This window comes from Cynocephalus volans, chromosome 1 (assembly GCF_027409185.1).
Source record: "Cynocephalus volans isolate mCynVol1 chromosome 1, mCynVol1.pri, whole genome shotgun sequence".
In the NCBI taxonomy this organism is placed as follows: Eukaryota; Metazoa; Chordata; class Mammalia; order Dermoptera; family Cynocephalidae; genus Cynocephalus; species Cynocephalus volans.
This window is the reverse complement of record NC_084460.1, coordinates 162,117,188-162,261,366: the sequence shown is the minus strand read 5'-3', so window position 1 is coordinate 162,261,366 and position 144,179 is coordinate 162,117,188. Positions and strand designations below refer to the sequence as shown.

The window sequence follows — 144,179 nt, the reverse complement described above, 5'->3', positions numbered from 1 at the left end:
ATTTACAGAAGAGAAAAAAGAAATGGAGAATAAACATATGAAAAAATATTTGATCTCATTAACAATCAGGAAATTGCAAATAAATATCACAAAGATATATCATTCTACTTTCATCAAACTAGAAAACACTGACCAGTATGATAAATGTTAACTGTTGGCAAGCATGTGGCTCCATTAAAAGTCTATATGGCATTAGTAGGAGTATGAATTTGGTAAAACCACTCTGGAAAACAATTTGACATTATTTTGAAAAGCTGAACAGCAATTCTCCTATTTCCAAGCCATGGAGAAATGCTTATACAATTACATCAGGAGAAACATATAAGAATATCTACAGTAGTATTCTTCACACAGCAAAAACTGGAAACAATTGAAATGTCCATAAACAAGAGAATGGATAGACAAACTTTGTATTTCTCACATAATGGACTATGAAAATTAAGGTTACACAAAACAACTTACAAAGTAAGTACTGAGAGAAAAATGTCACAAGTCTGTAAACAATGGGTACTTTTCCACTATGTCAATTCAACTAATTTGAAATTACATGTCCCAGAATTGCTGTCTTTGTGGGATTTTGAGTTGAGATTGCTACAAGAGAAATTTGTCTAAGATTTGGAAGGTGAAATTTTTTAACTCTCAAAATGTCGGTATCACTCATGTGTAGTGGCAGCTCACACACGTTGGCACAGATCTTGGCAGAGGACAGCAGCCGGGGCTGCTGCTTCCCCAAATCCCTCCAGATCTCCTCCTTCAGCTTCTCTGATTCTGGCCAGGTTCAGCTCCCTAGTGAAGAGAATTATCTTATCCTTCAGGTCACCTAAATCATCAAGATTGCAGGTTGTGAGAGACAGACATGTTGCCAGTTTGTCCTTGGTGTCTGTCACTTACTTCAGGTCCAACTTCACTTCCAGACTTAGGGCCAGTATGCTTCCGGCTAAGAGAGCAAAGAATGCACCTACACAAACTGCCTAATGAGTTCCATAACTGCATAAATTCTATTTCCTGTGGTAAAATCCCTCATTCCATATCACTCATATGGGTCCCGCTTCCCTGAGCAAACCCTAACTGATACAGTAGGCATGCTCTTTTTGTGCCAGTGTGCGGCCTTTTAGATAGCTCAAAACTAAACCAAGTAATATATTGTTTAGGTATGTACCATATATGATAAAAAAACTTTTTTTTAAAATACAGAAAATGGTAAACCTCTGGGAGGGAGGCAGGAGTAGGAAAGGATAGGAAGACATACATTGAGAGATTCCATGGTATTCGGAACAGAGGTGGTAAAGTTCTTAAGGTGAAAGAGGGGATTCACTGGAGTTCATTTTAAAAATTATTTTGCTTCACAACTTAAACATAGATTATATATATATATATAATTTTGTGTATATAAAATTAATATTTAATATATAAGAATAATAAAAATAAAGCACTGAGATAAGAAGGGCATGAAAACAAAATTAGCAAATCAGCAATTCAACAGGTTTTCTGAACCAGCCCTAGAAAAAAAACATCCTCAAAAATAGAAGAATTTGGAAAAATGAGCTGGCCCAGAAGCAAGCCACGGAGAAATCAGAATAATTTAGTAGTGGAGCATGCTGTTTTTGTACCCTAGGTTTAAAGCAGATCAACTTACCTGTTGTAAGTGCTAAGGCAGTAACCAGTGAAGATTCTATTTTGGATAAAGTTGCAGCAGTTCCTAACATGGTTCTCATAGCCAGAGAAGCAATGAGGTAGTGTTCCCACATCACTCTACTCCACCACAGTACAAATGAAAATAAAAATGCTTCCACACATTTGCCATTGCATTTCCTCTGTTATTTTCTCATTTCAAAACAGAAACCAATCATCATTATTTGGAGATAATAGTTATTTAGAATCAGAGGCAGATCAAGTGAGAATCAATTAAACAGATTAAATGTACAAAAAATCAATAGTTTAAGAGCTTTTAATTGACAATGTAATTCTAAGAAAGACTGCATCACAATATTAACAAAAGCTATCAAATACTTTGGAATAAACCTAGCACAGAGTACGTAACACCTACTTGAGGAAAATTATAAAACTGTACCACAAGATGTAGAAGTCCTCATTAGATGTGGAAATATATCTTGTTCCTAAATGGAAGATTTCATTGTTGTAAAGATGTACATTCTCCTAAAATCAGTACGTAAAGTTAAAGTTGTAATTAAAATCCTAATGAGAGATTTTACTGGAGGAAAGGGAACTAAACTTGATTCTTAAATTCACGTGGAAAAATAAATTAACAAAATAGAAAAGAAATCGTCAAAATGAAGAATAAGTATACATTTGTCCAACTAGATATAAATATTTATGATAAAGCTTCAGTGATTAAAACAGTATGTTGCTTATCCTGATAATCAGATTAGCAAAACACAGAGTCAAGCAAAAGACCCATATGCATATAGAAATTTTGTATACGGTATTTATAGTATTTCAAACCAATGAGGAAAGAGCAGCTTATTCAATAAATGCTATTTTAACAATTGCTTGTATATTTAAGAATAAAGCTGGAAATCAGTCTCACAGCTTACATCATAATACATTTCTATTAAATTTAAGACTTGAAAATAAAAAAAAAAAACAATAAATATGTAAGAATAAAATGTGGGAGCATTGTTTAAATCTTAATTTGGAAATTTCTTTTAATGGAAAACCCCAACCTTAGAAGCCATAAAGGAAAAGGTGTGACTATATAAAAATTTAAAACTTCAACTTAAAATATAGTGTAAACAAATAAAAAAACAAATGACATATTGGGAAAAACTACTACAACACATAACTGAGAGTGTTTTGATGTGAATATTGATTAAAAAATCTATAAAATAATAAATAAAAACAATCAACTAATGGGTGAAAGATATGAACAAACAGCTCACTCAAAAAAAGTATAAATGAACTATAAAAATCAGCAAAGATTTTTTATCATCATATTTGTTATCACTAATAAATATATAAATGTAAAAACAAAGCAACTACAGTATAATGTATTCCACCCCCTCCCCCACCCAGATGCGATTAGCTAATGTTGATCATACACAGCACTAGCAAGAAGGCAGTGAGGGGCAGGGCACATATACATTTATAAACAAATCTATAAATTGGTACAGCTTTTTGTCAGGCAAATTAGCAATATCTGTTAAAATTCTGTGTATAGTTTTTAACTTCTAAGAAGTGATGCACAGAAATAACTGTAGAAAAAGGAAAGACAGACAGAAGGATTTCACTACAGATGCATAATCATAAAAAGCTAGAAACAACTCAAGTATTCAGCAAGAGAGATTGTTTAAATAAACTGCAGTACAATGGTGTAGTGGAAAATTATGTGGGTATTAGATGGAAACAGAATTATGTACAACAACATGGAAAGACATTTAAGAAGGGGTACTTCAAAAAGTTCGTGGAAAAATAGAAATAAAAGACAATATGAATCTTCCCATTAACTTTTCTGAAGTTCCTTCAAATTTTTAAGTGACATAAGCAAATTACAGAACAATGTGTATATGATATGAGTGCATTTCTGTTAATAAAAATGCATAACATGTATATCTATGCAGAAAAAAAAATTTAAACTAATCACAAAGAACGTGAAATCATTTGAAAAGGAGAGTATTCTTTCTAACTTTACATACTACTGTGCTGTTCAAATTTTTTACAATAAGCTACATAAAGAAAATGTTTTCACCTGGCCTAAAATTTACCAAAAAAAAAAAAAAAAAAAAAAAATCACATTTAAAAAAAGGAGAAATCTAGGACATGAATATGCTTCAGCCAGTCCTCTGAGCTCATCTTCATGAATAAAATAACTCATTGCTAACATTTGAAATTCTTAAAGTAGATGGCACTGAAATAAGTTTAAGCCTATCTCCAGAATATTACAAAAGAAAATTTTTAGGAAAAGGAACAACTAATGTTACTAAATATATATTTAAAAGACTAACATCATCTGTGGACTGCCTTACAAGTATTATTTTCTTTATCAAAATTTTGGCCCATTACTAATTAAATCTCCCTCTTCATTACAGTAAAAAATGATGGAAACACTTCCTTTAATACATGGAAGTAAATGTATATAAATTAAACATAAATTAATATCAAAAAGCCCCCTTCCACCAATGTAAATTTTTCTCTGAAGCAGTCATCACATTTAAAATTATATCACTATTTCAGCAACTAGTAGTTAAGTGTCGGGGCTCCTCCAATTAGGCTATAAAGCTCCCTGAGCTCAAGAATCCTTCCATTCTGGTTCCTCACTATATTTGCAGTGCCTAGGAAATGAGAGGTATAAAATAAATATTTGTGGAAGGAAGGAAAGAAGGAAGGTGACATATTCCCAAAACCAGTCCCATGGCAGACACTGTTAATTAATTATGGCTCTCATTCCCCAAGAGTCTGAATGTGATCTTAAAATCCTTTTCATCACAGTACTCACACCATGACCAATCAATTAGAGTGAACAAACAGGGTAAAATATCTGTCTATTTCAACCTCTGAGCAGAATGCAGATGTAAGGGACAAGTTATAACCCCCTTTTCAACAAATAGGGAAAAATGCACACATCCAAAAGTTAAGTTTGTGAAAATATCCAAGTAATGAGGAAGCAAAGAGGACTGAATGAATTATTTCCAGATATAAAATATCTCTTCTTAGGAAACATTAGACCAGCAGTTTCATTCATTTGCAAAATCTAAAATACTAAAAATCCAGCTTAACTTAAGCAGAAAACTCTACTAGGACAAAGAGAGAAACCAGCAGGGATTTGGGTGGTCACTGGCAATGGAATCTAAAAGAGCTCCAAACATGAGAGCTGAGATGGTGAAACGCAAAGCAGAAACTCCCACTTTCTGGCAATGTTTAGAAGACAAAGCCCCTCTAGAGGGAGGGGTTTGCAAGAAACACAGGACATGCCCCTACTTTAAAAAAGGACTGAGTTTAACTTAAGCTAGAATCCAACACCTACTTAGCTAAATTCCTAACTGAACTGAGGTGATTTGCCCTCAGTCTATTTGCATAACAGAGGAAAAGACAAATCCCATTTGAGGGAAAATAACATCAACCTCTCTGTGGTTCTGGCACATGTGAGAGATCTGAAGAATCAGGAAAATGTAGCTGAAAAGAAAAAGAAAAAAAAAAAATCAGATGATATAAGCCCTCTCCCCCCACCCCCATGGATGCCATTGGAATTAAAAGATAAAAGTTTTTTTTAAAAAGGACAATTTTAAATAAAGAAGAATAAATGTTGGACAAAATGAAAGAAAAAATAGAACATTTTAATACGTAATTAGAATCAATATAAAAACCAAAGGAAACATTCTAGAACTAAAAAAAAAAATAAAATATATTAATTGAAAAACTAGTGGAATATGTTTAAGTGGCAGATAACACAGCAAAGAAATTATTAGTAAAAGTAAAGGCAGAAAAATAGTCAAACTGAAAAAGAAATTGACACAACAGAACGGAGCATTAATGAATATAGGGCAAAAAAATAATATAGGACACGGGCTAATATATGTGTAATTGGAATCTCAGAAAAAAGAGAAAAGAGACAGAGACAATGTTTGAAGAGATATGGATGAGAATTTTTCCAAATCTGATGAAGGCATCAATCAGAGATTTAAGAATCTCGGCCAACCCCAAGAAGGATAAATACAAAGAAACCATACTTGGCAAAACATAGTTAAACTGCTCAAAAACAAAAAGAAAGAAAAATTTTTTAATCAGGCAGAGAAAAATATACCTCCCTTTCAGAAAATAAGAATGAAACTTATGGATGACTTTACAGGGCAAAAAATAAAAGACAAAGACATGGAAGGACATCTTTAAAACGCTAAAAGAAAAAAAGAAAAAATTAAAACTGCAAACCAAAAATCCTACATCTAATAAAAAATTTTTTTAAACATGAAAGTGAAATAAATGTTTTCAGTCCTTTCTCAAAAAATCTGAGAGAATTTGCTGCCAACAAACCAACACAACAAAAAATATTAAAGGAACTTTTCAGGCTTAAGAAAACTAGTCAAAGATGCAAATATAAAAGAAATGAATAGCACTAGAAAAGTTAATTATGTGGGCAAACTAAAAGTATATTTTATTTGTTTGTTTGTTTGTTTGTTTGGGGTTTTTTTGGTGGCTTGCAGGTACAAGGATTGAACACTGGACCTTGGTGTTGTCAGAACCATGCTCTAACCAACTGAGCTAACTAGCCAGACAATTAAAAGAATATTGATGGCTTAAAACAATAGTAATAATTATTATTTGTGGGGTTTATAATATATTATATATACAATATATGACACCAGTTCAAAATGGCACTCTGCCAATGCCAAGGGGCATGCCAAAAATATCACCTCCACGTGGGTGGCCCACCACAGCCACCACAATAACCACAGCTGCCACAAAAGCAGCTAAACACTACAACCAGAATGCAGATGGTCCGCCAGCCACCAGAGTGCATTGATACAAGGAGTGTCACCAAAATATATAAAGCAAGAAGATAGCACACACATACACATGTGCACACACAAATGTGCACACGATCAGTAAAATCCACAGTCATAAATGGACTTTTTAACATACCACTCCCAGTCACCAGCAGAGACCAAAGAAAAGAAGAGAATGTCTCTTTCCACAATGCCCATTCCAGAGAGACAGAGGAAGCATCTGCTCTACGATAATATTTGTATTATTCCGTTTTGTGTTGCTATAACAGAATACCTGCAACTGGGTGATTTATAAGGAAAACAGGTTTATTTGGGCTTTTTGTTTGTTTGTTTGTTTGTTTTTAAAGATGACCGGTAAGGGGATTTCAACCCTTGGCTTGCTGTTGTCAACACCACGCTCAGCCAGTGGGCCGACCGGCCATCCTTGTATAGGATCTGAACCCGTGACCTTGGTGTTATCAGCACCGCACTCTCCCGAGTGAGCCACTGGCCGGCCCTGAAAACAGGTTCATTTGGCTTACAATTCTGGGACAGCTGCATATGGCACGGGCCTCAGCTGCATATGTCACGGGACTCATGGCAGAAAGTGGCAGGCAGCCAATGGGTACAAGCAGATCACATGGTGAGCGGAAGCAAGAGAGAGGATGCAAGAGAGAGAGATAGACGAGGTGACAGGGTCTTCCAAACAACAAGCTCTCATGGGAACTAGCAGAGAGAGAGCCCACTCATTAATCCCCCCTCCCCCAGGGAGAGCATCAATCCATTCATGAGGGATCTTCCCCCAAGACTCAACCAGCTTCCAACACTGCCACACAGGGGATCAAATTTCCACATGAATTTTGGAGGGGACAACACATCCAAACTCCTTCAGGGACCTGAACACACCTCTCAGCATTGGACAGATCATGTAGGCAACAAAACAACAGATTCTTTTAAGTCAATAGCTCTAAGCGTTTTCCAGGACAGGTGGATGTGATTACTAACTTATCCCAGATATCCCAAGGCACTGTAATTTAGCCGTCCTGGTCAGAGCAGATTCTTTTGGTTATCAGAGCTTCCATATGTTAATTTTGTTGTTACTGTTGGTGTACTGCATGTTCTATCTGTTACTGGGCCTGCCTAGGGTACTGAGGCTTGGAGCTGAGAGACACCAGCAACTAAGTAAGGAACAAGACCATTTTACTTAGAGGCAGCCACATGGTGCTAGAAAGCCATAAAATAACCTAGAATACTTCTTTTTTAAAAAAATTTTATTTAAATCATAATTGATGATACATATTTTCAGGGTTCAATGTTGACATATGTTGATCAAATCAATATTACTTGCATATATATTGTTACAAATCATACCTATTCTTTATGCTCCTTGTGCAGTCTCTCCCCAGTCCCCTCTCCCTTCCCCCTCCCACCTCTGATAACCTTAGATTTCTTCCCTCCTAGACAACATCTAAATGATATTTCCAAAATACTGTAGAACACACATTTTTCACACCAACATGAAATATTTACCAAAACAGAATTCATTCTAGACAATAAAGCAAGTCTGAATACATTTGTAAGGATTAAAAATCATACAGAATATGTTGTTCAATCACAGCAGAATTATACTAGAAATTATAACAAAAAGGAAACTAGATATTTGGAAATCAAGCAGCATACTTCTAAAATAAATAATGGTTCAAAGAAGAAAAAACAATAGAAATAAGAAAATACATACAGTAAAACTATTAATAAGTAGTTAAAATTAATGTTAAATAGACATACTATGGGCCTCAAATCTACTATTTAGTCTATCTACCCAAAGTGATATTAAGATCTAATTAATCAATATCTGTTCTAAACCTTGATTAATTTCATTTAACAATATGGCTCAGAAATATTTTCTACTACAATACAAAGGAATTTCATTTTTGGTTGTAGCTGCATAGTACTCCACTATTTGACAGAACCATAAATGGTTGATGAGGTCATTTCCAGTTATTTTTTGGTATATATGTATATCCTTGTAACTCCCACCACAGTTAAGATATAGAACATCTGCAGAACCACAAAAAGTTCCTTGAGCCCCTTCCCAGTCAATTACCTCCCTGCATCCCAGAAATCAATGCTCTGCTTTCTGTCATTACAGATTAGATTTTTCTTTTCTAGTTTCCCGTAAATGGAATCATAGAATATGAACTCTTTTGTACCTGGCTTCTTCCCCTCAGCTCAGCATAATGTTCTATATATCAGTAAATTTCTTTCTGTTACTGAGTAGTTTTCCTTTATTATGGATATACCCCAATTTGCATATACATTCACCTTCTGATGGGCATCTGGACTGTTTCTATTTGTAGGCTATTACTCCCATGAATAGAGTTGCCCAAATCATTCACATACAAGTCTTTGTATGGACATGTTTTAATATCCCTTGTTTACAATTATACAATATAAGAATCTATTCACTGAACTGTTGATGGGCATGTGATTGTTTTTAGTTTGGGGCTATTGTAAGAAAAACTGCCATATACATTCCTCAACAATTTTTTTGTGAATATGTTTTTATTTCTCCTGATTAAATACCTAGTGGCACTGCTGGGTCACATGGCCAGTCAGTACATGTATAACCTCATCAGAAACTGTCAAACTGCTTTTGCAAACTGACTATATCATTTTATGTTATTGTCAGTAACATGGGAGTTCGAGTTGGTCCACATCTATGCCAACACTTAGTGAGATGACTCTTAAATTTTAGCCATTGTTGTAGATGTTTAGTGGTTTAAATTTGTATGTCCCCGAAATAAGTATCTTTTCATGTGCTTATTGACTATTAGTATACATTCTTTTATGAAGATTCCATTAATATCTTATGACCAATTTTTAAGTAGGTATTTTCAGTCACATTATTATTTAGTTTGTAAGAGTAACTCATATACTGTAGATGCAAGTTGTTTGCCAGACATACATATTATGAATATATTTTCTCAGTTTATGGGTTGCTTTTTATTTCTTGGTGGTGTCTTTCTAAAAGAAGTGTTTAAGTTGATGACATTCTATTTATCATTGATTTTTTTCGTTTGTTTGTTTGGTCCATGCTTTCTACATCTTACCTAGGAAATTTTTGCCTACAAGATCACATATATTTTCTCCCATGATTCCTTCCATAATTTTATAGTATTACTCTAGAAGAAAACATGAAGGGAAACACTTCAGGATGCAGGACTGGGCAAAGACTTTGAATAAGATCCCAAAAGCACAGGGAACAAAAGAAAAAAATAAACCATTTGGCACTACAGCTAATGTCTGGAATCCTGTCGACGTAGCCAATTGTACTGCTCTTAATCATGTTCGTGACACCAATGTCTAGCTCCAGAACCACGCTAGTTGTCGGGCTCTTTTACCTGCTGGTAATCCTGCCAACTGGGCTGATTGTTGAGCTAGGGCTGGGTCTGGAGCTCTCATTCACAGACTGGGTCACAAACCCTTCATTTGCCAGGCTGGGTCACCAGACTCCACACACACCAGGCTGGGTCACCAGACCCCCTCATGCAGGTCTATGAGCTAGGTAACTGGCCAAAAGGTCCTTGGAGCCATAGGTTGGAAAGCATGGCTGCACTGGGCAGACGTCTGAGGCAGACGCCCGCCTACCTGCTTCACTCAAACTCCTCCCTCCCTCCCTCCCTCCCTCCCTCCCTCTCTCTCTCTCTCTCTATCTCTGAAGAACACAAGAGTAGCAACAAAAGTAAAAAGATACATTAGTGCACACATGCACACTAACTCCACACACACGCACAACTTGCATACAAAGGATGTGCTAAAACCACACCCAACTGGACCTGAGGTGAGGGCCCTGACCAAACTTTTCTATTTTCCCAATGTAATCAAATGGGATTATATGAACTAAAAAACTTCTGAACAGCAAAGGAAGCAATCAACAGAGTGAAAAGACAACCTACAGAATGGGAGAAAATATTCGCAAACTATACATTGAACAAGAGATTAATATTCAGAATATAGAAGTAACTAAAAAAAAATATGATTAAAATGGGCAAAGGAGATAGATAGACATTTCTCAAAGGAAGACATATAAATGGCCAACAGGTACATGAAAAACTGCTCAACATTGCTATCCATCAGGGAAAATTAAATCAAAACCACAATGAGATATCATCTCACCCCAGTTAGACTGGTTATTATCAAAAAGGCAGAATAACAAATGCTGGCAAGGGTGCAGAGAAAAGGGAGCCCTTCTACATTGTTGGTGGGACTGTAAATTAGTACAGCTGTTATGGAAAACAGTATGGAGGTTTCTCAAACAATTGCAGATGGAACTACCATACAATCCAGCAATCCCACTACTGGGTATATACCCAAAGGAATGGAAATCATCATGTTAAAGGGATACCTGCACTCCCATGTTTACTGCAGCTCTATTTACAATAGCCAAGATGTGGAACCAACCTAAATGCCCATCAGTGGACAACTGGATAAGGAAAACGCGGTATATACACAAAATAGAGTACTTCTCTGTCATTAAAAAAAAAAAAAATGAAATTCCCCATTTGCAGCAACATGGATGAGCTTGGAGAAAATTATGTTAGTGAAATAAGACAGGCATGGAAAGAGAAATACCTCATGTCCTCATTCATAAGTGAGAGGAAGGAAAGAAGGAAGGGATGGAGGGTGGGACGGAGGAAGGAAGGAAGGAACAACAACCACAATAAAATTTTGAACCTTCAGAAGAAGAGAACAGAACTATGGTTACTAGAGGTGAGAAAGAGGGAGGGGGAGGGGGTTAAAGAGAAACTAAGTAATGGACACAAAGACTATTTATGTTTTATGTTGATGAATATGCTAATAATCTTAATTTGATCATCACATATTATACACAAATAACGCCAGTCAACTCCGTATCCCACAAATATGTATAACCAATTATGTTTCAATAAAAAAAAATGATAGTTTTAGTTTTATATTTAGGTAAATGATTGATTTCAAGTTAATTTTAGTGTATAACATGAGGTAAAAGTAATCAGATATTCCAGAGTTTCTGGTGTTCTGCATAGCTCTCACCTCTGCAGAGTCCATTCCTGGAACTTCAGCTTCCACAGACTCCTTGAACTCTTATGATTTGCCTCCTAACAGCAAGGCCTTTGTACTCTACTTGGGATTTCCTTCTCTACACTGAGGTCTTGAATGTGTCTCTGAATAGAAATCCACATTTACTATAGAGCTCACCTCATTTCTTTCTCTTCTCTCAGTGATCACAGTCCTTCTCTGCCTATTTTCCAAGTTCTGAAACTATCATTTCACCTATTTTTGTCCTGTTTTCCATCCCTTTGTGAACAAAGGGTAATTCCATGCACTCTAATCATGGCTGTAAACAGAAGTCTACACACTCTACATTTTAACCAATATTACCTTTTCAGAAGGTATTCCACAAACAGACCTAGAGTGAGCAATTGCAAACACATTCATCAGCACTGATCATCATTATTTAAATATCTTTGCAGTTGGATAGTGTATAGTTTCCTTGAGCTGCCATAACAAGGTGCTATGAACTGGATGGCTTTAAAACAACAGAAATTTTTTCTAGTTATGGAGACTAGAAGTTCAAAACAAGATGTCAGCTGGGCCATGGTCTCTCTGACACCTAAAGAGTCCTTCCTTGTCTCTTCCTAGCTTCTGCTAGTTTGTTGGCAATGTTTGACACTGTCTGGCTTGCCAATGCATAACTCCAGTCTCTGCCTTTATCATCATGTGGCATTCTCCTTGTGTTTCTGTGTTTCTATAGGGCTGTTTTCTTATAAGGACACCAGGAATATTGGATTAAGAGACCACTCTATTTCAGTGTGACCTCATATAATCTAATTACATGTGCAACAACTCTATTTCCAAATAAGGTCACATTCCGAGGTACCAGAGGTTAGGACAACAACATTTCTTTTTTGGGGGGTGGGGGCACAATTCAACCCGTAACAGATAGGTAAATATGACTCTCTCTATTTAGATTTATTTAAATGTGATTAAGGTGGAATTTCTTTTCATGTTTATTTGCGATTTTTAATTTCTGTTAATTGCCTATTCACATCCTTTCTGACTTTTTAGTTGGGTTGTAAATATTCACACTTTCAAATAGATCTCTGTAAAGTAAGGAAGTTAATCCCTTGTACATCATGTATATTTAATATTTCTTTTGTTGTTTTGTCTTTCGACTTCATATATATTAACTTAGATAATTAATTCTGCCCTCTAGATAATTTTAAATTCTATATACTCAAACTTATGTGTTTTAGTTTAGTTTTGCTTTATTTGTTTCTCAGTTTTAAGTCTTAATTTTAACTGCCTCTCCCAACCCCAAGCTAATTAATAAAACTACCTGTACTTTTGAAAAAAGGACATCTTTTTTTTGAAAAAAGTAAATCTTTCATACACCTGGATTTATTTTGGTGTTAAGGAGTGACAACCCTTTTTACATTTACCTTTATAAAAAACCAATTGTCTGATTAGATTTATTGAATAATCCATCTTTCTCTTTCTAAGCTAGAAACAGCCCTCAAGTTCACAGCCAGCAAGAAAATAAGGACTTCAAACCCACAATTACAAAAAAAAAAAAAAAAAAAATTAATTCTGCCAACAACTGAAATTAGCAGGAAATGGATTCACCCCTAGAACCTCCAGAAAGGAATGAAGCTCTGCTGATAACTTGATTTTAGTCCAATGAGACCTGTACCAGATTTTTGATATGCTGAACTGTAAATTAATAAATTTGTATTGGTTTAAGACACTAAATTGTTGATAATTTGTTAAAGTAGAAATAGAAAACGAATACAATCTGTTTAGCTCAATCTTAATTCTTCCCCTAGGGTAGAGGCCTTTCACTCTGAGATCACCTAATCTCTACCTACTTCTTGAACAAATGAGAATCCTATTAGCAAGGCGGGGGTGGGGTGGGGGGCGGTAGCAGGGAGAATGACAATGACCAGTGCCTGCCACAAATGATTAATCCTCCTGCTCTGTTTTAAATCCTATTTCTCAGACTTCTACATCACGGCTTTATGATCCAGCAGTTTCCAATCTATGGGATGATCTTCTGCTTCTGTGCTCTTGGTAATTCAGTTCCCTCTGCCTGGAACACCTCCAGCCCCACTGCCCATTACACCTAATACTACTCATGAATTGAGTGCTTGAATTATGCATCCTTAATAAAAATTTTACTGAGTAGTATTCACTACAGACACACACTTTTTGTACTTCACATTGCAAAAGACTTCCAAAATACACAAAAGTAAAGAATATTATGGTAAATCCTCATTAGCCATAATTCAGATTCGATAATCATCAACATTTACATTTATAGTTTTTAAATCAGCCAGTAGCGATATACTTAAACAGCAGGCTGACCTGTTGTCAACAGCGAACGTCTGATTAATATCTAAGGTGAAGAAATAGATTCAGTTCTCCAGGACCCTAGTTCTCATGAACTTTAACAGCAATAGAGACAAAACCACTCTCAAAAGGAGCTATTAAGTACTACCAGTCACTAAGAAATGAGGAAAACGCGGTCTATTACAGACTAGAACCTGAAAATACATTTTACAAGTGTCCTAAACGGCTATTACACGTTATTGGACCTCTCCATAAAGGTAATTTTAGCCACTTACAGCTCAATTCAAGAGAAAGCTAGGGGTTTTTTGTTGTTGTTTTTAATTTGGTTTTTGTTTCTAATGGCCCACTTCAATGTTAGCCATAGAGAAAATGTGTCCTTGCTCTCTTGTATAAATAGCAATGGCTGAAGATTCCTTGAGTTCACTGATCCCAAAAACCAGAGGGCTGAGAGTCATACTGGGGTTTCAAGGCTGTTTCCAGTGCGATAAGTAGGGCCGCCTGACCAGGCCTCCCCTTGCACCCGCCTGCTGCAGGGGCTCTTCTATTGAGGCTGGCGGGGGGCGGGTGGTTTTAGAAGAACTTCATCTAGAATTTACACCCCAGGAAAACGCTTTAAATGGAAAAAGAACGAAGGAACAAAGAACCGAATCCTGGGTATGATTAGCGGCGCGACTAAAGGTTTTTCTCCCTCTCCGATACTCCCTCCTGCAAATAGGCCGGAACTCCACTACTACACTTCCCAGGATGCAAAGCGGTGGGGCGGGGCTAAAGAGCCATTATTATTATTATTATTATTATTATTGTTGTTGTTGTTGTTGTTGTTATTATTTATTTTATTTTATTATTTTATTTTTTAACCTCAAGCTGGATTTTACTTCAAGCGCTTCAGGTGTGATCAGAAACTCCAAACCTACTCCGTGGCTCTCCTCCACCTCAGCCCTATTGGCTCAGCGGCCCGTGCGTGGGAGGACGGCTCAGTCGTCATTGGCAGGAGTTGAATGGAGGCTCTGCGCTCCGCGGCCTCAAGGTAGATGAAGTCCCTGCTCTCGTTGGAACGGTAGCCTTTCCGGCTGCGTCAAAGCGAGAGGACTACATTTCCCAGGGGGCTGCGGAACTGCCGGGCGGCTCGGGGGCGGCACCTCACGTCTGGTACAGTCATCCCTAGTCTCTTCGGCGGGACTGTGATGGCCGGAGAGATGACGATCTTAGGTCAGTGCTTGGGGTTCCCTGTTGCTGTTACGGGGCTTCGAGGCTGTCTTGGGGGGCCGGGGTGGGCGGGTATGGTTGTCTCTCCTCCTGGATTCAGACGGCGCAACAGGAGAGGAGCCGGAAAGGTGACTAAGAGGTTTTTTTGGCTGCTTGTAGCTGGTGGGGGTGGGGCGCCTCCAAGAGGGCCAGGCCCGTGTAGGCCCAGGGAGGGCCGGAGGCAGCTAGCTGCTTACATCCCTGGGACATCGGGCTTAGGAGAGTAGTCTTTCCAGCAGAACCTCGGTTTTGAATTGTTAGTTGAATTGGTGCCTTTGGGAGGCTGCAAGAACGTGCAACTTCAGGACCCCGTTGTGGAGGATGGAGGAGGTGGAGCAGCAGCATCTCGAGCTGTAGGCTCATGGGATGCTGAATTTGCAGGGATTCAGGCCCCTTTGATGGCCCTTTCCATCAAATCGGGCCGGACATTATCCTTCTCCGAGAAGGTGATGAAAGTCCTGAAATTTGCCATTAGTTGGAAGAGGAAAGTGGGGTTGGCACTTGGTTTCCTTCCTTTGATTTATGTGTTGATGAGAATGAGCTAACCATTAGCAACACGGGGTCCTACAGATTGACGTTTTGGATGATATAAAACATGAATGGATCCGCAGGTGAATGACACAGCCTCCTGAAACTAAGAGATTGATTCTAAATTTAAAATGGCATCTTTCTTCATTTAATATTTACAAACTGCATGGCATTTGTTCATATTCGGTTTTTTGGGGGGGGGGTTCTTTAGTATTTGTTGAACATCTTTTGTTCTGGAATGGAGGATACAACCTTGAATAAAATCTGCCTTCAAGGAGCTTGCATATGCCATCAGAGTGGCCCACTTATATGCTTCTCCTTTCTTATTACCTCTACAAGAAGTATGTCCTCAATTCGTATTTAAATAGGTAAAAATTTAACTGCGTTCTCTTGTGGAATGACAGTTTAATACCTGAGCAACTTTCAAAATTACTTTATCCAATTTATCCATTTCATCCTTCTGAAAGAGAAAAGGAGTAGATATGAGGATAAAGAGTTGTAGCCTTACAATAAGAAAGTTTTTGCTGTGAGAATTTTAATAATGTAGTTTCTTTTTAATAATTAAAGCTATTCGTAAAGCTATAAAATCTAAATATATAATTAAGAAAATTTAATTCTACCTAGCTTTTGTTCCAGATGAATGGTGTTTCCTGTTAGCATCGGCAAATATTTTTACGTTTTATTTCTTTATTCACCCGTTAGTGAACCACACAAACATAGTTAAAGAGGTTTGTGGTTTTTTGTTTTGTTTTGGTCATTATTTTTAATTGTATTATAGCCAGTTTACATTATGAAAAACTTGATGTCTGAGAGAAATGTTATTAGTCCTGTAAAAAAATATTTTGAGATTTGTATTTTTAGTAATTTAGCCTATTGTACTAGTTCGATAAGATATATCTTTTAATTTGCCTACATTTCAGGTTCAGCTGTTTTGACTCTCCTGTTGGCTGGCTATTTGGCACAACAGTATTTACCTTTGCCTACTCCTAAAGTGCTTGGAATTGACCTTGGCACCACTTATTGTTCCGTTGGGGTGTTTTTTCCTGGCACAGGAAAAGTAAAGGTGATTCCGGATGAAAACGGGCATATCAGCATACCCAGTATGGTGTCGTTTACAGATGATGATGTGTATGTGGGATATGAAAGCTTAGAGCTGGCAGATTCAAATCCTCAAAACACAATATATGATGCCAAAAGGTTCATAGGCAAGGTTTTTACTCCAGAAGAGCTGGAGGCTGAAATTGGCAGATACCCATTTAAGGTAAGTGAGTAATATAAAATCTAATAATTTTAGTTTAGCATACTGTTTCAATTAATGCTTTGGCTTCACATTGCAAAACATTCTATCTCACTTGACTTAATCTAGATGGAATTTACATTATCTCAGATAAGAAGAAATTCCACAGCAGCTTCAGAGAGAGTTAATTCAGTGACTACACAGTGGTGTCAAGGACTTAGGACCTTACCATATTCTTGTGCTGCCATCCTCAGAATGTCTGCTTCGCTCTTTCAGGGTAGCAGGAATGTTGATGAAACCCCATGTACTATAGATATTCTGTGTGTCATGCAAAAAGATAAAAATATCAAACCAGACATGCAGTTTTATGACTTACTTGAAACTCACTCAACAGTATGTCATGGACAGTCACTCTGTAGGTTCACATCATTATTATTAATGGTTGTGTGGAACTACTATTCCATCATTTAACTGACCAGTCTCTATCAGTGTACATTTTCTCTTTTTCCTGGTTTTCCAGTAATGTTGGAGGTTCAATGATAGTATCCCTGGGCACATATCTTTGTACATGTCCCTGAAAATTTCTTAGTTTGAATTCTAAAAGTAGAATTGATAGGTCAAATGTGCATGTTTTTAAGTCTTTTGATTTATGTTTCCAAATTGCACACCAGGCAGGTTATATTCTCTTAACCATTATGTTTGATAGAGCCTGTATCTTCACTAATTGTTATTCTTTAATCTTTGCCAGTAAGGTGAGTGAAAAATGGTATCATGTATTAATTTTTATTCTTTTTATTTCTAGTGAAATCAGATTTTTTAGAAATGTGTTTATTGGTATTTTTTAATTTTCTTTAGGGATCCATTTCTTGTTCTAGTCCTATTTTCTTTTGGTGTGTTTCTCTTTTCCTTAACAACTATAAAATACCATTGTTGTATGTTTTTGTTATTTTTTTCTTTACCTTTTTTTTTTTAACTGATGATATATAATTTTGTTTTTGAGCTGTCAAAGTTTTAAATTTTTATGTGGTAAAATCTTCTCAGTGATTTTTTTAAAATGGTTTTAGACTCTTATTATTTAACTGACCATCTTAGTCCACTTGTCCACTTTTTTTTTTTTTTCCCTAATGCTTTTTTGGGAGTATTTTGTTGGTTTGGATTTTGCTGTTTTGTTTTGTTTTGTTGCCTTTTAAATATTTGAATCTTTTTTACATTTAGGGTTTTTCTTGAAAGTTATGAAATGGGATTCTAAATGAATTAATCTTAAAATAGACAGTTGTATCAATGCTATTTATTGAGTAATACCTTCCATAATAATTCTCAAGTTTTTTATTATTTTCAAAAAAATTTGCTCCTTGCATTTCTTAGGTTTATTACTTTGTTCTTTGTTACCTTTTTTTCTTGGGATTCTTTATTGATTTATAATCTTTCTTATGTAAAGTTAAAAACATCTAAATTACAGCTTGGGTACATTGTTTATTGATCCAACAGTAATTTTAAGTTGTATTTAAGTTTCTAAGTGATATGATTTTTTGTTGTTTCTGTTTCATATGGTACCGGTGTATTTGTACCTTGTTTTGATAGTGTCTGGATAACTTGTTTTTGTTTTCACCAGACTAACTAGTGAGATATTTTTTGGTAGGTTAGGTTTTCTTTATTGAAACTTAATTATCGGGTCTAGAATGACTAGGAAAACTTCTTATAATTTCTTAGAACAGATTCATTCTCTATTATTGATATTAATACAATCTCTTGGTGAAAGTAGGATAGTATGTTTTAGAGTTAATCTAATTTTTCAAAGGTACACCCACATTAACAGGGATAATGAGCTAACACGTAGCACGTGTTTTTTATGGAAATGAATATAAGTGATATTTGAGTCTTAGGTAAGATCATAATGAAGTACTAAAGTTATTCTTGTTAATATGAACTAGAAAAGTCTTTCAGACATTTGTTACTTATGGAAACAAGTTAATTGGAAAAACAGATAGATCCTGAGTTTCATACATGATTGGGCTGTTGTTATTTCTTATATTTTATCATTCTTTCATTCATTCAATATATATATATATATCAGTAATCTACATTCTAGTTAAATGATTGGTGAGAAATTTTATTCTGCTGTTATTGAAAAATGTAGTTTGGATTCATTTTGTAGATTTTAAAGCATACCATTTAATAAACTCTAATCTTGGTAAATGTACTGGATAGATTACAAATGAATTTTATGATTTTGTAAAGTTAAAGGTAGGTATTTAATACATTCAGAATGTATGTATGTGTGTCTATATGTATATACATACATACTTTTACACTTCTCCCCCACCCCCCACAAATTGCATTCACAGGTTTTAAACAAAAATGGAATGGCTGAATTTTCTGTGTCAAGTAATGAGACCCTCACCGTTTCCCCAGAATATGTTGGCTCTCGACTGTTGTTGAAGTTAAAGGAAATGGCAGAGGAATATCTTGGAATGCCAGTTATCAATGCTGTCATTTCCGTACCAGCAGAATTTGATCTAAAACAGAGAAATGCAACAATTGAAGCTGCTAACCTTGCAGGTAACATTGCCCTTGCCTGAGTCGCATTTTTATCAAAAGTTTCTGTAATAAGGTGTATCACTTTGGAAACCACTAACAATAGGCACATAAACAAACTATATGGAGGTAAATTAGATGGATTTTTATAAAGGTTTGTAAATGATAATTTTTAAAGCTCTGTAGTATGATATAAAATGTATATATTATAGCAAGAACCAATCAAACATGTGACAAAGCCTGAGAGAACATGGACACATATTAGTGAGGAATCTTTTCTTCTAAACTTTCTTTAATGTTAAGGTGACTATAATGTTTTTTTAAAAAATCTGAGATAATAGAGAATCCATTTAACACCAACAAATATTGAGTGCCACAGTAAATAAAGCAGATAAATCCTTGTTCTCAAGAAGCTTATATTCTACTAGAGAGAAACACAAAATAAACATAAAAGATAAGTTTAATGTGGCGTTTCTTGGCCTCAGTGTTATTAACATTTTTGGCTAGATAATTCGGTGTTAATAAATATATATAAATAAATTTACAAAAATCTGTATATAAATAAGTAATAATAAAGTTGTGCATTATAGAATACTTAGCAGCAACCCTAGCCTCTACTCACTAGACACTAGCAGCACCCTCCCCCACCAAATGGGAACAATCAAAAATGTCTCCTAGTGGTAAAATCCCTGGTTGAGAACCGATGATAAGATGTTTAAAGAGAAGTAAATGCTGTTACCAAAAAGAGCAGGATAAGGGGACGGATTGTTGGTGGCGATCAGGGAATGTGGGGTCTGTAAGTTTTAAAAGGGTGGTCAGGTAGGCCTCATTGAGAAAGTGACATTTCAGCAGATTGAAGGAAGGGAAGTAGTTAGCCATGAAGACATATGGAGGGAGTGGGTTGCAGGGGGAGGAAATGATTAGAGCAGCAGCCAGAAAATGGGAATTTGCTGCTGGCACATAAGAAGATAGGAATTTGGCTAGTGTGCCAGAGCAGAGTGAGTGATGAAATCGGAGAGCTAAAGGGAAGGGTATTATGATCTTTGGATAAATTCTTCAGAGTCTGAATGTTCTTATGGCTCCTGATACATAATGCCATATTACTTTTCAGACCACTTGTTAAATGTTGCAGTTAGTTTAAACCAGGAATTTTGTTCAATGAAACCTGATGTTTAGCCTGCACAACATAGATGAGATTATTTCATTTTCATAGCAATTAGTTATAGTATATAATGATTAAAGTTTTATTGCTCATACATTTCCAAGTAGAATATGTATATTAGAAAAGGCTGAGAGATTTTTTGAAAATTAAGTATGAATAGAGTGACTTATTCCATTGAACCTGGGCTTATATTGTAATCTTCTTTAAGAATAATTTTAATGATGCCATTTATAAGAGCCTATATTTATCATTCCCATTTTGTTATTTCTGTTGGGTTTGTGACTGCTGTATTATTACTCAGCAGAATTCATGTCACAGAAGACACAAACATGCTATGAGGTTGAGTGGGAAAGAAATTTCTTAGTAGTGTGCTCTCATGACTTGTTCTTCCTTCCAACCAATCTTACAGGATTGAAGATCTTGAGAGTCATAAATGAACCCACAGCAGCAGCTATGGCCTATGGTCTCCACAAGGCTGATGTCTTCCATGTCTTAGTGATAGACTTGGGTGGAGGAACTCTAGATGTGTCGTTACTGAATAAACAAGGAGGAATGTTTGTAACCCAAGCAATGTCTGGTAAGAAAAATACAGGGAGAGGTTCAGGCAATGCTTTCCTTAACATATCTAATGTGTAATGTGTTCTTTTTTAATTTTTTTTTTCAGAATTCTTTGACTTTATTTTGGTATATGTAATTTCATACCATATACCCATATACCACCATTTATGTATATTTACAGCAAAAAGTTAAGTCTCAAAAAATGACTGGAAACCCTGTAAGTTAAATAAATACCTACAGTGCCAGTTGTAGTTCATTGGGCCAATAGGATTTTTCATGGAAATGGTGAAAAGAACAGAAGGGAAGAAAAATTCTTTTAAAATGAAGGGTGATCAGTTTATTTAATATAATAAGTTTTATAAAATAGATATCTTTTTAAAATCTAATTTCAGTGTTCCTTAGGAGATGATTGGATTTTTCATTTTAAATCATTTTTAAAGTTTTTTGTTTTGTTTAATATAGGATTAGGAATTAAGCCTGTTTGAAAAGTTGAACAGTAAGTTATATGAGGGTACTTTAAAAACATGGAAAGATTTGTATTATCTTTCAATTCTGTTTGTGAACTTTTAGAGGTACCCTCAGGGGTATCCTAACCTCTGTATTTTTCTTTCTTAAGCAGACTCTTTCAAACCAAGTTAAATGCTGAGGATTGTATTACATTAACCTTTTCCTTTGAAATCATTTTTTCTACTTTTTAGCTCTTAATCATGCAAGTAAAAGAATGAAAAAAAAGAAAAAAGATAAAATACCTACTGGTATTCTTTCATTATAAGAAGCATTTTCTTTTGTTGACAGTAATAATATTTAATGTTTTAAAAATATCTACTTAAAAGCCAGTCTGTGTTGTCAACCTCTGTTTTCTGAAAAATTATTTTATATCATTAAGAGATGCTTCCTTTTACATCATTCAAAAATTTTAATTCCAATGTACACTATTTTTTTTTAATAATGCATATTTGGGTTAAAATCACTTTAACACAGTTATTTTTAAATCGCCTTTGTATGAATAAAATTTTAATAATACTTTCAACAAGGGATTTGTTATTCCCAGGATATAATGTTATACATATAATACACAGACACACGTGTACACATGTACACACACACATATGGATACATAAACAATAACACAAACTTTTTATTTTTTCATTTAGGAAACAATAAACTTGGAGGACAGGACTTCAATCAGAGATTGCTTCAGTACTTATATAAACAGATCTATCAAACATATGGCTTTCTCCCCTCTAGGAAAGAGGAAATCCACAGATTAAGACAAGCTGTGGAAATGGTCAAATTAAATCTGACTCTTCATCACTCTGCTCAGCTGTCAGTATTACTAACGATAGAGGAAAAGGACAGGAAGCAACCTCAGAGTGGTGACAGTGAACTGCCAAAGGACAGACTTTCCCCAGCAGATGGCCACCATGTGAATGGTGTGTTTGGACCTGGCCTTTCTGAAAAGAAAACTGGAGAACAGCAAGTTTTATTTGAGACAGAAATATCACGAAAACTCTTTGACACCCTTAATGAAGATCTCTTCCAGAAAATACTTGTACCCATTCAGCAAGTATTAACAGAAGGCCACCTAGAAAAGACTGAGATTGATGAGGTGGTTTTAGTTGGGGGCTCTACTCGTATTCCTCGAATCCGCCAAGTCATTCAGGAGTTCTTTGGAAAGGATCCCAACACATCTGTGGACCCTGACCTAGCAGTGGTGACAGGAGTGGCTATCCAAGCAGGGATTGATGGAGGCTCTTGGCCTCTCCAAGTTAGTGCTTTAGAAATTCCCAGTAAACATTTACAAAAAACCAACTTCAACTGAATTTTGGAGGAGTGATTATTATTTGTGATCTTGTCTGATGGTCTTCTGCCCTTTATCAGACCATCTCGTCCAAAAAGAAAGTCTCTATCTAAAATATCCCACAGATTTATCTAGAAGGCAACATTTAGATACAGGAAAATTTTACATAGCATTTTGTTTTAGGATTGGATGTGACCAGATTGATCCTATTTAATTTTGGAGAAATTCAATTCCAACAAATTCTAAAATGATAAAATTGAGGTAAAATTCTCTTAGGAGAATTCTGGAAGTAGATGATCATATGCACTTGATATTATATTCTGTGATCGTTAAATAGTGCCGATTATAAGATTCCCAGTTCTTACTATACTGTATTAGGAGAAGCTGATAATTTCTTTACTTGGTTTTTACATGTAACTTAATTTGGACTATACTTGAAGGACAGTGTTGGTGTCAGGTATTTACATTGGCTGGGAGATAGCAGTATTATTAATATAAGCTGCACTACATAATATTCAGTAACTGCCATAATAGATTTTCTTTCACAGTTTCAATATCCTGTTATGTGTCATTCTCATAATCTGCATTCTTCAGATATTTTTTTATGTATTTAGTAGATCAACTTATTTTCTTTCTAGAATCACTACAGGTTTATTCAAATGTTTCAATGCCAGACAGAAATACCCAATTTATATTCAGTTCTTTATTTCCTATGCATCATTTTCTGCTTGGATTTCCATGATTCTGCCTACTTAGAAAACAATAGGGAATTAATTAATTAATTATTAATTAATTGCATTTTTTAAGTGTGTTAATGTCAAAATAAAGTCATCATTACCATCTCATTTTTGTTAACCCAGACCTGTACAGACATTGGTAAAGAGCATTAATTTTCTACTTTATATGTTTTACTTCTTTGTTACTTTGTTTATATTTTCAGTAAGTCCTGGGGAACATAGCTTGCATTTGAGCTGTCAGATGGTATCTGATTCAGTTTTACTGAGATGTTTCTCCATATTTAGTTTCAAATAAGGAAAATGTACTCAATTGTGAAAGCCCAGTTGTTGTTTCCTATTATGATTTTTAAACACACTTAGACTGTTTTCAGTCATAAGTTTAGTATGTGTTGAGAGCAAAAATTGGTGAATACTGGAATTTGTAAATCTAGTGTGGAAAGCATTGTGAAAAAATTTCCACAAATCAGCATTTGTAGCAGTTGTGTGTTTTGTTTTGTTGTTTCCTTTAAGAAAAGTCATAGAGACCAAGAAAGAACAGTTTGATTTCTGTGATGCCCATATTATTTGAATATGTAAATATATGTGGGGTTTCTTCTCCCCTAATAGAGGCATGCTTCATTTCAATATTGAAAAATTAAGCCCTAGTCAACGTTTTTGTTAGTGTAAATATGAGTATGTCTGCTTTATTCATTGTTGAATTTGAAAGTATGTTGAATTTCTACTCACTGAAAAAGAGGACTAAGCAAATTTATTCTAATACATCAAAACATTTCAGCTTCTCATAGTAAAAAGCTGTATGTTGTTAATATTTTTTGCAGATCCAAAAGAAAAGTTTTTTAGCAATGAATTGCTGTTAAAAGAAATTTTAATCAAATCCTTTTGTGTATAGAAAATGTCTGTTGTAGGCAGATAGAAAAATATAAAATGTTTATTGATATGTTTTATTTTAGAACTAGTGGAGAAATGCCAAAGATGAGTCCTTCACTGCATTATGAAAATATTCAAGTGTTCTCTTGGCCTTTATATAAATTGTTAGTAAAGTTTAGAATTGAATAATGTCTTTTTGTGAAGGTCTTTAAGAGAAAAGTTCAATTTATCTCAGAATCTCCACATATAGTACATCAGCTTTAACCTAAAGCATTTTAACATTTTTAAAAAGCTTGGATTTCTCAAATGTTTGATATGGTTCAAGACAATCTGTTAATGCTTTTTAAAGGGAACAATTTGCAAAACTGTAGCTAATCTAATACTAAAATTGGAATTTAAATAATTTGTGTCTAAAAAAATAGAATGACAGTGTTGGAATTAGGGGGCAATAGTTTAGCATATTCTCTAGTATAGTCACACCTTTAAAAGAAATGAAGGAAGAATGTCTGTCTTTAATCCTATTTTAGGGGGCTAAATATCAATGTAGTTTATTTATTTGAAAGATAAGAAAGCCTCCTGAAAGGGATCATTTATGAATAACAATCTGAAGTCATTTTTCATAAACTTAATACACTTTAGTTGTACATCTAGCTAGTGTTTTTTGAAGTACATGCCTTTTAAAATATTTAGTGTTGTATATGATTAGAATATGTGAATGAGTAACTTATTTTGTGTTAGGAATGTTTTGGTACTGTGTTTTCACTCAAACCACTGACAAATACTACTGTGTGTAAAGTACTGAATATTACAGTTACTGTGCATAACAGATTATGCCTCTTATATTTGTGTGTATACAGGTAATTCATGTTTTAATGTAAATAAATACCATTTTGCAGTTTGTTTTTTAAATTGTGTACTTTATTTTCCATTCAGGACTCAGCTGGAGTACATTTTTGAGGTATATGAAGTGAGGAGAGAGCTAATCTGATGTTTATGGCAGTCGACCTTAGTAGCTATTGCCTAGTTCCAGAAACGTACATTTCCCTGCATCCTGTTTCTGGGATTGCTTATACACTTTCTGTTTATTTCCCCAATTTAGAAGAAACAGTTCTTGCATTATATGAACAGTACTTTCAGAACTCAGAATATCAGTTAATGGCTTCTGACTGTAATGGAGCCAAGAGCTAAGCTAAGTTAAACCAGTCTAGATAGTTGATAAGTAATCGTGCATAAAAGTAATGTAATCCATTGGTTGGTGGTTAATACTTTATAATTTTCTAATAGTTTGTATTATACTTTGGACAACAAATATAATTGTTTTGGTTTTTTAAGAAATTCATTGATTAGTGTAGTCTTTTAAGATGAGCCCTTAAATAAAAATGGTAGACTTGACCCCTTGCAGGGACTCAAATATATGAGGAAATATTGTTGCAGTTCCACATTTATTTTATTTAAATTTACCGTGCCTCATTGAGGTAGGCAGTCTCTAATGTGTCTCCTAATGATCCAACCTCTTGGTTATTCACCTTGTGTAATTCTCTTCCCTTGAATTTGGGCACAATTTAATTCTGTTCACTGCTAATGAATGGAATATAGCAGAAGTGCTATGATGTCACTTTAAAAATTGGGCTAAAAAAAAGATTGTGGCTTCTGTCTTGGTGCACCCTCTTGCTTGCTGGCTTCCTGACTCTTGGAGCCCAGCTGCCATGTAAAGAAGACCAGAATACCTGATGGTGAATACAAGTAAAGAAGAGAGCTCCTAGAAGATGTGAGGCCACATGGAGGTGAGTAGGCACCCTCTTCACAGCCAGCATCAATTTCTGGCTATGTGAGAGAGCCTTCTTGAAATGAATCATCCTGCCCTAGTCAAGGCTGTAGGTGGTGCAGCCATGGTGGACAACCTGAATGTTACCATCCACCACCTAAGTGACTTTCAGATTTCTACCCAAGGAAACATCTTTCACTTTTGTTGTTTTAAAGTACTGAATCTTGCATTAATTTGTTACACAGCATTACATAATAGAGTTCTTACTATGTACCAAGCACTGCTCTTAAGTGTTTTACTAGTACTAACCAATTTAGTTTAGTTCTCCTAGCAAACATGAGTTGGTAGTATAGTCCCAATTTTCAGATAGAGAAATTAAGGCAAAGAAGTGTTAGGTGATTTTCCCAGTATTGCACAGCTAATAAGTGGCAGAGTCAAGATTCAAATCCAGTCTATGCTCTTAACCTCAGTTGCTATGCTGTCTTATCCATCACGTAATACAATCCCATAAACTGCTGGATGGTAGCAATGTAAGACCTCTTCTTTACCAGATAATGTTAAAATTAAAGATTTAATGCTATTTAATCATTTCTATTTTTGAACAGCAGTTATAGAATTTAGAGAGTTCTTATATACAAAATGGAAATCATTGTACCTATTTCATTGGGGTTTTGTAAGTGTCTGGCACATAGAAAGTGATAAATATAAATGGATATGGTAGAGAGATAGGAAAATGAACAAAGAAGTTCAGTGACTTGCCAATTTCATGTAGGATTATAAAAAACTGCCACAACAAAATATGTTATATTCTCTAATATCCTCAAGAGCCAAATCCTGTGAGTCAAAAGTTTCTGCAAGTTACTGAGAGTTCTGATGAATTATGAAAAGAATTAATTTACCTTGATAAAGCATTTACTTAGTTTTGGAAAGAATTAATAAATAGTTTGTCTCACATTAAGTTATTTGAATGTTAAAGCAGGAAAAAACAGTTAATTTTACACCTTATTGAATTAGCTATTATTTGTCTTACATAAGAGACCTAAAATATTTTAAATGCTATAACCACTTATAACTTTATAACATATATATATATACATATATATATATATATATATATATATAAAGTTTATATGATACACACATTTCATCTGTTCAGAGTTCATTCATTCACCTTAAATTATCTAACATGGTGTATAGGAAACTGGAACTTTGTTCTCAATTATTTGTCTTAATCACTACCCTTCCTGTTGTCTCCCAAGTTGCTAAAATAAGATAATTTTGACATAGTTGAAAAATACTTTGAGAGGTGTCATCAAGATGGCAAAATAGATGGTCCCCAGCATCACTCTCTCCTACAACTGATAGACTTGCAAATATTAAAAAGCAAAGACTGCTGACCTGGGACTACTGGAGCTTGGATGAAGAGTAAGAGAGACCTGCAAAGTTCATGAAGGTGAGAGAAGCCATGGGGAGAGAAAGAAGGGACCACTTTGACTGTTTTGAGACCCAGCCAATTCAGGGCTGGCCCCAGTGAGGAGCAGAAAGTAGCACATGCAGCAGGAGCTGAAAATAACCACACCTATGCCCTTTGCATGAAGTCACTTGGAGTCTGCATGGGAGAAGAGGTCCTCGAAGTGTACCATACCAGCTCCCAGTCCAGCAAGACCACTGACAGGGTCCCTGTGGGCCCACATAGCAAGGGCTACAGCTGACCAAAGAAAGCAGCCACCCAGACGTTGGTGAGTCATCATGAGGGACTGGTGCATAGCCTACCCCACTGAAAGCATTTGGAGTGTTGGGGGAGGGTGGTCTACTGGGGGAGCATTGAGGCACATCATGGGTAGCTGATCTGCCTTATGATCAGCACAGACTCACTCTGTGGAGACTGGTCAGGGAGATAGAACTTCAGGGGGCACAGTTAGCCAGACAGACTCAGTCCTGGGTCATAATTACCACACAACCCAGGTGTATCTTACCTCACAAGACCTAGAATTGATTAAAAGGCCAACAAGTACAATCTAAGCTACACAAAAGGCCTTCCCCAGAGAATTAGCAGCAAAGCAGCAATTTAGCTCAACCATAAGGCTCAAGTCCTGGTCCCACAGGAAGTTCCCCCAATTTTGGAATTAACCAAAGGACAACAAATAAGTTCCAGTGCAGAGTTTAAGTGGTTGTAGTGGCTGATAATCTAACACAGAACTGAAAAAAAAAAATAAATAAATAAATAAATACCCCACAGATCAGAGACACTGCTCTGATATTAACCAGTAAAGGTATAACACCACCAAAGAATACCTATAAAACCTAGAAGAGGGAGCAGTCTCCTCAAATGCTCAGGCATCAATGTAAAGACACAAAGATTGAGATAGAACAAAAAAATATGATGCCATTAAAGGAAACAAACCAAGCACTAGCAATTAACCCAGAGGTACAGTGGATTTATGAAATGTCTGAGAGAATTCGGAATAACTCTTAAGGCTGTTCAGGGAGTCACAAGAAAACACAAGTAGAAAATTAATATCTGGAAAACAATTCAGGAGCAGAATGAGGAACTTGACAAAGGAATTAAATCAATTAAAGAAAACCAAATAGAAATTATAGAAATAAAGAATACATTATCTGAACTGAAAACTTGATAGAAAGCTCCAACAGCAGACTTACACTGATGAAAGAATCAGTGAGCTCAAAAATAAAACATGAAATTATCAAATCAGAGGAGCAAAAAGAAAAAAGAATATGAAAAAAAATCAAACAGAAATACAGCAAGTATGGGACTCCTTCAGCAAAATAATCTCTGCATAATTGCTATATCCAAAGGAAAAGAAAAAGGAAGAGATTAGAAAACATATTCAAGGAAATTATGGCTGAAACTTTCTGAAGTATGGAGAAAGATGACAGCATCCAAGTACAGGAAGCTCAGCGGTTACCAATCAAATTCAATCCAAGGAGGAACACCTCAAGGCACATCACAAGCAAATTATCAAAAACTAAAGACAAAGAATACTGAAAGCAGCAAGAGAAAAGAAACATAAGACACTCAACAGAACCCTAATACATCTCTCAGCAGATTTCTCAGTAAAAACTCTACAGGCCAGAAGAGAATGGGATGATTCAGAGTACTGAAGGGAAAAGATTGTCAACCAAGAATTCTCTATCCAGCAAAACTAGCTATCAAATATGATGGAGAAATAAAGTCTTTGCCAGACAAACAAAAGCTAATGGAATTCACAAACACTAGACCTGCCTTACAAGAAATGCTAAAGGAAATTCCTCAGTCTGAGGAAGACGACACTAAGGAGCAGCAAGAAAACATTTGAAGGTAAACAACTCATTAGAAAAGTAAGTTCATAGACAATCTCCAAATATTCCAGTGTCATAAGGGGGAATAATAAACCACTTACCTCCTAGTATGAAAACTAAAGAACAAACCCAACAAACCAATAACAAATACAACAACCATGTAAGAGACAGGCAATATTAAAAGATGTAACTTGAAACAACAAAATGTCAAAAAGTGGAGGGAGAATTACATCAAAGCATAGAGTTAGCTTTGGTTCTTTTTACTTTTTTTCTTAGATATCAAATTTTAGTTATTATTAGTCTAAAAGAATCTGTTACTTTTTTGTAAGCTTCATGGTAACCATTACACAGAAACTTATGAGACATACTAAAAATAGATAGCAAGAAATCAAATACACTTTTAGAGAAAACCACTCAATCAGAAAGGAAGACAGTAAGATCAGAAAAAAGAAAAAAAGATCAATAAAAAACCATAAAAAAGGAACAAAATGGCAGTAACAAATCCCTGTATATCAATATTTACTCTAAATGTAAATGGATTAAATACTCCAATTAAAAGGCACAGAGTGAGGGCCAACCCTGCGGCTCACTTGGGAGAGTGCAGCACTGGGAGCACAGTGGCGCTGCCGCCGTGGGTTCGGATCATATATAGGGGTGGCCGGTGCGCTCACTGGCTGAGCGTGGTGCGGACGACACCAAGCCAAGGGTTGCAATCCCCTTACCGGTCACAAAACAAAACAAAACAAACAAACAAACAAAAAGACACCGAGTGACTCAATGGATTTTAAAACAACAACCAGCAATATGCTGCCTACAAGAAACTTACTTTGCCTATAAAGACACATACCGCCTGAAAGTAAAGGGATGGAAAAGATATTTCATGCAAATGGAAATCAAAAAAGAGCAGTAGTAGCTATACTTTTATCAGCTAAAATAGATTTCAAGGCAAGGAAAGTAAAGATAAGAGAGATCATTATACAATGATAAAGGAATCAATTCAACAAGAGGATACAACAATTCTAAATATATACTACACACCTAACTCTGGAGCACCAGTTATATAAAGTAATTACTATTAGACCAAATGAGAGAAATAAACTCCAACACAATAATTGTTGGGGACTTTAACACACCACTCTCACCAAAGGACGGATCATCCAAATATAAAATTAACCAGGAAACATCAGAATTAATCTCTACTCTAGGCTGATTGGACCTAATGAATATATGTAGAATATTTCATCCAACAGCTCTAGAATACACAGTCTTCTCAACAGCACATGAAACATTCTCTAGGAGACCATAAGTTAGGTCATAAAACAAGCCTCAACAAATTTTTATTTTTATTTTCTTTAAATTTTATTTTGTCGATATACATTGTGGTTGATTATTGTTGCCCATCACCAAAACCTCCCTCCCTCCTCCCTCTCCTCCCTCCACCCCAACAATGTCCTTTCTGTTTGCTTGTCGTATCAACTTCAAGTAATTGTGGTTGTTATATCTTCTTACCCCCCCGTTCTTTTGTGTGTGTGTGTGTGTGTGTGTGTGTGTGTGAATTTATATATTAATTTTTACCTCCCACCAATAAGTGAGAACATGTGGTATTTCACTTTCTGTGCCTGACTCGTTTCACTTAATATAATTCTCTCAAGGTCCATCCATGTTGTTGCAAATGGCAGTATTTCATTCGTTTTTATAGCTGAGTAGTATTCCATTGTGTAGATGTACCACATTTTCCGTATCCACTCATCTGATGATGGACATTTGGGCTGGTTCCAACTCTTGGCTATTGTAAAGAGTGCTGCAATGAACATTGGGGCACAGGTATACCTTCGACTTGATGATTTCCATTCCTCTGGGTATATTCCCAGCAGTGGGATAGCTGGGACATATGGTAGATCCATCTGCAGTTGTTTGAGGAACCTCCATACCATTTTCCATAGAGGCTGCACCATTTTGCAGTCCCACCAACAATGTATGAGAGTTCCTTTTTCTCCGCAACCTCGCCAGCATTTATCATTCAGGGTCTTTTGGATTTTAGCCATCCTAACTGGGGTTAGATGGTATCTCAGTGTGGTTTTGATTTGCATTTCCTGGATGCTGAGTGATGTTGAGCATTTTTTCATATGTCTGCAAGCCTCAACAAATTTTTAAAAAATTACATCAACTACCTTATCTGGCCACAAAAGGATAAAACTATAAATCACTAACAGAAAGGACACTAGAAACTGTACAAATACATGGAAATTAAACAACATGGTCCTAAACAACAACTAGTTTGAAGAAGAAAACAAAAAGGAAATTAAAAAATCCTTGGAGATAAATGAAAATGAACACAACATACCAGAACCTGTGAGATATAGCAAAAGCAGTTCTGAGAAGGAAGTTTACACAAATAATTGCCTACATCAAAAAAGAAAAAAAGACTTCAAATAAACAACCTAACATTACACCTCAAGGAACTACTTGAAAAACAAAAACAAACCAAACCCTAAATTGATAGAAGATCAGAGCAGAAAAAATGAATTAGAAATTAACAACAAAAAAAACATACAAAAGATTGATGAAAAAAAGAGTTGTTTTTTCAAAAGGATAAACAAAATTAATAAACCTTTAGCTAGACTAACAAAGAACAAAACAAGACTCAAACAAAATCAGAAGTGAAAAAGGAGACATTATAACTGATACTACAGAAAGACAAGGATCATAAGAGACTACTATGAACAACTATGTGCAAACAAATTGTAAATCCTAGAAGAAATGGATAAATCCCAGGACTCTTACAACTTATCAAGTTTGAATCATGAAGAACTGGAAAACCTAAACAGACCAAGAACAAGTGATGAGACTGAAGCAGTAATAAAAAGTCTCCCATCAAAGAAAACCCCAGGACCAGAAGGCTTTACTGCCGAATTCTACCAAACATTTATAGAAGAATGAATACCAATTCTTCTCAAATTCTTCCAAAAAATTGCAGAGGAGGGTATAATTCCAAACTCATTCTACGAGGCTAGCATTACCCTCATACCCAAACTGGAAACCCTCCCCCCCCAAAAAAAAGAAAACTACAGACCAATACCCGTAATCAACACAGATGTGAAGATCCTCAACAAAATATTAGGAAATAGAATCTGACAACATATTAAAAAGGTCATACAGCATGATCAAGTGTATTCATCCCAGCTATGCAAGGATTGTTCAACAGATGCAAATCAATAAATGTGATACATCACATGAACAGAATGAAGGGGAAAAATGATATGATCGTTTCAATAGATGCAGAAAAAGCATTTGATCATATCCAACATCGCTTCATGATAAAAAAACTCAACAAACTAGCTATTGAAGGAATGTACCTCAACACAATAAAGTCCATACATAACAAACCCACGGCTAATATCACACCAAATGGACAATAATTGGAGGCCTTTACTAAGATCTGGAACCAGACAAGGATGCCCACTATCCCCACTCTTATTCAACATAGTACTAGAAGTTCTAGCCTGTGTAAAAAGGCAAGAGAGAGCAATAAACCAGAAAGAAGGAAGTGAAATTATCCTCATTTGCAGATGAGATGATCCTGTACATAGAAAACCCTAGACTCCTCCAAAAAATTACTAGAACTAATAAATGAATTTGTACAGTGGCAGGGTACAAAATCAATACACAAAAATCAATAGCCTTCCTATACACCAATAATGAAATAGCTGAGGAAGAAATCAAGAAAATAATCCAATTCACAACAGCTACTATAAAAAAAAAATGAATACTTAGGAGTAAATTTAACCAAGAAAGTGAAGGACCTCTACAGTAAAAACTATAAGACATTGATGAAAGAAACTGAAGAGGATACAAATAAATGGAAAGATATTTTGTGTTCATAAATTGGAAGAATTAGTATTGTTAAAATGTTCATATTACCTAAAGTGATTTACACATTCAATGCAATTCCTACCAAAATGCTAATGACATTCTTCACAGAAATAGAAAACAACAATTCTAAAATTTGCATGGAACCACAAAAGACCCTGAATAGCCAAAGCAATTTGAGCAAAAAGAACAAAGTTGGAGGCATCACACTTCCCTGACTCCAAAATAAACTTTAAAGATATAGTAACCCAAACAGCATGGTCCCAGCATAAAAATAGATAAATAGACCAACGGAACAGAACAGAGAGCCCAGAAACAAACCCAAGCATTTACAGCCAATTGTGTATTCTTTGCCAAGAATATACAGTGGGGAAAAAACAGCCTCTTCAATAAACGGTGCTGGGAAAACTGGATATCCACATGCAGAAGATTGAAACTAGACCCCTATCTCTCATCATACACAAAAATCAACTCAAAATGAATAAAATACCTAAATTCAAGACCCAAAACTATGAAACTATCAGAAGAAATCATGGGGGAAATGCTACATGAAATGGAAGTGGGAAGCACTTTTTTGAATGAGACCATAATGGCACAGGCAACTAAATAAAAAATACACAAATGGGACCACATCAAACTAAAAAGCTTTTGCACAACAAGGGACACTATAAACAAAGTGAAGAGACAACGTGCAGAATGGTAGAAAGTGCTTGCAAACTTTATATCAGGCAAATGGCAAATATACAGAATATATAAGGAACTTAAACAACTGAACATTAAAAAAGACAACCCAATTAAAAATGGGCAAAGGACAAATCAACAACAGAAAAACAAATAACTCAATTTTAAAACGGGCAAAAGACCTGAAGAGACATTTCTCAAAAGAAGGCATAAAAATGGCTAACAAGCACATGAAAAATGCTCAAAATTACTAATTATCAGGGAAATGCAAACTAAAACCCCAATGCAATACCATCTGACCCCAGTTAGAATGGCTATTATCAACAAGACAGAAAACAAACAAATGCTGGCAAGGATGTGGAGGAAAGGGGGACCCTCCTACATTACTGGTGGGAATGTAAATTGATACAGCCATTGTGGAAAACAGTATGGAGATTTCAGAGAACTAAAAATAGATCTATCCCACTACTGGATATTTATCTATAGGAAATGAAATCAATATGTCAAAAAGAAACCTGCACACCTGTTCATCACAACACATTCACCATAACCAAAAGATGGAATAGACCTAAATGCCCATCAACAGATGAATGGATAAAGAAAACTGTGATGGAATACTATTCATCATTTATAAGAAGAAATGATATCCTATCATTTGCAGCAACATGGATGGAACTGGAAACCATCATGTTAAGTCAGGCACAGAAAGACAAATACTGCATGGTCTCACTCACATGTGGAATTTAAAAAAATAAAAATAAAAAAAGAGAGACTCTCATGGAAGTAGAGAGTAGAATAATGGTTATCAGAGGCTCAGAGGGAAAAAAGCTGGAGAGGGAGGAGAAGCTGCCGACTAACAGGTATAAAACTATGCTATTTACCCTAAGTGAATCATTTGCAGTATATGAATGTGTTGAAACAACACACTATCCAAGAAAAATAAATGTAAATAAAATGGAAAGAACCCACTTTATTCTTAGTTAAATATATACATATTTAAATACTTAGTTAAATACTTAGTTAAATATGTATATATTTAACTAAGAATAAAGGCTTTTTAAAAAAAATTTAATATGTTTAGACTATACAAACATCTTGCTCTTCACCATTCATTTCTCCTTCCTGGAATGCAGACAGCTGGAGATAAAGCAATGGGTTTGTAACTACCATGCAATGGACATGCTGGGAATGGTTGAGGTAAAGATAGGAGCAGCCCAGTGGTGCTACGGAGCCACCCTAACTAACTTTGTCCTCTGTATTTTGGGACTTCTTTCTACCTGAAAATAATAAGCCCCTTAGTTGTTTACACTCCTTTCTTTGTTTTTCTTTTCTCCCTTGTGCTTGTGGTTAAACATTCGGTCAAATTGTCGTTTGTTGGACTTCTGCTCTAGTCAAGATGGAATAAAAAGGCACTGATTTCTCCTCCTGCCTGTATCAACTAAAAAAATGAATAATATATATAAAACAATATTTTTCAAGACCTAATGCATCATGGCCAACAAAGATTCTTATCTGCTACCTTTGTAAAATTATGACAGGTGTGGCAATATAGGTCAAGCAGAAGGATGTTCTGTAATATCTGGAAATTATGCAAATGCTCAGAACAGAAAGCCAGAAGCAGATGTTCACAGGGAATTAGTGATGACTGAAGTTGTATTAATATAATCCCTAGTTTCTGTTGCACTCCGCTGCCATGCATCCCAAATCCTTCATCTTAGTCTTCCTCTCTGATCATCACGTTACATTTTCTATTATATATATCAGAGTTGAAAAATGCCAATAAACCAATAATCACATGTGCATTGATGATGACCTGAGTTTTATAAACATGAATTCCAAACATTATCCTATACTACTTTCCTTGACACACAAAAAATGCATTTGTGTCATTTTTCTTCTAAATGTTTGTAGCAAATTTAATGCAAATATTTTTCAACTTATAATCTATTTTACTCATATGCTTATTCATTTTTAGTTTTAGCTCTTTGTGCTGCATTCCTGAGATACATGAAAGGTTGCCATCTTTGGGCAATAATGCCTAAGTTTAAACTGGTCATTTTACAAATAACAAGTGAGAAACCCCCGTTACCTCAGTAGTAATCAACAAGAGAATTGAGATAGCCTTTATAGGATCAGAATCACTACCTTGGCCTCATTAACCAGTGGCATAGCAGTCACATGAAATACCAAACAGTCGTCCTTATCATAAGAAGATTTAAAGAAATGTGGCTCACAATACAGCCAGAAGTCCTGACTTCTTGTTTCTTACCAATGGGCCTCTTGCAACTAGAAAAGTGGGACGAGAAAGACAACTAGAAGAAGAACTTGAGCTGCCCTAAATGCTGCCTCCTCACCTTCACTCAATATCACTGAAATCATATTGTGCCTCATTTGGGACCATGTCTTATTTTAATCTCCAGTTATTGCAATATTACTGGGCATAGAATAGACTTTTATAAACATTTTTCCCTTTTTATTAATAAGGTATCCTATGATATGATTATATAAATATGATACTATGATCATAAGAAGCTATGATAGTTGTCATTTAAAGAGTAGTAATATGTTATTGGATGTTTTCTATATGCCAGTCACTGTCCTAAGTGAATGTATGTATTATATGATTAAATTTTCAAAACAAACTTAGGAGGTACATAGAATTATTACTTCCAAATAAGCACAGAGAAGAAAGTTAACTTGCCCAATTTTACACTATCAAATGGTTGAGTTGGGATTTAACATTGGCACCCTGTCTTGAGATCCTGAATTGTTAACTACTATAATATTTTGTTATTCTAGTTTTCTTGATTATTTTTCCTAAAAGAAAGGCCCACTAGGTCAGGGAGAACTATTTATTACTTGCGTACATATTTTTTTAAAATACAACATTAAATCTTAACACTAAGCTTGATATCAAAGCTATGTTCTGAAGTATACGAAATTGCCATTATTCAATTTTTTTTTAATCTACAAAAATGACTATTTCATGTGCTGTAAACTAATAATATATTTAAAGAGGCATAACACCCCCACTGCAAACTTTAATTTCACTTACTAGGCTTACTTATACAGCTACTGGTTTAAAATCTTTCTCTCTCATTCTTGAACTATAGACTCTTTTTAAATGGCTCTTCTAGAAATGAGACATCTTAGTAGTGAATTGGAAAAAGCATCAATTTCATAGCCACATGGGCCTAAATTCTATGTCTTATTGGCCAACATCCTCTTGAAATCTTAGTATCGTTTTGGTACCATAGGGTGGATAATACCGTTCTTCTATGTTAGTGAACATAGAAAGGGACAAATGTTTCAAATTCACTGCACATTACCTGGCATATGATGGGCTTTTAATAATAAATAGTCACATTATCCCCAAAGAAATCAGCTTAATTCTGTTTAGCATTTTTCTTCTATCAGCTAGGTAAATATTATCATTGTGTTCTTAATCTATTTTGAAGTTACAATCTTTAAACAAATCAGACAATCATGAAATAACCTTTTTTTTTTTTTTAAAGACAACTGTGCTACCTCCCTGTAATATAGGCATTTTGAGTATCCTGCTCTTGGTTTCTACTGTATTTCAGTGATTAAGCAAGCTTAATATACTTAATTGAAATGAGAATAAAATAGTAATTTCTTAAAACACAGTAAAATTATTTTTGAGTAATTTTGACTTAGTCACTTTTATTTTTTTATTTTTGCTTTCTTTTTACTTTTTAATTATTACTTATATGTAATAATAAATAATTATAAAGATACTATATATATGCATTAGATATATGCAGAATACTGCACATATCCCATGTATGCAACTTGATGAATTTTTATAAACTTAACTAATACTTAAACTCAGATTAAGAAATAGAACATAACCATTATCCCAGAGTTTACCTCATGCACTGTATCTAGGATTACCCCTCACAACCAAGGATAACCAGTATCTCAATTTCTAATAGTATAGATTAGGGTTTTTTTATTCTAACTTTTATATAAATAGAACTATGAAATCATATGATATTCTTTTGTGGCTGGCTTCTTTCACACAACATTATGTTTGTGAGATTCATCATGTTGCCTGTAATTGTTGTATATTTATTCTCATAGCTGTGTAGAGTTCCACCATATGAATATACCACAATTGATCCAGGCTACTGTTGATTTCCCATTAGATTTTAAAGGTATGCAGTTTTTTTTGAGTTACTAAAACATCCTTTAGATGATATTAATGAAATATCTAGTTTCTTTTCTTAATGCAACTCAATAGATATTTATTCAATGTTTACAAAGCACTTCAGGCATTGTGAAGACAGTACAACACTTTAAGTAGCTTATATTTTAATGGGAAGAGACCTTAGATAATATAGCGTTTTATAGTTTAAGGCAACTTCTCATAAATATCCTTAGGAAATGAAACAAAGTTGTACAAGGTTGAATAGGAAGGAGAAAAGAAGGATAAAAGAAGTGGTTGATGAGCCTTAAAGTACATTTTAAAATATTTCATTAAAATCATCTTGAAAAGAAATACTATTGAAGTTTGAAAACTTCAAATTTGAAGGGCAAATTCGGAGAAATAACGTTGCTTCTACTACATAAAAACACAAAATGAAAAAGCCCTTCAAAACTTGATTTGTACTACAAATCAACAATCTACTCATGAATATATATGACCTGATACATAACTCACTGAAATTGATCCTGCCACAAAATAATGCTCCACAGAAAATATTGATTTTTTTACTCAAAGGCAAACAGTAAAAATATTATAAAACACCATACACCATTTTTAAACAAAGCAGATTATAAAATCTAGTTAAAATATAATTACTATTTCCAAAAAATAAATAACTTCTCTTATTTTTTCCGACATCATTTTATAAACAATACAGTAGTTCAACACATATGTGTGTAGAGCTACGGCTCTGTCGGAATCCTGAGGACGTCACCAGTTGTCGGGCTCTTTTACCTGCCGGTGATCCTGCACCGACGGGCCGATGGTTGAGCTAGGGCTGGGTCTGGAGCTCCCAGACCCCTCAAGCCCGTTCCAGACTGGGTCACAAACCCTTCACACGCCAGGCTGTGTCACCAGACCCCACACATGCCAGGCTGGGTTCCCAGACCCCACAAATGCCAGGCTGGATCACCAGACCCCTCACATACCAAGCTGGGTCACAAATCCTTCACACGCCAGGCTGTGTCACCAGACCCCTTCACACAGGTCTATGAGCTAGGTAACTGGCAAACAGGCCCTTGGAAACCGCAGATTGGAAAGGAATGACTGTGCAGCACAGATGCCTGCGCGCACACACACACGCGCGCGCACACACACACACACACACACACACACACACACACACACACACACACACACACACACACACACACACACACACATTTGTTTACTGAACCACCCCCAACCGGCCCTGAGGAGAGGGTAGGCTGATTAAATCATTCTATTTTCCCAACAATGTGTATTAGTACTTGCATCCAATTACTCTAAAATGCCTAGTTATATATTCTACAAGCATTTGTGAGGTATCAGTTATGTGAAAGGCGCTATGCTAGAAATCTAACGTACAAGTACTATTAAAACTGGGCACTTGCCTTCAAGTAGCTTTATCTAAGTGAGGGAGACGGCTTAAAGAATTATAATAGAGTATAGTCCCTGCCATGATACAGGTATACACACGGGGCCAGTGAGAGCACAGAAAAGGAGCATTTAGATAAGATTGGAGGGCAGAGGGGGAGATCAGGAGACATTACGTTGAGGAGGTGACTCCTGAACAAAGCCAGAGACTTACAGGATAATGGCATTTAGCACTTTGGACTGGACGGAGAAGGCAGGCATGAATGAAAGACAAGACTAGGTACAGCCCAGGATGGTTGGAATCTATAGTGCTTATAGGTATCTGTGCATGCCACCGGCATGCCTTTGTGCATTTCTCCCCTATCGTTGTTTTTTAAATACTGACAGGCTACAGTTAATTTGATTTGGTATAATCAACATACAGCTAAAATAATTTACTTTTTGCCTTTGAATCTTGTGTTATTCCAGCTTCTGTTGTCATTTCGAAGAAAAGTCCTTTCTGATGTATCAAATACTGTGGTGCTTCGAATTCTATAATCCTTCCAGAGTCTAGAACAAGCACCCTGCAATGTGAAAAGAATCCAATCAGGTAACCTATAATCAGTTTTTCACTTCACCTTTTTTGTACTTGATACTGTAAGGTTTAAATTACTGTGATGAGTTATTTCAGTACAAAATACAGGTAGTAGTTAACTCAGGAAATAAGTTAAGTTTTCTAATATTCTTTTAGCATTAAAATTTTTCTTTAAGTATTTTGGAAAATATCTTCTATACCATTAGGGAAAATTTTGTAACTCTCAGCACAGATAAAATTCTTCATTAGTGACAAGCAATTAGTGTGTTTCGTATGTCCGTATCAATCTTTGTAGAAACTTTTATTTCTGGAAAAAAAAATCTGAATCAATGATAGAATGCAGTCTGTGAGCAATTGTCAGGATGGTGCAATCAGAAAACTCCTTCCTGATTGTGGTCTGCACCAAGTTATCAGTCTCAAAATTGATGGAGGCTATTGCCTCATCCAAGATGAGAATTTTTGTTTTTCAAAGCAAAGCATGAGCAAGGCAGACAAGCTGTCGTTGTCCAATGCTGAGAAAAATATAGAAAAATAATTTCAACAATGGACTTTATGGTAACACACTTTCTGTTTCATAATTCTAATTATACTGTCATTCATTCTTTTTCTAACCCACACATTTATTTGCTCTTTTATTTAAGAAATATTTATTGAGTGATGATTATGTGCCAGACACTCATCCAGGTTCTGGGAACAGAGCAATGAACAAAACAGACAAAAACCTTTGTTTGTGCAGTGTTTATATTCTCATGGGGGAGACAGAAAAAAATAAGATAATTGAGTAAAACCAATAGTAGTAAGAGTATAAGATTACATGGGCACAAAGAATGATTGCAGTGACGAATATGCTAATTATCCTGATTTGATCATCACATATTGTATACAAGTATTGATAGTTAACACTGTACCTCACAAATATGTGCAATCAATTATGCTTCAATTAAAAAAAACTTGCTAAAAAAGAGTATAAGATTATAGTACACCAGTATATACAGTATTTTTATATATAATATGCATGTAATAAGTCCTAAGAAGAATTCAAACACACAGACAGGGGAGGTGTATAAAGTGTGGGTATGGGATGGACATTTTCGAAAGGCATGACGAAGAAATCCTCATGGAGAAGTTGCCTTTTAAGTCAAGATGTGAAGGAAGTGGAGAGTAAGCCACGCAAATTTCCAAGCAAAGGGAACAGAGGATGCAAAATCTCTGAGTAAGATGCAAAATCCCTGAGGCAGGCAGGAGCTGGCCCAGCAAACACATGAAACAGCAAGGAGTCCTACATGACAAACAGGGAAAGGAAGAGAGATAGTCATCAAAGAAGAGCCAGGAGTCATGCTGCCCAGGCCATTAAAGGGATCAGCTCAACTGTGTCTCTGATCACAGGAAGAGAACTGTCCTCAGATGTCAAACAGTGATGAAGAGAAAGTAACCTCTACAACATTTTTTTAGGAATAAGGCTAGCAGAGTAGGAGTCTTAACAAAAGGCTCAACTAAATAGTGAATTTTAAACTGCATTGTTCCTTTTCTTTCTTTTCTTTCCCTTTGCCAGCAGTTTCCCAGCCTGTGGCTACCATTTTATTCCTTGTCCTTTTTTCCTAGAGGGAATCAGCAACAGTGAGCTTTAAGCAGACCCAATGAGATCCTTGGTGGCTGAGGAGCTACACCCCTCTTGAGACCAATTGGGGTTTCTAAAGAGCTTGCAATGAACAGCCTGGGCAAGCTCTGTTCTTAGCATATTACCTGAGGTTTTCACCACCCTCTGAAATCTCATGCAGCAGCTTCTTGGGAAGGGACTGCACAAACTCTTTTAGGTGACACAATTCCAGCACCTCCTACAAGTCACTATCAGTATACCTGTCCAGAGGATCCAGGTTCATTTGAAGGGTTCCAGGAAATAAAACAGGGTCCTAGAGAATAAAATAGTTCCCTGTAATCTTACTGTCACTGAAGCATAAATACACTTTAAAAAATCAGACACAGAAAATAAGAAAAAAGTAAACTGATCAAAGTGAATATAGTCATCAAATTTATTTTATATTTAACACAAAAAACAGAAGTGGGTCAGAACAACTATAATTCATATTAAATCATTGTAAGTTTCCTGATTCTCTTTCTCCTCTTCCTATTATCAACATTATCAACAAACACCACGATAATGATGATGATTATAGCTGCCATTTAGTCATGGATATAATATAATACAATAATACAAAATATAGTATGTATATAATATTATCAATCAGCATACCAACCCAGAAAGATAGAAGCTAATGTCCCTAGTTTTACAGATAATGAACTGGAGGTTCCAAAGAGCTCTCTCACCTAAGGCCACACAGAAGGTGAGTGCTTGAGTAGAATTCAAAAAGGACTAAGTAGTTGTTTTTCCTGCTATTCAAGATGCCTGGTGAAACTGTATTTTACCACACCTGTATTTATTTATAAGACAGGAATGACTGATGTCTCCTTTTTGCACTGTTTTCCCTGCCAGAATTCCAAATTTTACTCAAATTTGTTTTGAAGTAAATTCACTAATACAAGTATGTGCCTAAACAATATGACAAAGAGATTTTAGTATTTTAAGATATTTTTAGAAAATAGTACAAAGATATTTCATAAATGCTCAGAAAATATCTTAATTCTCTCACACTCAACTAAATAAGCTCTCTTTGACTTTAGAGGCATATTCTTGAGCCTGTTTGCATACTTGTTAATGATCAAGTTGTTTTGATTCCACAAATGAAAAAATCAAAGGTCTTGAGAAAAAAGATCTAACTCAATTATTGTTCTTTTTTTAATGTTTCTAAACTTCAAGTCAAAGGAGTCAAAATTTTACACTCAAACTACAAAGGCCTCAATAATTTTTTTTCTTACAAAAAATACCAATGCATTTCTGATTTATTCATTTGAGTTTTATTTGCACTTAACTATTATGAAGGTCTCTTTCAAAGAGATATCCTGGTTTTTCAAATAGATAAATGCTTTTAGGAGGAATACTTCACAATAAGAGTGTTTATATAGGGTTCAATTATATAGCAGTCTTTCATAATACCTTTAAAATGATCTGGCTTCCAAAAATAAATTTGTATACTTGAAAGGAACAAATTTTTTTTAAAAGAAAGAAAAAAATTCACTGGAATGAGTTAAAAAAAAGACTACTGACTAAACAGGCTTTACTTGTGGAATAATATTAAGTTTGCCACGAAGGTCATGAAGTCCAATAGTTGATATATCAATTCCATCAATAAAACTTTTGCCTCCTGATCTCTCCAGAATTCTAAATAAGCAATTTGACAGTGTTGATTTGCCTGCTCCAGTCCTTCCCACAATTCCAATCTGTAATGAAATGAACATAAATAGTTCACACTATACTTTGTCTAGGGGAACAAGGCCTTTACACTGACAACAAATACATTAGTATTTGTCAGTGAGATCTAATTTTGCCAACTAGACTAACCTTGACTGCTATGGAAGATGTACTGTGATTTCTAAGCATCTATCTTTATCCAGACACTCTTTATTCACTTGAAAGGCTCTGGCTAACATATGTTCTTCTTCTAGTATTGACTAATTTAGTCATGACCTAACTAGAGAACCCCAGCAGCCCCAGGAAGAGCAGGTCATCCCTGAACCATCCCTGAACATTAAGGGTGTAGGCAGAAGTGGCATTGAAGATGAGATGGTTCTACTGGAACTTTCCAAATGAGGTTTTCTCTACCTTCCCTTCTCCAAAACAAACAAACAGGTAACTGAAACTGCTTGCCAGATAGGCTAGAAAATCCAAAGGAATGCCTGCAAATTAATTTTTCTGGTGTGTCAAAACAACTCTGCATTAAAACTATTGAGGGAGGCCCCAGATAATGTTTAAGGATCTTGGACTCCTGGGCAAAATTATCAGCTTGTCACAAACATTCCAGTGATTGAACATGTTCCTTTGGCCATGAGACCTAAAGCAATCTCTTTTAGTTGCCGATTTGTGTCTTGGTGTTAATAGGAACATTAGAAGGAGAGAATATTAATGTGGCTGGTTTGCACTAATAAAAGATACTAAATCTTAAATCTGACAAAATACATTAGAAAAAGACAAAAAATCTTTTGAATTAATTGGGGTAATCAAAATTCTACAATAATTTCATTTGTTACAAAAATATTTCTGTTCCAAAAGTATTTTCACTTATGTGTATATCTGTATGCTTTTTTGAAACACAAAACTCATATCATATTAACAACAGTTTTGTAAGTAGCTTTTACTAACAAAATTGTATCCCATACATCTTCCCATCTCACTAATAGTCTTAGAAAACATGAAGTCATTTTCTATACAAATAGTCCATCATATAGATTTACTGTGTTTTAAGTAACTGTTTACTTATTGTTGTAATTCACTTTTATAGAGGAGGTAAAAATACACTAAAATCATGTTTCATAATAGTGTAAGAGCAATTTTAAAAATACATTTTTTTTCCTTTTCAAAGCGAAAGCTTATTCTGTACACACCAACCACAGGTCTTTATTACTTTTATATAAAATTTTAACAGAAGACAATTTATATTCAATATCATACTATACTTGACAATGAACGCAATTCAGATAACAGGAAAAAAGAGACACATGAAATATATATGACACATTCTCTTCCTCATGAGTCTGGAAGGTGATATCTTGTAATGCTAAACCAAGATCATCTCAATATCAAGCCTGATAATCAATAAATTCCACTATACCTTTATTGGGCCATTGTGATGGAGTCCTTCTAGACATTATCTAAGGTGCCTTAAAAGAAAGAAATATTCTTAAAACTACAATTACAATTAAAAATACCTTCTCCTGCATTTAAACAAAAAAAAAATTCTACTGCATTTAAACAAAAATGAGGATAAATGATGAAAGACATTTGTAGATATGATTTTCTGAAAATAGTTTTAAATATTACCAACAGAAGACTTCTCATCTAGTTATAAGAAAATCTTAGAACTAAATTTTTAGGCATATCAAGCCTTCACATCTCCTATCAAGTTATTAAGAAAAAACCTTCTAAAATCCTAAAAGGGACTGAAGATAACTTGAAATTTTAGTTGAGATGAGGACTTTCTGTCATTCATTCATTCCCCAATTTCTGAGTATTTACAACACCAGTCACACTGTGTTAGCTGCTGGAGATTCAATAGTGAGGTAAACAGAAATTCTTCCCCTTGTGAAGTATACACGCTAGTGGAGAGAGCCAAAAAAAAAAACCACAGAACATGTGTAAAATGTTAAATGATGATACAGCTTTGGAGGACAGAAATAGGAGGGGCTGCAGGAGGAGGGAGTGTCATTTTAAGTAGGTGGTTAGGGAAAGCTTCACCGGCCGCAGTGAGGAAACTCGTCATGTGAATATTAGTGAAAGATCATTCCAACTAAAGGATACTAACTGCTTGTTCCCAGAACCTGAAACAGAGGCCTGCCTAGAATATTGGAGGAACAGCAGGAGGAACAAGAACACACAGGACATTGTGGAGCCTGGGCAGTGAGGTGGTGTGTTCCCTGGGAGAAGAAGTGATTGCCAATGCCAAACGATAGTGCAGGCAAACTGAGGGCTGAGAATGGACCATTTGTGATCTTGACAAGGGTATGCTCAATGAAGTAGTGGGATTGAAAGCCTGTTTGGAGAGGGTCCAAAAAAGAAAAAGAGAAAAGAAACGAAACAGCAAATGCAGGAAAATCTTACAAAGAATTCATCTATAAAAGGTATCAGAGAGGGGTGAATAGGATTATCTGAACAAATTTACCTCTTCCACATAAGAGTTTCTGTAGTAGTATTTGTCACAACTTATATCAAGTTACATAGAGGATTTTGTTTGTTTTTCTTTTTTAAAAATAGGTGTGTGTGTGTGTATATATATATATGCATATTTTATTATCTTTTTCCAATATAAAAGAAATACATATATAAATAGCAAAAAATTAGGAAATCTAAAAGAACATTTTATATGAGTCATCAGACGACAAATAGACTGAGCAAACTGAATATTGGTAACTGTAGATTGTGAACGTAGGCTAATCTTTCAGGAAATTTGTATGAAAAGAGAAGGCAAGACCTAGGGAAGAATTCAGAGGAAGATTCAAAGTCCAGGTAGGGATTGGAGAATGTAGAAAATACTTTTAATATTTAATAGGCTGAAAGGAACAAGGGGTTGGGGTGCTAAGATGTAGGAATTAGAGGAAGTAGTTAATGGAGCAAGGTCTGAGAGAAGAAAGGAAGAGATATGACCAGAAATACAACTGGAAATGCTAGATTATTATCTGAAGGGGGATACCTCTTTCTCAGACTTACCAGCAAAAGAGGAAGAGTTATGAGCAAAAGAGGAAAGATACTCTCATAAACGGATTGAAGAAGGTACAGGAATTCAAGTAACCTTTACCATCTGCCCTGTTAATTCATGAAACTGGGAGGCAGAAGTAACCCAGATGAGTAAAATAAACAGATAACTCAGTAGCCTAATTCTTCACCCTCTCAAATTACAGTTAATTAAAGAGAACAAAACAGACTGATTTATTCTCTTCCTCCTTCCCATCCACAGAGATGTTAATGATGCGTAAATGAACAGAAGGTGTAAGCAATAAGGGTGTAGTTAATTTAAAAGTTGTGCAAATTCTAGATAATTACAAAATGAGTATATTGAGGGCCAGCCCGTGGCTCACTCAGGAGAGTGTGGTGCTGATAACGGCAAGGCCACGGGTTCGGATCCTATATAGGGATGGCTGGTGCACTCACTGGCTGAGCGTGGTGCTGACAACACCAAGCCAAGGGTTGAGATCCCCTTACCGGTCATCTTTAAAAAAATAAATAAATTAAAAAAAAGAGTATATTAAGACACTTTCCTCAAAGTAAAATCCCTGCAAAGTTATAATCATAAATTGTTTATTTTACCTTACATCAGTAGAGGACAAATCACTCAGACTTTTAAAAACAGGTTATCATATTTCTTATGATTTATGGATTGTCCTAATTTAATTAGCAGTGCTTTTTCCTAATTTAGAGATATATAAAATAATGCGTTTCACAATAATTTTGGTTTTAATTTCATGGAATTGCTGAATATTACAACATAAGTTTGGCAATGCAGGTTTTGTTTAAAATTCATTTTTTAAAATGTCAATTCAGGATGTATTACAGTATCTCAACCCTGCATCCATTTATTGGTTCTTTAGGAGTGCTTACCTCTTTATTCATATTTTCATATTCACAAACTCTTTCAATGGAAACTGCATTGGTTTCAATTTCACATGCATTCCTTACCCAGAAATTCAGAGATCGTGTAATCTGGAGTGGGTGGGGGAGCAAATAGGAGCTTAATGCATGTTCTTTAGCCTTTTATATAATATAAATAATACAGATTTTTGTAAGATTTCATTTTGTTTCATATACTTTATCTCTTTTGCTTATTTAACAACTCTAGAAATGAGCTTATTTATACATATATATATCTGTGTTTCTTTAAGTATATTAAACTCATTAATATCATAAATAATGGAATTATTTGGCAGAAAGAATGACCATTATTCAACATATATTAAAGAAGTCCATACTTAGTGTAAGAAATAATAAATACCAAGACAGATGGGCGATATGCCTCAAGAAATGTATACCCTAAACGAGAAAAAAAAAAAATGGTGCACAAACACTTCAGCATTCTTTACTACCTTCCATCAAAAGGAAGATTCTCTGAATTTTCTGACTACTTCTGTTTCCTTTTTTAAAAATTCTACTTTCTTCTCACCCTACCTTCATAACGTAGGTTCTTTGAGGTTGTAACTTCAAACCTAATTCTGAAAGTCAAAACTCTGACAATTTAGTTTTTTCTTGAGTTTGGTGCCAACCAATTTGATGGCCCACCTAACTTGAATTCTTTAAAGTGTTTATTTAACCTTCGTATTTTGTATATTCACATAATTCACTGCAGAAATAGCAATGTTCGATTATGGAGTTCTCTGCTCCAGAACCTGCATATGTATATGTACCATATTCCCTTTCTAGAAGCCTAAATTCTGAATCCTAAAATACAATGGGCCTCAAAGTTTTTGGTTAAGGGACTAAGGGTATGTACCCAAATCATCTAGACTTACCTTCTAAATAATGTGGAATTATATTAAGAAGTTTAAGGCATTTGCCATTATACAAAGGGAGAATGAACATACTCATGACACTAGTACTTTGCAGTATAATATAAAATTGGGCTTATTATGGAAAAACTTACAAGCAGAGGAGAAGCACCGCATATACTCTCCCCAGACCTTGCGTTATCTTCTTGCTTCAGATGGGCAAATTGGATGCACCGGCCACGGTGGAAAGGGGCCCTAGCCCAATAACACTTTAAATCTGTAAGGATAGGAGAACAGGAAGCTTCTGGGTAACTGTCACAGCAGGAGTTTCCTGGTCCTCCAGTGCTCAGACTTAAGTATCAGGCTGCTCTTCCTATAAGCTAACTTAGAACTGCTGAGCCAGCTTCCTGCTACTACCAAAACAGAGAAAGAAATGAGCCTCCGGGATCATCCAGTTTGGTCTCTCATTACTTGGTTAATACACTCTATAATTCAGACAGGCAAAAGAGAATATTTAATTAACTGGATTATACATATACTACATACTACAAAATCACTACTACTTACATTTAGGGCATAGGATATAGACTAACTATTGCTGAATCTATAGAATTACCAGCCAGAGCAGCAAGCAGTGCAGCAAAGAACACCATCAAGTTGCCAAGAAATTCAAGCCTAACAGACAGCCACCTGCAACAAATGGAATATATTCCTGAGAAACAGATGAAAAAGTCTGTTTTATTTAGCACTAATTCTCCTCTGGGAAATTGAGAAGCAAATATCAGTAGCTGCTTTCTTTTTTCTTCCCAGTACCTAGAACTCAATCAAACATAGTTTGTCACAATAATGATAGCTGAAAGGATTCCTCTGCATAAAAATGCACTTTTGCAGAACTTTGCTTTAAAACTTAATCAGAATTAAAGGATAAAAGGAAAGAACAGTAGCTGAAATGATACACTGTATTTTAAAAATCCTACTGGAAAATCGATTACCTCTCTGATTACATACACTGTTTATATGATAAAATTAGTCTCTAAAAATTAAAATGTGCCCAACTAGTATTTAATGTTTTACTTTTTCCTTTATGTCAAATTATAATTTCAAATGTAAAAATATTTTAAAGTAGTGTATGGAAATAAAATATATTCTACAAATATAAAATACAATGTAGAAGGAGTCATATTAATTGGTAATTCTAATAGCTTCCTACACATCCTTCAAAAAATTTTGGACCTTGTTTTAATATAAAGTAGTATGTCCTTTCGTATGAATATAAATCTATGTAATTTAACTTAAATGTATATTAAATACCAAAAAATATTTAAAAATTAAATATACTTATATTTTTAATTTGATAAAATACCATTACAAAACACCATTTCTGTTTAGAAGTTGGTGAACAAATATTTAAGACTGATCCTGACCTAGGTGTGTTGATATGACTTACCTGTTTGAAATTACATTATTGTAGAAACAGACCAAGTTCTCATTCACCAAATCCTTGTTTTGCTGGATGAACTTCTGTTCATGTCCGAATGCTCTGATGGTAGACACCCCTGACAGAGTCTCGCTAAAGTGGGAAATGATGAGAGAATAGGAGGCTCCTGCCAAACACCAAATTTGCCAAGAACTTGCCATGTAGTATCTCTGATCAGGGGATAGAAAGAGGCAGTTTGAAACATGTAGCAGAAATTACCCCAATGGCTTAAAAACTTGCAAGACCATTCTGTATTGAGTTAAAGAATGATCCCAAAAAGTTAGGTCTAAGTCCTCACCTGCTCTACCCGTGAATGTAACCTTATTTGGAAAACAGATCTTTGCAGATGTAAAGTTAAGGACCTCAAGATGATATAAGCTTGGATTTAGGGTGGACTCTAGACCCAATGCTGTGTCCTTATAAGAGATAGAAAAAAAAAAACCCACAAACACGTGGAAAGCACCATGTGAGGACACTGGAAGAGATTGTGATGTGTCTACAGACCAAGGAAAATGCCAGAAATTGACAACAACCACCAGGAGCTAAGAGAGGATTCTTTCTCAGAGCCCTGAGATGGAACCAACTTTGCCTACATATACATTTTACACTTTTGACCTCCAGAATTGTGAAAGAATAAATTTCTGTTGTTTTTAGCACCCAGTTTGCAGTACTTTGTTACAGGTGCCTTAGGAAACTAATATACTCTTGTACCAGTAAAAATTCTTGCCCTTGTTGTGGTAAAAATTGGTGCCCAGATTCTGGAAAGCACAACTAGAACAAAACTGGGCAAAAATTTACCTTGATAATCCTCCATAATGACCATTATGGAGTACCTACTATGGAAAAACCTCTGTGTCCCATGTTGAAAACATGACCAACAGTTAACCCATTAAATGAGAGAAGTAGATCAAGTGTACAAACAATATTATTTTTGTACCTAAAAATAATTACAGAAAAAAATATTTCTTTCTTGATTTTTTCTCTACAAAAACCACCAGTGTAGCCAGAATTACAAGTGGGCTACTCCTACTTGGCCTCAGTTTGAGGACAATTAGAATAGGTAGAGGACCCACGTCACGTTGAAGTGAGCCCAGCAGCAGTGGCAGATTGGCATGGCTAGTGGTGGCCCTGTCCCCCTCCTTGGACCCAGAGGGAGTGCCAGCCCCACCCCACAACCTGACCCATGCTGTGCCCAGGTGAGCCCAGAAGCAGTGGCAGATCTGCACTGTTAGAGGCCACCCCTCCCCGCTTCTTAAACCTGGAAGGGAGCACTAGCCCTTGGGATCTGACCCACTGAGGTGTGCCCAGCAGAACCTTGTGGTACTAGGGGCTCATTCTATGACCACAGATTCTGGAACAGGACCCAGGTGATTTAACATAATCACCACCACACCTACTGTCAAGCAAAGACAATTCACCACCACAGTAGCAACTAGGGCCACTCCACAGCCAACCTCAGTGTAATAGAAGAAGCAAACCTTCTAGTGGAATGACCAAACATCAACAAAAAAATACTAGAAGTACAAACAAACAAGAAGAAATGACACCACCAAAAGCATACAGTAGTGCTCCAAAGTCAGACTCCATGGAACAGAGAATCTTTGAAATGTCTGAAAAAGAATTTTGAGCAATGATCTTAAGAAAACTTGAAGAAATAAAGGAAGACTCAATTAGAGAACACATGAAACAAGAAAAAATATCCAGAATATGAAGGAGGAAATCTACAAAGAGATTAATATCTTAAAAAAGAGTGTAGCAGAACTTCTAGAAATAAAAGATTCACTCAAAGAATAAAAAACACAACTGAGATCTTGAGCAGCAGGGTAGAACAACCAGAAGAAAGAATTTCAGAGCTTGAACATGGTCTTTTTGAAGTAACTCAGGCAGACAAAAAACAGAAAAAAGAATTTAAAATAATGAGAAAAATCTAAGAGAGATAGCAGACAACCTCAAGCACTCTAACATCTGAATCATGGGTATTCCTGAAAGGGAGGAGAAAGGAAAAGGTATTGAAAACCTACTCAAAGAAATAGTAACAGAAAACTTTCCAGGTGTAGGGCAAGATATAGACCTTCAGATCCAGGAAGCTAAAAGGTCCCCAAACAGATTAACCCAAAAAGACCTTCCCCAAGACACATTATAGTTAAATTTGCAAAGCTCAAAGACAAAGAGAGAATTCTACAAGCAGCAAGAGAAAAGCATCATGTCACTTATAGGGGAACCCCCATCAAACTAACAGCAGACTTCTCAACTGAAACACTACAGGCCAGAAAAAAGTGGAATGATATATTCAAAATACTAGAAGAAAAAAATTGCCAGCCAGTAATTCTTTACCCAGCAAGGCTCTCCTTCAGAAATGAGGGAGAAATAGTGTATTTCTCAGACAAACAAAAGTTGTGGGAGTTCACCACCACACGACCAGCCCTGCAAGAAATTCTCAAGGGAGTCATTCATCTGAAATCTGCATAATGGTGTCCACTATCACAAATACACAAGAAAGAGCAAAACCCACTTTTAAAACAAAAATGCCAGCAAGAAAGAGAAAGAAGCTGAATCATCCCACCTTAAATTCCCAGCTAACATTGAAGAAGAGAAATAAAAGGGGAAATAATAATCAAAACATATTTAAACCATCTAAACAAGAAGCAATTAAATGAAAGGAATTAAGCAACACTTGGCAATAACTATCCTAAATGTGAATGGACTCAACTCCCCATTCAAAAGACACAGACTGACTGACTGGATTAAAAAGCTAGACCCAAGTATATGCTGTCTTCAAGAGACCTACCTCACCTGTAGAGACACACATAGACTAATAGTGAAGGGATGGAAAAAGATATACCATGCAAATGGAAATTAAAAATGAGCAGGAGTAGCTATTCTTATATCAGACAAAATAAACTTTAAAACAAAAAACATTAAAAAAGACAAAGAAGGCCACTATATAATGATAAAGGGATCTTTTCAGCTAAAAGATAAAACAATCATAAACATGTATGCACCCAATACTGGAGCACCCAGATATTTAAAGCAAATACTCTTAGACCTAAAGGAAGAAATAGGACCTAATACATTAATAGTGGGTGATCTGAACACCCCTCTCTCAGTATGGGACAGATCTTCCAGGCAACATTTCAATTTAATCCACACCCTAGGCTGACTAGACTTGGCAGTATATACAGAACATTTCACCCAACAACTAAAGAATATACTTTCTTCTCATCAGCTCATGGTACATTCTCCAGAATAGACCATATATTAGGTCACAAATCTAGTCTCAACAAATTTTTAAAAATTGAAATCATTCTAACTATCTTTTCAGACCACAATGGACTAAAATTGGAAATGAACAATAAGCAAAACTCTGGAAGCTATACACATATACAACACATGGAAACTAAATAATAGGCTCCCGAATGACCTATGGATCCAAGAAATTAAATAGGAAATCAAAAAATTTATACAAACTAATTAAAATAAAGACACATCATACCAAAACCTGTGGGATATTGCAAAAGCAGTACTCAGAGGCAAATTTATTGCAATAAATCCTTATATCAAAAGAACGGAAAGACTTCAAATAAACAACCTAACACTGTGCCTCAAAGAACTTGAAAAACAACAACAATCCAAATGTAAAGGTAGTTGACAGGAAGAAATAATTAAGATCAGAGCAGAACTAAATGAAATAGAGACCCCCCAAAACAATAGAAAAGACCAACAAAACAAAAAGTTAGCTTTTTGAGAAGGTAAATAAAATAGACAAACCATTAGCTAGGTTAACAAAAAAAAAAAAAAAGAAGAAGAAGAGAGAAGACCCAAATAACAAAAATCAGTAATGAAAAGGAGACATTACAACCGATACCGCAGAAATAAAAAGAATCATTAGAGACTATTATAAACAACTGTATGACAACAAATACAAAAATCTGGAAGATATGGATAAGTTTCTAGACACATATAAACTGCTGAGAGTGAACCAAGAAGAGATAGAAAGCCTGAACAGACCAATAACAAGCAAGGAGATTGAAGTGGTAATTAGCAAACTTCCAACAAAGAAAAGTTCAGCTCTGGATGATTTTACAGCTGAATTCTATAAAACTTTTAAAGAGGAGTTAACACCAATTCTCCTCAAACTATTCCAGACCACTGAAACAGATACTACTCTCCCAAACTCATTCTGTGAGGCCAATATAACTCTCATACCAAAACCAGATAAAGACACAACAAAAAAAGAAAATTATAGGCCATTATCCTTGATGAACATTGATGCTAAAAACCTCAACAAAATTTTAGCTATCAAGACACAGGAAAATATAAAAAAATTATACACTATGATCAAGTGGGATTCATCCCAGGGATGCAAGGATGAAACATGAAAATCAGTAAGTGTGATACATCACATCAACAAACTCAAGGACAAAGACCATGTGATTATCTCAATAGATGCTTAAAAAGCACTTGACAAAATTCATCATCCGTTCATGATAAAGACTCTCAACAAATTGGGTATAGAAGGAAAATATCGCAACACAATAAAAGCCATTTATGACAAGCCCACTGCTAGTATCATTCTGAATGCAGAAAACCTGAAGGCCTTTCCCTTAAGAACAGGAATAAGACAAGGATGCCCACCCTCACCATTTCTATTTAACATAGTACTTGAGGTACTAGCCAGAGCAATCAGGCAAGAGAAAGAAATAGAGGAAATCCAGATTGGAAAAGATGAAGTCAAACTCTATTTGCAGAAGACATGATAGTCTATATAGAAAAACCTAAAGACTCTATCAAGAAATGCCTAGAGCTGGTTAATAACTTCAGTAATGTTTCAGGATACAAAAATAAATGATCCCAAATCAGTAGCATTTACATAGTCAAATAATGAATTAACAGAAAGGTAAATAAAGAAAGAAAGCCCATTTACAACAGTCTCAAAAAAAATAAGATACCTAGGGATCAATTTAACCAAGGAGGTGAAAGACCTCTACAATGAGAGCTACATATCATTTCTGAAAGAAATTAAAGAAGACACAAAAAGATGGAAAGATATTCCATGCTCTTGGATTGGAAGAATTAACATTGTGAAAATGTCTATACTACCCAAAGTGATCTACAGATTAAACACAATCCCCATAAAAATACCAATGACATTCTTCACAGAAATGAAAAAAGCAATCTTACCTTTCATATGGAAAAACAGACGACCCCAAATAGCCAAAGCAATCCTGAGCAAAATAAATAAAGCCAGAGGCATAACATTATCTGACTTCAAATTATACTACAAAGTTATTGCAACAAAAACAGCATGGTACTAGTATAAAAATAGACATTCAGACCAGGTGAGTAGAATTGAGAACCCAGAAATCACCCCTCAGGCTTACAGCCATCTGATATTGGACAATGGCAACCAAATCTACATTGGGGAAAAGACTCCCTCTTAAACAAGCAGTGCTCAGAAAACTGGATATCCATATGCAGAAGAAGAAACTAGATATGCATCTCTCACCATACACTAAAATCAACTCAAAATGGATTAAATACTTAAGTATAAGACCTGAAACTGTAAAAATACTAAGGGAAAATATAGGTGAAACACTTCAGCAATTATATGCGGGCACATGCTTTATGAACATGAGCCCAAAAGCACAAGAAACAAAAGAAAAAAAGAGCAAATGGTACTATATCAAATTAAAAAGCTTCTGCATAGCAAAGGAAACAATCAACAAGTGAAACAACAACCTACAGAGTGGGAGAAAATTTTTGCTAATTATGCATCTGACAAGGGTTTAATATCCAGAATATACATAGAACTCAAGCAGTAACACAGTAAAAAAACAAATAACCCAATTAAAAAATGGGCAAAGGAGCTGAATAGAAATTTTTCAAATGAAGACATACAAATGGCCAACAGATACATGAAAAAATGCTCAACATCACTAGTCATCAGGGAAATACAAATTAAAACTGCATTGAGATACCACCTAACTCCAGTTAGACTGGCTATAATCAAAAATGTGGTGAATACCAAATGCTGGTGAGGGTGTGGAGAGAAGGAAACACTCCTACGTTGTTGGTGGGGCTGTAAATTAGTACAACCATGATGGAAAACAGTATGGAGGTTTCTCAAACAACTACAGGTAGATCTTCCATATGATCCAGCAATCCTTCTCCTGGGTATATACTCAGAGGAATGGAAATCATCATGTTGAAGGGATACCTGCACTCCCACGTTCATTGCAGCTCTGTTTACAATAGCCAAGGTATGGAACCAACCTAAATGTCCATTGATGGATGATTGGATAAAGTAACTGGTATATGCACACCATGGAATACTACTCTGCCATAAAAAAGAATGAAATACTCCCATTTGTAACAACATGGATGAGCTTAGAGAAACTTATGTTGAGTGAAATAAGCAAAGCATAGAGGGATAAATACCACATGTGCTCACTCATATGTGGGAGCTAAAAGAGAAAGGAAGGAAAGAAAGACCATGGTAGTACATTGGTCTTATAGAGGGAGGGAACATTCTTAGGGCTACAAAGTGGAGGGGGGGAAGAGGGAGGGGGAGGGAGCCTGGGGTATAATTAGGTGGGGGATATGGGGTACAAAAGTAATTTCTGGTGGGGGGGTGTCCCCAGTATGAATCTGGCCCTCACTTCATGGGCATGAGGGGTAACAGTTAGCTTTGTATCTCATGAATATTCATAATAAATAAATATATAAATAAACAAACAAATAAATAAAAAGAATAGGTAGAAACTGGAGAGCTGGAGGGAGCATGCCCCGAATTGACTAGATCATCATTAATTAGTATCAGAAAATTGCTACCAACTGGAAATAAAAATTAGAAGTTACCAGATCTTGCAAATTTTCAGGAAAATCTATAGATGTGGAATTTTATATAAAATTTTTGATTTTAAAATGTCTTCATTTTGATAGAAACACTGAGCAAGCTAAAAAAAAACCCTTATCTCAAGCATGTCCTGTTAGGTTGCAGTTCATGAGCTCTGCTCTGTGCTAAGTGCTCTGGAGAATACAAAAGATTACAGCATTCTGGGGTTTCAGGGGACTTAAAGAGATTGCGTAGATCAGGAATTATGCTTTTGGGGACACAGACTCTCTGAGTAGCTGATTAAGGGTAAGACACTTTTCCCTAGACGAATGTGCATATGCATACACATTCAGAACCTTTTGAAAAATTTTAGTGAATTATAGAAGCCACAGAGTATTACCATGAAATTGTTCAGGGGAATCTAGTTTAAGAACTTTTGATCAAGATCAACGCTCCTCATAAGAATCTCCTGAAGGGTTTGTTAAAATGCAGACTTCTGAGCCCCACTCTGAGAGATTCTGATTCGGTACATCTAGGGTATGGTCCATATCACACTCTGAGCAGCACATATCTAAATCAAACCTCTTAGTTCACAGGAGAAAAAAATGTAGCCCAGAAAGGGAAGGGATGTTCCAGGCACCTGAGTCAGGAAGGTGACCAGAATTCAAGGCTCCTGAATCCAAATTTGAGGCTCATCCTATACAATTCTCCCTAACAAGATATTGCTTCTAGACTCTTTTTTTTACTCCTGGTCACTCTGTTATAGACTACCAAACATGAGATCATCACATAAAATTTCATTTGTGACATGAGTGTTTTGTTGTTGTTGTTAAGCAGGTATAATTGATCCTCAGTACCATCCTTCTGTTTTTAGATTTATTTATTTTGTTTATCATAACATAGTTGATTGTACATTTCCATGGGGTACAGAGTTGAATATTATTACCTGTATGTAATATGTGATGCTCAAATTAGGATAAATAGTATATTCAACATTATACAATGTAATCTTTTCTTGTGGCCCTTTACCAATTCCTCCTTTACCCCCCTCCCCCTCCCCTTTCCTACCTCTGGTAACCTCAGTTCTGTTCTCTCCTTTTGAAAGTTCAACGTATTACTGTGATTGTTGTATCTTTCTTTCTTTTAAAAATTTGTTTATTTTTCAGCTCCCACTTATGAGTGAGGGTATGCGGTATTTCTCTCTCTGTGCTTAGCTTATTTCATGTAACGTGATTTTCTCTGAGTTCATCCGTGTTGCTGAGAATGCCGGTATTTCCTTCTTTTTATTGCACAGTAGTATTCCATTGTGTATATATACCACATTTGCCTTATCCAGTAGTCCAACAATGGACTTCCTTTAAGATTTAAATACACACACACATGTGCGCGCGCACACATGTGTGAGGGTACTTCGAGAAGTTCGTGAAAAGATTGAATTAAAAGATAATATGAATCCTTCCATGAACTTTTTGAAGCACCTTGTATATGATATAGTTTCTCTGCTCCCAGAGACAGAGAATTACAGTGTCATTAAGTAGATAATTTGTGGTCTCCTAGAAAAATAGCTTGTCATTTTAGCAATATAATGAATCCATAACATATAGGTGAGTCTGACCTCTTTGCACTATTTTGGTAGAGAATGTTTTACACAGAAGATGGAATATGACCTAGGTCATGAAGGGTGAATAAGATGTAGTCAAACAAGGAAAATAGGAGAAACATATGAAGTAAGAAGAATAATGATAGCATAGGTGCAGAAATGAGAAAATGATTAACATTCCTTCTTTAGCAGACTAAACCCCAACATGAATTTAAAAACTTAGGTTTTCGGAAAACATTAAACTACAAGAACTGCATCATTTTGTCCAAAAAGCCTCCAAATACTTTTATATTTAATTCAAAATATGTATTAAGAAATTTTGTCTTATACTGTAGCCTCACAGTGACATAATTTGGAGTTCAAATTGGTTGACCACATTTTAATATAAAGTGATCACGTAAGTATCACGAGAGACATACTTAGCTCTTCCAGCAATCATTTGTTAATATTTGGGATTATAGGACAAAAAGTTACTATCTGTTTCTCTCTTGAATATGCAGGTAAATTAACTTTATGCTAAAATACAAACAATATATAGATTTTTGTGGTGGCCATAAAAATGCAGGATTCAGTAGTCATGCTGCAGGGAGCACAGCTGACTGAAAGCACCAGCTGCTGCACCTCCGGATCTGCCGCTGTATTAGCACCGAGGCCTTTTTTCCATGAGTTGCTGCCAGTCAGTGACTGAGAACAGCAGAGAGTGCTGAAGCAGGCCCATTCTGGAGACACATGGGACCCTAAATAGGCAATTGTGTTGAAGACTTCCCATTAGTTCGAGTATACCTGTATGGAACTGCTCTACAGTCAAGACTCTTCCCACACAACCCTTCTTCCTCCTTTTTGTCCCTCAGGGATCAGACTGCCTCACTATATGAGGGCTCTTCCAGCCCAGCCTTCTCCTGCTCCTTTCCTTTCTCAGTAGGCATTTCCCCCAGTAAATCTCTAGTACATCTAATCCTTTCTCAGACTCTGCTTCTTGAAGAACCTGGGTTAACAGAAGGTTTAAGTGGGTCTGAAACTATATTTGACTATGGACTTATAAGTTATTAATGCTAATAAAAATCCAATGCACTTACTTGTAGAGTGAAATAGGAGAAAACCAAGGGAATAGCCCCCAGAATGCAGAGTGGCAAAGCTACCATGATGACCAAAGTTGTTCCAATTACATCCAATGTACAATTCATCCAGGTCCATAAGTAGAAATGGAAACTCAGATCAATTATAAACATGTCCTGAAAAATTTGATATCAGGTCATTTTATTTTTAGCTTTTTATGGTTTAGAATGAGGGGAAGAAGAAATATATCATTCAATGGAAAAATTTTTAAAAACTGTGTACCCAGGTGTGACAATCTGATGACTAAATAAGTCTAACTACATGGTCTTTGTCCACTTCTAACCCATCCGCATGTGTTTTTTCCCCTGTAGTTGATTGTAACATTTAAAAGGCTGTTGAAGTAACAAGATGTCTATGATCAAGCAGTTTATATTTCCCAGTGACAACTGCATGGCAATTAATTATACAACTGAAGTCAGATTCTGATAAAAAAAAAAAAAATAAGTGTCCAAAATCCAGTAGCTGAGTTTTCAAAATCCAGTATTCCAGGCATTGGGCTATCACTATTTACTATTCAAAAATTGTAAAACACTCCTGGGGCATTATTATCCACTGTGAACATGTCCAACAGCTTTCTTGCACAGCTAGGTCCTGCCATACCAGAAGCAGCAGAAAAGGAAAATAATCTTCATTTACAAAATTAGAAATGGAAAGATGGAGGCGGTCAACAGGAATAAGAGAAGGACAATGGGAAGACCATGCATTAATTCACACTTTCTTGCACTAACTTAATCAAATCTATGTGGTACAAAGTGTGATCTAACAGTTCCCAGGGAATAGAAAGACACTGAACCTTGGAGGGATGAACAATTGAGTTCAAGGAAAACTGATACAAACAATAGAGATAGAATTTTATTAGTTCTGTCTTGCTTTGGGATTTCCCTGATTATCTCATTTACCAAATAGTGTAACAGCATCATATTCATGTGCAACTTCCTACTTGTATTTAGAATTTACCTTCTCATATTCTCATCTGCTCAAGACCTAATGATTTAAAATTTTATTGTAGAAAAATGGTAATTATTTAGTAGGGTCACCATGGGAAATGTCCAGTGGGAGACAGAAAGCTGGTGATCAAGACCTTCTGTAAGTTTTCAATCAACAGTGTGTACATTGGTATGATTAAGCAAGATTTAATATTCCATTAAGAATTTGTCATGCTAGATACTTTTAGTTATATTTTCATGTTTTGTCTTCACTTCCCCTCATACAATTTTTTTTTACATATATACATATTAACATATTTCAAAGTTATGGATCTGCACTGTCTAATACAGAAACCACTAGCAATATGTGGTTATTGAGCACTTGAAATGTGGCTACTACAAATTGAGGTGTGCTGTAAATATACATAATAAAAACTAGACTTTAAAGACTTTGTCCAAAAAAAGTAAAATATTTAATTAATAATTTTATATTGATTACAGTTTGAAATAATATTTTGGATATATTTTAAATAAAATATATTATTATAATTAATTATTTTGACTATTTCTTTTTACTTTTTTATTGTGGCTACTAGAAAATTTTAAGTTACATATGTGTTTTGCATTATATGTCTATTGAACAGTGCAATTATAAGTGCTTGATAGTAAACACAATGAGGAAACCCCTATAGCTAAGCAGAGGCACTCTGGCAATCTGCACCCATCCCCCACTTACTGTAAGTGATTTCTTAAGTTTTCATAAAGGCAGAATGTTTTGAAGTCCAGATATCTCCACACAGACTTACAATTTTTTTTCCCTTCTTAGCCTATACCAGTGATTCTCAAACTCAAAGCATGTGAGAATTAGAGTGGCAGACATGAAAGCACATGTATTTCTTGTATTCATTAAGCAATGTTCAAAGTTTCTTTTAATTATATGCATAAGATGTGACTCTTTTATATACCAATTATAAATGTCCCAGGGTTTAGGAAAAAAAAAAAAGAGAAAGAAAGAAATTTAACAATGAAACGTATGCTAACCACAATCCCATCTTTCTAGTATGATATTTTGTACAAATGAAATTATACTAAATATGAGCCATCATTTTTAGGCATGCTATTTAACAAGGTATGTCTTTCCTTACCTTGGTAAACCATTTGATGATCTGGCCTATGGGACTGGTTTCCAAAAACTGGAGTGGGAAGTGCAGCACATTATTCAACAGCTGAGTAAATAAGGTTCGAGAAGCAGCCAGGGAGCCTCTGGTGATGATATAAGCTCCAGAGCAGACAAGGAGACCTAAACACACATTGTTATCAGGGTCATATTAACCTCTTAAAGAAATTTTGTGTTTTAATTCTCAAAAGGTTGTTTATAATAACATTTTAAAATTTAAAACCAAAATATCATAATTAAAATGAGTAATTGTGGACCGAACTAAACATAAATGTATATGGTTCATTGGAAATAGACAGACACTGCTGATGGTTGAACATGCTACCCCACAGAGATGTCCTCATTCAGGGTCATAGCTTCTATATAGAAACGCACAGAAGATAAAAGAAGAAATCAACCTAGTTCATGGAATTTTAGCAACCTATTAATTTTATGATATCCTGTGGAACAATGTGGCAGTCACTAATATTGTTAGTCAAATAGTTATAGTTCTTTCAGCTTCTAGGTACATGGTAAAGTTTAATTTTCTGTTTCCCTTGTGGTCGATGGAACCAAATGAATAGATCTGAACAGTGAATTACAAGAGAAGAAACATATGCCACTTCCAGGTTAGAGCATTTAATTGCTGGTGTCAGACCTGCTACAGCTCCTATTCCCCTTGCACAGTGCCTGCCAACATTTAAATGATGTCGGATTGTTCCTTCAACTTGGGTCCCTAGGATAAGCAGAGTTCCTTTCCTGACCTACAGTGGACACATGGTATGAGTGAAGAATAAACAGTTTTTGGTATGGTAAGCTACTGAGATTTGGTTGGCCAGAGGGTTGTTCCTGTAATAACTAAAAAAGCAGATAACATATACAAAAACTTGCAGCATTAGTGGAAGAGGTTGGAAAACAGTTACTAGCACACATTAACTGTTAGCTGCACCTGACAAAATATGCAAGAAAGAGACAACCTCATAAAAGAGCTAACCAGCATGTAAGAAGAAATGGAAGGAAAAAGAGTCCCCAAATTGGGAAATTTGTAGCTGAAAGAAGAAATGCTTTGTTATAATAATTGGTTCAAGGATGGAATATGACTCAAATTGTCTCAAGCAGAGTAATTTCATGAACTTCCACAGAAGTAAGTTCTTTGAAAGGCCCATTTCCATCACCATGTGGAGCCTGAACTGAAACCAATGAGGAAAATAAATAGAGATGATAAATTAAGAGAGCCATGGACACTTTATTTGAGCCTCTGGATAAAGCATGTTTAAAGATCCCTGCCTGAGCTTTTCAACTTTGGGGTAAATTTCCATATTTCTTAAGCCAGTTTGTTGTTGAGTTTGAACTGATACACAACTGCTCAATTACACTCTAATACACAAAGTTGATAATAAAAGTGTGTTGCCAATATGATCCTTGTTCCTTTTTAGGTAGCATGTTTAAAACAAAACAAATCAAAAATAGTTGCCCCTCATCACCTTAAATTCTTTTAGCTAGTTTCTTCGTATTTTAAAATAATATCATATACTCTTGTTAACTGATTTCTCAGTCTTAAATATTGTATTTTCCTCCCTCCCTCCCCCATCTTTTCCTCTTCCCCTTTCAAAATTAGGTTACCCCACGGGGGAGGGGGAAGGGGAGCTGGAGGAGGAAAAAGGAGGACTTGGTAAAGGGATATGAAAATCAACTACATTGTATATTGATAAATTAAATTTAAAAAATAAAAAATAAAAACAACATCGACAAAAAAATAGGTTACCCTTTTTTCTCAAATATTCAGTGTTTATGTTACTACTAAACATGTATTATTCATGAAGTTCAGTACATCTATTGTGCTTGTGCTACTATCTTTCTGTATGCTTAGTTTTCTATGTATCTAGCACTAATATATTCTCAACACTTCAATAGCCAGCAAATCTCTTTTGAATATATTCAAATTCATCAGATATTCTATTATTTCTTTCATCCAGTTTAGCCCCTGCCCCTCTGCAACACAAACTGCCCTCCTGGAGCCCTCTGTCTTTTTGTTCTAAACTAGAATGGTTGCTGAAACAGGCATTTGTAGTCTTCAGTTATGGAAAATACTTGTATTTTAAAAATATTATGTACTTGATAATTTTCTCCTCTATTTACTGAAACTCTTTTTATATAAATGTTGAACTTCTTGAATTGTTCCTCTAATTTCTTCTTATCTATCGTTTGCCCTCTCTGTTTTCGGTGATGTACATTTGGGATAATTTCTTCTAATTAATCTTCTTACATTGTACAATCTTTTAAAATTTCTATAGTCTTTTCAAGAACTTTCTTGTTCTCAGATTGAACTGATTTCAGCACATTCTTCACCTACTGTATGGATGCAATATTTTGAATCTCTGAAGATACTGGTGAGAACTTTTTAAGGTCTAATTCTATTCCAAATATTATTGCTTTACTTTTGAGTTTGATGGCTCTATTCATTGACTCTTATTTATGCTGTTGGTTTAATTAAAATGTATGACCATCCATCATTATCAGTATAAAAATATAAGGGAAAGATGCAGTTAGTTAATACAGGTGCTTGATGTGACTTTCTTCTTCCATTGTATACTCTAATTTCCCCCAACATTTCTCTCCCCTGAATGGACAGATATGTCCCTGGAAGTCTTCATACTGAGATCCAGACATGTAGGCTGAGGCTTCTCCAAGAGGCACAATAAGGAAACTTTCTTCTATGTATGCCACACATGAAAGAAACTCTACAAGGTTACTTCAAAAGGTTCATGAAAAAATAGAATTAAAAGATAATACGAATCTTTCCATGAGCTTTTTGAAGACCCCTCATAACTTCCTCTTTAAACATCAGCTTTCTAGTTTTCATCGTACTGCTGCTGTGCCAGGGGCTGTATACATTGGTGTTGGTGGCAGGTGTTCTAGGAAAGCCTGACAAGCCAGCAGAACAATGCTCTGGTGAATTACTTTGATTATGTCCATGAAACTCAGTTCTACTCTCTCTACCTGTATCCAGGAGTTTAGTTGTTTTTCATGGCTCAATAGAACATCTCCCCTTCTCTCATACCTTCTCCAGTATCTGTTCTTGACTTCTGCCCTTGGCTCTCTATCAGTATAATCATTTATGTAGAAATCTATCACCCTGAAATTCTCTAAAAGCCTTTCCTTTAATATTTATTCACTATCATTTCAGTGAAATTTTATGAGATAAGTAAATGATCCACTTGGCCATTTAATTTGGAAGCAGCAGTGTAGTCCTTAAACACTACACTTGAAAAATAAGGTGCCTATATTTTACACATTGAGTTGGAGAAAGGAAGTTCCTAACAGTGATATATAAAACACAGTAGATTAGGGATGTGCAGAGGCAGAGTGTCCTAGCGATTCAAATAGCTGAGGCCCAAGAAAAAAATGTTCAGGGATACTTCTTTTTTTAGAAAATGAGGTAAGATCTTTATTACTGTTATAAAATATAGATGTAACATTTTCTGCTTCAGTACTCCAGTTTTGTTTGAATGTTAGCCTTCTATATTATCCATAGCAGCCTTCCAGTATTAACTTGTGAATGTGCTGTTTGTGCTTTAAAGTTAAAAAAAAATGTGAGCTATGGTGATGTCAGTGGATAAAGTCTGCTCTTGATTGGACCAGGTTTTATAAGATGTAGCTGTGGTGTCCTGAAAAAAAATCAGAAATTATAGATTTTCATGTCTTAGGCTCACCTTCCCTATGGAAATGAAATTTACAATTGCATTTAATAATGCATGAGAAAAAACTGAATTTTTTATATGTAAAAATTAAAAGTGAAGAAGAAAGAATTAGAGATTTGTATTGTAATGACTGCAAGAATAATTGTAATAGTAACTGCTATATAGTATTGTAATGACTGTAAAGACCACTCTAGACAAAAAGCCAATCAGGACAAAATCTTTATCATTAAACTGTGCATAATCTCTTGCCTTTGTTACAAAATATTTCCTATATTTACTGATGGTTAATAAAAATTAAACTTTATACAAGTAATATTGTGGATACTAAACCTGCATACTTTATATTCTATAGGAAATGCTTTATGCTCATTTAAAATATTCTTCAAAAGCTGTTGAATCTACTCTAAAGCTGTAACATGAATTCACTGGATTGGTATGAGTTTAACCCTCATGGGTATATGTGATATACATAGATATAGAGATTCATGTGTATTTGGATGTTTCTTTTTCTGCTAAATAATCTAGACCTCTGTATCTATATTTTTCTCATTAAGTAGCAAACTGCAAGTTGATAAACTTGGCTCTCACTGATTCAAAACCAAACACATTGTAAAGTCCTGTTCTTTCTCACTATAGATAATCCTCATTCTAGTTATTAACATTTCTTTCCCCAATGTTGTTAACAATAACAAAACAAATATAAATCGGTCTTACAATATTTGTTTATCTTCTGTTGGAGACATTTATAAGCAGCACTACGGCCACACAATAAAAGTAAAATGAAAAGAAGTGAAAAGAGAAGCAAGGTCCTAAGTTCTAAATTTTTAAATTTTATCTTCATTTTCTATTACCCAAAGCATGTATCTCTGTTTTCCCTTATGAATATCCTTACATATCATGACTTCCACTAGATGGCTCTATTATTTTCTTATTTGAATTGCTATCACTCTCTCTCAAGTTGCCTTCCTTTCTTCATATAAATGCAACAAATTGTTTCTATTTTTTAAATTTTCCCCTTAATTATACTATACCTGGGAGTATCCTTCTTACTCTTTCAAATTACCTAACTTCTTTGAAGGACTTACTGTATATATAATGTATCTACTCTTTAATTCTTAATTATTTAATTCCCTACAATCTGCCTTCTTTTTCCACCTCTATCAATGATGTTTTCTTGACTATAATCGGGGGTCTTTTCTCAATTTTCATTCTCCTTAATGTAACTGCAGCATTTCAGAACCATTGAGAACTTTACTTTCCTGAGCCACTACCTTGTTTTTCTTTTCTTTCTTTCTTTTTTTTCTTTTTCTTTTTTTTCTTTTTTTTTTTTGGCTTCTTACATTGTACCTTCTGGGTCCCTTGGAAAGCAGTATATCATAGTATGGAGTTTTCCAAAGTATATTCTGTGGAATCCAAGCTGCTCAAGATGTTAAGGGACAACACCTGAAAAAAAAATTCCATGGTCAAATGGGATTTGAGAAACATTGGGTTAAACAGCATTAAACAGGTCAGTTTATTGTAGAATATCTCAAAATTTTTAGTGAAGGAAAAAAAGAGGGAAGATTTCAAACTCATAGAGGAATACAGTTCTCAGTTTCTCAAACTTATTGAAATAGAATGCTGTGTTTGTGGATCATCTCATTACTATTCACGTAAAACCCTTTTGGAAATACTAATTTAGTGGTAAGAACATAAGCTTAGGAGTCTAGTAGACATGGATCCAAATCCCACCTCCAAAACTTACTAGTCATAGGACTTTGATTATATTATTTGTCTTCTCCATTGTTAAGTGTTAACTAACTTATTGCACTCTTGCTATATGCTCAGCACTTTTCTACATACTTGATACATATTATCTAATTCAATCACTGGAACAATCTTTGGGTAGGGAATACCTACATCTTACAATTTATACAACCAAAAGTTTAAGTAACATACCCAAAGTTAAGGAGTTACTCATTAGTATGTTAAATGAATTAATGTACTAGTTTAAACTACACGAAATTGCCATTTTTGTAGGTCAGAAAAGGCTAAATACAGGCAATTTCATTTGGTTCTACCTCTGTAATTTAAACTCTTTGGTTTAATTCTCTCTTTGCACAGAGAAAGCATTCACTTTATTGTGGTGGTTGTTCCATCTCTTTCTCTTTCTCTGACCGGGAACCGTTCAACTTCCGTGAAGCCAGTCCCCTAATCGGTTCTATATAGACATTCTTCAAGAATCTGTCATTCACCTTTGTGGTTCTTAATCCTCATTCACTGTGATCACATTTACATTTATGGCTTCATTTATTTTCTCTATAGAATGATTTCACATCTAAGTAGAACCACAGAACTACAAATGTTAGAACTTCAAGGAAAAGTAGAAATTATCTAGTCTAAGCTCTTTACTTTTTACAAATAAGGAAACCTACTTTTCAAACTTCCAGATATTCATTTTAGTGTGCCTACTGGGGGAAAAAACAGTGGAAAAAATGCATCAACACTTCCCATTAAATGTGCCCCAAATCGAATTCACCATTTCTCTGCTCCACCAATTAAAGCTTCCTCTTGGATTCTTTATTTTGGTAGTCATTGTTCTCCCAGTTACCCAATCTAAATCTTATAATCATCACTGATGATGCCCTTTTCTTACTCATCCTCAAATCAGCAATTCTTATATATGTTTTCACTGCAATATCCTTCCTATCCATTCCTTTTATCTAATTTCATTGCATCTCTCTGCCAATTGTTCATTCATTCATTCATCATGTATTTATTCAGTTCTCTTTTGTTCCTAATTGGAGCACTGGACTAGATGCTTTGGGCAACACAAACATGGGTCAGATAAGAGATCTTTCTGTACTAAATCACTTCCCCAGACTCCTGAATATACTTGATTATTCTTTCTCTACCAACCCCAACTTCTCCCTGTTCTCTAACTTTAGTTCTTACAATAAAAATCATATTTTTATCATCATTGCTAATTTATTCTTGGTCTAAAATATAACTCCAATTATATCACTTCATTCCTTATTTCCCAAAGTGTTCCACTTGCATTTCAAACTATCATGTTCAACATATCTCCCAACCACCTTCCTACCTTTAGATCTCCTACTGCCCTGCCAATAACCTGAAGACTATTCCACTTGCACCCTCAATTTTGCCTGACTTCCTTCTTACCTTCTTCATCATGTCTTTGCTCTCACCTTTCTTTCTGCCTCGACCACCTTATTTCCTTCTCTGTGATGTCAATATAACAAAATTCTGTCCATCCTTTTAGTGTCACCTCAAATGCCAAGTACTTCTTACAAAACTATTAATTTCTCAAACAAGTATGGCCTTCCCCCGCTCTGAATACTCATAGTGCTTTCTTTTACTACCTTTACTGCAGCTATTGTTTACCATGTAGTTTGTGCAACTGACCTAGGCACCATTTGGCTTTAAACTCCTTAAAAGACTCACCTATTGATCTTTACATCACTCACAACCCTCACGCATACAGAGAATGGCCATGTAGTCAGGACTTTCGAATCCTACATGACTTAACATATACGTCTCAGTTTCCTCAGCTGTAAAATGGGGACAATAGCACCCTTCTAAATAGAAATTGTCAAGATTAAATGAGACAAATATATAAATTATTTAATGTGGGCCATGTAGCTGATACCTACAAGTTTTGGTTTACTCTCTCAAATATGGTGAATTGAAAACTATGCTTTGAATTATCCTCAAATATTTGAAAATTATGGCATAGGTTTTATTTGAAATAACATGATTTTATGTGCTCGTGTTCAAATCAATTACATCAGAAAGAGAACAGAGAAGCAGCTGGACATTTGTTTTTTACCTGGTATTAATCCCAATAATCCATAGATACTGAGTTTATTGCTTTTTATTTTCTTCTATTCTGTAAATTCATTCATGTGTTTTGCTTCTTTTGCCAAGGCACTAAGCCATAGATTCTGTCCAATGCTCACCAAATTCTGCCCTAGGTAAGTGGCCACAAACAGTCATACCCAGTGCCAACCAAAGGAGTGGAGGTACTGCAGAATAACTGAGAACTTCATCTAAAGGCAAATTGATATAAAATTAAGTTACTGAGAAATATCAGAATGTGGCACACCATTTCTGACTAGGTTTCTTTACCGATAGGTTCTAATTAGCATCAACTAAATAAACAGCATGATGCAGGATTTCAAAGCTGTACTTTAAAATCAGACAAGCTAGATTTAAATCCTATTCTAACATTTCTTAAGCTATGCGATGTTGGTCAAGTTACTAACTCCTCTAACTCTCAGATTACTCATCTGTAAATTGGAATAATAACAGTAGCCACCTTATAAGTACATGTAAATTGTCAAGCACATTCCAGAGCACTTAAAAGTAAGTGCTCAATTAATGTTCGTTGCTATCATTAGTAAACAAGATATAAATAAGTAACTAGATAACATGTAATCCTATCTAAATATCATTGTAATATCCAACAATTTAACTTAATTTAATTTCTTCAAACTATTATGTAACAACCCTCCTTAAATTAAATAGAAAATCTATAGCATTTATTAATAATGTAATGTAATCTTCTATATTTGGGTGGTAAATAACAAATAACATTAGTTCTGGCGGGACCGAGTGAGCAGCCCGAGGTGGCAGTGGCCAAGAACGGGGATGGTGACAACGCAGAGGCAGAGAGGGAACTGCCCGACCCGGCACAGCCCTGTGAGTGACCCCCGGCCCGGACCTGCTCGGGGGGCAGACACTCGCCCGGCTTCCACCAGCCCCACTGGGCCACTCAGCGGCCCGGGGGCTGCCTCTATTTTCTCAGGTGGTGGCAGCTCTGGCCCGGCTCGGCTCCTCACTGAGCCCTCCCACTTGCTTGCCCCGGCGTGGGGCTTCCCGGGGCCTGCGGGCCGGCCTCCCCTCCCACTCCCTCCACAGTTCTCTGGCGGGGCTGGTGGCATGAGGCATCCCCAGCCAGTGTCGAGAGGGCAAGGAAGTATGGGCTGGGCCAATTGTCACTCCACCGCACCCTGGGCTCCGGCCCCCGGTAAACTTCCTGTTACCAGGAGGCAGATATCATCTCTGCAGCCACCAGTTTAGAAAAATGCCTAACCGATTTCTGGTTAGGAATAGTGTGGTAGGAGAGTTCCCGAGTTCGCTTGAACCTGCTGGAGATCTGATGGCGGGTGGGCACCAGACTCGGTCCGCGCTGGGGGGATTCAAAGGTGAACCGTGTGCTGCAGGCTCCTCCCCCGAGGAGCTCACGCTCTGGTGTGGGAGATAAGACAAGTACACAAATAACCACAATACCAGGAGAAAGGTGAAAAGTCCCGAGAAAGATCTACATAGTGCTACAAAGGCACCCAGAGCGACCGATCATCTGCGCCTAGCAGAAACCTGGTAGACTTCCTGGATGAGGCGGTGCTGAGCACGGTCTTGAAGGCCCAGCTGATAGACTAGGGCTGCAGAAGACACATCCAAGCCCAGCCCAGTGCACACAGAGTGGGGAGACGTGTGGCCAGGGAGGCAGAGACTCGACAGAAACAACACACCCTGTGGGGTCGCCACTGCACGATCCAACAGCCTGGGCCAGAGCACACAGAACAGGGAGAAGTCCTGCACAGGAAGTGAAAGCTCAACAGAGATCACACACCCTGTGGTACGTGATCCACCAGCCCAGCAGAGTCCAAGCTGACCAGAAAGGTGGATCCCCGGAGAAGCCCAAGACCCGAGGCAACCACACACACAAGGCACTAGAGGCCAACTGAGCAGTCATGAAGGGAGCCATACGAAATTGACAACCACAGCAACATCCTAGTTAGTCATTAGTCTCAAACAGGTGGACTGTGAAACCCCCTGCCACAATGAATAAACATCAAAAAAAAAAGATACTAGAAATACAAAAAATCAAGAAAGTACACCACCAAAAGTTAATAAATCTCAAACTCTTGATCCTATAGAACAAGAAGCCCTTGAAATGACTAACAAGGAATTTCGAGTGATAATTCTAAGGAAACTGAATGAGATACAAGAAAACTCAGCTAGACATCATGATGAAATGAGGAAAAGTATACAGGACCTGAAAGAGGAAATGTACAGGGAAATCAATGTCCTGAAAAAAAATGTAGTAGAACTTGCTGAACTGAAGAAGTTATTCAGCGAAATAAAAAACACAATGGAGAGTTTAACCAGTAGGCTTGTTGAAGTTGAAGAGAGAACCTCTGAACTTGAAGATGGGCTGTTTGAAATGACACAAGCAGACAAAAACAAAGAAAAAAGAATCAAAGACATTGAAGAAAATCTGAGAGAGATATCAGACAACCTTAAGTGCTCAAATATCTGAGTCATGGGTATCCCAGAAGGGGAGGAAAACGGAGATTGCATTGAAAACATATTCAACAAAATAGTGGCAGAAAACTTCCCAGGTATAGGAAAACTCACAGATCTTCAGATCTAGGAAGCTCAACGATCTCCAAATGTATTCAACCAAAAAAGGCCTTCTCCAAGACATGTTATATTCAAATTGGCAAAACTCAGAGACAGAGAGAATCTTAAAAGCTGCAAGAGAGAAGCGTCAAATCACCTATAAGGGAGCCCCAATCAGGCTAATATCAGACTTTTCATCACAAACCCTAAAAGCTAGAAAGGAATGGGATGATATTTTCAAAATACTAAAAGACAAAGATTGCCAGCCAAGAATACTCTACCCTGTAAGGCCATCCTTCCGAAATGAAGGGCAAATAGTATATTTCTCAGACAAACAAAAACTGCGGGAGTTCACTACCACACGACCACCCTTACAAGAAATCCTCAAGGGAGTACTGGGTTTGGTTTCTGAAAAATAACTACCACTGCCATAAAAGCCCAAGAAAGATCAAAACCCACTATTATAATAACAATGGCATTCATGAAGAGAAAACAATCAAACAAAAACGCTATCTACAACCTAAGGAACCAACAAACACAGAAACCAAACAGTAAATCAGAAAGCAAGGAACAAAAGACACCTAAGACAACCAAACAACCAATAAAATGCTAGGAATAAATCAACACCTTTCAATAACAACTCTTAATGGAAAAGGCTTAAATTCCCCAATCAAAAGACACAGACTGGCTGACTGGATTAAAAAGGAGGACCCAACTATATGCTGCCTACAAGAGATCCACCTCACCCATAAAGATTCACATAGACTAAGAGTGAAAGGATGGAAAAAGATTTACTATGCAAACAGAAAAGAAAAACGAGCTGGAGTAGCTATTCTTATATCTGACAAAATAGACTTTAAACTACAAACCATAAAAAGAGACAATGAGGGACACTATGTAATGATAAAAGGACTGATCCATCAAGAAGACATAACAATCATAAATATGTACGCACCCAATGTTGGAGTAGTCAGATTTATAAAACAAACTCTTTTAGACCTAAAGAAGGAAATAGAAACTAATACCATAATAGCAGGGGACCTGAACACCCCACTGTCAATATTAGACAGATCATCTAGGCAAAGAATCAGTAGATAAATACAAGATCTAAACAAGACTCTAGACCAATTGGAATTGGCAGATATCTACAGAACATTCCACCCAACATCCTCAGAATATTCATTCTTCTCATCAGCACATGGATCATTCTCCAGGATAGATCACATATTAGGTCACAATTCAAGTCTCAATAAATTCAAAAAATCGGAATTATCCCATGTATTTTCTCAGACCACAATGGATTAAAACTAGAAATTAATAACAAACAAAACTCTGGAAACTATACAAACACATGGAAATTAAACAGCATTCTACTTAATGACATATGGGTCCAAGAAGAAATCAAGCAGGAAATCAAAAAATTTATTGAAACTAATGAAAACAATGATACATCATACCAAAACCTATGGGATACTGCAAAAGCAGTATTGAGGGGAAAATTTATTGCATTAAATGCTCACTTCAGAAGAATGGAAAGATGGCAAGTGAACAACCTAACACTTCACCTTAAAGAACTAGAAAAACAAGAACAATCCAAACCTAAGGTTAGCAGACGGAAAGAAATCATTAAGATCCGAGCAGAACTGAATGAAATTGAAAACCAAAAAACAATTCAAAAGATCAATGAATCAAAAAGTTGGTTTTTTGAAAAGATAAATAAAATTGACAAACCATTAGCATGGCTAACAAAAAAAAGAAGAGAGAAGACTCAAATAACAAAAATTAGAAATGAAAAAGGCGATATTACAACTGATTCATCTGAAATACAAGGAATCATTCGAGACTACTATAAACAACTATACGCCAACAAATTTGAAAATCTGGAGGGAATGGATAAATTTCTGGACACACACAAGCTCCCAAAACTGAACCCTGAAGACGTAGAAAATTTGAACAGACCAATAACAATAAAGGAGATTGAAGCTGTTATCAGAAGGCTCCCAACAAAGAAAAGCCCAGGACCAGATGGATTCACAGCAGAATTTTACCAAACAATCAAAGAGAAATTGACACCGATTCTTTACAAACTATTCCAAAAGATTGAAACGGACACAAATCTCCCAAACTCATTCTATGAAGCAAACATCATCCTGATACCAAAACCAGGTAAAGATATAACCAAAAAAGAAAACTACAGGCCGATATTCTTGATGAATATAGATGCAAAAATCCTCACTAAAGTACTAGCAAACAGAATACAGCAACACAAACGTAAAATTATTCACCACGATCAAATGGGATTCATCTCAGGGATGCAAGGTTGGTTCAACATATGCAAATGAATAAATATGATGCACCATATTAATAAACTCAAACACAAGGACCATATGATCATTTCTATAGATGCTGAAAAAGCATTTGATAAAGTTCAGCACTCATTCATGACAAAGACCCTCTCTAAGTTAGGTATAGAGGGAAAGTATCTCAACATAATTAAAGCCATATATGCCAAACCCACTGCCAATATCATCCTGAATGGGGAAAAGCTGAAAGCTTTCCCTTTAAGAACAGGCACTAGACAAGGATGCCCACTCTCACCACTCCTATTCAACAAAGTGTTGGAAGTACTACCCAGAGCAATCAGAGTAGAGAAAGAAATAAAGGGCATCCAGATTGGAAAAGATGAAGTCAAACTGTCCCTGTTTGCAGATGACATGATCCTATATATCGAACAGCCTAAAACCTCTACAAAAAAACTCTTGGAATTGATAAATGATTTCAGCACAGTAGCAGGATACAAAATCAACACACAAAAATCAGTAGCATTTCTTTTCTCCAATAGTGAACATGCAGAACGAGAAATCAAGAAAGCCTGCCCATTTACAATAGCCACCAAAAAAATAAAATACTTAGGAATTGAGTTAACCAAGGAGGTGAAAAATCTCTATAATGAGAACTACAAACCACTGCTGAGAGAAATTAGAGAGGATACAAGAAGATGGAAAGATATCCCATGCTCTTGGATTGGAAGAATCAACATAGTGAAAATGTCCATACTACCCAAAGTGATATACAAATTCAATGCAATCCCCAACAAAATTCCAAAGACATTTTTCTCAGAAATGGAAAGAACTATCCAGACATTTACATGGAATAATAAAAGACCATGCATAGTCAAAGCAATGCTGAGCAAAAAAAATAAAGCTGGAGGCATAACACTACCTGACTTTAAGCTATACTACAAAGCTATAATAACCAAAACAGTATGGTAGTGGCATAAAAACAGACACACTGATCAATGGAATAGAATAGAGAATCCAGAAATCAACCCACACACTTACTGCCAGCTGATCTTTGACAAAGGCACGAAGCCTACTCACTGGGGAAGGGACTGCCTTTTCAGCAAATGGTGCTGGGAGAACTGGATATCCAGATACAGGAGAATGAAACTAGACCCATACCTCTCACCATTTACTAAAATCAACTCAAAATAGATTAAGGATTTAAATATACACCCTGAAACAATAAAACTTCTTAAAGAAAACATAGGAGAGACACTTCAGGAAATAGGACTGGATGCAGACTTCATGAATACGACCCCAAAAGCATGGGCAACCAAAGGAAAAATAAACAAATGGGATTATATCAAACTAAAAAGCTTCTGCACAGCAAAAGAAACAATTAACAGAGTTAAAAGACAACCAACAGAGTGGGAGACAATATTTGCAAAATATACATCTGACAAAGGATTAATATCCAGAATGTATAAGGAACTCAAACAACTTTACAAGAAGAAAACAAGCAACCCAATTAAAAAATGGGCAAAAGAGCTAAGCAGACATTTCTCTAAGGAAGATATACAAATGGCCAACAGACCTATGATAAAATGCTCAACATCACTCAGCATCCGGGAAATGCAAATCAAAACCACATTGAGATACCATCTAATCCCAGTTAGGATGGTTAAAATCCAAAAGACTCTGAACGATAAATGCTGGTGAGGTTGTGGAGAAAAAGGAACTCTCATACATTGTTGGTGGGACTGCAAAATGGTGCAGCCTCTATGGAAAATGGTATGGAGGTTCCTCAAACAATTGCAGATAGATCTACCATATGACCCAGCTATCCCACTGTTGGGAATATACCCAGAGGAATGGAAATCATCAAGTCGAAGGTATACCTGTTCCCCAATGTTCATTGCAGTACTCTTTACAATAGCCAAGAGTTGGAACCAGCCCAAATGTCCATCATCAGATGAGTGGATACGGAAAATGTGGTACATCTACACAATGGAATACTACTCAGCTATAAAAACGAATGAAATACTGCCATTTGCAACAACATGGATGGATCTTGAGAGAATTATATTAAGTGAAACAAGTCAGGCACAGAAAGAGAAATACCACATGTTCTCACTTATTGGTGGGAGCTAAAAATTAATATATAAATTCACACACACACACACACACACACACACACACACACACACACACAAACACACACACACAAAACCGGGGGGTGGGGGAAGAAGATATAACAACCACAATTACTTGAGGTTGATACAACAAGCAAACAGAAAGGACATTGTTGTGGGGGAGGGAGGAGAGGGAGGAGGGAGGGTGGTTTTGGTAAGGGGCAACAATAATCAATCACAATGTATATCGACAAAATAAAAGTTAAAAAAAAAAAAAAAAAAAACAGTAGTTCTTCCAGTGCTTACCCCACCAATAGAGATCTGTTCTTGTTTCACTGAGAACTGTTTCCCTTGATCCAGGGAGGGCCTGATAAAGCAAAACAATCCACTTTTTAGGTTTTAGATCAACCAAACATTAAAAAGAAGTATACATTCTCAACCATTTTGTTGTATATTTCTTTACTTCCTTACCTTTACAGCAACCTGGCTTGCCCTGATGATAACTTTTCTCCTTTAATCTTATCAAAGGGAGACTGTTTATTCTCCCATACCCCACATAACTTAGGGACAGTGCATGTTGTCTGATTTTTCACTGTTCTAAATAATTATCCTTCAAATTTGAGCCGAGCCCCTGGATTATTAAAGCTAATGCCATCTGGCTGTGCCATAACTCTATTCCTGTTCATCTACTCACTTCCTGGCATAGACTAGCATCTACGTAATTCCTGGAGTATCAGAGGAGTACTGTCAGTCCCAATCTTCTTACTTTGTTCTTCCACCATCCTGTATAATGGCATAGCTTACACTGACAATTGAATTAAACTCAATCTCTTCCCAAGTTTCATGACCTTCATACTTCCAGGGTCCTTCATCTTCATTCTACTTTGGCCATCAGCTTTCATGACCTTAGACCATGAGTCTTATTACATGAAATTAACTCATCTCTGAAAACCTCTAAATATTTCATTCTCTGGCCATAACCTCTTCTATTTCTTAATTGTTAATTCAGTTACTCCTACTAACTTTTTTTTTTTTTATTCCACCTAGATTCCCAGTTATCAGACCCAATTTTCTATAGTCTTTGCCCTCTTGGACAATCAATGATCCTGATTTACCTGGGATTTTCCTGTTTTTAACATTGACTGTCCCTGAAGTCTGTACCTAAGGGAAACTCCTCAGCCCCGGTCAAATCTGCTTCCTTTTTCTATTTCCTTCATTATTCAGCCTATACTTCATGACTATCATTTCATCCAAACTGGAGTAATATTCTGAACCCCCATTCCATGCTTTCCTTCCATTAAAATGCTCTGACACATGTCAGTCTTGGTCACAGCTACTCCTGTGAAGTGCTGCTTCAAAAAATTGGTTCCACCATAAGTTAGTATCTTCCTTCTACCTGGATTCTCAATAGTGCCCAGAAATCTTTGCATCGCTCAGAAGGGGGCCTCACATCCTACTTCATGCAGAAAATAGAAGCAGACAGTGAAGTCAGTGACCAAACTTTTACATTTATTTGTATTTCCACCCATCCTTTCTGATTCTCTCCTGCAATAAACACAGGTAGTTCCCTCCTTAGACCTAAGGATAACCCTATGACCTAAATCCCACTCTGTACCACTTTCTCAAAACAAGTTTATTAGTTATGTTTCCACACTTTCCTGTTAATGAGTCACCTGATTAAAAATACAGATTATAAAATTTCTCCTCTAGAAATCTGCCTTTTAAACAAATAATTTAAGGAATTCTTATCTTAAGGCAAGTCTGAGAAACACTGGATTGCTCCCTCTCTTTTCCAATTTTCACCTTCTTCCTTTCTACTGACTCCTTCCATCAGCCTACAGAGAACAACTTTCTTCACATTTTAAAACCAATACCATCACTACAAAAACAATCCTACTCTCAACTCTACGTCCTCCTTCAGTTACTATCCTATTTCTTGCCTTTCTTTTGTAGCCAAACATTTTTCTGCCAAATCACCTTTTCCTCCTCAAACTGTCTGGCACCTGGCTGGGTGCCAGTAAACTCTTTATGGCCATATCCATTGAATACCTTGAAAATTATTCCACTTAAACTCTCCTTGACATTTGCAATTGTTGACTGCTCCCTTGTTTAAGGGTCTCTTCCTTTTACTTTCTTTTACTACCATACTTTTGTTATTTCCTCCCAGCACTGTGGCCCTCCATTAGTTTCTCTTTATGCTTTTTTCTCTCTCTTCTTTTAATGTGTAAGTTTCCTTGGGCTCAGTTCTAGTCTTTAATACATTTGTATACTTCACACTCTCCTGAGTAATCTCATTCACTCCCATAATTTCAATAACCTACTTCTTTGTGGATGACTCTTAAATTGGAATCTCTAGCCCAAATCTCTCCCCTGGGCTCCAGATGCACATGTGAAAGGCCTATATGCCATCTTCTTTATCTCTGCTTGCTTGTCTCACTAATACCCTAAACTCAACCAGTTATCTTCCTATCTCCTCTAAAGTTTTCTCTGGCTTTGCAAAGAGTGACAATACTTCCTCTGTCTCAATCATGATGTATTATCAACCAATCACCAAGTACTTGTCAATTCCACCTTCTAGATATCCCCAGAATTATATTATTGGAGAAATGGTTGGAAAATACCAAACATTATGAAGAAGAGCAAGAAGAAAGAGGAGGAGGAGGAAAGACAAAGAAAGAAGAGGAAAAAGAGAAGAAAATGGATCCATAATCCTACATGCCAGAGACAAACCATGCTAACATGCTTATGAATATTGCTGTAAAATTTTCTCGGTATGTGTATTGTTGCTCTGTAACTGGTCTTTAAAAAAATTATACATGGTCTTTGCTACTCAATATATAAGAACATCAAATATCCTTCTATAACAGCATTATATTTTATCATTTTACTATAATATCATTTATTTAACAACGTCAATAGTTATACTATTTGCAGTTTTTTTCCTGCTTTAATTAAATATTGCTGTAATCATCATTCTCTCATTGTCCCTTGTAATAAATTTCCATAAACACAGAATCATGGGGTAGTCATTTGATACATCTACTATCAAACTGACCTCTGGAAATACTGAACCATTGCACACATCCCTCAGCATATCATGAGACATCCCCACTTCTCCATGTTTTCCATTTTGTTTATCAGAGGGAAAAATACCTTATTTGATCAGCATGGTAGTTTTTCCCTTCCTGTGTCTGGCACTAGTGTCAAGAAACAATTTGTGGGAGGTTGCAGCACATGCCTTTTGTAGAATAGCTTCAACACCAGAGGGAAAAAAAAAGATACATTATTTAACAGATACTTTAGTTGGAATAGCTCCTGGTGTGTGATTTGGGTTAATTACTGTCATCATCCTTCAAGCCCCTGGCATAGCTTCTATTTGGATAAGCAAATTTAGCATTGGTACTAAGCCAAAAATTAATTCTTAATGTTGCTGGACATAAAATCCTATGAAATCCAACTGTTAAAATGGAACTAAAGGTTCCTAATTAGACATAACTAACAAAAACCAATAATTTATTGGACACTTTACAGAAAGGTATTGCTTTTCCAAACTAAAAGGTTATTTATTCTTTTTCCACAAAAATACCACATGTGGTTCTAGGTACATTGTTGTGAATAACAGTTTTCATTTGAGTCCCTTAAAAGAGCAAATTATTTTATGCTGGTAGAGAAGTTCTAAAAATGAGTCTTACTCTGCCCTTCAGAAATCCTCAGGAAAATTGGCACAATACCCATTTACATATTTTTGTATAAATGATGTAAAATTAATATACTGAAGCCATTATCCCCAAACTGAACACACAATTGAAAGGTATTGAGTACATATGGGAAGATTAAAGTGACTAAGAATGTCTGGCACAAAAGCCAGAAGGGGGCAGTATATATACTATGATACTATCATTCCCAGTTTATTTCATTCCAGGAAGATAGGAATAGAGATTTAAGAAGATAATTAATATATACTGTGCAAGTTTAGACTAGAAGATGAAAAAATAAAATGCGAAAACAGTTCAGAATATTTTAGTTCCTATTAGAAAACTGAGCTTATACCAATAAACTAACTCTAATTCATAAATTTTGAAAGAAGAAATTTTCAGACATTATTCTATTCAATCCCCTTTCTTTTTGCCTCACTCCTAATGAGCAGTTATCCGATTTCCCCATGAACCTTTCCATGAGGAAGACTCCATGTATTCCATCTCAGTACACCCCATTGTGCAGAGGCTCTAACTGTTGGAAAGTTCCTGCCTTCTTACATCCTTTAATCCCTAGTCTATTCTAATTCTGTACTAATTGGAAATAATTGGGTAATTCTAAGGAATAGAAAATTAGGTTGAAAAGTCAGGAAAATTCTCACCATGTAATACTATCTTATCAATATGAGGGTACTTCAAAAAGTTCATGGAAAGATTCATACCATCTTTTAATTTTATTTGTCCACAAACTTCTTGAAGTACACTCATAATAAAGCAGATAAAAGAATGAAAGCAAGAATAGAAAATATCATAGAAAGTAATATACTAGGACAGCCAAATAATTGGAAAAATTAAAATAGATCTCTCAACTATAAGATAAAAAATTTAATTCCTATGGTGAAAAACAAGAAAAGATCAATGTGTGGACCTTGCTGATTCATGGTTAAAACTAACTAGTGTTATCACTGACCATAAAAGTAAGCTTGACTCTGGGTTGTGTTGAGAATAAGACCTATTGGAACTGAGGTGATCGTGCCAATCTATTCTTCGTTGAAGAAGTAAGTTTCAGAATGCTGGCTCCAGTTTGAGTCTCTGCAACTTAAAAATGTTTTAGGTACCATTTCTGCAAACAAATCTTTATAGGGATTGAGTTTCCTTTTTCAAGGATAAATAGAGAAAATGCTTTCTCAGAAGTGGTTTACAAAAATTTCAAGGGGTTCAATTTAGGTATTATGATTAATAGTGATTTTGTAAATAAGGAAAATTGATTTATTGCAGAGGAAAATGTATAATTAAGCTTACAACAGTATTGGTTTTTAAGTTTAAGATTTTATCAAGCTACTTAGTGCACGGTGAGACAATACACAGGTGAAAGCTCTTTTTATGATTTAGAGATGTGTCTACCCCATAGCACGTGGATTTCAAAGTATGTTTCAGTGCTTCTGAATTAACTTTTCTTGGAGAGCCTTAAAAAATGATACTCATTTAAATAAAAGATATTGAGTTACGCTAGTCAAAAAATAAAATAAATGATGGATTAGAAAATCTTTGAGTGTTCTTTTAGTCTCTATTTATTTATCCATTTAACAAATCCATTTATTAAACACCAATTTCTGTGCCATTCTGTGTCCTAGCTGATTAGAACATGAACAAAAAGATAAAAATTCCTGCCCTTATGCACTTATAACCCAGAGGTAGGAAAAAAGACAAAATAAAAGTAAATCAGTAAATTTTCAGTACGCTGGAAATTAATGAGACTAACAAAAAAAATAAATTTGGGAAGGGGGTATATTGTGATATAAAACAGGGTGGCTAAGCAAGCCTTCATTGATGAGGTAACATCTGAGCAAATACTTATAGAAGTCAGGTGAGCAAGCCAAATGGTTATCTGTGAAAAGTATGCCCTACACAGGAGATCAGAAAGTAGAAAGGCCATGAAGTAGAGGAATGCTTAGCTGATCCAGGAACGGCAAAGGGTCAGTGTTGCTGGAGCTGAGTAGTGAGTGGTGAACTTCAGGAGGTTCTGACATCAGAAAGTTAAACAGGCCCAGGTCCTGTAGGTTTTCACACGTCATTGTAAGAATCTGAGATTTTACTCTGAGATGTGAATTCTTTGGAAGTTTGGGGCAGAAGAGTGATATGATCTGACATATTTGTAAGAGAAACACTCTGGATGCTACATTGCAAACAGCATATTTGGTGCAAGGATGGCAGCAGAAAGTCCTGTAACAAGGTAATTACAATAATCCAGGTAAGAAACGATTGTGATTTGCACAAAGATGGCAGCTATTAAGGTAATGAGTACTGACTGAATTCTGGATTACTGGATATATTTTGAAGATACAGCCAATGGGATTTGATGATGGACTGGATGTAGAGTCAGAGAGGTCAAGAATGACTGCAAGATATTTTTACCTGAATAACTGGAAGAATGGCATTGCCCTTAGCTGAGATGGAGAAGATTGCATGTGGGGCAGATTTGCATATGGTGTGGGAAATCAAGAGTTCTGTGTTGAGCATGTAAGTCAGAGGTGTCATTTAGACATTAAAGGAGAGATGTTGAGAGGGTCAGCTGCTGTCCAACCCTGGAGTTCAGAGGACAGGTCTGGAGAAGAGATATTAACTTAGAGATGTTAGTGTATAGAAGGAATTCAAAGCCCTGAGACTGGATGACATCACCATAGAAAGGCACCGCCAAGATAACAGATAAACAGTCCAAAGTTTTTATGATCAATGAGGAATAATTTAGTTGACCTACTGAGTCAGCTAAACCTCGTATGCATACAAAGCTCCAACCTGCAGCACCCACACTGTCCACATGTCCTTGGCATACATGATCCTTTAAAAAACTATGCTATCTATCCTAAGTGAATCATTGCAAATATATGACACAATACACTGTACCTCACAAAAATGTACAAGTAGATGTTAAATAAATAAATAAATTCACGGTTTTATTCAAAGTCATGTCTACAAAATTCTGAGCTAAAGTGCTTTCCTCCCCATAATCTATCCCAATTCTCCATTTTAATCATTTTGACCAGAGGCCGCTCCCTATAACTCTAGCCACTTATTTTTTAATTCCCTTATAACTATTATTTTCTTTTATCTTTCAGCTTCCGGTTTGGGCAACTGCTAAGAGAAATATTGGAGGAAAAGCTGTTTAGGCTAATTAGCCTACAGTCACTGATTATTTTAGTAATCTACAAAAAAAATTTAAAAAATGAAGCATAATATAACAAAATCCAAACCGGGCCAAAGTTTGACTATTTTTATCCCTCCCTCCCTTTCCTTTCCTTTCCTTTCCTTTCCTTTCCTTCCTTCCTTCCTTCCTTCCTTCCTTCCTTCCTCCCTCCCTCCCACCCTCCCTCCCTCCCAGAAAGAAAAGACCACAGCAATACGTTGAACTTTGAGAAGGAGAGAACAAACCTAAGGATACTAGAGATGGGAGGAAGGGAGGGAGGGGATTTCAGAAGTGATAGGTCAGGTAAAGGGCATAAAGAGATCTCACAACTTGTAAGAATGAATATACTAATAATAAATAATAAAAATTTTAAAAATAAACAGTAGCAAATTCCACAGCTTTCGAAAGATACGCTATTCATATCTTGTGATAAATTAAGTATTAAGCATATTACCTGCTTTTAGAGCTGTATTTTCCAAAGTAATACTCATACAACCTATATTTCATGAGGCCTTTAAAATAAATGACCAAAAAAAGAGACACTGGCTTCTAACATTCCAAATCATCCTGTTAACTCCTGAGGAGATACACTTCCAGGGGAAACAGTGGAGTCAGATTCACCTATTCAACGAACATCTACTGAGCACCTGATTTTGCCTAGCATGAGGCCACCTAAGTACTGGGGACAGAGAAAATGACAGACCCCACCCTCAGTCTAATCCTAAGATGCACTCATAGACATCTCTTTCCCACACACAAAGCATAAATTAGTACTTAGCCTGCCTGAGAGGGCAAGGAATCATTTTCAAAATTGCTAGCCATGAAGAAAAGAGGAGATGCTTTTTTCTTAAGAATGGCTACAGTCATCTGATGATGTGTCAAATATTTTTAAATGCATCTGCAAATAGAATATTTGTGATATGAGAAAAGAGTAATACCAAGGAATAAAAAAAATAACAGTACACAATTAATGTGTGTTAGCTTAGGTCCTTAGGTCCAAAAGAGGAATACATCAGCAAAATGACTTTGTTTTTAAATTTCATGGCATTAAAATAATAAATTACTCTGATTTTGATACAAACTGATTTCATATTTTTATGACCATTATATCCAGGTAAAGCATAATGCGAGTTAATGGCTATCAGTTCATGCAAAAATACTGAGACATAGCCCTATATTTCTTCTTTTACCCTGAAATTATAAAATAGGTAACTGGTTTTGGTTTGTTTACAGTGATGTTCTGGAAAGATATAAGAAAAGAATCATGATATGATGGTATACGTGACACCCTGTCTATAGCTGTAAACAGAGATGATGGCACATCCAACACTTAGAGTAGGCAAGGTTGATCTCTATGGAATATTAAGCTAATACTGGATTTCAAACATCCCTGTGTCCTATGCATTAGATAAGGATCAAACCACTTCATTAACTTTTACATGTCTATGAATCTTAATTTAAAAATCAGGACTACAGTAACAAAAATTAGTAAATAAAACAAATTGTTAATTCTTAAGAGTTGGATAGATGTATTTCCCCTTTGACTTTCCCCCAGATTCTTTTCCTTTTGTTTCTCTCCCTCAACACACTATATTACACCTCAGATGTTTAAAGTATTTATTATTTATTTCACATGGATTTATGCTCCCTGTTCTTAGTCTAAAAGTAAGGTAAAATGTTTAGACCCATTATATTCTAGACCTGGAATAGAGTTTATAAATCATCTAAACTCTTATTTTATAGATGAAGAAACATACCCCAAGGCATTTTAAATTTTTCTTAAAAATCGGAAATAAACTTGATTTTTAACTGATGTGTATGTGCCATTGTATTTGTTTCTTTTCTAAAGAAAGAAAGGTGTCCGGCCCCTGACTTAAAGCAGAATGAATGAAAAAGAATGTACGCAGAAAATCAGACAATTAATGGAGTTTCGAAATGGACAGGCATACTGTATCTTAAGTTTATTTTTCATTGCATCCTTACCTTGTTCTTGTTCACTGGAGAGCTGAAGCAAATTAGTGAGGTTTTTGGTTTTAGAGAGCAGTTACTGGTATGTTCCCATTTGTGCTAATCTGTCACTTTCCATTACAACAATAAGATCCATCTGTGGCAGAAATGTGAGGTTGTATGTCACTAAAACATGAGTCTGAAAAACACAGTGTTTCATTCTGTAGCTTACCAAAAAATGGCATAACTGTTCTATTTTTTAAAAAGCCACAGTCATTTTTTTTTCTTTTATTATTTCAGAGTGCAATTTTTGGTAGGTGACAGTTTAAGTCGGCATCTATATATTTCACAATGAATAATGACATGCTGCTAGATGAGAAAATAGTTTTCAAATGTGATTTTAACCCTTTGATTCAGGTATTTTTTATTTGTTAGAAATGAATGAATTTCATAGAAAATTCAAAATAGTTTCATATATGTCTTTGTTGCTTACTTTTTAAAAATGTATACCATTACAAAGAAGTGTTTGTTCCAAGTCATAATTCAGTCTTTATTTTTAAATTTTTCATATTATTTTATACATACTCATACAACTGAATGCAATGTTTGTATCTTGGGTTCATCTCAGTAAATAAAGACATTTGCGTATTATTTACTTAGGAAATATATTCTGTAATTTTACACGTTATTTTTTTCCAGAGTGCTTAATATTAATAAATCCATAAACACTTACTATGAAGGAATGAGTGTGGCTTTGTAGTCAAAAAACTTTTAAAAATCTCTGCTGTTCTTAAGTTGAACTAGTATATCAAGTCATTTTGAGCTCTGAGTCCTTGCATAGATAGAATAGGAATAATGATAATACCTGTCTCAGAGACTTGCTATAAGAATTGAATGAACTAATCTAAAGTGTCAAATATGGCATGCACTTGGTAAATATTAATTTCCGTCTTCTTGGCCCCTTCACAAAACAGTTGAATCTTTATTATTACTATGTTAATAATACCAAATTTTAAGCTATGAATAATCAATAAAATGATTCTACTTTTAAAAAGAGTAATATGCACCAACATACCATTTTTCAAAACAAAAAAACTAAACTAAACTAAAATGACTCATTATGACACATAAATCCCCTTAGAACATGGATTAGTTGATAAGCTAACAATCACATAAATTGTCATCTGAGAATAAGTAAAACTTTAAAAAATATTCAATGAAATGTGTCTGTAAAAGAGCAATATGAGCATCCCATTTTTTTCATGTGAAATTTGACTACTTTGCTTAAACAAATAAAACAAAATAATTTAAATTTTAGGCACAGTACTAGATAGATTATCCTCCCTCTGCCCCACCCAAAAGCATCAATGACACTACGGCTACCTTGTTTTTCAAAATGCCTGAAGACCCTATCACTTTTTCAAAAAGCTGCTTTCCAACATGAACACCAATGGCAGACAAACGATCATCTGGGAGGAATATGTTGGTTCCACTACAGACAGCTCTGGCCAGACTTACTTGATGCTTCTGGCCCCCACTTATATTCACACCCTGGAAATGAAGCAGGAGAAAAACAAGACCCGAGTAAAAGTGTGTAAATCTCAAAGCACATGCAGTTACATCCAGATGCTGTTTTATAGCATGGATAAATAACAACCCAAGGTGAACACTCAAATCTTTCTTTATCCACAGTTTCCTAGGCTTATCCCTATCTTATGTCCTAGCACTACTTACTACCTTGCGCAAATTAACAGATATGTCTACTTTTTTTAAACTGTCTACTCTCAAAAGGAGATCCTAATCATTAAGGATAAAAGAATTTCCAAATCCTTAACTCTGAAAAGTCTTGCCTGTGGTATATTAAACAAGACTTCTGGTTGCCAGCCATCTACTGACCCTAGTGATTATTTTTAAATGGCCACACAAGAAATCAAGAATAATAGCTAAATTACCAAAGCACTAATCAACATGCCCTATTTTCTCCTGTAGACTTTTACTTGTAGTACAAATCTTGTTGGCAAATGTCCTATTCTAAGCAGCAAGAATAAGGAATACACATCAGTCCACATGAGAATTAAAGTTGACACGTACAGCCACATAGAGAGAATTGTGAGGCCGGGCCCGATTTATTTGATTTATTTTATATTTAGTATTCACATATCTGCTTTAAAATCTCTCAGTGCAGCACAGAACTTAGCCAGTGACCTATAATTGTAAAATGTCATGCGTCTTTGCACTACTCATTCTCCTCCTACTCAACAAACATCTCCTGAGTGTGACTATATTCTGGCTGCTGTACTAGCACTTGGGATTCAGATCAGTGAAACAAAGCCTCTGTCACGAGGAGGTCACAGTTTAGCAAAAGAGAAAAGTATGAAAAAATATATATAAAGCAATGTGGGGTGTGTGTGTGTGAGAGTGTGTGTGATTATCACAGACCCCAACTCATGGGTTTGTTGGGAGCATTCAGTAAGATGAGCATAAAAATATTTAGTACAAATCCAACCCTGAGTATGGACACAATCAACATTAGCTGTAATCACCCAATCACTCCTCTCTTCAATCATCCTCTCTCTTGTCATCACCTATCCTGTCATTATGTAATTCTTGCTTAAAAGCCTTGGATACCCACAGTTTCCTCTCTCCATCACTCGTAAGCAATAGCAAATTCCTTAGTATAAATCTAAGATGCTTATAATCTGGTGTTAACTCATCTCTTCAACCACTCTCCCAGTGTGGCCCTCAAGTGTTTGTGGCTTGCAAACCAGACTAACCTGCCCTTTCATACTGGGTCAAGGCTGTTCACTCTTCTGTGGAGCCCACAGCCTCCCTTTTCAGCTTAAAGTCTGCTCATGCTAAGAAGTGCTTTTTGAAAGCAACCTTCTACCTGGTATTCCAAGTAAAGTGATTCATTCTCTCTCTTCCTGTCTTGTAGTGCTTTGTCTGTTTGTCCCATTGCTAGAATTAGCAATATCCATGTCTTTCACTAGCCTACAAGCTCCTACTTAGTTTATTCTTATATTCCCAACACCTAGTGTTGGACACTAGGTGATTAATAGATATTGGTAAAGACAATTGATTGATATCATTGGCAGAGGTCCATTAAACTGCAAATCCCTTGAAGTCAGAGTGATAGGTCTCTTGCTCACCATTGTGTACCTGACAGCAGAACAAGGGCATATAATAAATCAATAAGTTTTGTGGTCAATCAAAGGATGCCAAAGAAAAACATAAATAAAAGTGAGGAAAAATTCTACATTCATTGTATTGGTCATCTCATAAACAGCTGTAAACTGTTTCCCTTTGAAATATTCAATTATGTGTTTATTTTAAAGTACAAGATCAGACTGGGAAAAATTAATTATAAAAAGCAGAAATTAAAAATGACAATAGCATTCAATGCCTATATTAAATCTATACCTCCTATTTGGGATTTTTTTCCTTTTTAAATTCTTTACAGTTACCTACTATCAGATATTTCATATTTTTAGAAATTGCGTTTAACAGCTATTGCTCAATGTATATGTTAACAAGTTAAAAAAAAAGAAGTAACATTTCTGCATGATTTTAGCTATGGTGCCATTTTACTTAGGAACGATGAAGATACCAGAAAACTCCCGGGGCTGGAAAAAAATCTTTTTATTACTATTAAGAAAATACTGTGAAGTAACAGACTATGAATGAAGTAAGTCTCATTTCAAGGCAAATTTTGGTTCATCCTAAATTTTACATATTTCCACTTTCTACAATTTTGTTATATATTTATCAATTTATATAATAGGATTATAACAAGAAGCCAGAAGTAAAAATGCCTACAAATGCTATGCTCATTCTCTTTTCAGAAATTCAGAGCACTCAGTAAGGACTATTTATTCATCTTCATAGCACACACGAATCCTAGGCAGAGGCTCCTATTGCATTCATGGTTAATTAATGGAGATTTGAGTCACAGGTTGGGAATAATCTCTCAGGTTCATACTTCAGCTCGTAGTATCATTTTTGTTTATTTGTTTAACTCCAAAACACTGAGCAGAATGATGTCTATTTATTAACACAACAAAAATAAAATACAGCAAAGAGTAATATATTAAGAAACAAGTTCCTTTTGAGCAGGAGTGAGCAAACATGAGATAGGCATGTTAGCAACAGTCCTCTTAGAACCTCTTTTGAACCTGGACTTGTGAATGGAGATTGGTGCTCTGTTGCTCTTGTTCTAGCCTGTACTTTGTGCACACGAGATACAGAAAAAAAACAAAACTATTATCCACTCATTAGAAAGCAAACAGCATTGTGCCAGCAACCAAAATAAAAACGTTTGATGATCTAGTTGCTGGGCTTTTATTTCCTCACATGGATACTAACAACAGAATGTCCTACTGATTTTCAATCTGTTTTCCAAATAGTCAATTATAAATAATTTTTGTCCTTAATACTGCCATGTCTTTCACAGGAATTATATGCTGATTTTTAAAATTTATAGTTACATAGCTCTTCAAGATTTCAGTAAAAAGGCTACGAACATTTTATTAGCACAGTTGAATGGAATTTTATTCCTGCAGATCATCAATTATATTTTCCTTACTCTTTCTCCAATCTCAGTTTGATCTCCATTTGATAACTGCTCCAAATAGGGAAGGAGAGCACAGGCTTCCAATTCTCGTTCATAAAACTGCTTCTGCATGATGGAGCCAAAGAGAATGTTTTTTGCAAAATACAGTTCTGAATCCAGGCCTGCTGAGAAACATCAGCCTTAGTCCTGGAAAAAAAAAAAAAAAAAGGAGGAAGTAAAGGAATATTCTTAATAAAGGAAAGGTGAAGTTACAAGCACCACATTAAAGGAAAATATTTAGTCCATGGTTTTGCCTTCTTTTAGCTTTAAAATGAAAAATTTTAGACATAATTATATAGATCATAGTATCTTATTTTAATCTTATAATGAATACGTTTACTAGGTTTTTCTTCAAATGAATTACTTTGTGCTTCTTATTTACTTTCACTGTAGCTTTTATCAAAGTTATCTGCCTCTGGTACGATTCTCTGGAAGCAGATGTGGTGTGTATTGGTTTGCTAGGGTTGCAGTAACAAGATACCAGGAAGTGGGTGGCTTAAACAACAGATATTTATTTTCTCACAGTTCTGGAGGCTAGAAGTCCAAAATCAAGATATCAGCAAGTTTTCTTGGAGATCTTTCTTCTTGGCTTGGAGCTGGCCACCTTTGCCCTGTGCTTCACGTGATCTTCCCTCTGTGCACGTATCTGTGCCCTAATTTTCTCTTTTCATGAGGACATCAGTCACATTGGATTAGAGTCCATCTCATGAGCTTGTTTTAACTTAATTAACTCTTTAAAGACCCCATTTCCAAATACAGTCACCTATGACGGACTGGGAGTTAGAACTTTAACGTGAATTTTGGGGGAACACAATTCAGTCCACAACACTGAGACAGGGTCTGGGGTGCAAGTTATTTATTTGGAACCCACCTCTGTGGAAGGAAAGGAGGAAGGATATTAGGTAGAGGGAGAAGTCACACTGAGATGCATATCTGACGAAGCTTTGGCCAACCCTCCAGAGAGCTGTGGAGGAATATCTCCCATCAGAGTTGTCCTGTTTTAGGCTGTACAAAAGTGGAACCGGGGCTATGGCACTATCTGCAGTGAGGATAATCCCAAAGGAGGTGAATTGCTGATCTTACTCCTGCAGCTAGGCATCAAGTACTTTCTAGAAGGGGGATCTGGGCAGCACATCTCTTTATCTTTCATGTTAATCACTGCTCCTAAATTCATTTTTTGATAATTTCATGGCTTGAAGTGATTCCTAAATATATGACAGTTTGCTGCATAAAATGTCCTCTTAACTAACCAGTCTTTTCTGGAAAAGAACCTACAGCATTTGAACTAGAGACCTACCTTTTAATCTGCTCCATGAACTATCCAAACACTGATTTGGGAGTTTTTTGACTATTGTGTACTCTGTAACAATACCAGACACTTAAGTTCTTTGACATAGGCATGTATGCAAATACTAGCCTTTTAATTTTGACAACTACTTTAAAGTTCAAAGATTAGCTTTTAATTCTTCTTTGTTTAGCATGTAAGACACAGAGTGGCTTTTGATCAAAAATAATATAATTTTGATCAGACTTGATCTTGAATACAAAAGTAATCGCTCTTAAATTGCCTGTGAAGTGAATAATCTAATCTTTGATTAGAATAGCATATTAAATCAGTCCATGGGTGAAAGATATTTTGAATACTCACTACATATTAAGCAATTTAAGCAGAACAGAGGATAAAGAACACAGGAGAAAAGATCGAAAAACATGAAAAAGGACATATAATATAAAACAGAAACTAAATACTACACTGAGAGGTATGGCCTTGTTGTATCAGTACTACAGGAGCTGAAAAACATTTGACCAATTTTCACGGAGATGTAAATTTTTCCTTTTATTATTATTATGATAATTATTTGCCTCTCACATAAAAATAAAAATGTGTTTTTGCTTTGTTCTTAATAAAACTACAATAAAAATGTGTCTAATTTAAAAGTGGTCTCAAATTTCTGACGTTTTATCAAAGAACACTGAGTACTGAATACTCTGCATGAATAGTGCCTGGTCTGAGCATCTGATACTGAGAAGAGTAGGAAGTCTTTTTGAGAAAACTTAAAGAGAATTGGTGGACTTAGAGTTTGAACACTGTGATATAAAATATGCCTCAAAAAAGTGATCATCTGAAACATTAAAAAACAGAAAGATGTACACAAAAGCACTTTGTAAAATCCGAATGTTAAGTTGGTCATGTTTCATAACTAGAGATAACCAGGATGACACATAAATTCAGGATAAAAAATATTTGGGGAAATAATTCAGAGTGATACTTCAAATCTTGCCATTGGTCCAGAACAAAAGTTTCCTGAAGGCCAAAGTGATAAGTTATAGAGACAAATAATATCTTCTGACTTGGACACCCATTATTTAATATAAACAAAGGGTGTCCTCTCTGCTTTACATTAGAGTGACATTATATGGTTTTTTTTTTCTTTTTTACATTACCATAAACACTTTCTTAATTACAAACACCCAAAGATACCAGAAATAATCCTTAAATCCTACCATAAAAGCCTTAGCAATCATAATGAAGGAAATGATATTTATAAATATTCACAGAGAGCTAGATCATTCTGTGCCAGAAACTAGGCTAGGTCTTTGCACATTATCTTTATCAATCTTCACCCAGCCTTCTGAGCTCATTACCATTATTAATACATTAGTTGAAACCCAGAATCGATATCATTTTTATCTTTATCAATTCCTAATTATTTTCAAAAATCAAATAAAAGGCTATCTTCTTTCTGATTCTTTTTAAACTCTTCAAAGTAGAATTTGATGTTGTTTATGCTTTGATTCTTTTTTTATATTAATCATTTTCCTTAATTGTCCTTGGTATTTCTCTCATGAGACTACAAACTCTGTAAGATGAAGGGCATATCTTATTCATATTGGTTTCCTTGGTACTAAGTGCTAGGTATACAGTATGTGTTCAATAATTGGTTGGTGGAAATAGCTGAAAAACTAAATGAAAATAAAATTAAGATGACACTCATTATGTTTCTAAAGAACACTCACTGGTCTAGGAAAAGTTACAGTCATCTTGAACTACAGAGAAATAAGTGATTGCAATCAGTATGAAGAGCACAGAGTTACAAAGACAGTATACATAAGGTTAAAAATTAATGGTGTTCATTAAATGTAATCTTAACTGAAAAATCATAGGAATCATAGTTGATCCTAAACTAGGTAACAGTAATACTGAGAGAAAAAAGAATAAAGAAAAATCACTAAAAGAGTGAAATTAGGAAAGATCTAAGAACATGAAGCAAGATATATTATGAGGAAAGATAAAAGGAATTAGAGTTGATTTTTCCCAGAGAAGAAAAAAAGTAAGTGTGAACAGAAGCTGGTCTCAGGTACAAAGAATTTCTCCATTTTGTCAGAGGTGAGGAAGAAGAATTGGGCTAGTATTTTACCTAAGAGTTAATTAGGTCTAAGGAAAGGCTCATTTAGGCCCTTGCCAGTTAGCTCCATTGGTTAGAGCCTGGTGTTACAAGGGCAAGGGTTCAGATCCCCTTAACGGCCTCACTGCCATAAACAAACAAAAAGAACCAATTCATTGTCTAGTCTTTCAATAAAGAAACAGCTGGTTAAAAAATTGTTGTTTTCTTATTCTTATGGATCCTTAAGAATAGAATAAATGTGTGAATCCACAGTGCAAAGGCTAAATCATAAATGTAAGCTATTAATATTATTTTTTTGAGGTTTATTTTGTCAAAGATTCTACCCATGAGCAGTTACAAGACTTCTTAGAAATGGAGTGGCCATAGTTACTTAGGAAACCTTGCAATGAAAGGTAATTAGAAACTTAATCAAATTACCATACAAATCACATTCATTTCTCTGTAATTGGTTGCAATTCAGTTAATACCATCAAACAATTACTGTAAGCATTTATAAATGATTTGCTGAAGTATTTGGAGGACAGACTTCTGTTACTAATCCATCCATAGCTAATCAATTCTATGGAAATTGAAACATTTGTTATAAACTAGAAATGCCCATTAAATACTTGCACTTTCAATTAAATTTGATAAATTCTTATTGACACTAACGACTAGTTGGCTACAACCTCTTACACTAGGAGATGTTGAAAGAATGTATTGTTGATCGTACCTTTCTTTGGACTACTCTCATAAGTTTCTCCATTTCCCACAGAATGGCAGAAAGCACAGATGATTTTCCAGACCCAACTTGACCTACAACAGCCACTAAAGCTCCTTCTGGAACTTTATGTTCAAGCTGCATGACAAGAAAAGGAGGGAGATGATGTAGAAACTTCTTGTTACAGGTGTTTTTAGTGTATATTCCTAGATAAGTACTGGACACAGCACTGAGTATCATCCCTGACATGGTTGCTTTTCACATTATTCCACAAACACCTAGCCTTCCAAAGCACAAGCAGCACATGAACAATCAAGTGCTGCAGATAAATAAAATGAATAGAAATAAAGGACAGTAAAATCAGCATGAAAACAAAAGGTGCACAGAGAAGCTAAAAAAAAGTCTTATTAATTTCAATATATTTACTTTCTTAAAAAACCTCTAAAAAATAAAAATATAGGGCATTATAGAACCCACTACTAACTAGTTTTTTAATTTTCCCCAAACCACAACTTACTCTGTAAGTACTGAAATCCCTGTTTTATCCCAGGAGAAAGAAGCATTTGTAAATTCAATGGCATGATCTAGGAAGAAAAACAAAAACAATGACTTAACTTTAGGACCAACTACTTGCAATCAGGAAGTCAAATAAATATTGAATGCAAAGAAGTGCTGATCTCCTATGAAGTTTGTTTCAATATTTTGAGACAGAAGCTCCTCAGTGTTGAGAAAGTCTTCCAAACGACCCAGTGATATCCTTGTCTATCAAAATAAACATGGAGTTTACACGGGGTTCAAATTGAACTCAAACTGAAAAGCATTTATTGTGATTTACACCATGATTAAAATGTTTGGGTAGAAATTTAAGATGTTGATATAAATATTCAGCAAGCATAGTCTGAATCATTTTATTTTATTTTTATTTATTTATTTTTTTTTGTCTTTTTCGTGACCAGCACTCAGCCAGTGAGTGCACCAGCCAGTCCTATATAGGATCTGAACCCGCCGCGGGAGCGTCGCCGCGCTCCCAGCGCTGCACTCTCCCGAGTGCGCCACGGGCTCGGCCCCTGAATCATTTTAATGTTATAAATAAGTGTGTCTCTAAAGAGAAAGAGCAGTTTCAAGAATCAAAGATCGAAATAAATACCATCTATGCATGAAGGCATGAGGAGAAGAAACAAAAATTCTTCATTATTCTAGAAAAACTATGACTGGTTAATCAATAATTATAGAAAAATTAGTTTTTCCCACCTTTATTGAGGTGTTATTGACAAATAAAAGTTGTACATAGTTAAGGTATACAATGTGATGTTTTGATATACAAATATGTAGTGAAACAATTACCACAATCAAGCTAATTAACATATCCTTCAACTCACATAATTACCTCTTTTTTGTGTGTGGTGAAAATACTTAAGAACGACTTCTTAGCAAATTTCAAGTATACAGTACATTATTATTAATTTTAGTCACCATGCTGGACACTAGGTCTCCAGAATTTGTCCATCTTATAACTGAAAGTTTGTACACTCTAATCAATATCTCCTCATTTTCCTCACCCCCCAACCCTGGTAACCGCCCTTCTACTCTGCTTCTTTGAGTTGAACTTTTTCAGATTCCACATATAGGTGAGATCATGTAGTATTTGTTTTCTCTGTCTGGCTTATTTCACTTAGCATAATGTTCATCCATGTTGTCACAAATTATAGGATTTCCTTCTTTTTTAAGGATGAATAATATTCCATTAGTATACATACCACAATTTCTTTACTCATCCATCCTTCCACAAACATATAATTTCTAGATTTCGACTATTGTAAATAATGCTGCAGTGAATGTGGGAGTGGATATATCCCTTCCAGAACAGTGATTTTATTTTATTTTTTGGAAATATGGATGTCCTTGACTTATGATGGTGTTTCATACCGATAAAGCCATAGCCATTGTAAAGCTGAAAACTCCTAAGTTGAACCATGGTCTGTCGGGGACCATCTGTATACTCAGGAGATCATATGTTATTAGTTCTACTTTTAATTTTTTGAGGAATCTCTGTATTGTTTTCCATAACAGCTGTACCAATTTACATTCTCACCATCCTCATCAATACTTATTTTTTGACTTTTTGATTACAGCCATCCCAGAAGGTGTGAAGTGACATCTCATGGGTAAGATAGATAAGTTTTAAAAAGCAACTTCAAGATTAATGAATGAATTCTGCTTCTGACAATAAACAAAACCAGGGTTTTGGTTATAATAAAATTCAATTTTAGTAAAATAGCTATAGCATGTTTTGCTACTATTAAGATAAATAAAATCACATTATTTTTCCTGAAACTCACTTACATAAAATCTCAAGTACATTTTTATTTACTTTGTGCTTGGAGACTTCTGTGGTTAACAGATGAGATGTGACTGAGTTGTGGTTTGTTTACCAAGCATGTCATACCAGTACATAATAGCTTTTTAAATCATTATTATTATCATTATTATTTTATTTTTTCCCTTTGAACAATTGTTTTCCTTATTAATTAAATGAAGGCAGCAGTGTACTGATAAAGGTTGAAGAACACTTTGAGATACCAGACCTTTAGCTAAATTATAATTTCAAAAGCAAAGCAAAACTGTTACTCTAAGAATTGACATTTTCTTTAAACTGTGCTGTGAAAACAAGTGTTAAAAGCATCACATCAATAGTACCTCTATGCCCTCTGTTGGTTATTATAAGAAAAACAATATAAAAAAGGTATGTAACAAAAATAGCATCATTGGTATTTATTATTCAATTATGTTACACTTTATTCAAATACTAATAAAATATAATAAAGAAAAATTTCATAAATCAAAGAGTTGATTCCAATAAGCAAAGATACACTTTGTTTATCGACCCAGACTTGACGAGAATGAGTCAAGGGAAGATGCCCAGACAACCCAAATGTGACATGCAAAAAATTTAACCGAGTAAATCTCAGGACAAAAGAATCAAGGGACTCACTTTTTTGGATTCCCTGTGGTTTTAGCAACCTTCTACTCATTGTAGTATCTAAGCAGCCTCCAGAGATTGAGAACTACAACTAAAAGCAGTCTGAACCAGATATCTCACACACGGTTTGTTGCCAGACTGATTATTAACTATGCACTTTTCTCCCTGCTTATTTTTTCAGCACAGGTGAAATACTGCTGAACCTTGAGAAAACATTCAGATACAGCTTCGTATAAAGCACTTAATTATAAATTTTCAGTTGAAAACAGAAAATGGCTGTGATGGCATAGTGTCTAACACCAGTTTTCAAACAGCTAAGTAAAAGAAACTACAACTTAACAAGGGAAAAAATATAATATATATTTAAAAGTCACTTTGATGAGAGAAAAGCATAAGTGAGGAAGACACGATTCCTTTCAATCAATAATGTTCTGTTTACGCATTAATTCGGGGAGACTAATTTTGAATGCAATGTTAAACAACCACAAAAAGTGAAATAAGGAGAGAAAAAAGACAAAATGTCCAAAAGCATAGATTTCAGTAGAGGAATGATTCTTAATTTAGGGATATTCTGGACATACCTGGACCACAGTTGATATCACCACTGGTAAATCAAAACAGATGAATCTTCAAAATATGAAACAAAGACATAGATGTGAACACTTTTGTGGCTGTTAAAATGTTTCCTTCATCCAGTAAGAGACAACCAAAGGTTGCCAGAGATACCTAAAAAATAGATTTTTGTGATTTTCCTCAAATATTCACTGCTAACAGCATTATGTGTTACCATCTCAAAAATAAGGGAAAAAATTTAATATTTTTTTGTTTACTGAAATTCAGGACTCTTACTGAAATATATAAAATGTATGTTTAGTATACATCATATAATCGTGTATCTCAGACAACCTTGAGATCATATGGCCCAGCTTTTTTTAAAGACTTACATTTTTGCTAGTGTTATTATTCTCATTTAAAATGTATACCAGCTCATATTTTCTTTAAAATGGAGAAGTTTTATGTAAACCTATTTTCCAGTTGTGTGTACATATATTCTGACTTATATGTAATAATTATGCTGTCCTTATGTCATAAGATTAACTGTAGAAGATATAAATAAAACATAGCTGATAAGATTTATATTTGCTCTTATAAGTTTCATTGAGAAAAGGCAGGAAAGTTCATTTATGCATGAGAATGTATTGACTATTATGTACATAGTGCTGGCTTAAGCATATGCTTCTTGGACATTTTTATCAAAGTATTCCAAATACAAATATTGTTTTCACTTCCATAATATCCACGTTTGTTTAAATAAACAAGGGAGACATACAGAACTTCCCCTGACTCCCATCATCACCCAGAGTGGTAACTTTGACTAAAATTAATGCCCCAATTACATGCGGTTTTCTTATCTTTTGGTGTTTGCATATCTCTTTCATACTCTGATGCAATTATACTGTAGTTTAAATAGCACGGGATTCCCGATGTTTACATGGTGTGATAGAAAAAGAATGACCTCACTTCATATCAATTAACTTCCAAATGCTAATTCTCTAACTTTGAGGATGTTTCCAAACTACTATGGACTTCTATTTTCTTTTGTGAAATGAAATGAAAGAAATAACATTTATTATTGTGAGAATGAAATAAGACAATATATAGAAATTGTCTAGTATGCAGTAAAAATAGTCAAAAAATGTTACTTCCCTTCCTAGCTCCATTTAATGTGCCATTGGGGTCTGTTTAAAAAGGACTAATCATATAAATCAAAATTTAGAGCTGGAATAAAACGGTAAAATTTAAATTATATTTTTTAAGAATTAGACATATGTTCAATCTCTAAGAAATTTACAAAGAAGTAAAATATAAAAAATACAACCAATGAGAGCATATGTAATGTTTTCCCTTCTTTAAAACTTTTGTTCACTAATCTACATAAATTAATTAATGCATTTCTTAAAAATTTTAATTCAGATAGGGAATATTTCACTTTATACACCTTAATTCCAAGTAATTTGGAGGTAAATCTATAAAACAAATTTGAAAATAAAAAGAGGAAGTATTGTATACACTCACCAAGAATGGTAAGCACGTTAATGTCAGCATAGAAAATGCAGCAGGATACCTAGCTGATTTTTGAAATTACAATTCCTGATCTCAAATTTCAATAATCTTATTTTCATAGGAGGGTTCCCATGCACAAAGTTTGAGAATCTGTAAAGGAATAAAATAATGAATATTTGGTAGTCAATATCATAGGAGAAAAAAATGCATACATACAAACACATACCATACATGCATACACACACACATACATTTGTGAAGGTTAAAAAGAATGGAACACCCATAAAGAAAAGTAAATTGATACTACTAGTTAGAATTATGGGTTTTGGAGCGGGGGGGGGAGGTATAAGACGAGGGAATCACCATTTCCCAGTCTTATGTTCCTTTTACTCAACAGTATCTGTTTCTGAGCCAGACTGGGGCAATGTTCCAACTCTAGGCACAAGCTTCATTCCAGTTTCTGTCTAGCTCAATCCTGTCATTCTTCCTGGTAGTCCAATTCTCACTTCTCCCTACCCCTCTTTTCTTCATAGCTAAGCTCTTCTCTCTGGCTTCCCCGTTTCTTCAAGAGCCATGTCTTGGGACTTCAAGCCATTGTCTGAAAGATGATTAGCGTTTTGAGATTGTAAACTATTTTCTCAGACAGAAACTGTAAGGGAGCAAGGTCATACACTGGCTCACCACATAGATTTTAAAGTGAGATAGAGCTACATTCAAATCACAGTTCTGTCTCTTTGTGATGTTTAATGTCATGGGTCTGCTTGACTGGGCTATAGTTCCCAGTTGTTTGGTCAAACACCAGTCTAGATGTTGCAGTGGAGGTATTTTTTAGATATGATTGACATCTGAATTTGTAAACTTTGAGTAAAGCAGATTACCCTCCATAGTGTGGTGGGCCTCACCCAATCAGTTGAATGCTTTAAGAAAGAAGACTGAGGAATCCCTCCAGAGGAAGGAATTCTGCCTCCAGACTGCCTTCAGACAGCATCACTTCCTCCTCCTGGACAGTTCTACAAAGTTCAGACTCACCGGCCCCCACAATCATATGAGCCAATTCCTTAAAATAAATCTTCCCTACCCCTCTCCCCTTTACGTATACAGTCAGTTGGCCCTCCGTATCCACAAGTTCTGCATCTCATTTTCATGGATCAAAAATATCCAAATAAATAACAATACAACCATAAAAATAACACGAAATTTCAAAATACAGTTTAACAATTATTTACACAGCATTTACATTACATCAGGCATTATAAGAAATCTAGAGATGATTTAAGGGTTATGGAAAGATGTACACAGCTTATATGCAAATACTACACCACTTTCTGTAAGGAACTTGAGCATCCACTGCTATTGGTATCTGCAGGAGGTCCTGGCACCAATTCCCCATGGATACCAAGAAACGACAGTGTAAATAATCTCATATTGGTTCTGTTTCTCTGGAGAATCCTAATGTACTCTCACTGGCTCTGTAAACTTAGACATGACACTTAACTACTAAGTCTTTGTTTCCTAATTTGTAAAATGGGGCTGAGAAATCTTTTTCTAAGGGTCTATAAGAATTACATGAGGAAACAGATATAAAGTGAGGATTTGACACATAGAAAATGTTCAATAAATGTTCAATAAATATAGCTCCCAGCAGTATTATCAGAGAGCGGCCTCATGGCACCTGTTATCAGACCTCCAGGGTGCCGACTGCTTGTACATTTAAACTACACTAATTGATTGTCATTTGACTACTAACGATTTTCTAGCCTAGTCCCTGCTGAGTCTGCTATTTCAAGTCTTGGACTTTGCTCAGACCCACAGGAAATGTTTTTCTATTTTACCTACACTGTACCAGTCTTAGTAATAATACAAATTTCCTTGTGCAAATATCAATATTTAATACCTAAAACAAACATATATTGTCATACTTTTTGGGGGTGCAAGGGCTATCAATTTACTCACTAAGAGTTGTATTCAGATTATGTTGCTTTGGAATGTGTGACCTTATTTAATAATCTGAGCTAAATTTCAGAGCAACTTAAGGCTTAATGTCAGATAAATTAGTGGGTATTAGTCCCTTTTCAAGATATCTTTAATCTAATAATTTCTTTCACTTCAGTAACTTATAATTTTATGAAAGTCCTACATAGCTCAATACAGCAGAGCATTTATTGATTCTAAAGTGAATTAATCTGTACATATTATGGGTATATCAAGTGTATATAATAATAGATGCACCAGATAGAGGGAATTTCCTATGCAATTGTCAATGCCAGAAAGAAATTCCATGTGGGCTTTGCATATTTTGACCCTTAGAAAAATCTGATAAAGCACAATGTAGGAGCAATAGGATTTGAAATTTTATATATGTAAAAGTTCATGAGGTTTCACTCATTTTACTGAGGAGAAAATATTAGCACCACAGGTGGGGTAACTTTCCTAGAGAAAAAATAATTTGCAGTATACCTTTTGTAGAATAGCACTTATATGATTATTTCTATCCCACATAAAAGAGCCTAAATGACATCTTGCCACTTTCCTCATATAAATCTGCCTTTATGCTGATGACAATGCTGTTGTCACTTTTGCCTACTTCATCCCATCTCTTCCATGTAATTCCTTAAATTATGTAATATTGTGTATCTAGGATATTTGTGATTAATTGTTGCTTGAGCAACAACAAAAATGCCTGCATTTTATTTGTCTTTACATTTAAATACTATTTTAGCAATAAGAATTCTTACATATTTGAACTCTGAAATCCCCTCCCAGCAATTATATATATATATATCATCATTTTGAGATATTGAGAATAGTGCAAACTTCATTTATTGGCTAATTTATTATTACACTCTAAATAGTCAAATCAAAGGCATGTCCCTTTTTATTACCTTAATCCCATGTAAGATTTCTTTGAGTAGTTTTATCTGTTTATCTTTGTTCTTTGTTTGGCTTTTCTACTTAATGGAAAGAAATGGAAAGCATATTTGTCAAAAGTTGACAATAATTTCACTTATATGGCTCAGCTATTTTTTAAATACAAGCCATTTTCTCTATTTTATATAAGATTTAGTTGAGCAAAGCATCTTAAAATATTTATACAATATTTTTCTATTGATAATGTTAGAAAATAGTTATAAATAGGTAACTTAAAAGTAGCCAGCAATAGAATAAAAGCAGGATAAAAATACTAGAAAATACAATAGTTACCTAAATGTGATTCATTTAAGATTGAATAAAATAATAACACCACTTTCTATTAAAATGGGATAAATTTTCAAAAACTGCACCAACTACCTATATATATGTATATTATATATATATTTATGTATTTGTAACAGAAACATCACAGAAATAAAAATAAAAATAATAAGTTTTATTAATTATTTGGAAATTAGAGTACTTCAAATTTATATTTTCAACTACCAGCTCTTTTTAAAAATAAATACTGTGTAATTAATATACATTTATTTAAATATTTAGCAATTATACTATATTGTACTATCATTGTTTGGGTATCGGTTCTTAAGGGTTTCCTCCACTAGCATTGCCACTTTATATTTTTGTAATAATAAATATTTCTATATTTTATAAAGAACATATTTACATGTTAATACCCATAATAGTTTGTGTGATTTAAAGGCATATTTTCTGTTTGGTATATTTGCACATAATACTGAAGTCTCTTTGAAGGCTTTAGGACCCTAGATTAAGGGTGTATTTCTGTGGCTAATAAGTTGATTTTAAATAGCATTATTTAAAATTCACAACATTAAAAAGAAAACTAATTTAAAAGTAGTCATTGTAATTATAAACAAACCTGTTATTCTAAACACTAGTGTATTTAATACTTCTCCTTTAGAAGTATATAATTATATGCTATTTTCTAGTTTTCATCTTTATAGACTAGTCATTTTTGATTTGAAAAATTAAAAATATAGAAAAGAAGGTATAAATTTTCATCACTTAAATGTATTAAAATAATAAGTAAAAATCTCCCCTTCTTCTGTCTAACTCCATTCCACAGGTAACTATTCTTAAAAGAGTGGTGCTTTATCTTTAGTTTATTTCTATGTGCATACAAATCCATTTGTAGCCATATGGCTTCATTTATTTATCTCTCTGTCATTACACATGTACATAGGTATATTCACATTTAAAAGCTGGACTGATGATACTAGTCATATATGTACATATGTGTATGTATATATACAAACACATATATGCCAACATATGTATTTCTTTAATTTGCTTTTTCCTCTAGTATATGATTGACACATTTACATGTCAGTAAATAGATTTTGTTAATCTTTAGTCCACTTAAATAATAAACTGTGTTTTCAGAATACAACTGCATCTGTGCAGGGTATTGAATATCTGAAATCATTTGTCTTCCTCCCCAGGGTGTGCTTTCCTTCAGTGCAGTGAGCGATGCTGTTTCTCCATTCCTACAGTACAGCATAGCACACACTGTCTGACACATGGCAGATGTCAAAACATATTGATAGTAAGGAGAAAGACTGCCCGAGTGCTCAGGGAAGCATTTCTTGTCCACTGCTGCATGCTTGCTCACCTTAGCTTATCAGCCCTTCCCACTCTGTAGACAACCCAGCATGCCTTTACCTCTAGGCGGTGCACATACTGTTCCCTTTGCTTGGTATATATTTTCCTCAGACATCCAGACAGATTACTCCTTTATTCTGCTGATATATCATTTCCTTCCTGAGGATTTTCCTTTCCCTGTAGGTAAAATGGCACCCTTTGTTTCTCTATCGCCTTTTCCTTATTTGTTTTTCTTCATATGCAAATTACCACAAGACATGATGCTATATGTTTATTTACTTGCTCATGCCTGTCTCCCCCACTAGCCCCAGGAGAGCTGGAACTCCTCAGTACTTCTTGTTCCTACAACAGTGACCAGCACAGGATAGATGTCCAGTGAATACTGAATGAATGAATGATAAATCTGGATGGTTTCCATTTACAACCTTTATTTTTCATGTATAGAGAATTAGCTAGATTGTTACTGTCAACTCAAGTCAGAAAACTCAGCTTCTGTTTGACACATGTAAAATGAGGCAGTCATTCTCTTACCTTCAGCTTTTTTACTCTAGTTGCAACTAAAGCATTTTCTGGTATAACAAACACAAGGACTGACACCCCTGCTAACACTGCTGGACCCAGCTCCTGCCCAAGGAGAGATATGGCCATCAGGATATGAAAAGGGGCTGACCAGAGAAGACTGAGGTTTGCTGACAAGTCCATGAGCTGCTGCACATCTGCTGACATCAAGTTAATATTTTCCCCAGTGGAAAAAATTTTTTGAGAAGCATTTGATAAAAGTAGGACCTGTAAAAAGAGAAGCAAAACATTTTAATTTATATACTAATATATTAAGTATATATAATATATATGCATACTATTATTTCACAAGTAGAGAATAAGAAGAAATCATTAAAGAAAAGAATAGAAAACACTTTCTCTGAGTGAAAGATTTCAAACCAAAGTAGCCAAGAAATACCAGCCAAATTAATTAGAAAACAGCACCTCTACTTATTTTGTTGAAATTTATAAATTCTAAGGATAAAAAGAAATTGTGATAAGCACCCAGACAGGGAAAAATCAAAATGAAACAGATGATCCTAAAATGGTGGGTGGAGTTGGGGGATTGGCTGCAGCTATCTCTGTCATACCTAATATCAGAAGACAATGTTGCAATGGATACCAAGGAGGAGGTACTTGAATAACCGTCCATTGGAAATACAAATTGTTCCAGATCTTTTGAAAAATAACTATTAAGATTAAGATTATGTCTACACATCTTTAAGCCCAGAAATTCTACTCCTGGGACAAAAACACAGATATCTTTGCATGGCAAAGATTTTTTTTGCAGCATTGCCCATAAGGGCTGAATCAATTTTGTTTACAGACACAAGATAGATTATGTAACTGTTAGAAGTATGACTAGAGTTACACTGATGAGATGCCCAATTTTTGAACAAAAAAGGCAAAATAAAACATTCAAAAAAGATGTTTACAATGTCATGTAAATTTTAGAAAACAAATCCCCCCAAGGAAAAAAAAAAAAGAAATCATATACATGAGAGTATTTCAAAAAGTTCATAGAAGGAATTGTATTATCTTTCAATTATATTTTTCCATGAACTTTTTGAAATACTCTCATACATATGTATACTTGGAAAAATAAATATTGGAAGAAATACACCAATGCTTACCTTTGGAGTCTAGAATTATAGATGCTTGTTATTTTCTCTTTCATGTTTTATACATTGAACATATTTTCTTCAATGAACAAGAGAAAATACATTTTAAAAATTACTTGCTGAATAGTATTCCATTGTTTGTAGATACCATATTTTCTCTACCATTCATCTACCAATAGACATTTAGGTTGTTCCCACATCTTAGCTATTCTGAATAGTGGTGCAATGAACACAGGAGTGCAGATGTCTCTTGGAGATCCTGACTTTAATTCTTTTGGACGTCCTAGAAGTGGGATTGCTGGATCATATGGCAGTTTTACTTTTAATTTTTTGAGGAACCTCCATATTGTTTTTCACGGTGGCTGCACCATTTTTTATTCTTTCCATCAGTGCGCAAAGGTCCCAATTTCTGCATATCCTTGCCAATACTTTCTTTCTTCTTTTTTTTTTCCTAATAATAATAGACATCCTAAAAGGTGTGAGGTGATATCTCATAATGTCTTTGATTTTTATTCTCCCGATGATTAGTGATGATGAACATTTTTCATATAACTTGGCCATTTGTATATCTTCTTTGGAGAAATTACTAATCAGCCTTAAAAAAGAAGGAAATTCTGCAATATGTGACAACATGAAAGGGCCTCAAAGACAATATGCTAAGTGAAATAAGCCAGGCACTGAAAGACAAATACCACATGGTTTCACTTATATGAGGTATTTAAAATGGTCAAATTCATAAAATCAAAGACGGGAATGGTGGTTACCAGGAACTGGAGGAAGGGAAAACTGATGAGTTTAATCAACAGATACAGTGTTTCAGATAAGTAAGATGAATAAGCTCTAGAGATCTACTGTACAATATGGTGCCTATAGTCAACAATAATGTGTTTTACACTTAAAATGTGTTAACATGATAGATCTCATGTTAAGCGTTCTTACAATGACAAAAGAAAAGAATGAGTTGCTTTCAGAATACTGAAGAAAAGACTAAAGGGCATCATATAATTGAACATTGTTTGCACTGCATTTTTAACATTAGGAGAACTGACTTCTTTCAATAATTTTTTTCTGCCAAATAAATCTTTATTTTTGTAAAGGACAAAATTCGCAAACCACGAAGGTCAATTTAGTTAACATTTATTGCCAAATTATACAATCTAAACTGCTTTTTTATTAGATGAAACAATTTGAAAGAATACTGCAATGCACACCACAATTTCAGTGGATGGTTGCAACATTTCTAGAATTGTTTGAGAGAAAGTATTTTACCCGATAAAAGAAAAGTGTGACTTTGATAAAAAGAAAGGACTCCACCTTTAATATCTAAAACAATGTAAAAAGTTTGAGAGTTTATAAGCCTCCTCAATCAAAATGAAAATGAGCCAGGTATATTATCATCATGATCACTTTTCTGAGAAACTCTTATTTTTAAATTCTATCCAAGTTTTAGATTTTTTCGTATATTTTCATATCATATGAATCCTAGGACACACACACACACATAAAGCACAACTGTGTAACTCACCTCTTTTCAAAACCTTACTCATTTCACTTTTTGAATTGTGCTCTAAGGACAACCAGATAAATCAGATATATTTGCAAGCCTCACAAACCCTTCCTAGTGACTAGAAATATTTCGATGATCACTGAATTCAATTCACTAATATTTCATTTTACCTGATGGTTAAATTTGTTTTGCAATTTCACATTCTTTCTTTTTGTATATTTGCTTCTTTCTAGACTCATTGCTATGGTTCTACTTCATATCGTTATTTCTTGAACTATTACAATAACTTTAAAGCTTTAGTTCTTTCCAGGCCCATCTGTTTTCGATCCTTTTGTCCTGATCATCCAACTGAGTCCCAACTCCCTACAGAATTAAAGTACGTTTTTACAATGCATCTTTCAAGGTTCTTTAAAAAAAACAAAAAGATTGAAAAAGCAATCCCTTCTATCTTTGCTACATCTCTTTACCATTCTATACATGAAACACTGTCTCTAGCTGAATTAATCTATTCACCATTTTTTGACCAGACCTTGTACTCATTTCCATACTTTCTTTTTCCTCATTATTGGAACAGCAGAGCCTTTGCATTATATAGTACACCCTTCAGACCCACATCACGCAATATTAACTGTAAAACTTTTCCTGACCATCTTAGCTGGAGTTCATACATATCATATAATGTACACCTGGAAGGGTGCTAAAATTCCTATTTCCATGATCCTCGACCAGTTGTAGAAGACATTGGTGTATCTAAAGAGGAGACCTCATGACATTTATAAGAATTTATTCTTCTTCAATTCCTTTTTGTGCCTAAAAGTATGCCAGGATTCTTTTTCTAATTCTTAGTGCAGGATTTGAATTCTTCCTCTCTCCTCCTGACCATCCTTAAGTATATCTACTTTAAAGAATGCAACTTAACTTTATCAGTTTTCTTTGTGTTTTATAATTACCATAATTAAAGTAAGATAAAACCCTTAAACTACAAATGGAGACCTTCTAGACACTGAACTGTCCAATATGATATCCATTAGCCAGGTGTGGTTATTACATTTAAATTAATTAAAATTAAAAATTTATTTCCTTAGTCATACTAGTCACGTTTCAAGGGCTCAAACTCCGTATGTGACTAGTGGCTACCATATGGCAAAGTGCAGATACAGAACATTTTTAAAATTAACAACATTTCTATTGGATGGTGTTTGATGGAGAAATGCCCCCCAGACTGCCCACATAAAGACCAGGATAAACTGATGCTGCTTTGTGATCTAAGGGGTAACAAAACCTGAGTTTTGAGACCCACAGAGTCTTATAGTGATCTAGGGAAGGAGGCCTGTGTTTCTCCCAGCAAACGTAAAAATGATATTCCCTGAACTTTATTCCAAACCAACAGTACTCATATGGATGGATAAGGAACAAATAAGTCCTGACACCTCTACTCCTCATCAAAAAAAGAGTCTAAGACAAGCTTTGCTCCACTCTAGAAACAAGTCCCTGATGAAGTAGAACCAATTTCAGATGAATATTTGTCATCTGGTGTCCTCTACGAGAGCCACTTAGGATCTTAAAGATATCTAAATATATGCAAATTAGAATCCTAAAAGCTGTGAAAGAGAAAGGAAATTTAACAACCCCAATTAACCCCATGGAGAGAGACTTGTGTCTGGTATTAAACTGTAATCACTGTATCAGGATCCACTGAATAGGATTGACTGTATCATTGCCCTTGTTCTTAAACAATCTCTAAGGAAACCTTAAGTCTCTCCCCTATAGTCACTGTTCTTACTTACATTATCTCCAGGGTCTCTTTGTACTTGTGATGGACTCACACAGGACTCTTGATTTCCCTTTTTATTTCTACTGCAGTCCACTTTTTTTTTTTTTTTTTTTTTTTTTTTTGCAACTGGCCAGTATGGGGATCCAAACCCATGACCTTGTTATCAGGCTGTGCTCTAACTTATTGAGATAACCAGCCAGCCTCTTTTTTTGTTTTTTCTAAAGACTTTTTCTAAAGACTTTTTCTTATTTTTTAAGAGCTATTTTATGCTCACAGGAAAAGAGAGAGGTACAAAGTTCCCATATATCCCCTGCCACCACACATCAATGGCCTCACCAGTTATCAACATCCCCCACAGAAAGGTACATTTGTTATAGCAGATGAACCTACACTGACACATCATTATCACTCAAATCCATAGTTTACAATTGGATTCACTCTTGGTGTCATACATTCTATGGGTTTGGACAAATGTACAGTGATATGTATTTATCATTATGATATCATACAGAGTAGTTTCATTGCTTTAAAAATCCTCTGTGCTCCACCTTTTAGGCTTGTAAATCCACTCTTCAATGCTTGTGTTCTTTTATGGCAGCTTACTCTTTCATGCTTGTAAATCCACCCACATTCCATGCCCAAACTCCAATGCTCAAATCACTGAATGAAATCATGTTCCATATGTACATCACAAACAAGTGTTAGCATTTAAACCGATTCCGAGCTTCTTTTATATATTTTCTCCATAGTTAGATTCCTCAGCATATGCTGCAGAATCAGGACTGGGACAGTTTTTCTGACTGTGTTTTGGGGATATACTCTACAGAGCTAGTCTCTGCTGCAAGTTCAGTTACCATTTACTGCCTCATTTGGTCCTAGGTCATTCCAGGATCGCGAAAATGACTCCATGTCCCCACTTTGGCCTAATAGGGTGAAATGACCTATAACACTTGATACCCCAGCTCAGCCTAAATTGTAATACTTTTTTCCACTTATTTAAATTCTATAGCTCTCTTAAAAATCATTTCAAGGTTTTGTTTCCATGTGAAAACATCCTTAACTTTATATAACACTTGTAGATTTCCTGCTCATCTGGTCTCTTATAAAATCTGCACTTAATTTCACACACTACTTACACTTACACTTCTCCCCAATTTCTTGAAAATGGGAGTTCATTCATTCATTCATTCATTCATTCATTTACTCAGTCATCCAACTTTTATAAAAATGTGTAAAACTCACTGTCTTAGATGATAAGGATATGACCGGTAAATTCTGTTTCAATTTTTGAAGAGTCCACAATTTACAGGAGAGTTCAAAGTAAGAACAAAGTGTATCTGTGGATTGAATAACTGGTTGATAACTAGGGGAGGGAGAAAACTCTTTAATTGTTTACAATTATGGTATAAATAAAAGGCTCTGGATGGTAAAGAGGTCATATTTAAAATTATATTTTCAAACAAGGACAAATTAAACTTTAAGGTTATTCCAGAAATAAAGATCAAACAAGTTTACGGACAGGACTTAGAATGAAAGAGAAGCAGACAATGGCTGTATAGAGATGCATGGCTTTGTTGCATGAAAAAATAAAGTAAAGAAAAAAAGGCACTATACAGAATGGAAGTTATTGTGATAAAAATTTTATTGATGCACAAATGTAAACAACCATAAAAACATTCAATTTCTTTGACTTTCTGAGGAGGAGTTAAGTGACATAAGAGTAGACAAAGATCATCACTTAATTTCATGGATTTGGACTGATTAGCAATTGTAGGGACTACATGGGGAGGGAGAGGGCCCTACAGAACAACTAATAAAACCAACACTAATGTCACGGTTCTTTTAAACCAAAATACGTGTACTTGCAAAGGATACCCTAAGTACTTTTAAATATATTCTATTTTTCTAATGCCCTTTTTTAAAAGCATATATGGTAGTAGGCCATTTAGAAATTGGGAACTTCTTGAGTTTTTTTACCTTTTGTATATCAATCCAATTACAGCTGTTTAAATTTTTGCTGAGGTGAGCATATTAAAACGTTGATACTGCTGAAGGATCAGGGTTTGCAAAAACACAATAAAAAGTGCCATTGCATAACCACAGCCACTCCAGCCAAAATCTGAGCTGTGTTCACAGAAAATGATCAGTTGCCTGAACGTCATAAAAAAAAATTGAGAAAGAAGAAGAAATGTTAAACATCTGAAGTACTTAAGTACTTATGAGAGTTGAGTACTGTCAAAATTTTAAACACACACATGCACAAGATTTCACACACTCCTACCTGTTCTTTTTCTTTACCTGCTCAATTTGGCACCTTTCCTTTTTTTTCCCCTAACTCAAAGCATTAGATTATAAAGTAAATAAAGTCAATTATTTTCACAAACTTTTGGGTAAAAGGTTATTTTCTGGTTTTCATATGGTAATCTCACCAAATAATTAACTGTTCTGGTTTAACTTTGTCAGGAAAGTTGAGACAGAGACCTTTAAAACTTCTCTTTTTTTCCAAAATCATGTATTTTATCAAATATAGGGAAACATGAGAATCAGAACTTAAGTAAGGGATTTCTTAGGATATCACATTGACACAGCTTTTTAAAATGTTTAATTTATATCTGACCTTTTATTGTTACTTTTAACCATAACTAATATCTCTCTCCTCTACCTACCTTATTTCTTAAGTTTGGTGACAGCATGGTCATAGTGATTAGTATCGGTGCTGCCACACAGAAAGACAATGGGATGGTGTTAATCATAACTCTCTTGTTTGTTTATTGTCCCTCAACTGTAAACACTGATTAAATCTTAGAGTGCCTGATGTCTATTGCTAATAACATTTTATACATGATCTCACCATTTTTAAAACTGCATGTGTGTGACTGAAAATAATAAGAATTACAAAAGACTACATATACTTTGCATGATGATGAAAAAAATTTGGGCCAGAGTGATCCCTATAAAACTGAAGTTTAATAATATCATTCTCTGCTCAGAATCTTCAAAAGTCTTCCCATCTAACAGAATAGAAACCAATATCTCCATCATATTCCATAAGGCCCTAAAAGATCTTTTTTTCCTTCTGGACCCTTTTGACCTCAATCCTATCTCTGCCTTTCAGCCTCTCTGCTCCAAACTCACTTGCCTCCTTCAGGCCTTCAAAGATACTAAGCACACTCCCACCTCATGGCTTTTGCCTTTTCAGCTCCCTCTAGTTGCAATAGATTTTGTCTTGCCCTCCTTCCTTCAGGATTTTGCTTAGATGTCAACTTTTCATTGATGTCTTCCTTAATCTTCTTACATAAAACAGCAACTTCTAATTGTCCAAAGTGTCATTTCCTTACCCTGCTTTAGTTTTTTCCTAAGCACTGACTATTTCTTAATATTGTTTATACTTATTCATTTTTTAATTATTAATCTCTGCATTTTGGCTTTTGCTGTATCCCCACAGTCCACCTAGAACAATGTTTGGCATGTAGTAGGTGCTCAATAAATATTGAATCAGTATATTCTTGGATATTTTCTGGGAATCAGATAACTCAGGATTAATAATATTTTTATGAATTAAAGAATTCTTCAAAACTCTAACAACTTGGAAATACTTTCAGTACTAAAAATATAATCACAGGTTAATAAAAAATGTTTCTTTGTGTTTCCTTCATATGACAGAGATTAAGGCAATGTCTCCTTGAAAAAAGTGGCACACAGTCAAGGCCTTGATTTCATTGTCTCGCTGTGAATCCTTGCAGACAATATTACAGAAATACTTCAGGTCATCTCACTATATATATAGAGAGAGACATACATACACATCTATCTATCTATTTATATACATATATGCATATACACATATATGTACACACACACACACATACATGAGGAGTCTTCAAAAAGTTTAGGGAAAGGGGGGGAGGGGGGGAGGGAGAAGGGAGGGAGGTTTTGGTGATGGGGAGCAATAATCAGCCACAATGTATATCGAGAAAATAAAATTAAAAAAAAAAAAAAAGTTTAGGGAAAGATTTGTATTATCTTTTAATTCTATTTTCCATGAACGTTTTGAAATAACCTTGTGTGTCTGTGTGTGTGTATATAAATATATAAACATATATACACAAATATATATCACATTATATATATAAAGTAGCAAAACTATACATTATTACACATCATGTATAGAGTTTTGGGTGTGTGTTTACATATGTAATTATCTTGCCTGATAAAGTTCAATTCTCAAAAGGCCACAGCTAAGAAACATAGTGAAAATATCTATCATTTCATTTTCTAAACGTACAGTGAAGCAAGACTTCCTGGATTTTAATCATGACTCTGGCACTTTCTGGTCAAACTTGTATGGACTTGGGCAATTGACTTGAGCCTTTCTGCCTCTGTTTCTGCATTTTAATAATGGGTGTAATAATATTTTCCACTTCATTACTGATTGTTGTAAAGATTAAATAGGGTAATTAATGTGATGGTTAATTTTATGTACCAACTTGACTGGGTGAAGGGATACCCAGATAGCTGATAAAACATTACTTCTGGGTATATCTGAGAGGATGTTTCTGCAAGAGACTAGCATTAGTATCGGTGAGATACTAATCAGGAGACTGAGTGAAGAAGATCTGAAAGCATAGAGCCTCAGTAAGAGCCTGGATAGAACAAAAAGGTGGAGGAAGGGAAGATTTGCTCTGTCTTCTAGAGCTGGGACATCCATCATCTCCTGGCCTTGGACATCAGAGCTGCAGGCTCCCAGGCCTTCAAACTCAGACTGAATTACATTGCTGGGCTTCCTCAGTTTCCAGATTGTAGACAGAAGTTCGTGGGACTTTTTGGCCTCCAATTCCCATAATAAATCTTCTCATATATCTATATATCTATATATGTGTGTGTGTGTGTGTGTATGTGTGTATACACACACATACACACACACACACACACACACACATATATACATATATATATACACACCTGTTGGTTCTCTTTCTCTGGAGAACCCTAACTTAACACAATTAAATTAGAGACTATAGAAGAGTGCTTATAACATTGGTTGGCTTTAGTAAGTACTGACTATATTATCATAATTCTCATTTGTATCACAGACAATCCTAGCAGAATACCCATTTCCTAAATAAAATTTGCAATAACAACCCTCCCTACTTTTTTAAGTAGAATTTTTATAGTGGAACACTTGCTTATCATTTACCTGTGGGGAGGGGAAAAAAAAAAAACCAGCAAGACTTCAACCTACTGCACTATGAAGGTTAAGATATCAGCAAACACTTTGAATAAAGCAACTTGAATCAGGACAGACTTAAAGGTGTTCCACAATGCAGAGAATAGAGATGGTTTGCTGGTATGTGACTCTTTATGAAAATATGCCTACATAATTAAAAAAATAGAAACAATAAGAAAATTGAACAGAACAAATATGAGTAAAAATCAAATATATATAAACTAATCATAATTAGCAATGTACTACAAACACAATAAGGAAACAAGAAAGGAATAAATTTAGTTAAACTTGAAAATATGACCCATGTTATTTGTATGGTATGTATCAAGACGATTTGGTGTTATTTTTACCACATGATATAAAAGTGCAAGAGCAATAGTTATATTTCATCATTTTTGTGAGTTTTGAAATTATCCCATCAATATAAATACAGTTTTTATCTCCTGTATTTATCCCAGCCCCTCAAACTTTGGCCTTGGCCACCATATGATTTACTTGGAGCAATAGACGTGATGCTTGAGATACAGAGGCCATTTTTCCTTACATAGGTGGGAAGCCAAAGATACATATACATATCAATGCATTTGCTCCTAAACACTAAAGGGAAGGGATGCTGGATAATTTGAGGGCAGAAATGGATTGCAATTACACCAATTGTGCTTATAAAAATGGCTTGTCATTTCACATATTTTAGGGGTTTTCTATATTAATTACAATAATATCTCATATCTGAAGAAAGTTTTATCTAGTTTTAGATAGTAATTAACTTTAATGGGACTTAATAATTAATTAACTCTATTTTTTGCCTCTTTTGATTTCTTAAAACTTCCTTCCTCCATTGTTTTTCAAAGATGGGACACACAATATAGGAGGAATCACTTTCATTTAGTTCACAAAGATCCTCTCTTTCCAAAGGTTTCTTATATCCTAAAATTATTATTCTAAAAAAAGAAAGAGTAAGGTAAATAATTCAGCAAAACCAATAATCAAGTTAAAAATAATTTTGCATGCATGCATTTCATTCCTTTATAAATTATTTTATTGATCAGTGTACAATGACTAGATTGTATGTTTGAAAAATCATGCAACTTTATCTTGGAGTTCAATAACATGCAGTAATCATTTGCAGATTTTTAGAAGAGCTGTTTAGACATCCCATTATTCAGTGAAACACTAACTTAATTTACTCCTTTCATATGTGGGGGACTTACAATTCACCTATTCCATCTCCCATACTGAAATGTAAATAGCAAACTTTTACAGTAAGGTATCCACCCAACCATCCAATAGCCTATAGTTACCTTAGGTTGCATTAGAAGATAAATAGATCCAACCTCTACATTTGCAACTTTCTCCTTTTCCACTTGGACTTAATATACCCTTTGCCACTAGGCATTATATATCGTCCAACTAGATGTGGAGTACTGGTCTTGACTCCATAAACTTTGCCTTGGCCATGTGACTGACTTTGACCAATAGAACGTGAGTCCATGTTAGAGTGCCATTTCTGAGTTGATTCCTTAAGAAGCATGGCAAGTTTCTGCCCGCCTCTTAGGGTTTCTACTCTCCTCTGTTCAAAAAGCTTGCCCCAGAGGCACTATGAATAATTGTGCAAGAACAGTGGGTCTAAACTGGGAGGCAAACAAAGATGCATGGTTTAGTTATACCTCAAAAGTTATTTCCAGAGACAGCTGTTCTTATCCACAGCCATACCTCTGCCCTACCATCTTCCTGCTAACAGGAATCTGATATTTACTCAGTTGAAAATTTATTGAACTCAGGATAAGCCCTTATTCCAGTCACAGACTTATTAATTATGATTGGTCTCAACTAGTAGAGTGTATACTATAACTCAGTTATGGCTAATGATACCTAAACAAAAACATGCTGGGGAGAACTTTCATTTTCAAAGAAAAGCACAAAACTTCAGGAAGAGAAACGTTTTGCCTCCTTTCTCCTTCGCTTTCTTCTTCCCACGTGCACTGAAGACATAATGCTCTGAGATATAGAACCCTCTTTGTCGTGGGTAAAGAGCCGCATAATAAGGATGGGAAGTGGAAAGATGGAAAAACCTGGGCTCTTTATAATATTTCTGAGGTAGTTCACCAGCCTATTCCCAGACTTTTTCCCAATAACGTAAGAAAATAAATGCCTATTTATTTAGGCTATTATTATTTGGCTATTCTGTTACTTGAAGCCATATGTGCTCCTAAATGATACAGTGCAGATATACTCTGTAAGCTTGGTGACACAACTTGTTCAATAAGAAATAAAACCCGTATTTATACTCAGACCTTCTGACTCTGTAGGCTCAGTTCTTTCTGTTATAAAGTTTATATGCCCAAGAGACCATCACAAAGCATCACACTACTCTAAACTGGGACTGCTTTCATTGTCATTGTTACCGAATAATCTCAATTGACTGATATTGAGATGAATTTAAACCCTGTGGTGACCAGAGTCTCTACTGGACTCAATTTTACTTTTATTGTAATACATAATATTGTACCACAATTCATACTTAACAAAAAGGCTTAAATGTAATAAGAAAAGACCTTCAGTAATCATGTTTCTATTGGCTCAAATATGCTGGACATTTTCCTGCAATGCACTTTTCAAAACATATTAAGCAATAAACTATTTTCATGTCATAGTAAGATCTTCTATTCCATTCCATAAAATAAATATTCATTTTCAAAATAAGATTGCATTGATTTTCACAAAAGCACTTTTAATAACATTTACTGCCTCAGCATTCTGTGTTAGAACTGTGCAAAACTCAGCAGTTTTGGTTCATGGGGATAAGTGACCCTTGGTTTTCATGCTGAGGCTCCAAATAATGCAGCATCTAAAAGTGACACTTAAGCGAAATTGGTGGGGATTCTCATGGCTGTGATGCTCAACTACCTTGACTTCCCTTTTCCCAAGAGTGTGATCCCTCCCTGTCTTTTTCTCTCTTCTGTTAGACTTAAATATTCTGATCACATGGACTAATCTTACCTTCCTGCATAAGGGTTTGGGAAAAGAGAAAGCAAAAAAAATGGTATTTTTTAAAATCAAATGTTGAGGCAGCATTGAGTTGAATGTAACATGCACCAAGTCCCACAAACTTGTGGACTTTAGGCCTAAAGCAATGATAAGGTTCATATCTACATCTTCTATTTTCAGAATGATATTTCTTTTCAAAAGATATTTACTTCAATTAATTTGATCCTCACAGCTCCCTAAAGCAGGTAGAGTAGTATTAAATTCTCATTTTTAAATGTGGTTAAACACTAAGAACTCCAAAGGATGGCCACTGTCTTTTATATGTGACATAAACCAGTGCTAGCTTAAATTAGGCAGACAGTGACTTGAAATGCACTACTTCCTCTCCATTTTTAATTTTGTTATCCTAGGGAGAATTTTTGAGTATATTTCACATTAACCAGTGTGTATGAATGTCTCCTCCAACTGATGTAAAGTGCGTAGCAAAACAGTGGCATTCAGCTGGGATGATGAGGTAAAATGTAACTTTTGTAGGTGAGTAATATTTGAATACTTGGAAAATATAAATATGTAGTAGTGAAATCAATTTTATTACTATTTACCACCTTTTCAAATATTTCTGGAAAGAGGTGATTGTATTATGGTGAAAAGAATAAAGTCAGTCTATCCCAAAATCACAGAATGGGGAACAAAGTCAGTTAATGTACAAATTTTATTAGGATGTGCGGAAAAGTTAGGACATATTGAATGCCGTATCCGTGGTTAGAATGATGACTCAACCGTGACCTATAAAATCTTCAAGTAGATTTTTCCATGTGTATCAAGTGGATTATTCTATGACCATGATTATTATATACTGTTAGATTATACGTGCTAGTAAAGACTTGGTAATTGTTTGATCATCAAAATTATATAGACAGCAACTGTCTTAGGAATTAAGGCTCATAAGCATATAATTTCCTAATTATTATATTATCTGAGCATGTTTTAATTAAATTATACACATAATTATAAGCATTTGAATTTGGCCTCAAAAATAATTTCTGACTTCATACTGTAACTCCAAAAACAGACCTGAGAATACAACTGGCTATTGTCTTCAAAGTGACATTATCTTAAACAATAGTTTTGTTTCAACTGCAATTGTTTAATTACCAGATATGAAGTCAAATTAAATTTATGCCAATGACAGTTCCAGATAACAGCATGCTATGAAAATATTTGTTATCTAGTTCTGAGATGTTAAATTTAAACAGAAAATAAATGTGATATTCAACAACTGTAGTTCATAAGTTTGTATGATTGATTTAAGCTATGGATTTCAAGGTACTAAGTTGTCATGTTTCTGAATTGCTACAATTTATCTTACTTATTAAATTAATTTCAGCTTCTTACTTTAGGCCTCCTAAAATGGTGTTTGTAATATTGAATATATGTACTTTTTTTACAGTTTGAAAATACAAGCTTTACAATTACATTTACTTAAAATGAACTTTGTGTTGTTTAAATTCTGTGATACTTATGACTTTAAAATAACTCTGATAATTTTTAAAGCTAGAATGGACATCACTCTTTCTCTCAACTCATGGACGAAACAGAATTCAGGCTTTAAAAACAATTCTATGAAAAATCAACATCATTAACTGTAAATAGCCCACATTCCCATAATTTCTATCTAACTTTTCTTTTTTCTAAAGTGCAGCTTAATGTTATATAGTGGTGTAAAATTTTGGCCATCTTCTTTACGTTATTTCTAGATTTGTGTAACTTGCACATCTTGCACATTCAACCTCTTCTGCTCAAGTATTTGTTTACAAGGATATAAATTTTCTACTTACTTAAACTGCTTTCGTAAAAAACACCAATGATCTTAACATTACCAAATTTAATGGAGAATATTCATTTCTTATTTTAATTTACCCCTTTTCAATATTGGGTCCTATTGACCACCTTATTTTTCTCCTTTCTTGAAGGTTTCTCTTTCCTTAGCTGTCAATCGTCCTCTTTCCTTGGATAGTTCCCCTACGTGCTTCCTTTGTAGACTCCTCCTCCTCTTGCCATTTGAATCCTGAGACCTGTCAGTGTTTCATTCGTGCTTCCTACTCAGTGGGCTCTCTTTAAGGATGATCTCATTCATACTCACAGCTTCAAATACTGATGCATAATCAGTGACTCCCTAATCCATACCCATAGGACAAAGGTTTATCCTAAGCCTAAGAACCACATATCCAAACGATGTCTTGTGATACTACATAGGCATTTCAAACTGAAGCTTCCTCAAACTGAACCCACAGTTTTTCACCACACCTGAACCTCACAGTTATCTGAGCTAGAAACTGACATTCATCATACACTTTTCCCAGATCCTCAATTTTCTCATCCTATCAACTCCATCCTAAAGAGCTCTGCTAACTTGTTCCTTCCTTTCATTACTCTTTATGATTGTCATAGTTCAGATTGTGACTATAAACCTTCCAGGATACCTGAAGAGCCTCCTGATGACTCTGCCTGTCTTCGTTTCCATTTTCTATATACCATACCACACAATTGCAAAGGTGATTTTCTGAAATGCTCTTTCACACACTTTCCTTGGATACTTCTCTTACGTTCTGAACACCTTTACTTAGTTAGCTTCCTTTGTGGACTCCTCATCCTGTTGCCATTTGATTACTGAGGATCATGCCACTCCCAGTACTTGTCTGTTTCTGTTGCTTATAACAAAATACACGAAACTGGGTATTTTATAAAGAAAACGAAATGTATTGCTTACAGTTTCGGAGGCTATAAAGTCCAAAGTCCAGGTAACAAATCTGGTGAGGGTCCTGGTGGTGGTAACAGTGACCCAGGGGTCTCAAATTGCAAGATGGTGGAAGCAGAGAGAGCAGAGAAACAGACTCTCCTCTGTCTTCTTGTAAAGCCCTCAGAACCACGCCCCTGAACTCCATTTTTAATCCATTCACTATGACATGGTCCTACAATCTAATCACCTCTTCAAGGCTCCACCTTTCAATTACCATAATAGAATTTCCCACCCTCCTAACTGTCACAGTGGGGGCCAAGTTTCTAATACATAAAATTTGGGGGACACAATTCAAGCTTCAGTGAGATTTGGGGGGACATAATTCTATCCACTACACTCCCCTATTTATGATTCTTCAGTGGCTTCTCGTTGCCTTCAGGATGTCCTAGAAGACTCTTCATCATGATCTCTCTCTCCACCTTAATCTTCTTCCACTCCAACACTTGCAGTGTGTGAGGTGTCAGTTATCTCTCACCTCTGAGGTTTGCACATGGTATTTGCTCAACTTGGAATGCCACCTGACTCATTCCTACCCATCTTTAAATGTTTGGCTAAAGCATTAGTATCTGTGAAATGTTCCCTAATTGTGCAAACTTGGTTAGATGACACTCCTGAAAACTTGTGTTTCTCAATCATACTTATGTTGCCTTTTGCTTATTTTTGGAGATTGATGGTCTACCTTTTAATTTTTCTAATTCTACCATGAATTCCTGGAAGGCAGAAACTAAGTCATTTATCTCTGCATTTTTAAAGGTTAGTAGAGTTTAGGGTGTCTAGTAGCACCCAATCAATATTTTTTTAAGGATTCATCTACTCTTGCAGATTAAATTGGGCAATTTCGTTTCTACCAACTATAGAGCAAGGGGCATAAAGCTAAGAAGGCAAATTTCATTTCATGTTATCATGAACTTTCTATAATGAAGGAAAAATACATTTCTTTTTTTTTTTTTCCGCCCTACTCTTTTTTTTTTTTTTAATTTTATTTTGTCGATATACATTGTGGCTGATTATTGCTCCCATCACCAAAACCTCCCTCCCTTCTCCCTCCCCCCCTCCTCCCCCAACAATGTGCTTTCTGTTTGCTTGTCGTATCATCTTCAAGTAATTGTGGTTGTGATATCTTCTTCCCCACCCCTGTTTTTGTGTGTGTGTGTGTGGGGGGTGGAATTTATATATTAATTTTTAGCTCCCACCAATAAGTGAGAACATGTGGTATTTCTCTTTCTGTGCCTGACTTGTTTCACTTAATATAATTCTCTCAAGGGCCATCCATGTTGTTGCAAATGGCAGTATTTCATTCGTTTTTATAGCTGAGTAGTATTCCATTGTGTAGATGTACCACATTTTCCGTATCCACTCATCTGATGATGGACATTTGGGCTGGTTCCAACTCTTGGCTATTGTAAAGAGTGCTGCGACGAACATTGGGGAACAGGTATACCTTCGACTTGATGATTTCCATTCCTCTGGGTATATTCCCAACAGTGGGATAGCTGGATCGTATGGTAGATCTATCTGCAATTGTTTGAGGAACCTCCATACCATTTTCCATAGAGGCTGCACCATTTTGCAGTCCCACCAACAATGTATGAGAGTTCCTTTTTCTCTGCAACCTCGCCAGCATTTATCGTTCAGAGTCTTTTGGATTTTAGCCATCCTAACTGGGGTTAGATGGTATCTCAATGTGGTTTTGATTTGCATTTCCCAGATGCTGAGTGATGTTGAGCATTTTTTCATATGTCTGTTGGCCATTTGTATATCTTCCTTAGAGAAATGCCTCTTTTGCCCATTTTTTAATTGGGTTGCTTGTTTTCTTCTTGTAAAGTTGTTTGAGTTCCTTATCTATTCTGGATATTAATCCTTTGTCAGATGTATATTTTGCAAATATTTTCTCCCACTCTGTTGGTTGTCTTTTAACTCTGTTAATTGTTTCTTTTGCTGTGCAGAAGCTTTTTAGTTTGATATAATCCTATTTGTTTATTTTTCCTTTGGTTGCCCGTGCTTTTGGGGTCGTATTCATGAAGTTTGTGCCCAGTCCTATTTCCTGAAGTGTTTCTCCTATGTTTTCTTTAAGAAGTTTTATTGTTTCAGGGTGTATATTTAATACATTTCTAAAGAAAGCTTCTGAATTTATCAAATAAGAAAAAGTCAACTCTTCTCATTTAATATGATTTAATTCCTGTGTTAAAGTCAGAGATTACACTGGTATCTCCTAAAAAACTTCTGAGCTCTCATTGTACATTATGGGTGAATTATTCTGAGATAACCATAATATATGTCTCATAAAAATGATTAGTTGTATGTTTGTGTGTGCATATGTGTGTTAATAGTAGTACATATAAGTATATATGAGAGTACTCCTAGTAAAGATAAAACAACATAGCCAATAAATAAATAAATAAAAGCATGAAACATGGACTCAGAAGAAACTAGCTTCTAACCATGCTTGGTCCTACTTGAGTATCAATGGACAAGTTCTTCCTCTCCCTGAGCCTCACTTACATCATCTGTAAACGCCTATCTCATAGGACTTGGGAGAGAATTAAATGAAATAATATACATAACGTGGGTAGCACATACTTGTTGCTAAAAAAAGATCATTTTTCTATCCAGGCTAGTGCTAAGGGGATATGAATCTTATAAAGGGACAGCCATGTTAAAGGGGTATCAGTACACTTATCTGTGGAACTATTTAGTATGTCATTACCAGTGAGTTCTGGGTAATAAGTAACATGAGAAAAAAGTTTTACTACATCACTTTGAAAAAAATATTCATACTTAGATTAAAAGAATAAAATTCAGGTGTCATTCTGCTTGGAATCTTCCTCAAGCATGATATACTACAAATAAATTAGTAAAACTCCTACCTGCTAAACCAGGAATATGTCACCTTACTGAAGAATGAAGCACTTTTCTCAGGACTGTATCTCTAAAAAGAAAAATATAGCAGGTAGTTCATGAAATAATGCCTTTAATTTACATTTGAAATATCTTTGTCAGTAGGTGAAAAAATAAACATGAAATAATTTATTCTACTAACAGTTACAGATATGTTGATATCATAAACCTTAGGGGATATAGTTAAGTGAAAATAGTCTTGAATGATGGTTGAACTATAGAATTTTTCAGATATCTCCCAAAATTATGGCTTTGTTTACATAGTAATAAATCATGTTAGAAAAGAAAATTATTTCTAAAATTCCTTTCTCTCTCTCCGTGTATATATATGTATATCTCAGTACAGTTCCTTGAATTGATGAGTACATAAAGGCAATTTACAAATAATATAACGATATGACAGTGTATACATGTATATATATGAACATATACATATATACATAATTTAGCTTATACATATATGTAAAATCCAAATTTAATGTATTTTAATTGCTACAAAAGATGGTTTTACCTTTTTTTCTCAAAAATAGAAAAATAAAAGACTATAATCGGTATTTGGCTTACTTCTGTGTAAAGTGTTTAATTACAAATTTTTGTAATTACCCACACAATTATATATTTATTACAATTACATATTATTGGGGGGAACTGGGTTATAACATTTCCATAAAATTCTTCCCATTGACTTGGTGGGTTCAATCAAGAGAAGAGGGTTCTACAGAGAAAAGACCTCAAAAATAATCATTTTACATTTTTAGAGTCAGCATAAATCTCTTTATAATTTAAAAAGTAAAACTGAGTACCAAGTTAAATTTGATTCTTAGAAATTGTCCCACATTTAACAACTTTTACATTGATCCTCTCTAACCCAATTCTGATCCCACACTCAAACTTAAAGTGTTTACACATTTAAAAAATTCTAAACCTAGAAGAAATGAGTAAAACAAAATTCCATCTTATACAGCAAAATGTCCTGAGTATAGAAAAGAATGTTTAACTCCAAGTTATTCTCTGTGTTACAGCAAAGTATATACTATAAATCATTTAAGATATGTGTAACTTACCAAAATGGTATCAATCCTCATAGGATTGTTGTAAGAACTATATATACACTGACAAATATAAAACATTTATCACATTGCTGGCCCCAAACAACCAATCAACTATGTGAACTATGATATTGTCACCAAACATATTATTTGAAAAATAAGTATGCAAATTAATGGGGAAATTTTTCTGAAAATTCTCTCATCAACTGGAGGACATATTTTATGACATATTTTCAAATTTCACAGGGAGTTGCCAAATTGATAATTTGCAACCAATGAGAACATCTTATATATATCCAAAGCATGTTTATTTCTGTTGCAGAGTGCAAATGGCTACAAATTCTTTACAGCTTTTGCCATCACGAGGTGGAGTTTACTTCCCATTCCTTGAATCTGGGCTGGCATTATGTCTTGTTTTGATCACGACAATGCAACAATAGTAACACTGAAAAGCTTCCATTCTAAGCCTCAAAAAGGCTTACATATATCTTATGAAGAAAATGAAACATCTAGAAATAAAAAAGAATGTTTTTTTATCACTTGCTGTGTAACAGATTCTGTACTACTATATCACTAAATATAACATATCTTTATGATGTAACCATTTTTGTCATCCCCATTTTACAGATAAGGAAACTATGACTCAGAGTTTAAGAAACTTGCCCAAGTTCTTCCAACTAAGAAAAATAAGAAACTGCATTTAATCCAGTTAGTTAATATCTCCTGGTCACAATTTCACACTCTCAACTCTGTACTTGTTACAAACTTTTCCACTACTTAGAGAGACCTTTCCTCCTAGTATCTCAGAGCGTATATATGAGATCTAGTATATCAAGAGAAGGTAGTGGCTGTGGCTTCTCCTGGCTCTGGATTTCTATCCTATTCAGGGTTTACAGCCTTTGGTCATTCTCTTCTCTCATTCCAGCATCCAAGGCTCAGCTGCACTTACTGAATTTACCCTCACCTTATCAGAATATCTCATCAATTCCTGGCAGATGCTTCTCTCCTTTTAAACTCAGTGTCCTGGAGGACAGACACTATATTTATCTCTGTATCTCCAGTTATAGTCCATTAGCTCATAATAAACAGTTTGGATGCATAAATGAATGAATGAATGAACATATGGATGCTAATCACTATCAACAAAAAATATTTGGGAGCATTCTATTCATAGGTCTCCACGCCAGCCCTAGAAACTCGATCACAAAGGCGTGCTTTCAGCTTATAGGTTACGTAGAAATTTTTACCTAAGATCTAGTATATGAACAACTTAAATTCTCAACCATGAAATTTAATAATACAAGTTTTTGACATGCTTTGAAACCATCAATCTTTTTTAAAAATATGAATATTTTCAATACTAAGTGGATTCCTGATCTATGAAGATTATCAAATTTGAATAATAGTCAAGGAAATAAACTTTGTTCAAATCCTAGAGGAAGAATTGACTGAGATTTTGGGGGAGAAAATTGTTTGAGTTTTATAATTTCCTACCTCACAAATTTGTAATTATCTGCCATTGGTTACTTTTGCTGTTACACTGATGATATTAAACCAATTGGCCTGATTAAGCCTGTCATTTCTACAGTACAGGAAAAAATGCATATTGGATGGAGCTTTTTCACATTTTCAAGGGACTTAGTCCCTCTATTTTATAGACTTTTAAAAAGAGTACTTTACATATACACTGTAATTTATTTTACTTTTAAAGAAATTCATAGTTTCATTTTATACATTATTCAGAAGAATAGTTGTCATTATCTATTTGATACTTGGAGTTACTAACAATAGCCAGGAATAGAACAAGGTCCCCAGAATCTGATTTTTTTTTTTTTTTTTTTTTCCATTCTTAGGACTACAGAACTACTTGTGTCAGGGGCAATTTCTAATCCCATGTCTTTTATAGTGATGATAAGAGGGAAAAATAGAACTTTTGTTAGGGAAATTGCTCCTAATACACAACCGAAGGGTTCATTTCTCTGGCTACTGCCTTATTTAGCATATGACTCCTATTGCGGAGGAAGCAGGAGTTATGGTGCAGAGCAAAAACACAGTAAGTGTCTGCAGTTTCTGGATTTGCCCCAGACCTCAGTGCCCCAGTACCCGTGTCAGTCAACACGGTGAGTATCATTCGCACTGAATCGCGCCTGCGGTTTCAGTGGGATCACCCACGGCTGTAGAATTCCACCTCAATCCTACCTCTTGAGCGATGACAGTTCCATTCATTCTCTCAAAAGCTTGTTTCTGTTTACTCTTCACCCAAAGATGCCTCTTTCTCTCCTCCAGCCACCACCCAAACTGAAACGGTGATGGCTCCGGTTTGACATCACCCTGGGGACAGATCTCGGCTCTCACGATTGAGTGTGTGTGTGTGTGTGTGTGTCTGTGTGTGTGTGTGTGTGTGTGTGTGTGTGTGTGTGTCTGTGTGTGTCTGTGTGTGACTGCTACTAAAACAAGGCTCTAAGCCATCAGTCCACGTTCAGGTCCTAGGAGTCAGCTCTCCCACTTCCAACCCTCTATTCAGATCGGCCAAAGCTCCTGTCCCCCTAACACCGGGGAGCTTTACCTGCTCTTCGAGTTCCCCGGGGACCCTCTCGTAGGAGACGCTGGCGCCCCACCTCCGCGGGCTGCAAAACATGGTCCTCGAGACGCCCTGGGACTGGCGGCCGAGAGAGGTGCTGCGCCTGTCACTTCCCCGGGCAGTGGGCGGTCAGTCCGGCGCGGGATGCTGGGAGGACGCGCGCGCTCAGCCCAGGCCGGCCGACGAGTCAGCTGCAGCCTCGACCGCGGCCAGCCCTCGGCGGTGAGCGCGCCCGGGGCGGGGTGGGGCCGGGAGGAGTGAGTGGGAAGGGAGAGTGGGTGGGACATCTACGAAGTCTGAGGATCCCTGCCTTGCAGGGAGTTTGCACCTGACTTAGTAGTTCTCAACTTTTCCATTTCCCAAGTTGCTCTGTTAGAAAATGTGTCCCTCATATGACAGAGCACAAAGTTCTTTCCTCCCTTGGATGACATTTATATGTTTACAAACAGAATCTCACAGCTGTCTCCTACAAAAACTAAGAACAGTAAGTGTCAGAATTTGGAGAAGCAAATTTATTGCAATGGCCTTAACATTAAAAACAAATGAAATACTCCCCTTAGTATTAGAAAACCATAACAATATATTGCATCTAAATTTCACTCTTCAAATTAATTATAAAGCAGCATAATAAATGAAAAACCTACTTAGTGTCTAGGATTAGCAAAGAACTAAAGGTGATGCATGGCCTATAAAGGGAAATATGAAAATTAAGGGATGGCATTTTGATTTTTAATAAATATTAAGAAACCATGAGCCTTGTATAAAGAAGTACCAGTGTATGCAACAAGTCATTTTGAGGCAGATACATGGTACATGACATATGCCATTGGTCTGATGAAGGATTTTGTTTCAATTAGAATCTGAAGCAACAAAAAAAGGGAGAAATCTTAGGAATTCCAAGTAATGGAGATAAACATAAGGTAATGTAGTATTTTAAATGGATGAGTATTATGTTTCAGGACCTAAGAACATTCTCGTTGCTTCTTGGGGTTGATGTTATAGGTAGGTGAAAAGAATTGAGTATTTGGGACAAAAGAAGGCTGGTTTCCTGGAGAAAAGGGTCCAAAGATGACACCTGGGGAAGCTTGTGCTTGGCGATAGGATGGATCAAATTGTGAGGAACCAGACAATTTCTGCATATGAATTACACCAAATGAGGCTTCCTGGAATTAAAGTCCAGGGAATATTTAGAACACAATTTGTCTTCCTCTCTTTAGACAATATTTGTCTGACCCTATGCAAAGATGAAGTTGTAGATTCAACTTTAAAATAAATGTGTGGGTGTGGAGAATTGAGGGCATATCTCAGGACTTAGAAACTTTGTCTCACCTTCTTCCAAAACTTTTCACAAACCCATGTACCAATTTGGGGATATCTTAGACTCACTCGACAGTCACAGCCTGAGGGGACCTCTCTGCACCCGTACTTTCAAACTACCCACTCTATGGATTCCTTGTGGAAAAGACAAAATCTTCTTGTAGAGGTGTCCCTGGCTTTCTAGGGATAGTTATAAGGAAAGAAGAAACATTGAATCTGTGTCATAGAGGAAGAAGCCAGGAAAGAGAGGAAGTCTAAAAAACTCAGGCTCTAAACCCAACATTTGTCTTCCTTCCTCCTCTGGAAATCAGTTTCCTCAGGAAAGGCTGGTTCCAGCAGCTAGTAGCAGAGAGATTTCTACAGTTACCCAGTTCTGCAAAGATACTGGGCTCCTTGATTGGTAGGAGGAGGGAGAAATGGCCGAGGCAATTGAGTAGAAGTTGGGAAAAGTAATAGGTGTTTTGGGGAACTGGAGTGATGAAGCCCCCACCAAAAGGGATTAGGGCAAAAATCTCTGACAGCCCCATAAAATGTAATAAAAATTACATTTTAATGTCTTTTCTCCATTTTGAAGGAGGTGCAAGATAAGACTGTACAAATGAGAGTGAAGGCTTAATGGTTTGTAAGAAAAATCTTAGTAAACTGGGTGAAATATTCATATTGCCTCTGGAATAGAAAGAACAACATAAAAGAACATGATATAAGCAAAATCCTATTGCCAAGTTTGCATTCTGACTCACTGATTTCTCATTCTAGCTGGATTGTGAAATAAATACTTTTGTTTTCAGCACAAAGACAATTATGGGGAGGTGGAATAAAAGGGCATATAGATTTGGTAATTGGTGAAGCGTATTTTATGCCACAATATTCCATTTTTCAACATGCTGGAAGATTCGTTATGTCCTTGTAAAGCATCACAGAACTTGCTCTACAAGTTCTGTGTAGTCACTGTAGGTCACCCTTTCTTGTTGAGAAGAGCCTCGTGGAACCAGTGGGAATCTCTGAGGCTAATTAGAAGTAAGGCTGAAAGAAAGAGCTGATGTTTTCCATAGATAGGTGGGTGTATAGTTGTAACCATGGCAGAGAGGGGAGACTTCCTTTCTTTAAGACAATGTATCCTATGTTTTTATGGAGGATGAGGGATAAAGTAGAGGTTATTTTTACTGTTTTTGTTAACCTTAGTATAAAAGTTTGAGTTAACAATACTGTTCAATTCTTGGCATACTAGCATTATCATTTTGTGAAGGGCCTTTTTTATTTTAATTGTTTTATTTCCCCATTTACTTATTTTCTAATCTGTTTTTTGCCCGCCGTAAGTCATTTATCTGGAATGACTAATCAGTATCTTTTCAATCCAACTTCTATACTTTTATCGACATACTCGTTTATCCTTGAAAAATACTGGTGCCATTTTACGTGTTTTTAAATTCATACAAATATCATTTTTGCTATAAAATTATTGTGATACAATTCCCACCGTCATGTAGCTTTGAAATTATTCCAAACACATAGTTTGCTGCATAAGTGATACACGTTTTGCTGTGATAAGAGCTTGGAATATACTCCCCACTTCCGTCAAGGATGTGACGTCTTATCATACCCCATACGTGAGAACTTGGAGTGAATTCCCTTGCAGTAAGAAATATGTCACACCTTATCAGACCCTATCTGTGAGTTACTGACCTCAACTACTGAACTTGAAAATACACACAAACTCAAGAGTTTGACAGACACTTAGGTGGCGGCAGGCTACACTCTGTCAGCACCTCTCAAACGCCGAGAGCTCAGGCTGCAACAGGACAACTCCGTTAGCCTTCCAGTTCACCTCTGAAGCCTGCCCCTTTAGGGTCTGGGGACCTTACCTGCTGTTGCAGATCTCTGCTGTGTTGATCACGGCAGTCTCTCCCAAGAACTGTCAGTATAAAGGTACATCTCTAGCTTTTATGAGACTTTACTTTCCATAGAGGCCAGCTTCCACCCTAACTGAGCAACTAGACTTTAATAATTTTGAAACTCAGTCATTATGTGTTTAATGGAGCTCATCTATTGAGTGCATTCTCTGTGAGATGTGTTCTCACTACTTTTCCCCTTCTTAAGTAAAGTTGAAAAAATTCTCTTTGTATGGCAATGAACTCTGTGATTCATGAAATCATACTTTCATCATTTCCTTATTTCAACAGTAACAAGCACCTTCCTCCTCCTATATATTTTAATTCAACATTTTTTGGAAGGCAGCTCACCCAGTGGGTGAGCCTACATACTCCCCACTCATTGTTCCCGATTTTCACATGGTGCTTCGTTCTACGAAAACACCGTGTTCTGCAGAAACTTCCACAGCAGAGTGAGTATGCACATAGACTCTGAGACTGTGGTTTAGGTTACAGCTTCACTATTTACCACGTTTTGTTTTGATTGAAGTCGATGAAGAAAATCTGGCTTCACACACATATGTAGTTGGAACAGATGGATTAATATAATTACTTTTCAGGTAACTCTGGATATTTCTTTTTAAGATAACACCAAAACTTTGGTAGTTTCTTAAAAGTTATTTGCACTATGGCATCTGAAACCATATCAGCATGAATATTTTGTACTGTGTTACATTAATATCCATTGGTCTATCTTGCATTTTGAATGAATGTTTTATCCTTGCATAATTTTATAACATCACATATTGGTTATCTGGAAAATATTGGTTCTGTGAGTTATGAGTATCTTCCAAATGTTGATATATATCATTATACAATATCAAAAATAACATTTATTAATATATATTAATATCACTGTCAATCCCATCAGAAAAGTCTTTAAATACTGGACAGCTGTCAAGCTCATGGTGGTGGATACCAATATTCCAAAAATATAATTTTCTCTAAAAGCTTGAAATTTTCATTAGCAACACACACTGTCAGTTGTATTCCTTGAAGTGACAGAATTATTTTGCTTACTTTTGAGTAAATGTCTGCCAGATATTCAAGTCTGAATAACAATAGTTTGTCTTCGGTCATCATTTCATGCAAAAGAGTGTTACATAAAATATCAGCTAATTCAGTTTAAAACTCAAATAAGACAACTATCATACTTCCTAATGCAGCAGAAGCGCTTTGTGTGTATTTCTCATTTCACCACACAAATTATTGAAAAGACATATTTAGGAGCAAGGTTTAACAAGATTTCTGTGTGTGTGCGTGTATGCACACACATTTTAACGTATTGTGAATGCACAGTGGTGAAGAACACAATAACTGCTAGTATTTGGTGCTGCTGCATTGATTTCCTCAGAGGAGTCAGTAGTTTTAAGCATTACGGCTTTTCTACATTGGTGTAAATAGCAACACAATGAGAAAGACAAGTAGAAAAGGACTAAGTATTAAGACTAGGTATTTGCCCATGTAAATCGCAAGACCATCATCTGGAAACTTCTGAAGAGGGTCTACATTAAATTTAAATGTAAATTTAAAATTCAGTTTTAAATAACATAATTCACCATTGATTCACACTTTATCCCAGGGGAATAAATAGAAATGAAGTCAGATTTTTCTATTGATAAACATTTTCATTGGGTTGTTGTTTATAATAATGAGAATAAAGAAACAATAAATTATATTAATAGGAAATCCTTTGAGTTAGTTAAATATACATCTACATGATGGAATGGTATGATAAAACATACTATTTATTAAAAAGTTAATAATATATGAAAATACTAACAATATAATGATATAATGTTTAAAGAATATAGCCTTTTTATATAGTATGTAAATATATACAATAATGAGTTTTTTTCGTTTTAAAATTTTAAATTATTTAAGGATGTTACAGTATTTTACATTATTTAACATTGCAAATAATCATATGTTAATAGTGGTTCTCATTGAGTAGTGAGGGTATGAATAATTTTTATTTTCTTTTTTCATATTTATGTATTTTCAAAATTTTCTACAGCAAATATACATTAGTTTTAAAACTAGGTAAAAATAAATGTTGAGTGAGTTTTCTCCATTCAGCTGATGTGTTTGTAAATAAATACATAATTCTTCAACACACGCTTTAAAAATCCTTGCCAGTGCCTCCACGCCCCAATCTCTGCCAAGTGTTTTATCAGCACAGAGAGGCAGGAGCCTGCTGAGGGCTTGGTTAAAAGGAGAGACTTGAGTGCGAGAAAGATCAGAGATTAAATCTCAGCTGGCATTTGCTAGTTGTGTGAAACCAAACTGCTTACCCTCTTGTTCATTAGCTTCAGTTTCCTCATCCTCATTTTTACCTCATAGGGCATCAAAAGTACTAAATTAGATACTGAATTTAAAACTCTAGGCACATAACCTGGCATGCTGTATGTACTCAGTAAACACTGCAATCACTACGACATCTAGAGCCATATCTAAAAGGTCTAAAGTTTAAAGCCCAGCCAAGGTGGGAACCCACAAATGGGAAACACAGCCAGTGAGCATAACTGTGAGGCTGTCTTCCCAGATCTGCTCCTAGACAAGGGAAACAGGAGAAACGAAGGGGATGACTGGACTTCCTCAACACAGAGGACCTGCAAAATGTCAAAGAGATGCAAGAACCAAGAGTGCTCATGAGGATGTCACTGAGGTCATTTAGTTTGGACAGAGGAAAAAGGTGAAGCTAGTAAAGTGATAGGGAACTAGAGACCCAGAGGTCAAAGTACTGAATGTCTCAAGAAGGGTAAACCTTTATGAGTTATATTTAAACAATCAGTCACTAGATTGTAATTCCAAATATGCCCTTTGAGTGACAGATCAGGCAATATTCTGCCATGGCTGTCAACTTGCCTGTTAAAGATGAAGTTGGCTTTCTTTTACTGGGCATAAAAAGGGTCTTATGGGAAATCCACATGCAGGTCTGTCATTTGGGGTTGACAACTTTATTCTCTATTGAATGTGGTTACCAATTTTTTCCCAGTACTAGGCATAGCTGAATCTCTTCAGAACTTCCAAACTGATCATCACAATGGCATTTAGCAGCAAAGGGGCAGAAACTAGTTTCCAGAGAGAGAATCAAATATATATATATATATATATATTTATTTATTTATTTATTTACTTATTTATTTATTTATAAAAAAGTCATATATAAAATATATATATATTTTTATATATAAAAAACGTTAGAACTTCTTGGTTTATTTCTACTAAATAAGCACAGCCTTCTCTTTGAAAAGTTCAGACCTCAGTATCTGGCAGCATTGGAAAAATCGCCAACTCTCTATCCCTCCACCCCCCCCCCAAGATGATAGTGGATAGTAAAATCTAGTTAGAAGAACATTAGCAGAGGTAGCAAAGTCACTTGTTAATTCCATTTATTTAAACCAAGTGCAAGTTGCACTGCTTTAGACTGCATTACAAAAGTTAAAAATCAGCACTAGGGAAATTAAAAGCAAAGTAAAAGTAGAAAAGATCACAGGGTTTTGAGGGTTTATCTCAAGCCTACCATGTCACAGAGGAGAAGATGAGGCCAAGAGAGTTCAATGACTTTGCTAATATTACAATGAAAAGAAAAGCCAGGGGAAAACATCAGATGTCCTTAAATCCAGGATTCTTTGCATTTGTTTTTCCAGTATACCAATCCTTTTGCCTCAAGTTAACTATTGATTTAGAAATGTGAGAGGATACAAATCTGCTCATTTTTACATTAACAAAGGGTAATACAATTTATTTGTGATCATTTTTGTTGAGACCCCAAAGTTGTATGCACATAAGTTAGCAAAAAGAAATTTTCAAATATTTTTCAAAGAATTTTTTTCAAATCTTCACTGCATTTTGCTGAGTGCTGTTCTTTCCTTGATGTATTTAACAAGTGTTAATTGATTACCTTCTGTGTGCCATTTCCTTCTAGCTGGAAATGGAGTGATTCATTCCTGCCCTCATTGGATTATAAACTAGTGGGAGAAACCAAGCAGAAACAAGTACAAACACATACACACAAATCAAAACATGTACAGTGCTATAGAGAAAATGAACAGGATGCAATATTAGAGGAAAGCTACTGAGATGGGCTCCACCTTCCAGATTAGTACGGAAGCCTCACTGAACAGGTTATAACATGAATAATAAACTATAGGCAGCCACAAAAGTAGTTGGAGGCAAACCATTTCAGGTTCGGGAACAATATGGGCTGGAGCCTAAATGCATCTGTTTATGTTTGTTATTCCATAGTCTTTTATTCATTCATCAGGTATTACTGAGTTTCTATTATGGTGTAAGCACAGTGTGAGGTGCTGGGGGGAAAAAGAAAAACCCTGCCCACATAAAACTTAGTCTAGTATATTTGGAGGAACAAACAATACATATATACATAAATAATGTAATGTTTTGATGTCAGATGGTAATAAGTGATATGGAGAAAGATAATGAAGGGAAGAGAGGTAGAAATATGGTAATGTTGTTGCAATTTGTATATGGTGGTCAGGGAAGAACTCACGGAAAAAGTATTGTGGAAGAAGAAACACTGTACTTTCCTAGGTTCCATAGCTGAGTCTATGAAATAAACTGACGGGAGACAGGTTAACAGGAGAAAAAGTTTACAAATTTATTAATTTTTAATATTATGTGCACAGGGGGCATTATAGGGAAAAAAGTGAATATAAGAAAGAAGTAGTGAGATTTGGGGGTTTACACACTATCTTAATAGGGGAAAGGGAGAGGGAATGTAGGCAACTTAGGAGAGAATAAATGATTTTTAGAAAAATAAGTGTGCCCTTAGATGAATAACCTTAGGGAGATACGATAGTTTGTGACAGGGTTTGTCTGGGTGTGGTGTCAACTTCTAGTTTCCGCTCCTGTGGTGAGTCAATCTTTCATGGTTGACGACAATTGAATTCCTGATGGAGGATCTGTCTTTAGGCAGATAAGTAGAGTTCACCGAAACGTCGTGCCTGCAATTGCTGTTTTTCATGAGCTTTCAGCCCCAAATAATCAAGATACAAAAGTCGCATGTTTGGGAGTGGCATATTCTGAATTTCTTCAGGGTCTAAGCAAATACCTAGAGAGAAGAAAAGCAAGAAATGTGGTTATCTGGTATATTTAAGGAAACTCTGGCATCAAAACTTGCAGACCAGGTGTTAGGAATTTGGAAGAAACCCAGGACAACAGCAGATGAGCACTTCGGGTCTTCCTCACTAGGGTTCTTCACGGCACAGAGGATGATTTTGTGTAGACAAAGATGACTTCGACAATTCTGGTTTAAAAAGAGATTCATAAGGTTGGATCTGAGTGGGAAGAAGTTGCAGAAACATATTAATTGATTGATTTTGTTTATATTTGTGCTTTTTATTTAGACACAACAGTGATACAATAAAACTTTTAAGTCATAGCAAATGCTCTAAATAAGTATAAAATAACATATGTCATAGTTAAGAAAGAACAGTTTCATAGTTTAATTTGTAGGATTATTTTTCTTAGTGGCCCGTGAAATAATGGTAAGGCTTACAATCACTGACATTCTAGATCTAATGAATTATAGTATTAGAAACAGCAGATGGTAGAATTCAGTCAAGGATAAATATTTCAAAGGAGTCTTCTCATTAAAAAAATCATTTCAAAATAAAGCTAGTATCTTTTATGTAACTAGCAGTAGATCCAATAAAAACATGTGTATTGTACAGCTTTAAAAAGAGATTACAGCAGGTTGGTGCATAATTTCTATCTCATTCCCTGCCCCCTCCTTGGCTAATATTCTCATACTTAGAATCACCATCAATCTTAATTTATTAAAGAAAGTGTGGTGGTTATGACACATGAATGTAGTCATTACCTTTCCATTAACATTAACTAAGATGAATTAATGAGATAAGGATGAGATATAGAAGGAAGAGTTTTATTAATCTGGCTTTTGAAATGGCACATTAATGAACAGAGAGAAGTTGGAAAAGGCTTTAGATCCTTCAAAGACTACCAAAGTGATTATCTAACCTTAATTATAGTAGATTCCTATAAAAAATACAGACATGGTTTCTTCCCACAGTGATTATTAATTGGGAATTAATTTAAGGACTAAAGAAAAAAGTTCTTTCAAAATATGGACAAAAAGGAAATGTGAAAATATGTAGTATTTAATATGTTAAATTTCTCTCTTTGTAATAGCCGAAACAATCTAATTAAAGCTTATATTACTTTGAATTAAAATAGTCAAATATACTTATGTTCATATTTGGAAACAATAATCATGTTCACGAGTATATTACACAAATTACCTAGATGTATTATCTCCCAATTTTATGAATTGAAAAACATAAAATAGATTTTTTAAAAGAGCAAAGAAAAAATCACCTATGTTCCATCCCCACCCTCACCCCATGAGGCTAAGTCTATGTGTGATTTTCTATGCTCCATTTTTTTCTGTAAGACCCATTATCGTATTTAATTACAATTTTACCAAGATTAATTTTATTTCTTCCTTTTTATATTTCATAAATGGTTTTCTTTTGCTGTATTTTCTCTGTAATTATTTTTAAATAACTACTTAATATTCTATTCTGCTAATGTAGCATAATTTAATTAATGAAGTAGTGTTGATTTTTCAACATATTATTATCTCCAAATTTTTACTATCACATAAACCTCTTTGTGCAGAAAGTATTTTTACACACTTCTTTTTATTACTTTGAAATGAGTTACCAAGAATTCCTAGTTTAGGAGGTTTAAACATTGTAATGGCTTTAGTGAGCTTTGGGCAACGTTATCCAAAAATATAACTAATTTACATAGTGTACAGAAAGGTATTTATCTACAGATTAATTCATATATTTTACCTAAGTCTGCAACCCTACTCTTGCTCTGTGAATAATGATAATAGTGAAGATGATATCATCACCAACAATAATAAAGTTATCTAGTCCTGAACATGCTAGGCACTATGTTAAGCAATTTATGTAGAATTTTAGTGGACAGTTATAGGCTTTGTACTCAAATGAACCTGTATTTGATTTCTTTCTCTTCTACTAATTGGCAGTGATCTTGGGCATGTTACTTAACCTCTTTCAGATAAGCTTTTCCTGTTGTACTATACAAATAGTACTAAAAATCTTGCAGGATTTTTGAGAGGATTGGTTTTTCTTAACAACTGAATTTTTTGAAATATTTACTCATTTAATCTATCTGCAATTTAATTTTTAGCATTTTAAAATGTGTTCATTAATTTTCATTTATCACATTACTTGATAAATATTTTTCCACTTGCCAATATTTAATGACATGTATTTCCTTATGTTCTAAATTATCATAATAATTTGTATCTATTTCTGAAATTTCTATTTTTTTGATATATTTTCATGCCAGTACAATAAATCCTACTTTAATGATTATTGCATCAAAATACATTTTATTCTTTAGTAGACTACAGTTTCTTTACTAATGTCTTTTGTGTTTGTTTCACAAGGCTGTTTCATAGTCTGGCAAATTTATTTCTAACAGAAAAATTTTAGAATTTTGTTGAATTGCAAAATAAGTGTACAGGGTGGGATTGTTTTAAATGTATATATTAATTTCAGCTGTATTGATATATTTTCAATATAAGAAAGTCAAATTTATGTATTCTCAATGTAGCACAGGTGAAGCAATTTTAATAAACAAGACAGCTGGGAAGAGAGGATTATTTTTCTGTTGTCTCATTAAACTCTGCTTGAGTAAACTATTGTAACTAGAAATAAGCACATCTTATTGTGGCTACAGAATCAACTGATGTATATTAAGTTAGATATCTTATTTGAAATATATAGGGTGTGGGTCCTAAAATATTTGTTAATTTAAATATAAAATTTATAACTATATTTTAGTTATTAAGACTTAAATATAGATCTATTGAGCCAGAACATATTATTTATAGAAAAGAATGAGTAAATTAATTCTAATGAATGAATTAAATCATGGTTTAATTAAAATCCATTTAAATTTAATTAAATATACTCTGTTATGCTCTTTAAATGGAAGATAATAATATTGCATTCTATTAAAAAAGATGATTTGTGTAAGTATTTACAAATGAAAAAAGACAAATTTACCCTAAACAAATGATTCAAATTATACAGTAAAATTTTAACATTTCAGACATGATTTCATAAAGTTTAACATATGTTAAATAATAATAATAATAGTTAATATTATTACATTTATTTAGTACTTATCATATGTTAGGCATGTTCTAAGAGTTTTATTTGTACTCATGTCCTCTTAGAGAAAACCTATGAGAAAGAAACTATCATCCCCATTTCATAGCTGAGGAAGCTGAGGCTCAGAAAGAAAGGCTAAGAACTTTGTTCCAAATCATATACTGTAAATATTTGAACCCAGGTTCTTTGTCTCTGAAGCTTGTAATCATTTGGCCAAAAAGAATGAGCTAGTTTTGTATTATAACTTCTCATCAACTTTACTTAGCAAGTGTTTTGATTATCTATAGCTTTGTCAATTTAAATTGAAACCCTTTACAACATTTTGACTATTTTATCTGATGAGGGATTTCTTATTAAAGAGTAAACAAGGCTTAAGGGTTCTAGTTTAGGATTAAAGGCTAACCCTAGAACAAAACAGTGTGCCTAATACGGATTAATAATAGTACACCTTTCAAATAAGACTTTTCAATTAAAAGTATGATATATGGATGGTAAATTATTTCCCTCATGTTCACAGCACTTTCTGATTTAATCTCAAGAACATATTTATGATTCCATTAAAACTCTATCAGTAAAGGTCTGTAAAAGCTATAAGATAATGGTTTAGGGCCGACCCTGTGGTGCACTCGGGAGAGTGTGGCGCTGGGAGTACAGAGGCGCTCCCGCCGCGGGTTCGGATCCTATATAGGGATAGCTGGTGCGCTCTGGTGCAAACGACACCACACCAAGGGTTGTGATCCCCTTACCCTTCACAAAAAAAAAAAAGAAAGATAATGGTTTAACCTGTGTTCTTTCCTCACCAAAAGTAAAACAAGCAATAACATGGCTTCAGTATATAGGCAGGAGATTGTCCAGCTAGCATTAACAATAGCAAATGCAGACAATCTTTCCAAGAGTGGCTGTTGGTGTGAGAAAATCTTCCTCTTGGACCATGCTGCAGGAGCCCCCATGTCAACTGTGCATGTTACTTGGGCACCATCTACTGGACAAATTAAGTAACAACCAACTCTCTGTAGACGGGAATACTAAAAAACTCTGGGGAACTCCTGTATTTCAGACCTACTTCTACTTAAGCCCTTTGTGTAGTAGTGTGGCACTATGGCTAAGGCTAATGTCTCGAATCCTGTCGACATCACCAATTGTAGCGTTCTTCATCCTGCCCCTACTATGCCAATTCATGGCTACTACTGCTAATGTCTGCAGTCCTGCTCACAGCACCAATTGTCTGGCTCTTAATCCTGTTCGTGATGCCAATTGTAAAGCTAGGCGACCACACCAGTTTTTAGGCTCTTTTACCTACTGGTAATCCTGCACTGACTGGGCCAATTGCCGAGCCAGGGCTGGGTCTGGTGCTCCCAGACCCCTCAAGCCCGTTCACAGACTGGGTCACCAGACCCTTCATATGCCAGGCTGGGTCACCAGACCCCTTCACGCAGGTCTATGAGCTAGGTAACTGGCCAAAAGGTCCTTGTAGTCATAGGTTGGAAAGCATGGCCATGCAGGGTGGACGCCCGAGGCAGATGCTCGCCTGCCTGCTTCACTAAAATTCCTCTCTCTCTCTCTCTGAAGAACACAAGAATAGCAACAAAACTAAAAAGATACATTGGCACGCATGCGCACTAACTACACACACACACACACACACACACACACACACACACACACACACACACACACACACACACACACACACACACACACACACACACTTCGCTTAACAATGGACGTGCTGAACCACACCCAGCTGGACCCGAGGCGAGGGCCCTGACCAAACTATTCTATTTTCCCAAGTAGCAATCCATTTCTGCTAGATAGTCAAAATTAATTGCCCAGTCAGAACACTGACCCCATTATTCTCCTATTTATATAGCATGGGGAGCTTCCAGTGGCCAAGTGTAGGCTGACCTTTTAGTTTAATGGAATCATACTACTATGCCCCTGGTGAAAGCATTCCTCCATTGGGAACCAAGGCCACTAAACTAGCAAAACCACAAATCCTGAGGGCTGTGAGGTCTCTGACGTAACTACTCAGCTCTGCCATTGTGTTGTGAAAGCAACCATAGACAATGGTAAGGAAAGAGTGTGGCTTATTATTACAATAAAAATTTATTTGAAAAACAGGCAGCAGGCTGAAGGTGTCCTGTGGTTAATATCTTACCAACCCCTGATATATATACACACATATATGATTTAAATCTTTACAATTTTTAATGACTTGCTTTATAATCTAGTATAAGTTCAGCTCTTTGACTGTTCAGTGTTCTTGTTTGCGTGATGGTACAAAGATATATAGATAGAGAAAAATAGTCAAATTCGATAGTTGCATTGTTTAATTTCTCTAAATTCTTTATTCACTTTGTATCTGCTTGTTCTTTGTATTGTGTATAAAAGTGTGCAAAATCTCTCACTATAACTGTGAATTTGTCTATTTCTCCTTGTATCCTTAGCAATTTTTGCTTTATGTGTTTTGAGAATATAAGTGTATTAAATTTATATCTAATTGATATATATTAAATATATATCAACTAGTGAATTGAATATTTTATTATTTTTCAAATGCCCCCTTTATCATGTAGAATAATTTTTTCTTTAAAATCTGTATTTTCTGATACAGGTACTAGTAAAGTTATATTGGGTTTTTGTTTCTTTGTTAGGTTTATGATTTCATGGTATATGATTTTCCATTCTATTACTTTCAACATTTCAGTATCCTTTTCCATTAGTTGGTTTATTGTCAATGGCGTATAGTCGGACATTCTAAAAATCCAGTATGAAAATGTAATTTTCCTAGAACTTTTATATTTCATATTATTATTGATGCAGTTAGGTTAAAATATACCATCTTATTTTGTGTTTTTCATTACTTCTGTCTATTATATATATTTTTCTCCTTTTTTGCCTTCTTTTATTTATTTATTTATTTGATAAAATTTATTTTATTTTTATTATTAGCTTCATTATTACAAATAGTGATTTTTCTTTATGCTCTTTACCCAACCTATCACTCCCCAAACTCCTGCCCTCTCTTCCCCCATCTCTAATAACCTTAGGTTTGTCTTCTCCTTCTGAAAGTTCAGTGCATTGTGGTGTTGTCTTTCTTTCTTTCTTTCTTTCTTCTTGACTTTCTTGGCTTTCCTTCTTTCCTTCTTTCTTTCTTTCCTTCTTCCTTCCTCCCTCCCTCCCTTCCTCCCTCCCTCCCTCCCTTCCTTCCTGTCTTCCTTCCTTCCTTCCTTCCTTCCTTTCCTACTTTCATAATACGCACTCATGAGTGAGAACATGCAGTATTTCTCTTTCCTTGTCTGGCTTATTATATCACTTAACATAATTTTCTCCGGACTCATCCATGTGGCTGAAAATGGCAGAATTTCATTCTTTTTTATGGTTGAGTAGTATTCCATTGTGTATATATATATACCACATTTTCTTTATCCAGTCATCTGTCAGTAGAGACTTAGGTTCATTCCATATTTTGGCTACAGTAGATAGAGCTGTGGTGAATATGAGAATATAGGTATCCCTTTAACATGATGATATCCTTTCCTTTGGATATATACCCAGTAGTGGGATTGCTGGATCATACGACAGTTGTATCTGTAGTTGTTTGAGAAACCCCCATACTGTTTTCCATAATGGCTGTGCTAATTTACAGTCCCACCAACCGTGTAGAAGACGTCCCCTTTCCCCACATCCTTGTCAGCATTTGTTATTCTTGGTCTTTTTAATAATGGCTACTCTAACTGGGGTGAGATGATATCTCAGTGTGGTTTTGATTTGAGTTTCCCTGATAATTAGTGATGCTGAACATTTTTTCATTTACCTGTTGGCCATTTATATGTTTTCCTTTGAAAAATGTCTATTCATCTCCTTTGCCCATTTTTTTATTGGATTATTTGTTTTTTTACTGTATAGTTGTTTGAGTTCTTCACGTTTTCTGGGTATCAATCCCTTGTTAGATGCATATTTTGCAAATATTTTCTCCCATTCTGTAGGTTGTCTTTTCACTTTGTTGATTGTTTCATTTGCTGTGCAGAAGCTTTTTAGTTTGATACAATCCCATTTGTTTATTTTTCCTTCTGTTGTCTGTGCTTTTGGGGTCTTATTCTTAAAGTCTTTGCCCAGTTCTACTTCCTGGAGTATTTCCCCTACATTTTCCTTTAGTAATTTTATGGTTTTAGGTCTTATATTTAAGTTTTAATCCATTTTGAGTTGATTTTGGTATATGGTGAGAGGTACAGGTCCAGTGTCATTCTTCTGCATATGGATGTCCAATTTTCCCAGCATCATTTGTTGAAGAGGCAGTCTTTTCCTCAATTTATGTTCTTGTTGCCTTTGTCAAAGATCAGTTGGCTGCAAGCATATAGTTTGATTTCTGGGTTTTCTATTCTGTTCCATTGATCTGAATGTCTGTTTTTATCCCAATACCATGCTATTTTGGTTACAATAGCTTTGTAATATAATTTGAAGTTGGGTAGTGTTATGTCTCTGGCTTTATTTATTTTTTGCTCAGGATCTTTGCTTTGCTATTCGGGTCTTTTGTTCTTTGTTCTTCCATATGAATGTTAGGATTGCTTTTTCTATTTCTGCGAAGAATGTCATTAGTGTTTTGATGGGGATTGCATTGAATCTATAGATTGCTTTGGGTGGAATGGACATTTTCATGATGCTAATTCTTCCCATCCAAGAGCATGGTATGTCTTTCCACCTTTTTGTGTCCTATTTAATTTCTTTCACTAGTGTTTTGTAGTTCTTGTTGTAGAGATCTTTCCCTGGTTAAATTGATTCCTAAGTATTTCAGGGGGGAAACAAATTTTGTAAATGGGCTTGCTTTTTTGATTTCTCTTTCTGCTAGTTTGTTACTGGAGTTAAACATGCTACTGATTTGTGGATGTTGATTTTGTATCCTGCAACATTACTGAAATTGTTTATGAGCTCTAAGAGTGTTTTGGTAAAGTCTTTAGGTTTTTCTATATATAAGATCATGTTGTCTGCAAACAGGGATAGTTTGATTATGTCCTTTCCAATTTGGATTCCATTTATATCTTTCTCTTGCCTGATTGTTCTGGCTCATACTCCCAATACTATGTTAAATATGAGTCATGACAGTGGGCATCCTTGTCTTGTTCCTGTTCTTAAGGGAAAAGTTTTCAGCTTTTCCCCATTCAGAATGATATTGGTGACTGATTTGTCATATAAGGCTTTAAATGTGTTGAGATACTTTCATTTTATACCTAATTTTTTGAGAGTCTTATCTTGAAGAGGTTTTGAATAGTATCAAATGCTTTTTCAGCATCTATTGAGATAATTATATGTTTTTTGTTTTTGATTTTATTGATGTGGTGTATCACATTTATTGACTTGCATATGTTGGACCATCCTTACATCCCTGAGATAAATCTCACTTGATTGTGGGGTATAATTTTATGGATATGTTGCTGTATTCTAGTTGCTAATATTTTATTAAGGATTTTTGCATCTATATTCATCAAAGATATTGACACGTAGTTTTCTTTTTTTGTTGCATCTTTGCCTGGTTTTGGTTACAGGGTGATTTTTGCCTTTTAGAATGAGTTTGGGAGAATGTCCTGTTTCAATTCCTTGGAATAGATTGTAGAGAATTGGTACCAATTCTTCTTTAAAGCTTTGGTAGAATTTGGCAGTGAAGCCATCTGGTCCTGGGCTTTTCTTTGTTGGGAGACTGCTGATTACAGCTTCAATCTCTTTGATTGTTATTAGTCTGTTCAGCTTTTCTGTCTTCTTTGTTCAATCTCAGTAGTTTGTGTGTATGTCCACAAATTTGTTGATTTCCTCCAGGTTTTCAAATTCATTGGCATATAGTTTTTTACAATAGTCTCTAATGATTTTTTGTATTTCTGTGGTATCAGTTGTAATGTCTCCTTTTTCATTTCTAATTTTTGTTATTTGTGTCTTCCGTCTTCTTTTTTAAATAGCCTAGCTAATGGCTTATCTAGATTTGTTTATTTTCTTGAAAAACCAACTTTTTGATTCATTGATCTTTTTTCAGTCATTTCAAGGATTTTCTGTTCTATAGGATCTGGTATTTGAGAATTATTATATTCCTTTGGTGGTGTCATATTTACTTATTTTTTTTCGTATTTCTAGTATCGCTACATTGGTGTTTAGTCATCTGGTAGAGAAGTTGCTTTTTCTCATACTCTGGAGTGGCATTTTTGGGGATGGAGTTCCTCTTGTGGATGTGTTTTATAATGAGGGGTGAATGGGATGTTTTAGTATTGGTTCCAGGTCAATGAAATAGTGTAGCCTCCATGTAGATACTTTGGCTGAATTCAGTGTTAGAGTTGCATGAAAGTGCCCTTGTAAACTAATCCCTGGGACACTTTGTTTTTCCTTGCTGAGGTTGGTGAAACTATGTTGGCTCCAACATATGTTGGACAAGCTCTCAAATTTTGTGAGTAGTGCCTTGGAGTCTTGTCACTCTTAAGTTATGGTGGGTGTTCTTGGGCAGGATTGTTGGCATCCTGGCTAGCTCACCCTGACCCTGATGGGTGTACTGGGGTCCACTTGTGCTCCTTGATTGAATGGGTGCCTCTGGGTGGGTTTTTTCTTTTTTCTTTCCTCTTTCCCTAGGCTCAACTGGTGATTCCCCCCTGTCTATACCAATGAGTGGTCACCAGGTAACCTATGAGACAGCAGCAAGCTATCCTTGTGGCAGCAGTTGCTGTGGCAGTGGCTGTCATGGCCCACTTGTTCTGCACTGGTGTCTGTAGCAGTGGCAGGGAGTGTTGCTAACAGCACACCTGCCTGTTGCTCTGGTGGGGCCTCAGAGGCAGCTGGGTGGGTCTCTCAGGGTGAGACTTGCTTGCCTGGGTCCTATGTGGCTGCCTGTTGCTCTGGTGGAGCCTCAGTGATGGGTGAGTGGGTCTCTTGGGGGTAGGGCTTACTTGCCTAGGTCCTACATGGCTGTATATTCTTAATTTTAATATGTACACATAAAACAGCTGGCCAGTTAGCTCATAGTGGTGATAACATCAAGGTCAAGGTCAAGTTCAAGGCAAGGATCCCCTTACCTATAGTTTCAGAGGCTGGGAAGTCCAAAGTCCAGGGAACACATTTGGTGAGAGTCTTCTTTGGTGGTGGCTTT

General features: G+C 35.3%; 1 protein-coding gene and 1 pseudogene across 1 annotated transcript; one reads left to right on the top strand and one right to left on the bottom strand.

Moving 5' to 3' along the window:
• Nucleotides 1-15,005: 15,005 nt before the first annotated feature.
• HSPA13 (heat shock protein family A (Hsp70) member 13) lies at nt 15,006-25,387 on the top strand. Its single transcript, XM_063096718.1, has 5 exons — nt 15,006-15,035; nt 16,520-16,860; nt 19,182-19,395; nt 20,943-21,110; nt 22,246-25,387. Exons 1-5 carry the CDS (start codon nt 15,011-15,013, stop codon nt 22,911-22,913), a joined length of 1,416 nt encoding a protein of 471 aa, XP_062952788.1. The 5' UTR covers nt 15,006-15,010; the 3' UTR covers nt 22,914-25,387.
• Nucleotides 25,388-40,120: 14,733 nt separating this feature from the next.
• LOC134362857 (multidrug resistance-associated protein 1-like) lies at nt 40,121-125,900 on the bottom strand (annotated as a pseudogene).
• Between the last annotated feature and the right edge of the window lie 18,279 nt (nt 125,901-144,179).

Coding starts and splice junctions, on each gene's coding strand:
- HSPA13 (XM_063096718.1), top strand. CDS start 15,011: ATGGCCGGAGAGATGACGATCTTAG. Junction 19,396..20,942: donor TGAAGCTGCTAACCTTGCAG/GTAACATTGCCC, acceptor CCAATCTTACAG/GATTGAAGATCTTGAGAGTC. Junction 21,111..22,245: donor TGTAACCCAAGCAATGTCTG/GTAAGAAAAATA, acceptor TTTTTCATTTAG/GAAACAATAAACTTGGAGGA.